The sequence below is a fragment of the Leucopleurus acutus genome (assembly GCF_964270905.1).
Source record: "Leucopleurus acutus genome assembly, chromosome: 20".
In the NCBI taxonomy this organism is placed as follows: domain Eukaryota; kingdom Metazoa; phylum Chordata; class Mammalia; order Artiodactyla; family Delphinidae; genus Leucopleurus; species Leucopleurus acutus.
The window spans coordinates 38,040,582-38,182,747 of NC_139162.1; positions in this window are offsets into that span (position 1 = coordinate 38,040,582).

Below are 142,166 nucleotides of genomic sequence, written 5' to 3' on the forward strand. Positions count from 1 at the left end.
GGCGGCCTCTGGCTTCTGAGGAGCCGTAGCGTAAGCAGGCCCCTGGAGACAGCTCTTCACATTCATAGCTAGGGCAGTGTACTCCTCTCTGGGTTGCCCAGGTTGAGTGGCCCAGTCGTCAGAGAGACTGGCGAAAGCAGCGCTGGGCGGACTCCCTTTGCCAGTCAGTCGAACGGCCTCCTTGACTGAAAGAGAACCGCAGTGCCAAAAGACACCGCGCTGACGACTGGCTCCGGGAAGAGACTCGGGACAGCACTCTCACAGAAGCGAAAGCTAGGCCGTGGGCCCAGCCTGAGGAGCAGTACGCACGTTTGCCACACTTCTTTACACAGCTAGGCGTGAGCCAGAGAGCCTTGGTCACTGAGGCCTACCTAAGGTACTGCCATACTTACCCAGTAGATCCCACGCAGAGGTCCCTGTGCCCAAAAGGGCCTCCACGGAAGGGCCCTGGTCCTCCCGTTGTGTTTCCTTGAGGTAATCAGAAACCACTGAGGATACCTGTAGGAGCTCAGGTATGAAGCTGGGCGACCCTGGCCCAACCTGATTCCCCTCCGTGGTAGACGAGACAGTGGCGGGTCCTAAGCTGCCTGAAGCACACTCCTCGCGCGCACCTTCTCTTTGCTGCCGGAAGGCCTCACCTAAGAAGTCTGAGTTGACTCGTGACAGAAGAAGTCTGAGTTGACTCGTGTGAGGCCTGCTGCTCTCCGTTCCTTGCTGGGAGCTTCAGCAGGAGCGCTCTGGAGCTCGCCGGCAGGAGAATTGTGAGTCCCCCCGCCCCACCCCGGCCTCAAGCAAAAGTCCAGATTTCCCCCGTTAGTAACACCTCGGAGTGCCAGAGGGAGCGGAGGGGCATGCGTTAACGGAATGCTTCAACCGTGGAAGGTATTTCACGAGACACTGTGCACTCACGTTCGTTGTAACAACTGTCAAAGGGCACTCACTGTATGCCTTCCAACTCCTCTGTTGCTTTTGAGCCACAGGAAGTAAATGCATTCGTTTGATTAAGCTCCGTGAACGTGCAATGACGATGGCGAAGCGCTGCCCTGTTCGCTCGAAAGCTCTGGTTTGTACGGCCTTCCAACGGCCTCAAGGTACGCAGTTCTAAACAGCCTTACATTCCATGCTGGTGTGCCCCCAGTTAGGAATTTGGGCTCTTCTGTGAGACACCAATGTGCGTCCCAAATGAAACCGGCGGGCTCCCCCAGGACGTCTGCGTACGGCAGTCGGCTGCCAGCTGTTTACTTCCAGCCGGAGAACGAAAAAGAGGACAGCTTTCCCAGGGACAATTCTGGACCCTTGGGACCATCCAGAATCACCAAAGCCTAAACTTTGCACGGCCTGGGGAACGCTCTTCCTCACGTCCAGCAATCCCCACGTCAAAACCTTCCTCAGCAGAGGCAGGCACTCTCTCCCTTGTACTAGATAGCTCGGCAGAGCCTTCCGAGAAACATGCTGCGTCATTCAGCTTGAACGTGGGACGCGGAGGGGAGAGTACGCTTTCTCCCCGTTTGGAGGCGCCTTGCGCTTGGCTTCAAAGCTGCCTGAACAGCACTAGCGGCCCGACGTCTCTGCACGGCAGGATTGTCGTTGTGGGCCGAGGCTGCGTGTTCTCTCAAAGCGAAAACCGTGCTGGCAATCCCTTTCTAGAAACTCCTCCCACGGCACCACATGTTCAGCTCCGGCCGAACGAAAGGTGACCTCAGGCCTCAAGGTAAGTTCCAGCGTTTCACGTCGGGGGAGTTGGGTGTGCAGTGGTTTCCATGAGGCCATACTCCACCACGGAGTGCCTTAACTCTGCGAAGCTCCTGGGGGCACACAGGATAGGAGCTCGTTCGCCAATTTCGCAGGATGACTTCTCTCCGTGCCGGAACGGCGGCTCCTGGCTTCTGAGGAACCCTAGCCTAAACAGGCCCCTGGAGAAAGCTCTTCACATTCATAGCAAGGGCAACGTACTGCTCTCTGGCTTGCCTGGGTTGAGTGCCCCAGTCGTCAGAGAGCCTCGCGAAGCCAGTGCTGCGCAGACTCCCTCTGCCAGTCGCACGGCCTCCTTGACTGAAAGAGAACCGCAGCGCCAAAAGGCAGCGTGCTGACGACTGGCTCCAGGAGGACACTCGGGACAGCACTCTCACAGAAGCGAAAGCTAGGCCGTGGGCCCAGCCTGAGGAGCAGTACGCACGTTTGCCACACTTCTTTACACAGCTAGGCGTGAGCCAGAGAGCCTTGGTCACTGAGGCCTACCTAAGGTACTGCCATACTTACCCAGTAGATCCCACGCAGAGGTCCCTGTGCCCAAAAGGGCCTCCACGGAAGGGCCCTGGTCCTCCCGTTGTGTTTCCTTGAGGTAATCAGAAACCACTGAGGATACCTGTAGGAGCTCAGGTATGAAGCTGGGCGACCCTGGCCAAACCTGATTCCCCTCCGTGGTAGACGAGACAGTGGCGGGTCCTAAGCTGCCTGAAGCACACTCCTCGCGCGCACCTTCTCTTTGCTGCCGGAAGGCCTCACCTAAGAAGTCTGAGTTGACTCGTGACAGAAGAAGTCTGAGTTGACTCGTGTGAAGCCTGCTGCTCTCCGTTCCTTGCTGGGAGCTTCAGCAGGAGCGCTCTGGAGCTCGCCGGCAGGAGAATTGTGAGTCCCCCCGCCCCACCCCGGCGTCAAGCAAAAGTCCAGATTTCCCCCGTTAGTAACACCTCGGAGTGCCAGAGGGAGCGGAGGGGCATGCGTTAACGGAATGCTTCAACCGTGGAAGGTATTTCACGAGACACTGTGCACTCACGTTCGTTGTAACAACGGTCAAAGGGCACTCACTGTATGCCTTCCAACTCCTCGGCCGTGTTTGAGCCCCAGGAAGTAAATGCGTTCGTTTGACTAAGCTCCGTGAACGTGCAACGGTGATGGTGAAGCGCTGCCCTGTTCGCTCGAAAGCTCTCGTTCGTGCGGCCTTCACACGGCCTCAAGGTACGCAGTTCTAAACAGCCTTACATTCCATGCTGGTGTGCCCCCAGTTAGGAATTTGGGCTCTTCTGTGAGACACCAATGTGCGTCCCAAATGAAACCGGCGGGCTCCCCCAGGACGTCTGCGTACGGCAGTCGGCTGCCAGCTGTTTACTTCCAGCCGGAGAACGAAAAAGAGGACAGCTTTCCCAGGGACAATTCTGGACCCTTGGGACCATCCAGAATCACCAAAGCCTAAACTTTGCACGGCCTGGGGAACGCTCTTCCTCACGTCCAGCAATCCCCACGTCAAAACCTTCCTCAGCAGAGGCAGGCACTCTCTCCCTTGTACTAGATAGCTCGGCAGAGCCTTCCGAGAAACATGCTGCGTCATTCAGCTTGAACGTGGGACGCGGAGGGGAGAGTACGCTTTCTCCCCGTTTGGAGGCGCCTTGCGCTTGGCTTCAAAGCTGCCTGAACAGCACTAGCGGCCCGACGTCTCTGCACGGCAGGATTGTCGTTGTGGGCCGAGGCTGCGTGTTCTCTCAAAGCGAAAACCGTGCTGGCAATCCCTTTCTAGAAACTCCTCCCACGGCACCACATGTTCAGCTCCGGCCGAACGAAAGGTGACCTCAGGCCTCAAGGTAAGTTCCAGCGTTTCACGTCGGGGGAGTTGGGTGTGCAGTGGTTTCCATGAGGCCATACTCCACCACGGAGTGCCTTAACTCTGCGAAGCTCCTGGGGGCACACAGGATAGGAGCTCGTTCGCCAATTTCGCAGGATGACTTCTCTCCGTGCCGGAACGGCGGCTCCTGGCTTCTGAGGAACCTTAGCCTAAACAGGCCCCTGGAGAAAGCTCTTCACATTCATAGCAAGGGCAACGTACTGCTCTCTGGCTTGCCTGGGTTGAGTGCCCCAGTCGTCAGAGAGCCTCGCGAAGCCAGTGCTGCGCAGACTCCCTCTGCCAGTCGCACGGCCTCCTTGACTGAAAGAGAACCGCAGCGCCAAAAGGCAGCGTGCTGACGACTGGCTCCAGGAGGAGACTCGGGACAGCACTCTCACAGAAGCGAAAGCTAGGCCGTGGGCCCAGCCTGAGGAGCAGTACGCACGTTTGCCACACTTCTTTACACAGCTAGGCGTGAGCCAGAGAGCCTTGGTCACTGAGGCCTACCTAAGGTACTGCCATACTTACCCAGTAGATCCCACGCAGAGGTCCCTGTGCCCAAAAGGGCCTCCACGGAAGGGCCCTGGTCCTCCCGTTGTGTTTCCTTGAGGTAATCAGAAACCACTGAGGATACCTGTAGGAGCTCAGGTATGAAGCTGGGCGACCCTGGCCCAACCTGATTCCCCTCCGTGGTAGACGAGACAGTGGCGGGTCCTAAGCTGCCTGAAGCACACTCCTCGCGCGCACCTTCTCTTTGCTGCCGGAAGGCCTCACCTAAGAAGTCTGAGTTGACTCGTGACAGAAGAAGTCTGAGTTGACTCGTGTGAGGCCTGCTGCTCTCCGTTCCTTGCTGGGAGCTTCAGCAGGAGCGCTCTGGAGCTCGCCGGCAGGAGAATTGTGAGTCCCCCCGCCCCACCCCGGCGTCAAGCAAAAGTCCAGATTTCCCCCGTTAGTAACACCTCGGAGTGCCAGAGGGAGCGGAGGGGCATGCGTTAACGGAATGCTTCAACCGTGGAAGGTATTTCACGAGACACTGTGCACTCACGTTCGTTGTAACAACGGTCAAAGGGCACTCACTGTATGCCTTCCAACTCCTCGGCCGTGTTTGAGCCCCAGGAAGTAAATGCGTTCGTTTGACTAAGCTCCGTGAACGTGCAACGGTGATGGCGAAGCGCTGCCCTGTTCGCTCGAAAGCTCTCGTTCGTGCGGCCTTCACACGGCCTCAAGGTACGCAGTTCTAAACAGCCTTACATTCCATGCTGGTGTGCCAAGCCCCCCACCCCACCCGCAGGGAGGAATTTGGGCTCTTCTGAGAAACACCAGTGTGCGCCACAAGTGAAACCAGGGCGTCTCCCCCAGGACGTCGCCGACCGGCAGTCGGATGCCAGAGGTGTACTTCCAGCCGGAAAAAGAGGGAAAAGGACAGCTTTCCCAGGGACAATTCTGGACCCTTGGGACCATCCAGAATCACCAAGGCCTCAACTTTGCACGGCCTGGGGAACGCTCTTCCGCCTGTCCAGCAATCCCCACGTCAACACCTTTCTCAGCAGAGGCAGGCACTCTCTCCCTTGTACTAGATAGCTCGGCAGAGCCTTCCGAGAAACATGCTGCGTCATTCAGCTTGAACGTGGGACGCGGAGGGGAGAGTACGCTTTCTCCCCGTTTGGAGGCGCCTTGCGCTTGGCTTCAAAGCTGCCTTGAACAGCACTAGCGGCCCGACGTCTCTGCACGGCAGGGCTGTCGTTGTGGGCCGAGGCTGCGTGTTCTCCCAAAGCGAAAACCGTGCTGGCAATCCCTTTCTAGGAACTCCTCCCACGGCAGCCCAGGTTCAGCTCCGGCCGAACGAAAGGTGACCTCAGGCCTCAAGGTGAAGTTCCAGCGTTTCACGTCAGGGGAGTTGGGTGTGCAGGGGTCTCCGATGAGGCCATACTCCACCACGGAGTGCCTTAACCCTGCGACGCTCCTGGGGACACTCAGGGTAGGAGCCCATTCACCAGTTTCGCATGATGACCTCTCTCCGTGCCGGAACGGCGGCCTCTGGCTTCTGAGGAGCCGTAGCGTAAGCAGGCCCCTGGAGACAGCTCTTCACATTCATAGCTAGGGCAGTGTACTCCTCTCTGGGTTGCCCAGGTTGAGTGGCCCAGTCGTCAGAGAGACTGGCGAAAGCAGCGCTGGGCGGACTCCCTTTGCCAGTCAGTCGAACGGCCTCCTTGACTGAAAGAGAACTGCAGTGCCAAAAGACACCGCGCTGACGACTGGCTCCGGGAAGAGACTCGGGACAGCACTCTCACAGAAGCGAAAGCTAGGCCGTGGGCCCAGCCTGAGGAGCAGTACGCACGTTTGCCACACTTCTTTACACAGCTAGGCGTGAGCCAGAGAGCCTTGGTCACTGAGGCCTACCTAAGGTACTGCCATACTTACCCAGTAGATCCCACGCAGAGGTCCCTGTGCCCAAAAGGGCCTCCACGGAAGGGCCCTGGTCCTCCCGTTGTGTTTCCTTGAGGTAATCAGAAACCACTGAGGATACCTGTAGGAGCTCAGGTATGAAGCTGGGCGACCCTGGCCCAACCTGATTCCCCTCCGTGGTAGACGAGACAGTGGCGGGTCCTAAGCTGCCTGAAGCACACTCCTCGCGCGCACCTTCTCTTTGCTGCCGGAAGGCCTCACCTAAGAAGTCTGAGTTGACTCGTGACAGAAGAAGTCTGAGTTGACTCGTGTGAGGCCTGCTGCTCTCCGTTCCTTGCTGGGAGCTTCAGCAGGAGCGCTCTGGAGCTCGCCGGCAGGAGAATTGTGAGTCCCCCCGCCCCACCCCGGCGTCAAGCAAAAGTCCAGATTTCCCCCGTTAGTAACACCTCGGAGTGCCAGAGGGAGCGGAGGGGCATGCGTTAACGGAATGCTTCAACCGTGGAAGGTATTTCACGAGACACTGTGCACTCACGTTCGTTGTAACAACGGTCAAAGGGCACTCACTGTATGCCTTCCAACTCCTCGGCCGTGTTTGAGCCCCAGGAAGTAAATGCGTTCGTTTGACTAAGCTCCGTGAACGTGCAACGGTGATGGCGAAGCGCTGCCCTGTTCGCTCGAAAGCTCTCGTTCGTGCGGCCTTCACACGGCCTCAAGGTACGCAGTTCTAAACAGCCTTACATTCCATGCTGGTGTGCCCCCAGTTAGGAATTTGGGCTCTTCTGTGAGACACCAATGTGCGTCCCAAATGAAACCGGCGGGCTCCCCCAGGACGTCTGCGTACGGCAGTCGGCTGCCAGCTGTTTACTTCCAGCCGGAGAACGAAAAAGAGGACAGCTTTCCCAGGGACAATTCTGGACCCTTGGGACCATCCAGAATCACCAAAGCCTAAACTTTGCACGGCCTGGGGAACGCTCTTCCTCACGTCCAGCAATCCCCACGTCAAAACCTTTCTCAGCAGAGGCAGGCACTCTCTCCCTTGTACTAGATAGCTCGGCAGAGCCTTCCGAGAAACATGCTGCGTCATTCAGCTTGAACGTGGGACGCGGAGGGGAGAGTACGCTTTCTCCCCGTTTGGAGGCGCCTTGCGCTTGGCTTCAAAGCTGCCTTGAACAGCACTAGCGGCCCGACGTCTCTGCACGGCAGGGCTGTCGTTGTGGGCCGAGGCTGCGTGTTCTCCCAAAGCGAAAACCGTGCTGGCAATCCCTTTCTAGGAACTCCTCCCACGGCAGCCCAGGTTCAGCTCCGGCCGAACGAAAGGTGACCTCAGGCCTCAAGGTGAAGTTCCAGCGTTTCACGTCAGGGGAGTTGGGTGTGCAGGGGTCTCCGATGAGGCCATACTCCACCACGGAGTGCCTTAACCCTGCGACGCTCCTGGGGACACTCAGGGTAGGAGCCCATTCACCAGTTTCGCATGATGACCTCTCTCCGTGCCGGAACGGCGGCCTCTGGCTTCTGAGGAGCCGTAGCGTAAGCAGGCCCCTGGAGACAGCTCTTCACATTCATAGCTAGGGCAGTGTACTCCTCTCTGGGTTGCCCAGGTTGAGTGGCCCAGTCGTCAGAGAGACTGGCGAAAGCAGCGCTGGGCGGACTCCCTTTGCCAGTCAGTCGAACGGCCTCCTTGACTGAAAGAGAACTGCAGTGCCAAAAGACACCGCGCTGACGACTGGCTCCGGGAAGAGACTCGGGACAGCACTCTCACAGAAGCGAAAGCTAGGCCGTGGGCCCAGCCTGAGGAGCAGTACGCACGTTTGCCACACTTCTTTACACAGCTAGGCGTGAGCCAGAGAGCCTTGGTCACTGAGGCCTACCTAAGGTACTGCCATACTTACCCAGTAGATCCCACGCAGAGGTCCCTGTGCCCAAAAGGGCCTCCACGGAAGGGCCCTGGTCCTCCCGTTGTGTTTCCTTGAGGTAATCAGAAACCACTGAGGATACCTGTAGGAGCTCAGGTATGAAGCTGGGCGACCCTGGCCAAACCTGATTCCCCTCCGTGGTAGACGAGACAGTGGCGGGTCCTAAGCTGCCTGAAGCACACTCCTCGCGCGCACCTTCTCTTTGCTGCCGGAAGGCCTCACCTAAGAAGTCTGAGTTGACTCGTGACAGAAGAAGTCTGAGTTGACTCGTGTGAGGCCTGCTGCTCTCCGTTCCTTGCTGGGAGCTTCAGCAGGAGCGCTCTGGAGCTCGCCGGCAGGAGAATTGTGAGTCCCCCCGCCCCACCCCGGCGTCAAGCAAAAGTCCAGATTTCCCCCGTTAGTAACACCTCGGAGTGCCAGAGGGAGCGGAGGGGCATGCGTTAACGGAATGCTTCAACCGTGGAAGGTATTTCACGAGACACTGTGCACTCACGTTCGTTGTAACAACTGTCAAAGGGCACTCACTGTATGCCTTCCAACTCCTCTGTTGCTTTTGAGCCACAGGAAGTAAATGCATTCGTTTGATTAAGCTCCGTGAACGTGCAATGACGATGGCGAAGCGCTGCCCTGTTCGCTCGAAAGCTCTGGTTTGTACGGCCTTCCAACGGCCTCAAGGTACGCAGTTCTAAACAGCCTTACATTCCATGCTGGTGTGCCCCCAGTTAGGAATTTGGGCTCTTCTGTGAGACACCAATGTGCGTCCCAAATGAAACCGGCGGGCTCCCCCAGGACGTCTGCGTACGGCAGTCGGCTGCCAGCTGTTTACTTCCAGCCGGAGAACGAAAAAGAGGACAGCTTTCCCAGGGACAATTCTGGACCCTTGGGACCATCCAGAATCACCAAAGCCTAAACTTTGCACGGCCTGGGGAACGCTCTTCCTCACGTCCAGCAATCCCCACGTCAAAACCTTCCTCAGCAGAGGCAGGCACTCTCTCCCTTGTACTAGATAGCTCGGCAGAGCCTTCCGAGAAACATGCTGCGTCATTCAGCTTGAACGTGGGACGCGGAGGGGAGAGTACGCTTTCTCCCCGTTTGGAGGCGCCTTGCGCTTGGCTTCAAAGCTGCCTGAACAGCACTAGCGGCCCGACGTCTCTGCACGGCAGGATTGTCGTTGTGGGCCGAGGCTGCGTGTTCTCTCAAAGCGAAAACCGTGCTGGCAATCCCTTTCTAGAAACTCCTCCCACGGCACCACATGTTCAGCTCCGGCCGAACGAAAGGTGACCTCAGGCCTCAAGGTAAGTTCCAGCGTTTCACGTCGGGGGAGTTGGGTGTGCAGTGGTTTCCATGAGGCCATACTCCACCACGGAGTGCCTTAACTCTGCGAAGCTCCTGGGGGCACACAGGATAGGAGCTCGTTCGCCAATTTCGCAGGATGACTTCTCTCCGTGCCGGAACGGCGGCTCCTGGCTTCTGAGGAACCTTAGCCTAAACAGGCCCCTGGAGAAAGCTCTTCACATTCATAGCAAGGGCAACGTACTGCTCTCTGGCTTGCCTGGGTTGAGTGCCCCAGTCGTCAGAGAGCCTCGCGAAGCCAGTGCTGCGCAGACTCCCTCTGCCAGTCGCACGGCCTCCTTGACTGAAAGAGAACCGCAGCGCCAAAAGGCAGCGTGCTGACGACTGGCTCCAGGAGGAGACTCGGGACAGCACTCTCACAGAAGCGAAAGCTAGGCCGTGGGCCCAGCCTGAGGAGCAGTACGCACGTTTGCCACACTTCTTTACACAGCTAGGCGTGAGCCAGAGAGCCTTGGTCACTGAGGCCTACCTAAGGTACTGCCATACTTACCCAGTAGATCCCACGCAGAGGTCCCTGTGCCCAAAAGGGCCTCCACGGAAGGGCCCTGGTCCTCCCGTTGTGTTTCCTTGAGGTAATCAGAAACCACTGAGGATACCTGTAGGAGCTCAGGTATGAAGCTGGGCGACCCTGGCCCAACCTGATTCCCCTCCGTGGTAGACGAGACAGTGGCGGGTCCTAAGCTGCCTGAAGCACACTCCTCGCGCGCACCTTCTCTTTGCTGCCGGAAGGCCTCACCTAAGAAGTCTGAGTTGACTCGTGACAGAAGAAGTCTGAGTTGACTCGTGTGAGGCCTGCTGCTCTCCGTTCCTTGCTGGGAGCTTCAGCAGGAGCGCTCTGGAGCTCGCCGGCAGGAGAATTGTGAGTCCCCCCGCCCCACCCCGGCCTCAAGCAAAAGTCCAGATTTCCCCCGTTAGTAACACCTCGGAGTGCCAGAGGGAGCGGAGGGGCATGCGTTAACGGAATGCTTCAACCGTGGAAGGTATTTCACGAGACACTGTGCACTCACGTTCGTTGTAACAACGGTCAAAGGGCACTCACTGTATGCCTTCCAACTCCTCGGCCGTGTTTGAGCCCCAGGAAGTAAATGCGTTCGTTTGACGAAGCTCCGTGAACGTGCAACGGTCATGGCGAAGCGCTGCCCTGTTCGCTCGAAAGCTCTCGTTCGTGCGGCCTTCACACGGCCTCAAGGTACGCAGTTCTAAACAGCCTTACATTCCATGCTGGTGTGCCAAGCCCCCCACCCCACCCGCAGGGAGGAATTTGGGCTCTTCTGAGAAACACCAGTGTGCGCCACAAGTGAAACCAGGGCGTCTCCCCCAGGACGTCGCCGACCGGCAGTCGGATGCCAGAGGTGTACTTCCAGCCGGAAAAAGAGGGAAAAGGACAGCTTTCCCAGGGACAATTCTGGACCCTTGGGACCATCCAGAATCACCAAGGCCTCAACTTTGCACGGCCTGGGGAACGCTCTTCCGCCTGTCCAGCAATCCCCACGTCAACACCTTTCTCAGCAGAGGCAGGCACTCTCTCCCTTGTACTAGATAGCTCGGCAGAGCCTTCCGAGAAACATGCTGCGTCATTCAGCTTGAACGTGGGACGCGGAGGGGAGAGTACGCTTTCTCCCCGTTTGGAGGCGCCTTGCGCTTGGCTTCAAAGCTGCCTTGAACAGCACTAGCGGCCCGACGTCTCTGCACGGCAGGGCTGTCGTTGTGGGCCGAGGCTGCGTGTTCTCCCAAAGCGAAAACCGTGCTGGCAATCCCTTTCTAGGAACTCCTCCCACGGCAGCCCAGGTTCAGCTCCGGCCGAACGAAAGGTGACCTCAGGCCTCAAGGTGAAGTTCCAGCGTTTCACGTCAGGGGAGTTGGGTGTGCAGGGGTCTCCGATGAGGCCATACTCCACCACGGAGTGCCTTAACCCTGCGACGCTCCTGGGGACACTCAGGGTAGGAGCCCATTCACCAGTTTCGCATGATGACCTCTCTCCGTGCCGGAACGGCGGCCTCTGGCTTCTGAGGAGCCGTAGCGTAAGCAGGCCCCTGGAGACAGCTCTTCACATTCATAGCTAGGGCAGTGTACTCCTCTCTGGGTTGCCCAGGTTGAGTGGCCCAGTCGTCAGAGAGACTGGCGAAAGCAGCGCTGGGCGGACTCCCTTTGCCAGTCAGTCGAACGGCCTCCTTGACTGAAAGAGAACCGCAGTGCCAAAAGACACCGCGCTGACGACTGGCTCCGGGAAGAGACTCGGGACAGCACTCTCACAGAAGCGAAAGCTAGGCCGTGGGCCCAGCCTGAGGAGCAGTACGCACGTTTGCCACACTTCTTTACACAGCTAGGCGTGAGCCAGAGAGCCTTGGTCACTGAGGCCTACCTAAGGTACTGCCATACTTACCCAGTAGATCCCACGCAGAGGTCCCTGTGCCCAAAAGGGCCTCCACGGAAGGGCCCTGGTCCTCCCGTTGTGTTTCCTTGAGGTAATCAGAAACCACTGAGGATACCTGTAGGAGCTCAGGTATGAAGCTGGGCGACCCTGGCCCAACCTGATTCCCCTCCGTGGTAGACGAGACAGTGGCGGGTCCTAAGCTGCCTGAAGCACACTCCTCGCGCGCACCTTCTCTTTGCTGCCGGAAGGCCTCACCTAAGAAGTCTGAGTTGACTCGTGACAGAAGAAGTCTGAGTTGACTCGTGTGAGGCCTGCTGCTCTCCGTTCCTTGCTGGGAGCTTCAGCAGGAGCGCTCTGGAGCTCGCCGGCAGGAGAATTGTGAGTCCCCCCGCCCCACCCCGGCCTCAAGCAAAAGTCCAGATTTCCCCCGTTAGTAACACCTCGGAGTGCCAGAGGGAGCGGAGGGGCATGCGTTAACGGAATGCTTCAACCGTGGAAGGTATTTCACGAGACACTGTGCACTCACGTTCGTTGTAACAACTGTCAAAGGGCACTCACTGTATGCCTTCCAACTCCTCTGTTGCTTTTGAGCCACAGGAAGTAAATGCATTCGTTTGATTAAGCTCCGTGAACGTGCAATGACGATGGCGAAGCGCTGCCCTGTTCGCTCGAAAGCTCTGGTTTGTACGGCCTTCCAACGGCCTCAAGGTACGCAGTTCTAAACAGCCTTACATTCCATGCTGGTGTGCCCCCAGTTAGGAATTTGGGCTCTTCTGTGAGACACCAATGTGCGTCCCAAATGAAACCGGCGGGCTCCCCCAGGACGTCTGCGTACGGCAGTCGGCTGCCAGCTGTTTACTTCCAGCCGGAGAACGAAAAAGAGGACAGCTTTCCCAGGGACAATTCTGGACCCTTGGGACCATCCAGAATCACCAAAGCCTAAACTTTGCACGGCCTGGGGAACGCTCTTCCTCACGTCCAGCAATCCCCACGTCAAAACCTTCCTCAGCAGAGGCAGGCACTCTCTCCCTTGTACTAGATAGCTCGGCAGAGCCTTCCGAGAAACATGCTGCGTCATTCAGCTTGAACGTGGGACGCGGAGGGGAGAGTACGCTTTCTCCCCGTTTGGAGGCGCCTTGCGCTTGGCTTCAAAGCTGCCTGAACAGCACTAGCGGCCCGACGTCTCTGCACGGCAGGATTGTCGTTGTGGGCCGAGGCTGCGTGTTCTCTCAAAGCGAAAACCGTGCTGGCAATCCCTTTCTAGAAACTCCTCCCACGGCACCACATGTTCAGCTCCGGCCGAACGAAAGGTGACCTCAGGCCTCAAGGTAAGTTCCAGCGTTTCACGTCGGGGGAGTTGGGTGTGCAGTGGTTTCCATGAGGCCATACTCCACCACGGAGTGCCTTAACTCTGCGAAGCTCCTGGGGGCACACAGGATAGGAGCTCGTTCGCCAATTTCGCAGGATGACTTCTCTCCGTGCCGGAACGGCGGCTCCTGGCTTCTGAGGAACCCTAGCCTAAACAGGCCCCTGGAGAAAGCTCTTCACATTCATAGCAAGGGCAACGTACTGCTCTCTGGCTTGCCTGGGTTGAGTGCCCCAGTCGTCAGAGAGCCTCGCGAAGCCAGTGCTGCGCAGACTCCCTCTGCCAGTCGCACGGCCTCCTTGACTGAAAGAGAACCGCAGCGCCAAAAGGCAGCGTGCTGACGACTGGCTCCAGGAGGACACTCGGGACAGCACTCTCACAGAAGCGAAAGCTAGGCCGTGGGCCCAGCCTGAGGAGCAGTACGCACGTTTGCCACACTTCTTTACACAGCTAGGCGTGAGCCAGAGAGCCTTGGTCACTGAGGCCTACCTAAGGTACTGCCATACTTACCCAGTAGATCCCACGCAGAGGTCCCTGTGCCCAAAAGGGCCTCCACGGAAGGGCCCTGGTCCTCCCGTTGTGTTTCCTTGAGGTAATCAGAAACCACTGAGGATACCTGTAGGAGCTCAGGTATGAAGCTGGGCGACCCTGGCCAAACCTGATTCCCCTCCGTGGTAGACGAGACAGTGGCGGGTCCTAAGCTGCCTGAAGCACACTCCTCGCGCGCACCTTCTCTTTGCTGCCGGAAGGCCTCACCTAAGAAGTCTGAGTTGACTCGTGACAGAAGAAGTCTGAGTTGACTCGTGTGAAGCCTGCTGCTCTCCGTTCCTTGCTGGGAGCTTCAGCAGGAGCGCTCTGGAGCTCGCCGGCAGGAGAATTGTGAGTCCCCCCGCCCCACCCCGGCGTCAAGCAAAAGTCCAGATTTCCCCCGTTAGTAACACCTCGGAGTGCCAGAGGGAGCGGAGGGGCATGCGTTAACGGAATGCTTCAACCGTGGAAGGTATTTCACGAGACACTGTGCACTCACGTTCGTTGTAACAACGGTCAAAGGGCACTCACTGTATGCCTTCCAACTCCTCGGCCGTGTTTGAGCCCCAGGAAGTAAATGCGTTCGTTTGACTAAGCTCCGTGAACGTGCAACGGTGATGGTGAAGCGCTGCCCTGTTCGCTCGAAAGCTCTCGTTCGTGCGGCCTTCACACGGCCTCAAGGTACGCAGTTCTAAACAGCCTTACATTCCATGCTGGTGTGCCCCCAGTTAGGAATTTGGGCTCTTCTGTGAGACACCAATGTGCGTCCCAAATGAAACCGGCGGGCTCCCCCAGGACGTCTGCGTACGGCAGTCGGCTGCCAGCTGTTTACTTCCAGCCGGAGAACGAAAAAGAGGACAGCTTTCCCAGGGACAATTCTGGACCCTTGGGACCATCCAGAATCACCAAAGCCTAAACTTTGCACGGCCTGGGGAACGCTCTTCCTCACGTCCAGCAATCCCCACGTCAAAACCTTCCTCAGCAGAGGCAGGCACTCTCTCCCTTGTACTAGATAGCTCGGCAGAGCCTTCCGAGAAACATGCTGCGTCATTCAGCTTGAACGTGGGACGCGGAGGGGAGAGTACGCTTTCTCCCCGTTTGGAGGCGCCTTGCGCTTGGCTTCAAAGCTGCCTGAACAGCACTAGCGGCCCGACGTCTCTGCACGGCAGGATTGTCGTTGTGGGCCGAGGCTGCGTGTTCTCTCAAAGCGAAAACCGTGCTGGCAATCCCTTTCTAGAAACTCCTCCCACGGCACCACATGTTCAGCTCCGGCCGAACGAAAGGTGACCTCAGGCCTCAAGGTAAGTTCCAGCGTTTCACGTCGGGGGAGTTGGGTGTGCAGTGGTTTCCATGAGGCCATACTCCACCACGGAGTGCCTTAACTCTGCGAAGCTCCTGGGGGCACACAGGATAGGAGCTCGTTCGCCAATTTCGCAGGATGACTTCTCTCCGTGCCGGAACGGCGGCTCCTGGCTTCTGAGGAACCTTAGCCTAAACAGGCCCCTGGAGAAAGCTCTTCACATTCATAGCAAGGGCAACGTACTGCTCTCTGGCTTGCCTGGGTTGAGTGCCCCAGTCGTCAGAGAGCCTCGCGAAGCCAGTGCTGCGCAGACTCCCTCTGCCAGTCGCACGGCCTCCTTGACTGAAAGAGAACCGCAGCGCCAAAAGGCAGCGTGCTGACGACTGGCTCCAGGAGGAGACTCGGGACAGCACTCTCACAGAAGCGAAAGCTAGGCCGTGGGCCCAGCCTGAGGAGCAGTACGCACGTTTGCCACACTTCTTTACACAGCTAGGCGTGAGCCAGAGAGCCTTGGTCACTGAGGCCTACCTAAGGTACTGCCATACTTACCCAGTAGATCCCACGCAGAGGTCCCTGTGCCCAAAAGGGCCTCCACGGAAGGGCCCTGGTCCTCCCGTTGTGTTTCCTTGAGGTAATCAGAAACCACTGAGGATACCTGTAGGAGCTCAGGTATGAAGCTGGGCGACCCTGGCCCAACCTGATTCCCCTCCGTGGTAGACGAGACAGTGGCGGGTCCTAAGCTGCCTGAAGCACACTCCTCGCGCGCACCTTCTCTTTGCTGCCGGAAGGCCTCACCTAAGAAGTCTGAGTTGACTCGTGACAGAAGAAGTCTGAGTTGACTCGTGTGAGGCCTGCTGCTCTCCGTTCCTTGCTGGGAGCTTCAGCAGGAGCGCTCTGGAGCTCGCCGGCAGGAGAATTGTGAGTCCCCCCGCCCCACCCCGGCCTCAAGCAAAAGTCCAGATTTCCCCCGTTAGTAACACCTCGGAGTGCCAGAGGGAGCGGAGGGGCATGCGTTAACGGAATGCTTCAACCGTGGAAGGTATTTCACGAGACACTGTGCACTCACGTTCGTTGTAACAACGGTCAAAGGGCACTCACTGTATGCCTTCCAACTCCTCGGCCGTGTTTGAGCCCCAGGAAGTAAATGCGTTCGTTTGACGAAGCTCCGTGAACGTGCAACGGTGATGGCGAAGCGCTGCCCTGTTCGCTCGAAAGCTCTCGTTCGTGCGGCCTTCACACGGCCTCAAGGTACGCAGTTCTAAACAGCCTTACATTCCATGCTGGTGTGCCAAGCCCCCCACCCCACCCGCAGGGAGGAATTTGGGCTCTTCTGAGAAACACCAGTGTGCGCCACAAGTGAAACCAGGGCGTCTCCCCCAGGACGTCGCCGACCGGCAGTCGGATGCCAGAGGTGTACTTCCAGCCGGAAAAAGAGGGAAAAGGACAGCTTTCCCAGGGACAATTCTGGACCCTTGGGACCATCCAGAATCACCAAGGCCTCAACTTTGCACGGCCTGGGGAACGCTCTTCCGCCTGTCCAGCAATCCCCACGTCAACACCTTTCTCAGCAGAGGCAGGCACTCTCTCCCTTGTACTAGATAGCTCGGCAGAGCCTTCCGAGAAACATGCTGCGTCATTCAGCTTGAACGTGGGACGCGGAGGGGAGAGTACGCTTTCTCCCCGTTTGGAGGCGCCTTGCGCTTGGCTTCAAAGCTGCCTTGAACAGCACTAGCGGCCCGACGTCTCTGCACGGCAGGGCTGTCGTTGTGGGCCGAGGCTGCGTGTTCTCCCAAAGCGAAAACCGTGCTGGCAATCCCTTTCTAGGAACTCCTCCCACGGCAGCCCAGGTTCAGCTCCGGCCGAACGAAAGGTGACCTCAGGCCTCAAGGTGAAGTTCCAGCGTTTCACGTCAGGGGAGTTGGGTGTGCAGGGGTCTCCGATGAGGCCATACTCCACCACGGAGTGCCTTAACCCTGCGACGCTCCTGGGGACACTCAGGGTAGGAGCCCATTCACCAGTTTCGCATGATGACCTCTCTCCGTGCCGGAACGGCGGCCTCTGGCTTCTGAGGAGCCGTAGCGTAAGCAGGCCCCTGGAGACAGCTCTTCACATTCATAGCTAGGGCAGTGTACTCCTCTCTGGGTTGCCCAGGTTGAGTGGCCCAGTCGTCAGAGAGACTGGCGAAAGCAGCGCTGGGCGGACTCCCTTTGCCAGTCAGTCGAACGGCCTCCTTGACTGAAAGAGAACTGCAGTGCCAAAAGACACCGCGCTGACGACTGGCTCCGGGAAGAGACTCGGGACAGCACTCTCACAGAAGCGAAAGCTAGGCCGTGGGCCCAGCCTGAGGAGCAGTACGCACGTTTGCCACACTTCTTTACACAGCTAGGCGTGAGCCAGAGAGCCTTGGTCACTGAGGCCTACCTAAGGTACTGCCATACTTACCCAGTAGATCCCACGCAGAGGTCCCTGTGCCCAAAAGGGCCTCCACGGAAGGGCCCTGGTCCTCCCGTTGTGTTTCCTTGAGGTAATCAGAAACCACTGAGGATACCTGTAGGAGCTCAGGTATGAAGCTGGGCGACCCTGGCCCAACCTGATTCCCCTCCGTGGTAGACGAGACAGTGGCGGGTCCTAAGCTGCCTGAAGCACACTCCTCGCGCGCACCTTCTCTTTGCTGCCGGAAGGCCTCACCTAAGAAGTCTGAGTTGACTCGTGACAGAAGAAGTCTGAGTTGACTCGTGTGAGGCCTGCTGCTCTCCGTTCCTTGCTGGGAGCTTCAGCAGGAGCGCTCTGGAGCTCGCCGGCAGGAGAATTGTGAGTCCCCCCGCCCCACCCCGGCGTCAAGCAAAAGTCCAGATTTCCCCCGTTAGTAACACCTCGGAGTGCCAGAGGGAGCGGAGGGGCATGCGTTAACGGAATGCTTCAACCGTGGAAGGTATTTCACGAGACACTGTGCACTCACGTTCGTTGTAACAACTGTCAAAGGGCACTCACTGTATGCCTTCCAACTCCTCTGTTGCTTTTGAGCCACAGGAAGTAAATGCATTCGTTTGATTAAGCTCCGTGAACGTGCAATGACGATGGCGAAGCGCTGCCCTGTTCGCTCGAAAGCTCTGGTTTGTACGGCCTTCCAACGGCCTCAAGGTACGCAGTTCTAAACAGCCTTACATTCCATGCTGGTGTGCCCCCAGTTAGGAATTTGGGCTCTTCTGTGAGACACCAATGTGCGTCCCAAATGAAACCGGCGGGCTCCCCCAGGACGTCTGCGTACGGCAGTCGGCTGCCAGCTGTTTACTTCCAGCCGGAGAACGAAAAAGAGGACAGCTTTCCCAGGGACAATTCTGGACCCTTGGGACCATCCAGAATCACCAAAGCCTAAACTTTGCACGGCCTGGGGAACGCTCTTCCTCACGTCCAGCAATCCCCACGTCAAAACCTTCCTCAGCAGAGGCAGGCACTCTCTCCCTTGTACTAGATAGCTCGGCAGAGCCTTCCGAGAAACATGCTGCGTCATTCAGCTTGAACGTGGGACGCGGAGGGGAGAGTACGCTTTCTCCCCGTTTGGAGGCGCCTTGCGCTTGGCTTCAAAGCTGCCTGAACAGCACTAGCGGCCCGACGTCTCTGCACGGCAGGATTGTCGTTGTGGGCCGAGGCTGCGTGTTCTCTCAAAGCGAAAACCGTGCTGGCAATCCCTTTCTAGAAACTCCTCCCACGGCACCACATGTTCAGCTCCGGCCGAACGAAAGGTGACCTCAGGCCTCAAGGTAAGTTCCAGCGTTTCACGTCGGGGGAGTTGGGTGTGCAGTGGTTTCCATGAGGCCATACTCCACCACGGAGTGCCTTAACTCTGCGAAGCTCCTGGGGGCACACAGGATAGGAGCTCGTTCGCCAATTTCGCAGGATGACTTCTCTCCGTGCCGGAACGGCGGCTCCTGGCTTCTGAGGAACCTTAGCCTAAACAGGCCCCTGGAGAAAGCTCTTCACATTCATAGCAAGGGCAACGTACTGCTCTCTGGCTTGCCTGGGTTGAGTGCCCCAGTCGTCAGAGAGCCTCGCGAAGCCAGTGCTGCGCAGACTCCCTCTGCCAGTCGCACGGCCTCCTTGACTGAAAGAGAACCGCAGCGCCAAAAGGCAGCGTGCTGACGACTGGCTCCAGGAGGAGACTCGGGACAGCACTCTCACAGAAGCGAAAGCTAGGCCGTGGGCCCAGCCTGAGGAGCAGTACGCACGTTTGCCACACTTCTTTACACAGCTAGGCGTGAGCCAGAGAGCCTTGGTCACTGAGGCCTACCTAAGGTACTGCCATACTTACCCAGTAGATCCCACGCAGAGGTCCCTGTGCCCAAAAGGGCCTCCACGGAAGGGCCCTGGTCCTCCCGTTGTGTTTCCTTGAGGTAATCAGAAACCACTGAGGATACCTGTAGGAGCTCAGGTATGAAGCTGGGCGACCCTGGCCCAACCTGATTCCCCTCCGTGGTAGACGAGACAGTGGCGGGTCCTAAGCTGCCTGAAGCACACTCCTCGCGCGCACCTTCTCTTTGCTGCCGGAAGGCCTCACCTAAGAAGTCTGAGTTGACTCGTGACAGAAGAAGTCTGAGTTGACTCGTGTGAGGCCTGCTGCTCTCCGTTCCTTGCTGGGAGCTTCAGCAGGAGCGCTCTGGAGCTCGCCGGCAGGAGAATTGTGAGTCCCCCCGCCCCACCCCGGCCTCAAGCAAAAGTCCAGATTTCCCCCGTTAGTAACACCTCGGAGTGCCAGAGGGAGCGGAGGGGCATGCGTTAACGGAATGCTTCAACCGTGGAAGGTATTTCACGAGACACTGTGCACTCACGTTCGTTGTAACAACGGTCAAAGGGCACTCACTGTATGCCTTCCAACTCCTCGGCCGTGTTTGAGCCCCAGGAAGTAAATGCGTTCGTTTGACGAAGCTCCGTGAACGTGCAACGGTGATGGCGAAGCGCTGCCCTGTTCGCTCGAAAGCTCTCGTTCGTGCGGCCTTCACACGGCCTCAAGGTACGCAGTTCTAAACAGCCTTACATTCCATGCTGGTGTGCCAAGCCCCCCACCCCACCCGCAGGGAGGAATTTGGGCTCTTCTGAGAAACACCAGTGTGCGCCACAAGTGAAACCAGGGCGTCTCCCCCAGGACGTCGCCGACCGGCAGTCGGATGCCAGAGGTGTACTTCCAGCCGGAAAAAGAGGGAAAAGGACAGCTTTCCCAGGGACAATTCTGGACCCTTGGGACCATCCAGAATCACCAAGGCCTCAACTTTGCACGGCCTGGGGAACGCTCTTCCGCCTGTCCAGCAATCCCCACGTCAACACCTTTCTCAGCAGAGGCAGGCACTCTCTCCCTTGTACTAGATAGCTCGGCAGAGCCTTCCGAGAAACATGCTGCGTCATTCAGCTTGAACGTGGGACGCGGAGGGGAGAGTACGCTTTCTCCCCGTTTGGAGGCGCCTTGCGCTTGGCTTCAAAGCTGCCTTGAACAGCACTAGCGGCCCGACGTCTCTGCACGGCAGGGCTGTCGTTGTGGGCCGAGGCTGCGTGTTCTCCCAAAGCGAAAACCGTGCTGGCAATCCCTTTCTAGGAACTCCTCCCACGGCAGCCCAGGTTCAGCTCCGGCCGAACGAAAGGTGACCTCAGGCCTCAAGGTGAAGTTCCAGCGTTTCACGTCAGGGGAGTTGGGTGTGCAGGGGTCTCCGATGAGGCCATACTCCACCACGGAGTGCCTTAACCCTGCGACGCTCCTGGGGACACTCAGGGTAGGAGCCCATTCACCAGTTTCGCATGATGACCTCTCTCCGTGCCGGAACGGCGGCCTCTGGCTTCTGAGGAGCCGTAGCGTAAGCAGGCCCCTGGAGACAGCTCTTCACATTCATAGCTAGGGCAGTGTACTCCTCTCTGGGTTGCCCAGGTTGAGTGGCCCAGTCGTCAGAGAGACTGGCGAAAGCAGCGCTGGGCGGACTCCCTTTGCCAGTCAGTCGAACGGCCTCCTTGACTGAAAGAGAACCGCAGTGCCAAAAGACACCGCGCTGACGACTGGCTCCGGGAAGAGACTCGGGACAGCACTCTCACAGAAGCGAAAGCTAGGCCGTGGGCCCAGCCTGAGGAGCAGTACGCACGTTTGCCACACTTCTTTACACAGCTAGGCGTGAGCCAGAGAGCCTTGGTCACTGAGGCCTACCTAAGGTACTGCCATACTTACCCAGTAGATCCCACGCAGAGGTCCCTGTGCCCAAAAGGGCCTCCACGGAAGGGCCCTGGTCCTCCCGTTGTGTTTCCTTGAGGTAATCAGAAACCACTGAGGATACCTGTAGGAGCTCAGGTATGAAGCTGGGCGACCCTGGCCCAACCTGATTCCCCTCCGTGGTAGACGAGACAGTGGCGGGTCCTAAGCTGCCTGAAGCACACTCCTCGCGCGCACCTTCTCTTTGCTGCCGGAAGGCCTCACCTAAGAAGTCTGAGTTGACTCGTGACAGAAGAAGTCTGAGTTGACTCGTGTGAGGCCTGCTGCTCTCCGTTCCTTGCTGGGAGCTTCAGCAGGAGCGCTCTGGAGCTCGCCGGCAGGAGAATTGTGAGTCCCCCCGCCCCACCCCGGCCTCAAGCAAAAGTCCAGATTTCCCCCGTTAGTAACACCTCGGAGTGCCAGAGGGAGCGGAGGGGCATGCGTTAACGGAATGCTTCAACCGTGGAAGGTATTTCACGAGACACTGTGCACTCACGTTCGTTGTAACAACTGTCAAAGGGCACTCACTGTATGCCTTCCAACTCCTCTGTTGCTTTTGAGCCACAGGAAGTAAATGCATTCGTTTGATTAAGCTCCGTGAACGTGCAATGACGATGGCGAAGCGCTGCCCTGTTCGCTCGAAAGCTCTGGTTTGTACGGCCTTCCAACGGCCTCAAGGTACGCAGTTCTAAACAGCCTTACATTCCATGCTGGTGTGCCCCCAGTTAGGAATTTGGGCTCTTCTGTGAGACACCAATGTGCGTCCCAAATGAAACCGGCGGGCTCCCCCAGGACGTCTGCGTACGGCAGTCGGCTGCCAGCTGTTTACTTCCAGCCGGAGAACGAAAAAGAGGACAGCTTTCCCAGGGACAATTCTGGACCATTGGGACCATCCAGAATCACCAAAGCCTAAACTTTGCACGGCCTGGGGAACGCTCTTCCTCACGTCCAGCAATCCCCACGTCAAAACCTTCCTCAGCAGAGGCAGGCACTCTCTCCCTTGTACTAGATAGCTCGGCAGAGCCTTCCGAGAAACATGCTGCGTCATTCAGCTTGAACGTGGGACGCGGAGGGGAGAGTACGCTTTCTCCCCGTTTGGAGGCGCCTTGCGCTTGGCTTCAAAGCTGCCTGAACAGCACTAGCGGCCCGACGTCTCTGCACGGCAGGATTGTCGTTGTGGGCCGAGGCTGCGTGTTCTCTCAAAGCGAAAACCGTGCTGGCAATCCCTTTCTAGAAACTCCTCCCACGGCACCACATGTTCAGCTCCGGCCGAACGAAAGGTGACCTCAGGCCTCAAGGTAAGTTCCAGCGTTTCACGTCGGGGGAGTTGGGTGTGCAGTGGTTTCCATGAGGCCATACTCCACCACGGAGTGCCTTAACTCTGCGAAGCTCCTGGGGGCACACAGGATAGGAGCTCGTTCGCCAATTTCGCAGGATGACTTCTCTCCGTGCCGGAACGGCGGCTCCTGGCTTCTGAGGAACCTTAGCCTAAACAGGCCCCTGGAGAAAGCTCTTCACATTCATAGCAAGGGCAACGTACTGCTCTCTGGCTTGCCTGGGTTGAGTGCCCCAGTCGTCAGAGAGCCTCGCGAAGCCAGTGCTGCGCAGACTCCCTCTGCCAGTCGCACGGCCTCCTTGACTGAAAGAGAACCGCAGCGCCAAAAGGCAGCGTGCTGACGACTGGCTCCAGGAGGAGACTCGGGACAGCACTCTCACAGAAGCGAAAGCTAGGCCGTGGGCCCAGCCTGAGGAGCAGTACGCACGTTTGCCACACTTCTTTACACAGCTAGGCGTGAGCCAGAGAGCCTTGGTCACTGAGGCCTACCTAAGGTACTGCCATACTTACCCAGTAGATCCCACGCAGAGGTCCCTGTGCCCAAAAGGGCCTCCACGGAAGGGCCCTGGTCCTCCCGTTGTGTTTCCTTGAGGTAATCAGAAACCACTGAGGATACCTGTAGGAGCTCAGGTATGAAGCTGGGCGACCCTGGCCAAACCTGATTCCCCTCCGTGGTAGACGAGACAGTGGCGGGTCCTAAGCTGCCTGAAGCACACTCCTCGCGCGCACCTTCTCTTTGCTGCCGGAAGGCCTCACCTAAGAAGTCTGAGTTGACTCGTGACAGAAGAAGTCTGAGTTGACTCGTGTGAGGCCTGCTGCTCTCCGTTCCTTGCTGGGAGCTTCAGCAGGAGCGCTCTGGAGCTCGCCGGCAGGAGAATTGTGAGTCCCCCCGCCCCACCCCGGCCTCAAGCAAAAGTCCAGATTTCCCCCGTTAGTAACACCTCGGAGTGCCAGAGGGAGCGGAGGGGCATGCGTTAACGGAATGCTTCAACCGTGGAAGGTATTTCACGAGACACTGTGCACTCACGTTCGTTGTAACAACGGTCAAAGGGCACTCACTGTATGCCTTCCAACTCCTCGGCCGTGTTTGAGCCCCAGGAAGTAAATGCGTTCGTTTGACGAAGCTCCGTGAACGTGCAACGGTGATGGCGAAGCGCTGCCCTGTTCGCTCGAAAGCTCTCGTTCGTGCGGCCTTCACACGGCCTCAAGGTACGCAGTTCTAAACAGCCTTACATTCCATGCTGGTGTGCCAAGCCCCCCACCCCACCCGCAGGGAGGAATTTGGGCTCTTCTGAGAAACACCAGTGTGCGCCACAAGTGAAACCAGGGCGTCTCCCCCAGGACGTCGCCGACCGGCAGTCGGATGCCAGAGGTGTACTTCCAGCCGGAAAAAGAGGGAAAAGGACAGCTTTCCCAGGGACAATTCTGGACCCTTGGGACCATCCAGAATCACCAAGGCCTCAACTTTGCACGGCCTGGGGAACGCTCTTCCGCCTGTCCAGCAATCCCCACGTCAACACCTTTCTCAGCAGAGGCAGGCACTCTCTCCCTTGTACTAGATAGCTCGGCAGAGCCTTCCGAGAAACATGCTGCGTCATTCAGCTTGAACGTGGGACGCGGAGGGGAGAGTACGCTTTCTCCCCGTTTGGAGGCGCCTTGCGCTTGGCTTCAAAGCTGCCTTGAACAGCACTAGCGGCCCGACGTCTCTGCACGGCAGGGCTGTCGTTGTGGGCCGAGGCTGCGTGTTCTCCCAAAGCGAAAACCGTGCTGGCAATCCCTTTCTAGGAACTCCTCCCACGGCAGCCCAGGTTCAGCTCCGGCCGAACGAAAGGTGACCTCAGGCCTCAAGGTGAAGTTCCAGCGTTTCACGTCAGGGGAGTTGGGTGTGCAGGGGTCTCCGATGAGGCCATACTCCACCACGGAGTGCCTTAACCCTGCGACGCTCCTGGGGACACTCAGGGTAGGAGCCCATTCACCAGTTTCGCATGATGACCTCTCTCCGTGCCGGAACGGCGGCCTCTGGCTTCTGAGGAGCCGTAGCGTAAGCAGGCCCCTGGAGACAGCTCTTCACATTCATAGCTAGGGCAGTGTACTCCTCTCTGGGTTGCCCAGGTTGAGTGGCCCAGTCGTCAGAGAGACTGGCGAAAGCAGCGCTGGGCGGACTCCCTTTGCCAGTCAGTCGAACGGCCTCCTTGACTGAAAGAGAACCGCAGTGCCAAAAGACACCGCGCTGACGACTGGCTCCGGGAAGAGACTCGGGACAGCACTCTCACAGAAGCGAAAGCTAGGCCGTGGGCCCAGCCTGAGGAGCAGTACGCACGTTTGCCACACTTCTTTACACAGCTAGGCGTGAGCCAGAGAGCCTTGGTCACTGAGGCCTACCTAAGGTACTGCCATACTTACCCAGTAGATCCCACGCAGAGGTCCCTGTGCCCAAAAGGGCCTCCACGGAAGGGCCCTGGTCCTCCCGTTGTGTTTCCTTGAGGTAATCAGAAACCACTGAGGATACCTGTAGGAGCTCAGGTATGAAGCTGGGCGACCCTGGCCCAACCTGATTCCCCTCCGTGGTAGACGAGACAGTGGCGGGTCCTAAGCTGCCTGAAGCACACTCCTCGCGCGCACCTTCTCTTTGCTGCCGGAAGGCCTCACCTAAGAAGTCTGAGTTGACTCGTGACAGAAGAAGTCTGAGTTGACTCGTGTGAGGCCTGCTGCTCTCCGTTCCTTGCTGGGAGCTTCAGCAGGAGCGCTCTGGAGCTCGCCGGCAGGAGAATTGTGAGTCCCCCCGCCCCACCCCGGCGTCAAGCAAAAGTCCAGATTTCCCCCGTTAGTAACACCTCGGAGTGCCAGAGGGAGCGGAGGGGCATGCGTTAACGGAATGCTTCAACCGTGGAAGGTATTTCACGAGACACTGTGCACTCACGTTCGTTGTAACAACTGTCAAAGGGCACTCACTGTATGCCTTCCAACTCCTCTGTTGCTTTTGAGCCACAGGAAGTAAATGCATTCGTTTGATTAAGCTCCGTGAACGTGCAATGACGATGGCGAAGCGCTGCCCTGTTCGCTCGAAAGCTCTGGTTTGTACGGCCTTCCAACGGCCTCAAGGTACGCAGTTCTAAACAGCCTTACATTCCATGCTGGTGTGCCCCCAGTTAGGAATTTGGGCTCTTCTGTGAGACACCAATGTGCGTCCCAAATGAAACCGGCGGGCTCCCCCAGGACGTCTGCGTACGGCAGTCGGCTGCCAGCTGTTTACTTCCAGCCGGAGAACGAAAAAGAGGACAGCTTTCCCAGGGACAATTCTGGACCCTTGGGACCATCCAGAATCACCAAAGCCTAAACTTTGCACGGCCTGGGGAACGCTCTTCCTCACGTCCAGCAATCCCCACGTCAAAACCTTCCTCAGCAGAGGCAGGCACTCTCTCCCTTGTACTAGATAGCTCGGCAGAGCCTTCCGAGAAACATGCTGCGTCATTCAGCTTGAACGTGGGACGCGGAGGGGAGAGTACGCTTTCTCCCCGTTTGGAGGCGCCTTGCGCTTGGCTTCAAAGCTGCCTGAACAGCACTAGCGGCCCGACGTCTCTGCACGGCAGGATTGTCGTTGTGGGCCGAGGCTGCGTGTTCTCTCAAAGCGAAAACCGTGCTGGCAATCCCTTTCTAGAAACTCCTCCCACGGCACCACATGTTCAGCTCCGGCCGAACGAAAGGTGACCTCAGGCCTCAAGGTAAGTTCCAGCGTTTCACGTCGGGGGAGTTGGGTGTGCAGTGGTTTCCATGAGGCCATACTCCACCACGGAGTGCCTTAACTCTGCGAAGCTCCTGGGGGCACACAGGATAGGAGCTCGTTCGCCAATTTCGCAGGATGACTTCTCTCCGTGCCGGAACGGCGGCTCCTGGCTTCTGAGGAACCTTAGCCTAAACAGGCCCCTGGAGAAAGCTCTTCACATTCATAGCAAGGGCAACGTACTGCTCTCTGGCTTGCCTGGGTTGAGTGCCCCAGTCGTCAGAGAGCCTCGCGAAGCCAGTGCTGCGCAGACTCCCTCTGCCAGTCGCACGGCCTCCTTGACTGAAAGAGAACCGCAGCGCCAAAAGGCAGCGTGCTGACGACTGGCTCCAGGAGGAGACTCGGGACAGCACTCTCACAGAAGCGAAAGCTAGGCCGTGGGCCCAGCCTGAGGAGCAGTACGCACGTTTGCCACACTTCTTTACACAGCTAGGCGTGAGCCAGAGAGCCTTGGTCACTGAGGCCTACCTAAGGTACTGCCATACTTACCCAGTAGATCCCACGCAGAGGTCCCTGTGCCCAAAAGGGCCTCCACGGAAGGGCCCTGGTCCTCCCGTTGTGTTTCCTTGAGGTAATCAGAAACCACTGAGGATACCTGTAGGAGCTCAGGTATGAAGCTGGGCGACCCTGGCCCAACCTGATTCCCCTCCGTGGTAGACGAGACAGTGGCGGGTCCTAAGCTGCCTGAAGCACACTCCTCGCGCGCACCTTCTCTTTGCTGCCGGAAGGCCTCACCTAAGAAGTCTGAGTTGACTCGTGACAGAAGAAGTCTGAGTTGACTCGTGTGAGGCCTGCTGCTCTCCGTTCCTTGCTGGGAGCTTCAGCAGGAGCGCTCTGGAGCTCGCCGGCAGGAGAATTGTGAGTCCCCCCGCCCCACCCCGGCGTCAAGCAAAAGTCCAGATTTCCCCCGTTAGTAACACCTCGGAGTGCCAGAGGGAGCGGAGGGGCATGCGTTAACGGAATGCTTCAACCGTGGAAGGTATTTCACGAGACACTGTGCACTCACGTTCGTTGTAACAACGGTCAAAGGGCACTCACTGTATGCCTTCCAACTCCTCGGCCGTGTTTGAGCCCCAGGAAGTAAATGCGTTCGTTTGACTAAGCTCCGTGAACGTGCAACGGTGATGGCGAAGCGCTGCCCTGTTCGCTCGAAAGTTCTCGTTCGTGCGGCCTTCACACGGCCTCAAGGTACGCAGTTCTAAACAGCCTTACATTCCATGCTGGTGTGCCAAGCCCCCCACCCACCCGCAGGGAGGAATTTGGACTCTTCTGAGAAACACCAGTGTGCGCCACAAGTGAAACCAGGGCGTCTCCCCCAGGACGTCGCCGACCGGCAGTCGGATGCCAGAGGTGTACTTCCAGCCGGAAAAAGAGGGAAAAGGACAGCTTTCCCAGGGACAATTCTGGACCCTTGGGACCATCCAGAATCACCAAGGCCTCAACTTTGCACGGCCTGGGGAACGCTCTTCCGCCTGTCCAGCAATCCCCACGTCAACACCTTTCTCAGCAGAGGCAGGCACTCTCTCCCTTGTACTAGATAGCTCGGCAGAGCCTTCCGAGAAACATGCTGCGTCATTCAGCTTGAACGTGGGACGCGGAGGGGAGAGTACGCTTTCTCCCCGTTTGGAGGCGCCTTGCGCTTGGCTTCAAAGCTGCCTTGAACAGCACTAGCGGCCCGACGTCTCTGCACGGCAGGGCTGTCGTTGTGGGCCGAGGCTGCGTGTTCTCCCAAAGCGAAAACCGTGCTGGCAATCCCTTTCTAGGAACTCCTCCCACGGCAGCCCAGGTTCAGCTCCGGCCGAACGAAAGGTGACCTCAGGCCTCAAGGTGAAGTTCCAGCGTTTCACGTCAGGGGAGTTGGGTGTGCAGGGGTCTCCGATGAGGCCATACTCCACCACGGAGTGCCTTAACCCTGCGACGCTCCTGGGGACACTCAGGGTAGGAGCCCATTCACCAGTTTCGCATGATGACCTCTCTCCGTGCCGGAACGGCGGCCTCTGGCTTCTGAGGAGCCGTAGCGTAAGCAGGCCCCTGGAGACAGCTCTTCACATTCATAGCTAGGGCAGTGTACTCCTCTCTGGGTTGCCCAGGTTGAGTGGCCCAGTCGTCAGAGAGACTGGCGAAAGCAGCGCTGGGCGGACTCCCTTTGCCAGTCAGTCGAACGGCCTCCTTGACTGAAAGAGAACCGCAGTGCCAAAAGACACCGCGCTGACGACTGGCTCCGGGAAGAGACTCGGGACAGCACTCTCACAGAAGCGAAAGCTAGGCCGTGGGCCCAGCCTGAGGAGCAGTACGCACGTTTGCCACACTTCTTTACACAGCTAGGCGTGAGCCAGAGAGCCTTGGTCACTGAGGCCTACCTAAGGTACTGCCATACTTACCCAGTAGATCCCACGCAGAGGTCCCTGTGCCCAAAAGGGCCTCCACGGAAGGGCCCTGGTCCTCCCGTTGTGTTTCCTTGAGGTAATCAGAAACCACTGAGGATACCTGTAGGAGCTCAGGTATGAAGCTGGGCGACCCTGGCCAAACCTGATTCCCCTCCGTGGTAGACGAGACAGTGGTGGGTCCTAAGCTGCCTGAAGCACACTCCTCGCGCGCACCTTCTCTTTGCTGCCGGAAGGCCTCACCTAAGAAGTCTGAGTTGACTCGTGACAGAAGAAGTCTGAGTTGACTCGTGTGAGGCCTGCTGCTCTCCGTTCCTTGCTGGGAGCTTCAGCAGGAGCGCTCTGGAGCTCGCCGGCAGGAGAATTGTGAGTCCCCCCGCCCCACCCCGGCCTCAAGCAAAAGTCCAGATTTCCCCCGTTAGTAACACCTCGGAGTGCCAGAGGGAGCGGAGGGGCATGCGTTAACGGAATGCTTCAACCGTGGAAGGTATTTCACGAGACACTGTGCACTCACGTTCGTTGTAACAACTGTCAAAGGGCACTCACTGTATGCCTTCCAACTCCTCTGTTGCTTTTGAGCCACAGGAAGTAAATGCATTCGTTTGATTAAGCTCCGTGAACGTGCAATGACGATGGCGAAGCGCTGCCCTGTTCGCTCGAAAGCTCTGGTTTGTACGGCCTTCACACGGCCTCAAGGTACGCAGTTCTAAACAGCCTTACATTCCATGCTGGTGTGCCCCCAGTTAGGAATTTGGGCTCTTCTGTGAGACACCAATGTGCGTCCCAAATGAAACCGGCGGGCTCCCCCAGGACGTCTGCGTACGGCAGTCGGCTGCCAGCTGTTTACTTCCAGCCGGAGAACGAAAAAGAGGACAGCTTTCCCAGGGACAATTCTGGACCCTTGGGACCATCCAGAATCACCAAAGCCTAAACTTTGCACGGCCTGGGGAACGCTCTTCCTCACGTCCAGCAATCCCCACGTCAAAACCTTCCTCAGCAGAGGCAGGCACTCTCTCCCTTGTACTAGATAGCTCGGCAGAGCCTTCCGAGAAACATGCTGCGTCATTCAGCTTGAACGTGGGACGCGGAGGGGAGAGTACGCTTTCTCCCCGTTTGGAGGCGCCTTGCGCTTGGCTTCAAAGCTGCCTGAACAGCACTAGCGGCCCGACGTCTCTGCACGGCAGGATTGTCGTTGTGGGCCGAGGCTGCGTGTTCTCTCAAAGCGAAAACCGTGCTGGCAATCCCTTTCTAGAAACTCCTTCCACGGCACCACATGTTCAGCTCCGGCCGAACGAAAGGTGACCTCAGGCCTCAAGGTAAGTTCCAGCGTTTCACGTCGGGGGAGTTGGGTGTGCAGTGGTTTCCATGAGGCCATACTCCACCACGGAGTGCCTTAACTCTGCGAAGCTCCTGGGGGCACACAGGATAGGAGCTCGTTCGCCAATTTCGCAGGATGACTTCTCTCCGTGCCGGAACGGCGGCTCCTGGCTTCTGAGGAACCTTAGCCTAAACAGGCCCCTGGAGAAAGCTCTTCACATTCATAGCAAGGGCAACGTACTGCTCTCTGGCTTGCCTGGGTTGAGTGCCCCAGTCGTCAGAGAGCCTCGCGAAGCCAGTGCTGCGCAGACTCCCTCTGCCAGTCGCACGGCCTCCTTGACTGAAAGAGAACCGCAGCGCCAAAAGGCAGCGTGCTGACGACTGGCTCCAGGAGGAGACTCGGGACAGCACTCTCACAGAAGCGAAAGCTAGGCCGTGGGCCCAGCCTGAGGAGCAGTACGCACGTTTGCCACACTTCTTTACACAGCTAGGCGTGAGCCAGAGAGCCTTGGTCACTGAGGCCTACCTAAGGTACTGCCATACTTACCCAGTAGATCCCACGCAGAGGTCCCTGTGCCCAAAAGGGCCTCCACGGAAGGGCCCTGGTCCTCCCGTTGTGTTTCCTTGAGGTAATCAGAAACCACTGAGGATACCTGTAGGAGCTCAGGTATGAAGCTGGGCGACCCTGGCCCAACCTGATTCCCCTCCGTGGTAGACGAGACAGTGGCGGGTCCTAAGCTGCCTGAAGCACACTCCTCGCGCGCACCTTCTCTTTGCTGCCGGAAGGCCTCACCTAAGAAGTCTGAGTTGACTCGTGACAGAAGAAGTCTGAGTTGACTCGTGTGAGGCCTGCTGCTCTCCGTTCCTTGCTGGGAGCTTCAGCAGGAGCGCTCTGGAGCTCGCCGGCAGGAGAATTGTGAGTCCCCCCGCCCCACCCCGGCCTCAAGCAAAAGTCCAGATTTCCCCCGTTAGTAACACCTCGGAGTGCCAGAGGGAGCGGAGGGGCATGCGTTAACGGAATGCTTCAACCGTGGAAGGTATTTCACGAGACACTGTGCACTCACGTTCGTTGTAACAACGGTCAAAGGGCACTCACTGTATGCCTTCCAACTCCTCGGCCGTGTTTGAGCCCCAGGAAGTAAATGCGTTCGTTTGACGAAGCTCCGTGAACGTGCAACGGTGATGGCGAAGCGCTGCCCTGTTCGCTCGAAAGCTCTCGTTCGTGCGGCCTTCACACGGCCTCAAGGTACGCAGTTCTAAACAGCCTTACATTCCATGCTGGTGTGCCAAGCCCCCCACCCCACCCGCAGGGAGGAATTTGGGCTCTTCTGAGAAACACCAGTGTGCGCCACAAGTGAAACCAGGGCGTCTCCCCCAGGACGTCGCCGACCGGCAGTCGGATGCCAGAGGTGTACTTCCAGCCGGAAAAAGAGGGAAAAGGACAGCTTTCCCAGGGACAATTCTGGACCCTTGGGACCATCCAGAATCACCAAGGCCTCAACTTTGCACGGCCTGGGGAACGCTCTTCCGCCTGTCCAGCAATCCCCACGTCAACACCTTTCTCAGCAGAGGCAGGCACTCTCTCCCTTGTACTAGATAGCTCGGCAGAGCCTTCCGAGAAACATGCTGCGTCATTCAGCTTGAACGTGGGACGCGGAGGGGAGAGTACGCTTTCTCCCCGTTTGGAGGCGCCTTGCGCTTGGCTTCAAAGCTGCCTTGAACAGCACTAGCGGCCCGACGTCTCTGCACGGCAGGGCTGTCGTTGTGGGCCGAGGCTGCGTGTTCTCCCAAAGCGAAAACCGTGCTGGCAATCCCTTTCTAGGAACTCCTCCCACGGCAGCCCAGGTTCAGCTCCGGCCGAACGAAAGGTGACCTCAGGCCTCAAGGTGAAGTTCCAGCGTTTCACGTCAGGGGAGTTGGGTGTGCAGGGGTCTCCGATGAGGCCATACTCCACCACGGAGTGCCTTAACCCTGCGACGCTCCTGGGGACACTCAGGGTAGGAGCCCATTCACCAGTTTCGCATGATGACCTCTCTCCGTGCCGGAACGGCGGCCTCTGGCTTCTGAGGAGCCGTAGCGTAAGCAGGCCCCTGGAGACAGCTCTTCACATTCATAGCTAGGGCAGTGTACTCCTCTCTGGGTTGCCCAGGTTGAGTGGCCCAGTCGTCAGAGAGACTGGCGAAAGCAGCGCTGGGCGGACTCCCTTTGCCAGTCAGTCGAACGGCCTCCTTGACTGAAAGAGAACTGCAGTGCCAAAAGACACCGCGCTGACGACTGGCTCCGGGAAGAGACTCGGGACAGCACTCTCACAGAAGCGAAAGCTAGGCCGTGGGCCCAGCCTGAGGAGCAGTACGCACGTTTGCCACACTTCTTTACACAGCTAGGCGTGAGCCAGAGAGCCTTGGTCACTGAGGCCTACCTAAGGTACTGCCATACTTACCCAGTAGATCCCACGCAGAGGTCCCTGTGCCCAAAAGGGCCTCCACGGAAGGGCCCTGGTCCTCCCGTTGTGTTTCCTTGAGGTAATCAGAAACCACTGAGGATACCTGTAGGAGCTCAGGTATGAAGCTGGGCGACCCTGGCCCAACCTGATTCCCCTCCGTGGTAGACGAGACAGTGGCGGGTCCTAAGCTGCCTGAAGCACACTCCTCGCGCGCACCTTCTCTTTGCTGCCGGAAGGCCTCACCTAAGAAGTCTGAGTTGACTCGTGACAGAAGAAGTCTGAGTTGACTCGTGTGAGGCCTGCTGCTCTCCGTTCCTTGCTGGGAGCTTCAGCAGGAGCGCTCTGGAGCTCGCCGGCAGGAGAATTGTGAGTCCCCCCGCCCCACCCCGGCCTCAAGCAAAAGTCCAGATTTCCCCCGTTAGTAACACCTCGGAGTGCCAGAGGGAGCGGAGGGGCATGCGTTAACGGAATGCTTCAACCGTGGAAGGTATTTCACGAGACACTGTGCACTCACGTTCGTTGTAACAACTGTCAAAGGGCACTCACTGTATGCCTTCCAACTCCTCTGTTGCTTTTGAGCCACAGGAAGTAAATGCATTCGTTTGATTAAGCTCCGTGAACGTGCAATGACGATGGCGAAGCGCTGCCCTGTTCGCTCGAAAGCTCTGGTTTGTACGGCCTTCCAACGGCCTCAAGGTACGCAGTTCTAAACAGCCTTACATTCCATGCTGGTGTGCCCCCAGTTAGGAATTTGGGCTCTTCTGTGAGACACCAATGTGCGTCCCAAATGAAACCGGCGGGCTCCCCCAGGACGTCTGCGTACGGCAGTCGGCTGCCAGCTGTTTACTTCCAGCCGGAGAACGAAAAAGAGGACAGCTTTCCCAGGGACAATTCTGGACCCTTGGGACCATCCAGAATCACCAAAGCCTAAACTTTGCACGGCCTGGGGAACGCTCTTCCTCACGTCCAGCAATCCCCACGTCAAAACCTTCCTCAGCAGAGGCAGGCACTCTCTCCCTTGTACTAGATAGCTCGGCAGAGCCTTCCGAGAAACATGCTGCGTCATTCAGCTTGAACGTGGGACGCGGAGGGGAGAGTACGCTTTCTCCCCGTTTGGAGGCGCCTTGCGCTTGGCTTCAAAGCTGCCTGAACAGCACTAGCGGCCCGACGTCTCTGCACGGCAGGATTGTCGTTGTGGGCCGAGGCTGCGTGTTCTCTCAAAGCGAAAACCGTGCTGGCAATCCCTTTCTAGAAACTCCTCCCACGGCACCACATGTTCAGCTCCGGCCGAACGAAAGGTGACCTCAGGCCTCAAGGTAAGTTCCAGCGTTTCACGTCGGGGGAGTTGGGTGTGCAGTGGTTTCCATGAGGCCATACTCCACCACGGAGTGCCTTAACTCTGCGAAGCTCCTGGGGGCACACAGGATAGGAGCTCGTTCGCCAATTTCGCAGGATGACTTCTCTCCGTGCCGGAACGGCGGCTCCTGGCTTCTGAGGAACCTTAGCCTAAACAGGCCCCTGGAGAAAGCTCTTCACATTCATAGCAAGGGCAACGTACTGCTCTCTGGCTTGCCTGGGTTGAGTGCCCCAGTCGTCAGAGAGCCTCGCGAAGCCAGTGCTGCGCAGACTCCCTCTGCCAGTCGCACGGCCTCCTTGACTGAAAGAGAACCGCAGCGCCAAAAGGCAGCGTGCTGACGACTGGCTCCAGGAGGAGACTCGGGACAGCACTCTCACAGAAGCGAAAGCTAGGCCGTGGGCCCAGCCTGAGGAGCAGTACGCACGTTTGCCACACTTCTTTACACAGCTAGGCGTGAGCCAGAGAGCCTTGGTCACTGAGGCCTACCTAAGGTACTGCCATACTTACCCAGTAGATCCCACGCAGAGGTCCCTGTGCCCAAAAGGGCCTCCACGGAAGGGCCCTGGTCCTCCCGTTGTGTTTCCTTGAGGTAATCAGAAACCACTGAGGATACCTGTAGGAGCTCAGGTATGAAGCTGGGCGACCCTGGCCCAACCTGATTCCCCTCCGTGGTAGACGAGACAGTGGCGGGTCCTAAGCTGCCTGAAGCACACTCCTCGCGCGCACCTTCTCTTTGCTGCCGGAAGGCCTCACCTAAGAAGTCTGAGTTGACTCGTGACAGAAGAAGTCTGAGTTGACTCGTGTGAGGCCTGCTGCTCTCCGTTCCTTGCTGGGAGCTTCAGCAGGAGCGCTCTGGAGCTCGCCGGCAGGAGAATTGTGAGTCCCCCCGCCCCACCCCGGCCTCAAGCAAAAGTCCAGATTTCCCCCGTTAGTAACACCTCGGAGTGCCAGAGGGAGCGGAGGGGCATGCGTTAACGGAATGCTTCAACCGTGGAAGGTATTTCACGAGACACTGTGCACTCACGTTCGTTGTAACAACGGTCAAAGGGCACTCACTGTATGCCTTCCAACTCCTCGGCCGTGTTTGAGCCCCAGGAAGTAAATGCGTTCGTTTGACGAAGCTCCGTGAACGTGCAACGGTGATGGCGAAGCGCTGCCCTGTTCGCTCGAAAGCTCTCGTTCGTGCGGCCTTCACACGGCCTCAAGGTACGCAGTTCTAAACAGCCTTACATTCCATGCTGGTGTGCCAAGCCCCCCACCCCACCCGCAGGGAGGAATTTGGGCTCTTCTGAGAAACACCAGTGTGCGCCACAAGTGAAACCAGGGCGTCTCCCCCAGGACGTCGCCGACCGGCAGTCGGATGCCAGAGGTGTACTTCCAGCCGGAAAAAGAGGGAAAAGGACAGCTTTCCCAGGGACAATTCTGGACCCTTGGGACCATCCAGAATCACCAAGGCCTCAACTTTGCACGGCCTGGGGAACGCTCTTCCGCCTGTCCAGCAATCCCCACGTCAACACCTTTCTCAGCAGAGGCAGGCACTCTCTCCCTTGTACTAGATAGCTCGGCAGAGCCTTCCGAGAAACATGCTGCGTCATTCAGCTTGAACGTGGGACGCGGAGGGGAGAGTACGCTTTCTCCCCGTTTGGAGGCGCCTTGCGCTTGGCTTCAAAGCTGCCTTGAACAGCACTAGCGGCCCGACGTCTCTGCACGGCAGGGCTGTCGTTGTGGGCCGAGGCTGCGTGTTCTCCCAAAGCGAAAACCGTGCTGGCAATCCCTTTCTAGGAACTCCTCCCACGGCAGCCCAGGTTCAGCTCCGGCCGAACGAAAGGTGACCTCAGGCCTCAAGGTGAAGTTCCAGCGTTTCACGTCAGGGGAGTTGGGTGTGCAGGGGTCTCCGATGAGGCCATACTCCACCACGGAGTGCCTTAACCCTGCGACGCTCCTGGGGACACTCAGGGTAGGAGCCCATTCACCAGTTTCGCATGATGACCTCTCTCCGTGCCGGAACGGCGGCCTCTGGCTTCTGAGGAGCCGTAGCGTAAGCAGGCCCCTGGAGACAGCTCTTCACATTCATAGCTAGGGCAGTGTACTCCTCTCTGGGTTGCCCAGGTTGAGTGGCCCAGTCGTCAGAGAGACTGGCGAAAGCAGCGCTGGGCGGACTCCCTTTGCCAGTCAGTCGAACGGCCTCCTTGACTGAAAGAGAACTGCAGTGCCAAAAGACACCGCGCTGACGACTGGCTCCGGGAAGAGACTCGGGACAGCACTCTCACAGAAGCGAAAGCTAGGCCGTGGGCCCAGCCTGAGGAGCAGTACGCACGTTTGCCACACTTCTTTACACAGCTAGGCGTGAGCCAGAGAGCCTTGGTCACTGAGGCCTACCTAAGGTACTGCCATACTTACCCAGTAGATCCCACGCAGAGGTCCCTGTGCCCAAAAGGGCCTCCACGGAAGGGCCCTGGTCCTCCCGTTGTGTTTCCTTGAGGTAATCAGAAACCACTGAGGATACCTGTAGGAGCTCAGGTATGAAGCTGGGCGACCCTGGCCCAACCTGATTCCCCTCCGTGGTAGACGAGACAGTGGCGGGTCCTAAGCTGCCTGAAGCACACTCCTCGCGCGCACCTTCTCTTTGCTGCCGGAAGGCCTCACCTAAGAAGTCTGAGTTGACTCGTGACAGAAGAAGTCTGAGTTGACTCGTGTGAGGCCTGCTGCTCTCCGTTCCTTGCTGGGAGCTTCAGCAGGAGCGCTCTGGAGCTCGCCGGCAGGAGAATTGTGAGTCCCCCCGCCCCACCCCGGCCTCAAGCAAAAGTCCAGATTTCCCCCGTTAGTAACACCTCGGAGTGCCAGAGGGAGCGGAGGGGCATGCGTTAACGGAATGCTTCAACCGTGGAAGGTATTTCACGAGACACTGTGCACTCACGTTCGTTGTAACAACTGTCAAAGGGCACTCACTGTATGCCTTCCAACTCCTCTGTTGCTTTTGAGCCACAGGAAGTAAATGCATTCGTTTGATTAAGCTCCGTGAACGTGCAATGACGATGGCGAAGCGCTGCCCTGTTCGCTCGAAAGCTCTGGTTTGTACGGCCTTCCAACGGCCTCAAGGTACGCAGTTCTAAACAGCCTTACATTCCATGCTGGTGTGCCCCCAGTTAGGAATTTGGGCTCTTCTGTGAGACACCAATGTGCGTCCCAAATGAAACCGGCGGGCTCCCCCAGGACGTCTGCGTACGGCAGTCGGCTGCCAGCTGTTTACTTCCAGCCGGAGAACGAAAAAGAGGACAGCTTTCCCAGGGACAATTCTGGACCCTTGGGACCATCCAGAATCACCAAAGCCTAAACTTTGCACGGCCTGGGGAACGCTCTTCCTCACGTCCAGCAATCCCCACGTCAAAACCTTCCTCAGCAGAGGCAGGCACTCTCTCCCTTGTACTAGATAGCTCGGCAGAGCCTTCCGAGAAACATGCTGCGTCATTCAGCTTGAACGTGGGACGCGGAGGGGAGAGTACGCTTTCTCCCCGTTTGGAGGCGCCTTGCGCTTGGCTTCAAAGCTGCCTGAACAGCACTAGCGGCCCGACGTCTCTGCACGGCAGGATTGTCGTTGTGGGCCGAGGCTGCGTGTTCTCTCAAAGCGAAAACCGTGCTGGCAATCCCTTTCTAGAAACTCCTCCCACGGCACCACATGTTCAGCTCCGGCCGAACGAAAGGTGACCTCAGGCCTCAAGGTAAGTTCCAGCGTTTCACGTCGGGGGAGTTGGGTGTGCAGTGGTTTCCATGAGGCCATACTCCACCACGGAGTGCCTTAACTCTGCGAAGCTCCTGGGGGCACACAGGATAGGAGCTCGTTCGCCAATTTCGCAGGATGACTTCTCTCCGTGCCGGAACGGCGGCTCCTGGCTTCTGAGGAACCTTAGCCTAAACAGGCCCCTGGAGAAAGCTCTTCACATTCATAGCAAGGGCAACGTACTGCTCTCTGGCTTGCCTGGGTTGAGTGCCCCAGTCGTCAGAGAGCCTCGCGAAGCCAGTGCTGCGCAGACTCCCTCTGCCAGTCGCACGGCCTCCTTGACTGAAAGAGAACCGCAGCGCCAAAAGGCAGCGTGCTGACGACTGGCTCCAGGAGGAGACTCGGGACAGCACTCTCACAGAAGCGAAAGCTAGGCCGTGGGCCCAGCCTGAGGAGCAGTACGCACGTTTGCCACACTTCTTTACACAGCTAGGCGTGAGCCAGAGAGCCTTGGTCACTGAGGCCTACCTAAGGTACTGCCATACTTACCCAGTAGATCCCACGCAGAGGTCCCTGTGCCCAAAAGGGCCTCCACGGAAGGGCCCTGGTCCTCCCGTTGTGTTTCCTTGAGGTAATCAGAAACCACTGAGGATACCTGTAGGAGCTCAGGTATGAAGCTGGGCGACCCTGGCCCAACCTGATTCCCCTCCGTGGTAGACGAGACAGTGGCGGGTCCTAAGCTGCCTGAAGCACACTCCTCGCGCGCACCTTCTCTTTGCTGCCGGAAGGCCTCACCTAAGAAGTCTGAGTTGACTCGTGACAGAAGAAGTCTGAGTTGACTCGTGTGAGGCCTGCTGCTCTCCGTTCCTTGCTGGGAGCTTCAGCAGGAGCGCTCTGGAGCTCGCCGGCAGGAGAATTGTGAGTCCCCCCGCCCCACCCCGGCCTCAAGCAAAAGTCCAGATTTCCCCCGTTAGTAACACCTCGGAGTGCCAGAGGGAGCGGAGGGGCATGCGTTAACGGAATGCTTCAACCGTGGAAGGTATTTCACGAGACACTGTGCACTCACGTTCGTTGTAACAACGGTCAAAGGGCACTCACTGTATGCCTTCCAACTCCTCGGCCGTGTTTGAGCCCCAGGAAGTAAATGCGTTCGTTTGACGAAGCTCCGTGAACGTGCAACGGTGATGGCGAAGCGCTGCCCTGTTCGCTCGAAAGCTCTCGTTCGTGCGGCCTTCACACGGCCTCAAGGTACGCAGTTCTAAACAGCCTTACATTCCATGCTGGTGTGCCAAGCCCCCCACCCCACCCGCAGGGAGGAATTTGGGCTCTTCTGAGAAACACCAGTGTGCGCCACAAGTGAAACCAGGGCGTCTCCCCCAGGACGTCGCCGACCGGCAGTCGGATGCCAGAGGTGTACTTCCAGCCGGAAAAAGAGGGAAAAGGACAGCTTTCCCAGGGACAATTCTGGACCCTTGGGACCATCCAGAATCACCAAGGCCTCAACTTTGCACGGCCTGGGGAACGCTCTTCCGCCTGTCCAGCAATCCCCACGTCAACACCTTTCTCAGCAGAGGCAGGCACTCTCTCCCTTGTACTAGATAGCTCGGCAGAGCCTTCCGAGAAACATGCTGCGTCATTCAGCTTGAACGTGGGACGCGGAGGGGAGAGTACGCTTTCTCCCCGTTTGGAGGCGCCTTGCGCTTGGCTTCAAAGCTGCCTTGAACAGCACTAGCGGCCCGACGTCTCTGCACGGCAGGGCTGTCGTTGTGGGCCGAGGCTGCGTGTTCTCCCAAAGCGAAAACCGTGCTGGCAATCCCTTTCTAGGAACTCCTCCCACGGCAGCCCAGGTTCAGCTCCGGCCGAACGAAAGGTGACCTCAGGCCTCAAGGTGAAGTTCCAGCGTTTCACGTCAGGGGAGTTGGGTGTGCAGGGGTCTCCGATGAGGCCATACTCCACCACGGAGTGCCTTAACCCTGCGACGCTCCTGGGGACACTCAGGGTAGGAGCCCATTCACCAGTTTCGCATGATGACCTCTCTCCGTGCCGGAACGGCGGCCTCTGGCTTCTGAGGAGCCGTAGCGTAAGCAGGCCCCTGGAGACAGCTCTTCACATTCATAGCTAGGGCAGTGTACTCCTCTCTGGGTTGCCCAGGTTGAGTGGCCCAGTCGTCAGAGAGACTGGCGAAAGCAGCGCTGGGCGGACTCCCTTTGCCAGTCAGTCGAACGGCCTCCTTGACTGAAAGAGAACCGCAGTGCCAAAAGACACCGCGCTGACGACTGGCTCCGGGAAGAGACTCGGGACAGCACTCTCACAGAAGCGAAAGCTAGGCCGTGGGCCCAGCCTGAGGAGCAGTACGCACGTTTGCCACACTTCTTTACACAGCTAGGCGTGAGCCAGAGAGCCTTGGTCACTGAGGCCTACCTAAGGTACTGCCATACTTACCCAGTAGATCCCACGCAGAGGTCCCTGTGCCCAAAAGGGCCTCCACGGAAGGGCCCTGGTCCTCCCGTTGTGTTTCCTTGAGGTAATCAGAAACCACTGAGGATACCTGTAGGAGCTCAGGTATGAAGCTGGGCGACCCTGGCCCAACCTGATTCCCCTCCGTGGTAGACGAGACAGTGGCGGGTCCTAAGCTGCCTGAAGCACACTCCTCGCGCGCACCTTCTCTTTGCTGCCGGAAGGCCTCACCTAAGAAGTCTGAGTTGACTCGTGACAGAAGAAGTCTGAGTTGACTCGTGTGAGGCCTGCTGCTCTCCGTTCCTTGCTGGGAGCTTCAGCAGGAGCGCTCTGGAGCTCGCCGGCAGGAGAATTGTGAGTCCCCCCGCCCCACCCCGGCCTCAAGCAAAAGTCCAGATTTCCCCCGTTAGTAACACCTCGGAGTGCCAGAGGGAGCGGAGGGGCATGCGTTAACGGAATGCTTCAACCGTGGAAGGTATTTCACGAGACACTGTGCACTCACGTTCGTTGTAACAACTGTCAAAGGGCACTCACTGTATGCCTTCCAACTCCTCTGTTGCTTTTGAGCCACAGGAAGTAAATGCATTCGTTTGATTAAGCTCCGTGAACGTGCAATGACGATGGCGAAGCGCTGCCCTGTTCGCTCGAAAGCTCTGGTTTGTACGGCCTTCCAACGGCCTCAAGGTACGCAGTTCTAAACAGCCTTACATTCCATGCTGGTGTGCCCCCAGTTAGGAATTTGGGCTCTTCTGTGAGACACCAATGTGCGTCCCAAATGAAACCGGCGGGCTCCCCCAGGACGTCTGCGTACGGCAGTCGGCTGCCAGCTGTTTACTTCCAGCCGGAGAACGAAAAAGAGGACAGCTTTCCCAGGGACAATTCTGGACCCTTGGGACCATCCAGAATCACCAAAGCCTAAACTTTGCACGGCCTGGGGAACGCTCTTCCTCACGTCCAGCAATCCCCACGTCAAAACCTTCCTCAGCAGAGGCAGGCACTCTCTCCCTTGTACTAGATAGCTCGGCAGAGCCTTCCGAGAAACATGCTGCGTCATTCAGCTTGAACGTGGGACGCGGAGGGGAGAGTACGCTTTCTCCCCGTTTGGAGGCGCCTTGCGCTTGGCTTCAAAGCTGCCTGAACAGCACTAGCGGCCCGACGTCTCTGCACGGCAGGATTGTCGTTGTGGGCCGAGGCTGCGTGTTCTCTCAAAGCGAAAACCGTGCTGGCAATCCCTTTCTAGAAACTCCTCCCACGGCACCACATGTTCAGCTCCGGCCGAACGAAAGGTGACCTCAGGCCTCAAGGTAAGTTCCAGCGTTTCACGTCGGGGGAGTTGGGTGTGCAGTGGTTTCCATGAGGCCATACTCCACCACGGAGTGCCTTAACTCTGCGAAGCTCCTGGGGGCACACAGGATAGGAGCTCGTTCGCCAATTTCGCAGGATGACTTCTCTCCGTGCCGGAACGGCGGCTCCTGGCTTCTGAGGAACCTTAGCCTAAACAGGCCCCTGGAGAAAGCTCTTCACATTCATAGCAAGGGCAACGTACTGCTCTCTGGCTTGCCTGGGTTGAGTGCCCCAGTCGTCAGAGAGCCTCGCGAAGCCAGTGCTGCGCAGACTCCCTCTGCCAGTCGCACGGCCTCCTTGACTGAAAGAGAACCGCAGCGCCAAAAGGCAGCGTGCTGACGACTGGCTCCAGGAGGAGACTCGGGACAGCACTCTCACAGAAGCGAAAGCTAGGCCGTGGGCCCAGCCTGAGGAGCAGTACGCACGTTTGCCACACTTCTTTACACAGCTAGGCGTGAGCCAGAGAGCCTTGGTCACTGAGGCCTACCTAAGGTACTGCCATACTTACCCAGTAGATCCCACGCAGAGGTCCCTGTGCCCAAAAGGGCCTCCACGGAAGGGCCCTGGTCCTCCCGTTGTGTTTCCTTGAGGTAATCAGAAACCACTGAGGATACCTGTAGGAGCTCAGGTATGAAGCTGGGCGACCCTGGCCCAACCTGATTCCCCTCCGTGGTAGACGAGACAGTGGCGGGTCCTAAGCTGCCTGAAGCACACTCCTCGCGCGCACCTTCTCTTTGCTGCCGGAAGGCCTCACCTAAGAAGTCTGAGTTGACTCGTGACAGAAGAAGTCTGAGTTGACTCGTGTGAGGCCTGCTGCTCTCCGTTCCTTGCTGGGAGCTTCAGCAGGAGCGCTCTGGAGCTCGCCGGCAGGAGAATTGTGAGTCCCCCCGCCCCACCCCGGCCTCAAGCAAAAGTCCAGATTTCCCCCGTTAGTAACACCTCGGAGTGCCAGAGGGAGCGGAGGGGCATGCGTTAACGGAATGCTTCAACCGTGGAAGGTATTTCACGAGACACTGTGCACTCACGTTCGTTGTAACAACGGTCAAAGGGCACTCACTGTATGCCTTCCAACTCCTCGGCCGTGTTTGAGCCCCAGGAAGTAAATGCGTTCGTTTGACGAAGCTCCGTGAACGTGCAACGGTGATGGCGAAGCGCTGCCCTGTTCGCTCGAAAGCTCTCGTTCGTGCGGCCTTCACACGGCCTCAAGGTACGCAGTTCTAAACAGCCTTACATTCCATGCTGGTGTGCCAAGCCCCCCACCCCACCCGCAGGGAGGAATTTGGGCTCTTCTGAGAAACACCAGTGTGCGCCACAAGTGAAACCAGGGCGTCTCCCCCAGGACGTCGCCGACCGGCAGTCGGATGCCAGAGGTGTACTTCCAGCCGGAAAAAGAGGGAAAAGGACAGCTTTCCCAGGGACAATTCTGGACCCTTGGGACCATCCAGAATCACCAAGGCCTCAACTTTGCACGGCCTGGGGAACGCTCTTCCGCCTGTCCAGCAATCCCCACGTCAACACCTTTCTCAGCAGAGGCAGGCACTCTCTCCCTTGTACTAGATAGCTCGGCAGAGCCTTCCGAGAAACATGCTGCGTCATTCAGCTTGAACGTGGGACGCGGAGGGGAGAGTACGCTTTCTCCCCGTTTGGAGGCGCCTTGCGCTTGGCTTCAAAGCTGCCTTGAACAGCACTAGCGGCCCGACGTCTCTGCACGGCAGGGCTGTCGTTGTGGGCCGAGGCTGCGTGTTCTCCCAAAGCGAAAACCGTGCTGGCAATCCCTTTCTAGGAACTCCTCCCACGGCAGCCCAGGTTCAGCTCCGGCCGAACGAAAGGTGACCTCAGGCCTCAAGGTGAAGTTCCAGCGTTTCACGTCAGGGGAGTTGGGTGTGCAGGGGTCTCCGATGAGGCCATACTCCACCACGGAGTGCCTTAACCCTGCGACGCTCCTGGGGACACTCAGGGTAGGAGCCCATTCACCAGTTTCGCATGATGACCTCTCTCCGTGCCGGAACGGCGGCCTCTGGCTTCTGAGGAGCCGTAGCGTAAGCAGGCCCCTGGAGACAGCTCTTCACATTCATAGCTAGGGCAGTGTACTCCTCTCTGGGTTGCCCAGGTTGAGTGGCCCAGTCGTCAGAGAGACTGGCGAAAGCAGCGCTGGGCGGACTCCCTTTGCCAGTCAGTCGAACGGCCTCCTTGACTGAAAGAGAACCGCAGTGCCAAAAGACACCGCGCTGACGACTGGCTCCGGGAAGAGACTCGGGACAGCACTCTCACAGAAGCGAAAGCTAGGCCGTGGGCCCAGCCTGAGGAGCAGTACGCACGTTTGCCACACTTCTTTACACAGCTAGGCGTGAGCCAGAGAGCCTTGGTCACTGAGGCCTACCTAAGGTACTGCCATACTTACCCAGTAGATCCCACGCAGAGGTCCCTGTGCCCAAAAGGGCCTCCACGGAAGGGCCCTGGTCCTCCCGTTGTGTTTCCTTGAGGTAATCAGAAACCACTGAGGATACCTGTAGGAGCTCAGGTATGAAGCTGGGCGACCCTGGCCCAACCTGATTCCCCTCCGTGGTAGACGAGACAGTGGCGGGTCCTAAGCTGCCTGAAGCACACTCCTCGCGCGCACCTTCTCTTTGCTGCCGGAAGGCCTCACCTAAGAAGTCTGAGTTGACTCGTGACAGAAGAAGTCTGAGTTGACTCGTGTGAGGCCTGCTGCTCTCCGTTCCTTGCTGGGAGCTTCAGCAGGAGCGCTCTGGAGCTCGCCGGCAGGAGAATTGTGAGTCCCCCCGCCCCACCCCGGCCTCAAGCAAAAGTCCAGATTTCCCCCGTTAGTAACACCTCGGAGTGCCAGAGGGAGCGGAGGGGCATGCGTTAACGGAATGCTTCAACCGTGGAAGGTATTTCACGAGACACTGTGCACTCACGTTCGTTGTAACAACTGTCAAAGGGCACTCACTGTATGCCTTCCAACTCCTCTGTTGCTTTTGAGCCACAGGAAGTAAATGCATTCGTTTGATTAAGCTCCGTGAACGTGCAATGACGATGGCGAAGCGCTGCCCTGTTCGCTCGAAAGCTCTGGTTTGTACGGCCTTCCAACGGCCTCAAGGTACGCAGTTCTAAACAGCCTTACATTCCATGCTGGTGTGCCCCCAGTTAGGAATTTGGGCTCTTCTGTGAGACACCAATGTGCGTCCCAAATGAAACCGGCGGGCTCCCCCAGGACGTCTGCGTACGGCAGTCGGCTGCCAGCTGTTTACTTCCAGCCGGAGAACGAAAAAGAGGACAGCTTTCCCAGGGACAATTCTGGACCCTTGGGACCATCCAGAATCACCAAAGCCTAAACTTTGCACGGCCTGGGGAACGCTCTTCCTCACGTCCAGCAATCCCCACGTCAAAACCTTCCTCAGCAGAGGCAGGCACTCTCTCCCTTGTACTAGATAGCTCGGCAGAGCCTTCCGAGAAACATGCTGCGTCATTCAGCTTGAACGTGGGACGCGGAGGGGAGAGTACGCTTTCTCCCCGTTTGGAGGCGCCTTGCGCTTGGCTTCAAAGCTGCCTGAACAGCACTAGCGGCCCGACGTCTCTGCACGGCAGGATTGTCGTTGTGGGCCGAGGCTGCGTGTTCTCTCAAAGCGAAAACCGTGCTGGCAATCCCTTTCTAGAAACTCCTCCCACGGCACCACATGTTCAGCTCCGGCCGAACGAAAGGTGACCTCAGGCCTCAAGGTAAGTTCCAGCGTTTCACGTCGGGGGAGTTGGGTGTGCAGTGGTTTCCATGAGGCCATACTCCACCACGGAGTGCCTTAACTCTGCGAAGCTCCTGGGGGCACACAGGATAGGAGCTCGTTCGCCAATTTCGCAGGATGACTTCTCTCCGTGCCGGAACGGCGGCTCCTGGCTTCTGAGGAACCTTAGCCTAAACAGGCCCCTGGAGAAAGCTCTTCACATTCATAGCAAGGGCAACGTACTGCTCTCTGGCTTGCCTGGGTTGAGTGCCCCAGTCGTCAGAGAGCCTCGCGAAGCCAGTGCTGCGCAGACTCCCTCTGCCAGTCGCACGGCCTCCTTGACTGAAAGAGAACCGCAGCGCCAAAAGGCAGCGTGCTGACGACTGGCTCCAGGAGGAGACTCGGGACAGCACTCTCACAGAAGCGAAAGCTAGGCCGTGGGCCCAGCCTGAGGAGCAGTACGCACGTTTGCCACACTTCTTTACACAGCTAGGCGTGAGCCAGAGAGCCTTGGTCACTGAGGCCTACCTAAGGTACTGCCATACTTACCCAGTAGATCCCACGCAGAGGTCCCTGTGCCCAAAAGGGCCTCCACGGAAGGGCCCTGGTCCTCCCGTTGTGTTTCCTTGAGGTAATCAGAAACCACTGAGGATACCTGTAGGAGCTCAGGTATGAAGCTGGGCGACCCTGGCCCAACCTGATTCCCCTCCGTGGTAGACGAGACAGTGGCGGGTCCTAAGCTGCCTGAAGCACACTCCTCGCGCGCACCTTCTCTTTGCTGCCGGAAGGCCTCACCTAAGAAGTCTGAGTTGACTCGTGACAGAAGAAGTCTGAGTTGACTCGTGTGAGGCCTGCTGCTCTCCGTTCCTTGCTGGGAGCTTCAGCAGGAGCGCTCTGGAGCTCGCCGGCAGGAGAATTGTGAGTCCCCCCGCCCCACCCCGGCGTCAAGCAAAAGTCCAGATTTCCCCCGTTAGTAACACCTCGGAGTGCCAGAGGGAGCGGAGGGGCATGCGTTAACGGAATGCTTCAACCGTGGAAGGTATTTCACGAGACACTGTGCACTCACGTTCGTTGTAACAACGGTCAAAGGGCACTCACTGTATGCCTTCCAACTCCTCGGCCGTGTTTGAGCCCCAGGAAGTAAATGCGTTCGTTTGACTAAGCTCCGTGAACGTGCAACGGTGATGGCGAAGCGCTGCCCTGTTCGCTCGAAAGTTCTCGTTCGTGCGGCCTTCACACGGCCTCAAGGTACGCAGTTCTAAACAGCCTTACATTCCATGCTGGTGTGCCAAGCCCCCCACCCACCCGCAGGGAGGAATTTGGGCTCTTCTGAGAAACACCAGTGTGCGCCACAAGTGAAACCAGGGCGTCTCCCCCAGGACGTCGCCGACCGGCAGTCGGATGCCAGAGGTGTACTTCCAGCCGGAAAAAGAGGGAAAAGGACAGCTTTCCCAGGGACAATTCTGGACCCTTGGGACCATCCAGAATCACCAAGGCCTCAACTTTGCACGGCCTGGGGAACGCTCTTCCGCCTGTCCAGCAATCCCCACGTCAACACCTTTCTCAGCAGAGGCAGGCACTCTCTCCCTTGTACTAGATAGCTCGGCAGAGCCTTCCGAGAAACATGCTGCGTCATTCAGCTTGAACGTGGGACGCGGAGGGGAGAGTACGCTTTCTCCCCGTTTGGAGGCGCCTTGCGCTTGGCTTCAAAGCTGCCTTGAACAGCACTAGCGGCCCGACGTCTCTGCACGGCAGGGCTGTCGTTGTGGGCCGAGGCTGCGTGTTCTCCCAAAGCGAAAACCGTGCTGGCAATCCCTTTCTAGGAACTCCTCCCACGGCAGCCCAGGTTCAGCTCCGGCCGAACGAAAGGTGACCTCAGGCCTCAAGGTGAAGTTCCAGCGTTTCACGTCAGGGGAGTTGGGTGTGCAGGGGTCTCCGATGAGGCCATACTCCACCACGGAGTGCCTTAACCCTGCGACGCTCCTGGGGACACTCAGGGTAGGAGCCCATTCACCAGTTTCGCATGATGACCTCTCTCCGTGCCGGAACGGCGGCCTCTGGCTTCTGAGGAGCCGTAGCGTAAGCAGGCCCCTGGAGACAGCTCTTCACATTCATAGCTAGGGCAGTGTACTCCTCTCTGGGTTGCCCAGGTTGAGTGGCCCAGTCGTCAGAGAGACTGGCGAAAGCAGCGCTGGGCGGACTCCCTTTGCCAGTCAGTCGAACGGCCTCCTTGACTGAAAGAGAACCGCAGTGCCAAAAGACACCGCGCTGACGACTGGCTCCGGGAAGAGACTCGGGACAGCACTCTCACAGAAGCGAAAGCTAGGCCGTGGGCCCAGCCTGAGGAGCAGTACGCACGTTTGCCACACTTCTTTACACAGCTAGGCGTGAGCCAGAGAGCCTTGGTCACTGAGGCCTACCTAAGGTACTGCCATACTTACCCAGTAGATCCCACGCAGAGGTCCCTGTGCCCAAAAGGGCCTCCACGGAAGGGCCCTGGTCCTCCCGTTGTGTTTCCTTGAGGTAATCAGAAACCACTGAGGATACCTGTAGGAGCTCAGGTATGAAGCTGGGCGACCCTGGCCCAACCTGATTCCCCTCCGTGGTAGACGAGACAGTGGTGGGTCCTAAGCTGCCTGAAGCACACTCCTCGCGCGCACCTTCTCTTTGCTGCCGGAAGGCCTCACCTAAGAAGTCTGAGTTGACTCGTGACAGAAGAAGTCTGAGTTGACTCGTGTGAGGCCTGCTGCTCTCCGTTCCTTGCTGGGAGCTTCAGCAGGAGCGCTCTGGAGCTCGCCGGCAGGAGAATTGTGAGTCCCCCCGCCCCACCCCGGCCTCAAGCAAAAGTCCAGATTTCCCCCGTTAGTAACACCTCGGAGTGCCAGAGGGAGCGGAGGGGCATGCGTTAACGGAATGCTTCAACCGTGGAAGGTATTTCACGAGACACTGTGCACTCACGTTCGTTGTAACAACTGTCAAAGGGCACTCACTGTATGCCTTCCAACTCCTCTGTTGCTTTTGAGCCACAGGAAGTAAATGCATTCGTTTGATTAAGCTCCGTGAACGTGCAATGACGATGGCGAAGCGCTGCCCTGTTCGCTCGAAAGCTCTGGTTTGTACGGCCTTCACACGGCCTCAAGGTACGCAGTTCTAAACAGCCTTACATTCCATGCTGGTGTGCCCCCAGTTAGGAATTTGGGCTCTTCTGTGAGACACCGATGTGCGTCCCAAATGAAACCGGCGGGCTCCCCCAGGACGTCTGCGTACGGCAGTCGGCTGCCAGCTGTTTACTTCCAGCCGGAGAACGAAAAAGAGGACAGCTTTCCCAGGGACAATTCTGGACCCTTGGGACCATCCAGAATCACCAAAGCCTAAACTTTGCACGGCCTGGGGAACGCTCTTCCTCACGTCCAGCAATCCCCACGTCAAAACCTTCCTCAGCAGAGGCAGGCACTCTCTCCCTTGTACTAGATAGCTCGGCAGAGCCTTCCGAGAAACATGCTGCGTCATTCAGCTTGAACGTGGGACGCGGAGGGGAGAGTACGCTTTCTCCCCGTTTGGAGGCGCCTTGCGCTTGGCTTCAAAGCTGCCTGAACAGCACTAGCGGCCCGACGTCTCTGCACGGCAGGATTGTCGTTGTGGGCCGAGGCTGCGTGTTCTCTCAAAGCGAAAACCGTGCTGGCAATCCCTTTCTAGAAACTCCTTCCACGGCACCACATGTTCAGCTCCGGCCGAACGAAAGGTGACCTCAGGCCTCAAGGTAAGTTCCAGCGTTTCACGTCGGGGGAGTTGGGTGTGCAGTGGTTTCCATGAGGCCATACTCCACCACGGAGTGCCTTAACTCTGCGAAGCTCCTGGGGGCACACAGGATAGGAGCTCGTTCGCCAATTTCGCAGGATGACTTCTCTCCGTGCCGGAACGGCGGCTCCTGGCTTCTGAGGAACCTTAGCCTAAACAGGCCCCTGGAGAAAGCTCTTCACATTCATAGCAAGGGCAACGTACTGCTCTCTGGCTTGCCTGGGTTGAGTGCCCCAGTCGTCAGAGAGCCTCGCGAAGCCAGTGCTGCGCAGACTCCCTCTGCCAGTCGCACGGCCTCCTTGACTGAAAGAGAACCGCAGCGCCAAAAGGCAGCGTGCTGACGACTGGCTCCAGGAGGAGACTCGGGACAGCACTCTCACAGAAGCGAAAGCTAGGCCGTGGGCCCAGCCTGAGGAGCAGTACGCACGTTTGCCACACTTCTTTACACAGCTAGGCGTGAGCCAGAGAGCCTTGGTCACTGAGGCCTACCTAAGGTACTGCCATACTTACCCAGTAGATCCCACGCAGAGGTCCCTGTGCCCAAAAGGGCCTCCACGGAAGGGCCCTGGTCCTCCCGTTGTGTTTCCTTGAGGTAATCAGAAACCACTGAGGATACCTGTAGGAGCTCAGGTATGAAGCTGGGCGACCCTGGCCAAACCTGATTCCCCTCCGTGGTAGACGAGACAGTGGCGGGTCCTAAGCTGCCTGAAGCACACTCCTCGCGCGCACCTTCTCTTTGCTGCCGGAAGGCCTCACCTAAGAAGTCTGAGTTGACTCGTGACAGAAGAAGTCTGAGTTGACTCGTGTGAGGCCTGCTGCTCTCCGTTCCTTGCTGGGAGCTTCAGCAGGAGCGCTCTGGAGCTCGCCGGCAGGAGAATTGTGAGTCCCCCCGCCCCACCCCGGCGTCAAGCAAAAGTCCAGATTTCCCCCGTTAGTAACACCTCGGAGTGCCAGAGGGAGCGGAGGGGCATGCGTTAACGGAATGCTTCAACCGTGGAAGGTATTTCACGAGACACTGTGCACTCACGTTCGTTGTAACAACGGTCAAAGGGCACTCACTGTATGCCTTCCAACTCCTCGGCCGTGTTTGAGCCCCAGGAAGTAAATGCGTTCGTTTGACGAAGCTCCGTGAACGTGCAACGGTGATGGCGAAGCGCTGCCCTGTTCGCTCGAAAGCTCTCGTTCGTGCGGCCTTCACACGGCCTCAAGGTACGCAGTTCTAAACAGCCTTACATTCCATGCTGGTGTGCCAAGCCCCCCACCCCACCCGCAGGGAGGAATTTGGGCTCTTCTGAGAAACACCAGTGTGCGCCACAAGTGAAACCAGGGCGTCTCCCCCAGGACGTCGCCGACCGGCAGTCGGATGCCAGAGGTGTACTTCCAGCCGGAAAAAGAGGGAAAAGGACAGCTTTCCCAGGGACAATTCTGGACCCTTGGGACCATCCAGAATCACCAAGGCCTCAACTTTGCACGGCCTGGGGAACGCTCTTCCGCCTGTCCAGCAATCCCCACGTCAACACCTTTCTCAGCAGAGGCAGGCACTCTCTCCCTTGTACTAGATAGCTCGGCAGAGCCTTCCGAGAAACATGCTGCGTCATTCAGCTTGAACGTGGGACGCGGAGGGGAGAGTACGCTTTCTCCCCGTTTGGAGGCGCCTTGCGCTTGGCTTCAAAGCTGCCTTGAACAGCACTAGCGGCCCGACGTCTCTGCACGGCAGGGCTGTCGTTGTGGGCCGAGGCTGCGTGTTCTCCCAAAGCGAAAACCGTGCTGGCAATCCCTTTCTAGGAACTCCTCCCACGGCAGCCCAGGTTCAGCTCCGGCCGAACGAAAGGTGACCTCAGGCCTCAAGGTGAAGTTCCAGCGTTTCACGTCAGGGGAGTTGGGTGTGCAGGGGTCTCCGATGAGGCCATACTCCACCACGGAGTGCCTTAACCCTGCGACGCTCCTGGGGACACTCAGGGTAGGAGCCCATTCACCAGTTTCGCATGATGACCTCTCTCCGTGCCGGAACGGCGGCCTCTGGCTTCTGAGGAGCCGTAGCGTAAGCAGGCCCCTGGAGACAGCTCTTCACATTCATAGCTAGGGCAGTGTACTCCTCTCTGGGTTGCCCAGGTTGAGTGGCCCAGTCGTCAGAGAGACTGGCGAAAGCAGCGCTGGGCGGACTCCCTTTGCCAGTCAGTCGAACGGCCTCCTTGACTGAAAGAGAACCGCAGTGCCAAAAGACACCGCGCTGACGACTGGCTCCGGGAAGAGACTCGGGACAGCACTCTCACAGAAGCGAAAGCTAGGCCGTGGGCCCAGCCTGAGGAGCAGTACGCACGTTTGCCACACTTCTTTACACAGCTAGGCGTGAGCCAGAGAGCCTTGGTCACTGAGGCCTACCTAAGGTACTGCCATACTTACCCAGTAGATCCCACGCAGAGGTCCCTGTGCCCAAAAGGGCCTCCACGGAAGGGCCCTGGTCCTCCCGTTGTGTTTCCTTGAGGTAATCAGAAACCACTGAGGATACCTGTAGGAGCTCAGGTATGAAGCTGGGCGACCCTGGCCCAACCTGATTCCCCTCCGTGGTAGACGAGACAGTGGCGGGTCCTAAGCTGCCTGAAGCACACTCCTCGCGCGCACCTTCTCTTTGCTGCCGGAAGGCCTCACCTAAGAAGTCTGAGTTGACTCGTGACAGAAGAAGTCTGAGTTGACTCGTGTGAGGCCTGCTGCTCTCCGTTCCTTGCTGGGAGCTTCAGCAGGAGCGCTCTGGAGCTCGCCGGCAGGAGAATTGTGAGTCCCCCCGCCCCACCCCGGCCTCAAGCAAAAGTCCAGATTTCCCCCGTTAGTAACACCTCGGAGTGCCAGAGGGAGCGGAGGGGCATGCGTTAACGGAATGCTTCAACCGTGGAAGGTATTTCACGAGACACTGTGCACTCACGTTCGTTGTAACAACGGTCAAAGGGCACTCACTGTATGCCTTCCAACTCCTCTGTTGCTTTTGAGCCACAGGAAGTAAATGCATTCGTTTGATTAAGCTCCGTGAACGTGCAATGACGATGGCGAAGCGCTGCCCTGTTCGCTCGAAAGCTCTGGTTTGTACGGCCTTCCAACGGCCTCAAGGTACGCAGTTCTAAACAGCCTTACATTCCATGCTGGTGTGCCCCCAGTTAGGAATTTGGGCTCTTCTGTGAGACACCGATGTGCGTCCCAAATGAAACCGGCGGGCTCCCCCAGGACGTCTGCGTACGGCAGTCGGCTGCCAGCTGTTTACTTCCAGCCGGAGAACGAAAAAGAGGACAGCTTTCCCAGGGACAATTCTGGACCCTTGGGACCATCCAGAATCACCAAAGCCTAAACTTTGCACGGCCTGGGGAACGCTCTTCCTCACGTCCAGCAATCCCCACGTCAAAACCTTTCTCAGCAGAGGCAGGCACTCTCTCCCTTGTACTAGATAGCTCGGCAGAGCCTTCCGAGAAACATGCTGCGTCATTCAGCTTGAACGTGGGACGCGGAGGGGAGAGTACGCTTTCTCCCCGTTTGGAGGCGCCTTGCGCTTGGCTTCAAAGCTGCCTGAACAGCACTAGCGGCCCGACGTCTCTGCACGGCAGGATTGTCGTTGTGGGCCGAGGCTGCGTGTTCTCTCAAAGCGAAAACCGTGCTGGCAATCCCTTTCTAGAAACTCCTCCCACGGCACCACATGTTCAGCTCCGGCCGAACGAAAGGTGACCTCAGGCCTCAAGGTAAGTTCCAGCGTTTCACGTCGGGGGAGTTGGGTGTGCAGTGGTTTCCATGAGGCCATACTCCACCACGGAGTGCCTTAACTCTGCGAAGCTCCTGGGGGCACACAGGATAGGAGCTCGTTCGCCAATTTCGCAGGATGACTTCTCTCCGTGCCGGAACGGCGGCTCCTGGCTTCTGAGGAACCTTAGCCTAAACAGGCCCCTGGAGAAAGCTCTTCACATTCATAGCAAGGGCAACGTACTGCTCTCTGGCTTGCCTGGGTTGAGTGCCCCAGTCGTCAGAGAGCCTCGCGAAGCCAGTGCTGTGCAGACTCCCTCTGCCAGTCGCACGGCCTCCTTGACTGAAAGAGAACCGCAGCGCCAAAAGGCAGCGTGCTGACGACTGGCTCCAGGAGGAGACTCGGGACAGCACTCTCACAGAAGCGAAAGCTAGGCCGTGGGCCCAGCCTGAGGAGCAGTACGCACGTTTGCCACACTTCTTTACACAGCTAGGCGTGAGCCAGAGAGCCTTGGTCACTGAGGCCTACCTAAGGTACTGCCATACTTACCCAGTAGATCCCACGCAGAGGTCCCTGTGCCCAAAAGGGCCTCCACGGAAGGGCCCTGGTCCTCCCGTTGTGTTTCCTTGAGGTAATCAGAAACCACTGAGGATACCTGTAGGAGCTCAGGTATGAAGCTGGGCGACCCTGGCCCAACCTGATTCCCCTCCGTGGTAGACGAGACAGTGGCGGGTCCTAAGCTGCCTGAAGCACACTCCTCGCGCGCACCTTCTCTTTGCTGCCGGAAGGCCTCACCTAAGAAGTCTGAGTTGACTCGTGACAGAAGAAGTCTGAGTTGACTCGTGTGAGGCCTGCTGCTCTCCGTTCCTTGCTGGGAGCTTCAGCAGGAGCGCTCTGGAGCTCGCCGGCAGGAGAATTGTGAGTCCCCCCGCCCCACCCCGGCCTCAAGCAAAAGTCCAGATTTCCCCCGTTAGTAACACCTCGGAGTGCCAGAGGGAGCGGAGGGGCATGCGTTAACGGAATGCTTCAACCGTGGAAGGTATTTCACGAGACACTGTGCACTCACGTTCGTTGTAACAACGGTCAAAGGGCACTCACTGTATGCCTTCCAACTCCTCGGCCGTGTTTGAGCCCCAGGAAGTAAATGCGTTCGTTTGACGAAGCTCCGTGAACGTGCAACGGTGATGGCGAAGCGCTGCCCTGTTCGCTCGAAAGCTCTCGTTCGTGCGGCCTTCACACGGCCTCAAGGTACGCAGTTCTAAACAGCCTTACATTCCATGCTGGTGTGCCAAGCCCCCCACCCCACCCGCAGGGAGGAATTTGGGCTCTTCTGAGAAACACCAGTGTGCGCCACAAGTGAAACCAGGGCGTCTCCCCCAGGACGTCGCCGACCGGCAGTCGGATGCCAGAGGTGTACTTCCAGCCGGAAAAAGAGGGAAAAGGACAGCTTTCCCAGGGACAATTCTGGACCCTTGGGACCATCCAGAATCACCAAGGCCTCAACTTTGCACGGCCTGGGGAACGCTCTTCCGCCTGTCCAGCAATCCCCACGTCAACACCTTTCTCAGCAGAGGCAGGCACTCTCTCCCTTGTACTAGATAGCTCGGCAGAGCCTTCCGAGAAACATGCTGCGTCATTCAGCTTGAACGTGGGACGCGGAGGGGAGAGTACGCTTTCTCCCCGTTTGGAGGCGCCTTGCGCTTGGCTTCAAAGCTGCCTTGAACAGCACTAGCGGCCCGACGTCTCTGCACGGCAGGGCTGTCGTTGTGGGCCGAGGCTGCGTGTTCTCCCAAAGCGAAAACCGTGCTGGCAATCCCTTTCTAGGAACTCCTCCCACGGCAGCCCAGGTTCAGCTCCGGCCGAACGAAAGGTGACCTCAGGCCTCAAGGTGAAGTTCCAGCGTTTCACGTCAGGGGAGTTGGGTGTGCAGGGGTCTCCGATGAGGCCATACTCCACCACGGAGTGCCTTAACCCTGCGACGCTCCTGGGGACACTCAGGGTAGGAGCCCATTCACCAGTTTCGCATGATGACCTCTCTCCGTGCCGGAACGGCGGCCTCTGGCTTCTGAGGAGCCGTAGCGTAAGCAGGCCCCTGGAGACAGCTCTTCACATTCATAGCTAGGGCAGTGTACTCCTCTCTGGGTTGCCCAGGTTGAGTGGCCCAGTCGTCAGAGAGACTGGCGAAAGCAGCGCTGGGCGGACTCCCTTTGCCAGTCAGTCGAACGGCCTCCTTGACTGAAAGAGAACCGCAGTGCCAAAAGACACCGCGCTGACGACTGGCTCCGGGAAGAGACTCGGGACAGCACTCTCACAGAAGCGAAAGCTAGGCCGTGGGCCCAGCCTGAGGAGCAGTACGCACGTTTGCCACACTTCTTTACACAGCTAGGCGTGAGCCAGAGAGCCTTGGTCACTGAGGCCTACCTAAGGTACTGCCATACTTACCCAGTAGATCCCACGCAGAGGTCCCTGTGCCCAAAAGGGCCTCCACGGAAGGGCCCTGGTCCTCCCGTTGTGTTTCCTTGAGGTAATCAGAAACCACTGAGGATACCTGTAGGAGCTCAGGTATGAAGCTGGGCGACCCTGGCCCAACCTGATTCCCCTCCGTGGTAGACGAGACAGTGGCGGGTCCTAAGCTGCCTGAAGCACACTCCTCGCGCGCACCTTCTCTTTGCTGCCGGAAGGCCTCACCTAAGAAGTCTGAGTTGACTCGTGACAGAAGAAGTCTGAGTTGACTCGTGTGAGGCCTGCTGCTCTCCGTTCCTTGCTGGGAGCTTCAGCAGGAGCGCTCTGGAGCTCGCCGGCAGGAGAATTGTGAGTCCCCCCGCCCCACCCCGGCCTCAAGCAAAAGTCCAGATTTCCCCCGTTAGTAACACCTCGGAGTGCCAGAGGGAGCGGAGGGGCATGCGTTAACGGAATGCTTCAACCGTGGAAGGTATTTCACGAGACACTGTGCACTCACGTTCGTTGTAACAACGGTCAAAGGGCACTCACTGTATGCCTTCCAACTCCTCTGTTGCTTTTGAGCCACAGGAAGTAAATGCATTCGTTTGATTAAGCTCCGTGAACGTGCAATGACGATGGCGAAGCGCTGCCCTGTTCGCTCGAAAGCTCTGGTTTGTACGGCCTTCCAACGGCCTCAAGGTACGCAGTTCTAAACAGCCTTACATTCCATGCTGGTGTGCCCCCAGTTAGGAATTTGGGCTCTTCTGTGAGACACCAATGTGCGTCCCAAATGAAACCGGCGGGCTCCCCCAGGACGTCTGCGTACGGCAGTCGGCTGCCAGCTGTTTACTTCCAGCCGGAGAACGAAAAAGAGGACAGCTTTCCCAGGGACAATTCTGGACCCTTGGGACCATCCAGAATCACCAAAGCCTAAACTTTGCACGGCCTGGGGAACGCTCTTCCTCACGTCCAGCAATCCCCACGTCAAAACCTTCCTCAGCAGAGGCAGGCACTCTCTCCCTTGTACTAGATAGCTCGGCAGAGCCTTCCGAGAAACATGCTGCGTCATTCAGCTTGAACGTGGGACGCGGAGGGGAGAGTACGCTTTCTCCCCGTTTGGAGGCGCCTTGCGCTTGGCTTCAAAGCTGCCTGAACAGCACTAGCGGCCCGACGTCTCTGCACGGCAGGATTGTCGTTGTGGGCCGAGGCTGCGTGTTCTCTCAAAGCGAAAACCGTGCTGGCAATCCCTTTCTAGAAACTCCTCCCACGGCACCACATGTTCAGCTCCGGCCGAACGAAAGGTGACCTCAGGCCTCAAGGTAAGTTCCAGCGTTTCACGTCGGGGGAGTTGGGTGTGCAGTGGTTTCCATGAGGCCATACTCCACCACGGAGTGCCTTAACTCTGCGAAGCTCCTGGGGGCACACAGGATAGGAGCTCGTTCGCCAATTTCGCAGGATGACTTCTCTCCGTGCCGGAACGGCGGCTCCTGGCTTCTGAGGAACCTTAGCCTAAACAGGCCCCTGGAGAAAGCTCTTCACATTCATAGCAAGGGCAACGTACTGCTCTCTGGCTTGCCTGGGTTGAGTGCCCCAGTCGTCAGAGAGCCTCGCGAAGCCAGTGCTGCGCAGACTCCCTCTGCCAGTCGCACGGCCTCCTTGACTGAAAGAGAACCGCAGCGCCAAAAGGCAGCGTGCTGACGACTGGCTCCAGGAGGAGACTCGGGACAGCACTCTCACAGAAGCGAAAGCTAGGCCGTGGGCCCAGCCTGAGGAGCAGTACGCACGTTTGCCACACTTCTTTACACAGCTAGGCGTGAGCCAGAGAGCCTTGGTCACTGAGGCCTACCTAAGGTACTGCCATACTTACCCAGTAGATCCCACGCAGAGGTCCCTGTGCCCAAAAGGGCCTCCACGGAAGGGCCCTGGTCCTCCCGTTGTGTTTCCTTGAGGTAATCAGAAACCACTGAGGATACCTGTAGGAGCTCAGGTATGAAGCTGGGCGACCCTGGCCCAACCTGATTCCCCTCCGTGGTAGACGAGACAGTGGCGGGTCCTAAGCTGCCTGAAGCACACTCCTCGCGCGCACCTTCTCTTTGCTGCCGGAAGGCCTCACCTAAGAAGTCTGAGTTGACTCGTGACAGAAGAAGTCTGAGTTGACTCGTGTGAGGCCTGCTGCTCTCCGTTCCTTGCTGGGAGCTTCAGCAGGAGCGCTCTGGAGCTCGCCGGCAGGAGAATTGTGAGTCCCCCCGCCCCACCCCGGCCTCAAGCAAAAGTCCAGATTTCCCCCGTTAGTAACACCTCGGAGTGCCAGAGGGAGCGGAGGGGCATGCGTTAACGGAATGCTTCAACCGTGGAAGGTATTTCACGAGACACTGTGCACTCACGTTCGTTGTAACAACGGTCAAAGGGCACTCACTGTATGCCTTCCAACTCCTCGGCCGTGTTTGAGCCCCAGGAAGTAAATGCGTTCGTTTGACGAAGCTCCGTGAACGTGCAACGGTGATGGCGAAGCGCTGCCCTGTTCGCTCGAAAGCTCTCGTTCGTGCGGCCTTCACACGGCCTCAAGGTACGCAGTTCTAAACAGCCTTACATTCCATGCTGGTGTGCCAAGCCCCCCACCCCACCCGCAGGGAGGAATTTGGGCTCTTCTGAGAAACACCAGTGTGCGCCACAAGTGAAACCAGGGCGTCTCCCCCAGGACGTCGCCGACCGGCAGTCGGATGCCAGAGGTGTACTTCCAGCCGGAAAAAGAGGGAAAAGGACAGCTTTCCCAGGGACAATTCTGGACCCTTGGGACCATCCAGAATCACCAAGGCCTCAACTTTGCACGGCCTGGGGAACGCTCTTCCGCCTGTCCAGCAATCCCCACGTCAACACCTTTCTCAGCAGAGGCAGGCACTCTCTCCCTTGTACTAGATAGCTCGGCAGAGCCTTCCGAGAAACATGCTGCGTCATTCAGCTTGAACGTGGGACGCGGAGGGGAGAGTACGCTTTCTCCCCGTTTGGAGGCGCCTTGCGCTTGGCTTCAAAGCTGCCTTGAACAGCACTAGCGGCCCGACGTCTCTGCACGGCAGGGCTGTCGTTGTGGGCCGAGGCTGCGTGTTCTCCCAAAGCGAAAACCGTGCTGGCAATCCCTTTCTAGGAACTCCTCCCACGGCAGCCCAGGTTCAGCTCCGGCCGAACGAAAGGTGACCTCAGGCCTCAAGGTGAAGTTCCAGCGTTTCACGTCAGGGGAGTTGGGTGTGCAGGGGTCTCCGATGAGGCCATACTCCACCACGGAGTGCCTTAACCCTGCGACGCTCCTGGGGACACTCAGGGTAGGAGCCCATTCACCAGTTTCGCATGATGACCTCTCTCCGTGCCGGAACGGCGGCCTCTGGCTTCTGAGGAGCCGTAGCGTAAGCAGGCCCCTGGAGACAGCTCTTCACATTCATAGCTAGGGCAGTGTACTCCTCTCTGGGTTGCCCAGGTTGAGTGGCCCAGTCGTCAGAGAGACTGGCGAAAGCAGCGCTGGGCGGACTCCCTTTGCCAGTCAGTCGAACGGCCTCCTTGACTGAAAGAGAACCGCAGTGCCAAAAGACACCGCGCTGACGACTGGCTCCGGGAAGAGACTCGGGACAGCACTCTCACAGAAGCGAAAGCTAGGCCGTGGGCCCAGCCTGAGGAGCAGTACGCACGTTTGCCACACTTCTTTACACAGCTAGGCGTGAGCCAGAGAGCCTTGGTCACTGAGGCCTACCTAAGGTACTGCCATACTTACCCAGTAGATCCCACGCAGAGGTCCCTGTGCCCAAAAGGGCCTCCACGGAAGGGCCCTGGTCCTCCCGTTGTGTTTCCTTGAGGTAATCAGAAACCACTGAGGATACCTGTAGGAGCTCAGGTATGAAGCTGGGCGACCCTGGCCCAACCTGATTCCCCTCCGTGGTAGACGAGACAGTGGCGGGTCCTAAGCTGCCTGAAGCACACTCCTCGCGCGCACCTTCTCTTTGCTGCCGGAAGGCCTCACCTAAGAAGTCTGAGTTGACTCGTGACAGAAGAAGTCTGAGTTGACTCGTGTGAGGCCTGCTGCTCTCCGTTCCTTGCTGGGAGCTTCAGCAGGAGCGCTCTGGAGCTCGCCGGCAGGAGAATTGTGAGTCCCCCCGCCCCACCCCGGCGTCAAGCAAAAGTCCAGATTTCCCCCGTTAGTAACACCTCGGAGTGCCAGAGGGAGCGGAGGGGCATGCGTTAACGGAATGCTTCAACCGTGGAAGGTATTTCACGAGACACTGTGCACTCACGTTCGTTGTAACAACTGTCAAAGGGCACTCACTGTATGCCTTCCAACTCCTCTGTTGCTTTTGAGCCACAGGAAGTAAATGCATTCGTTTGATTAAGCTCCGTGAACGTGCAATGACGATGGCGAAGCGCTGCCCTGTTCGCTCGAAAGCTCTGGTTTGTACGGCCTTCCAACGGCCTCAAGGTACGCAGTTCTAAACAGCCTTACATTCCATGCTGGTGTGCCCCCAGTTAGGAATTTGGGCTCTTCTGTGAGACACCAATGTGCGTCCCAAATGAAACCGGCGGGCTCCCCCAGGACGTCTGCGTACGGCAGTCGGCTGCCAGCTGTTTACTTCCAGCCGGAGAACGAAAAAGAGGACAGCTTTCCCAGGGACAATTCTGGACCCTTGGGACCATCCAGAATCACCAAAGCCTAAACTTTGCACGGCCTGGGGAACGCTCTTCCTCACGTCCAGCAATCCCCACGTCAAAACCTTCCTCAGCAGAGGCAGGCACTCTCTCCCTTGTACTAGATAGCTCGGCAGAGCCTTCCGAGAAACATGCTGCGTCATTCAGCTTGAACGTGGGACGCGGAGGGGAGAGTACGCTTTCTCCCCGTTTGGAGGCGCCTTGCGCTTGGCTTCAAAGCTGCCTGAACAGCACTAGCGGCCCGACGTCTCTGCACGGCAGGATTGTCGTTGTGGGCCGAGGCTGCGTGTTCTCTCAAAGCGAAAACCGTGCTGGCAATCCCTTTCTAGAAACTCCTCCCACGGCACCACATGTTCAGCTCCGGCCGAACGAAAGGTGACCTCAGGCCTCAAGGTAAGTTCCAGCGTTTCACGTCGGGGGAGTTGGGTGTGCAGTGGTTTCCATGAGGCCATACTCCACCACGGAGTGCCTTAACTCTGCGAAGCTCCTGGGGGCACACAGGATAGGAGCTCGTTCGCCAATTTCGCAGGATGACTTCTCTCCGTGCCGGAACGGCGGCTCCTGGCTTCTGAGGAACCTTAGCCTAAACAGGCCCCTGGAGAAAGCTCTTCACATTCATAGCAAGGGCAACGTACTGCTCTCTGGCTTGCCTGGGTTGAGTGCCCCAGTCGTCAGAGAGCCTCGCGAAGCCAGTGCTGCGCAGACTCCCTCTGCCAGTCGCACGGCCTCCTTGACTGAAAGAGAACCGCAGCGCCAAAAGGCAGCGTGCTGACGACTGGCTCCAGGAGGAGACTCGGGACAGCACTCTCACAGAAGCGAAAGCTAGGCCGTGGGCCCAGCCTGAGGAGCAGTACGCACGTTTGCCACACTTCTTTACACAGCTAGGCGTGAGCCAGAGAGCCTTGGTCACTGAGGCCTACCTAAGGTACTGCCATACTTACCCAGTAGATCCCACGCAGAGGTCCCTGTGCCCAAAAGGGCCTCCACGGAAGGGCCCTGGTCCTCCCGTTGTGTTTCCTTGAGGTAATCAGAAACCACTGAGGATACCTGTAGGAGCTCAGGTATGAAGCTGGGCGACCCTGGCCCAACCTGATTCCCCTCCGTGGTAGACGAGACAGTGGCGGGTCCTAAGCTGCCTGAAGCACACTCCTCGCGCGCACCTTCTCTTTGCTGCCGGAAGGCCTCACCTAAGAAGTCTGAGTTGACTCGTGACAGAAGAAGTCTGAGTTGACTCGTGTGAGGCCTGCTGCTCTCCGTTCCTTGCTGGGAGCTTCAGCAGGAGCGCTCTGGAGCTCGCCGGCAGGAGAATTGTGAGTCCCCCCGCCCCACCCCGGCCTCAAGCAAAAGTCCAGATTTCCCCCGTTAGTAACACCTCGGAGTGCCAGAGGGAGCGGAGGGGCATGCGTTAACGGAATGCTTCAACCGTGGAAGGTATTTCACGAGACACTGTGCACTCACGTTCGTTGTAACAACGGTCAAAGGGCACTCACTGTATGCCTTCCAACTCCTCGGCCGTGTTTGAGCCCCAGGAAGTAAATGCGTTCGTTTGACGAAGCTCCGTGAACGTGCAACGGTCATGGCGAAGCGCTGCCCTGTTCGCTCGAAAGCTCTCGTTCGTGCGGCCTTCACACGGCCTCAAGGTACGCAGTTCTAAACAGCCTTACATTCCATGCTGGTGTGCCAAGCCCCCCACCCCACCCGCAGGGAGGAATTTGGGCTCTTCTGAGAAACACCAGTGTGCGCCACAAGTGAAACCAGGGCGTCTCCCCCAGGACGTCGCCGACCGGCAGTCGGATGCCAGAGGTGTACTTCCAGCCGGAAAAAGAGGGAAAAGGACAGCTTTCCCAGGGACAATTCTGGACCCTTGGGACCATCCAGAATCACCAAGGCCTCAACTTTGCACGGCCTGGGGAACGCTCTTCCGCCTGTCCAGCAATCCCCACGTCAACACCTTTCTCAGCAGAGGCAGGCACTCTCTCCCTTGTACTAGATAGCTCGGCAGAGCCTTCCGAGAAACATGCTGCGTCATTCAGCTTGAACGTGGGACGCGGAGGGGAGAGTACGCTTTCTCCCCGTTTGGAGGCGCCTTGCGCTTGGCTTCAAAGCTGCCTTGAACAGCACTAGCGGCCCGACGTCTCTGCACGGCAGGGCTGTCGTTGTGGGCCGAGGCTGCGTGTTCTCCCAAAGCGAAAACCGTGCTGGCAATCCCTTTCTAGGAACTCCTCCCACGGCAGCCCAGGTTCAGCTCCGGCCGAACGAAAGGTGACCTCAGGCCTCAAGGTGAAGTTCCAGCGTTTCACGTCAGGGGAGTTGGGTGTGCAGGGGTCTCCGATGAGGCCATACTCCACCACGGAGTGCCTTAACCCTGCGACGCTCCTGGGGACACTCAGGGTAGGAGCCCATTCACCAGTTTCGCATGATGACCTCTCTCCGTGCCGGAACGGCGGCCTCTGGCTTCTGAGGAGCCGTAGCGTAAGCAGGCCCCTGGAGACAGCTCTTCACATTCATAGCTAGGGCAGTGTACTCCTCTCTGGGTTGCCCAGGTTGAGTGGCCCAGTCGTCAGAGAGACTGGCGAAAGCAGCGCTGGGCGGACTCCCTTTGCCAGTCAGTCGAACGGCCTCCTTGACTGAAAGAGAACCGCAGTGCCAAAAGACACCGCGCTGACGACTGGCTCCGGGAAGAGACTCGGGACAGCACTCTCACAGAAGCGAAAGCTAGGCCGTGGGCCCAGCCTGAGGAGCAGTACGCACGTTTGCCACACTTCTTTACACAGCTAGGCGTGAGCCAGAGAGCCTTGGTCACTGAGGCCTACCTAAGGTACTGCCATACTTACCCAGTAGATCCCACGCAGAGGTCCCTGTGCCCAAAAGGGCCTCCACGGAAGGGCCCTGGTCCTCCCGTTGTGTTTCCTTGAGGTAATCAGAAACCACTGAGGATACCTGTAGGAGCTCAGGTATGAAGCTGGGCGACCCTGGCCCAACCTGATTCCCCTCCGTGGTAGACGAGACAGTGGCGGGTCCTAAGCTGCCTGAAGCACACTCCTCGCGCGCACCTTCTCTTTGCTGCCGGAAGGCCTCACCTAAGAAGTCTGAGTTGACTCGTGACAGAAGAAGTCTGAGTTGACTCGTGTGAGGCCTGCTGCTCTCCGTTCCTTGCTGGGAGCTTCAGCAGGAGCGCTCTGGAGCTCGCCGGCAGGAGAATTGTGAGTCCCCCCGCCCCACCCCGGCGTCAAGCAAAAGTCCAGATTTCCCCCGTTAGTAACACCTCGGAGTGCCAGAGGGAGCGGAGGGGCATGCGTTAACGGAATGCTTCAACCGTGGAAGGTATTTCACGAGACACTGTGCACTCACGTTCGTTGTAACAACTGTCAAAGGGCACTCACTGTATGCCTTCCAACTCCTCTGTTGCTTTTGAGCCACAGGAAGTAAATGCATTCGTTTGATTAAGCTCCGTGAACGTGCAATGACGATGGCGAAGCGCTGCCCTGTTCGCTCGAAAGCTCTGGTTTGTACGGCCTTCACACGGCCTCAAGGTACGCAGTTCTAAACAGCCTTACATTCCATGCTGGTGTGCCCCCAGTTAGGAATTTGGGCTCTTCTGTGAGACACCAATGTGCGTCCCAAATGAAACCGGCGGGCTCCCCCAGGACGTCTGCGTACGGCAGTCGGCTGCCAGCTGTTTACTTCCAGCCGGAGAACGAAAAAGAGGACAGCTTTCCCAGGGACAATTCTGGACCCTTGGGACCATCCAGAATCACCAAAGCCTAAACTTTGCACGGCCTGGGGAACGCTCTTCCTCACGTCCAGCAATCCCCACGTCAAAACCTTCCTCAGCAGAGGCAGGCACTCTCTCCCTTGTACTAGATAGCTCGGCAGAGCCTTCCGAGAAACATGCTGCGTCATTCAGCTTGAACGTGGGACGCGGAGGGGAGAGTACGCTTTCTCCCCGTTTGGAGGCGCCTTGCGCTTGGCTTCAAAGCTGCCTGAACAGCACTAGCGGCCCGACGTCTCTGCACGGCAGGATTGTCGTTGTGGGCCGAGGCTGCGTGTTCTCTCAAAGCGAAAACCGTGCTGGCAATCCCTTTCTAGAAACTCCTCCCACGGCACCACATGTTCAGCTCCGGCCGAACGAAAGGTGACCTCAGGCCTCAAGGTAAGTTCCAGCGTTTCACGTCGGGGGAGTTGGGTGTGCAGTGGTTTCCATGAGGCCATACTCCACCACGGAGTGCCTTAACTCTGCGAAGCTCCTGGGGGCACACAGGATAGGAGCCCATTCACCAATTTCGCAGGATGACTTCTCTCCGTGCCGGAACGGCGGCTCCTGGCTTCTGAGGAACCTTAGCCTAAACAGGCCCCTGGAGAAAGCTCTTCACATTCATAGCAAGGGCAACGTACTGCTCTCTGGCTTGCCTGGGTTGAGTGCCCCAGTCGTCAGAGAGCCTCGCGAAGCCAGTGCTGCGCAGACTCCCTCTGCCAGTCGCACGGCCTCCTTGACTGAAAGAGAACCGCAGCGCCAAAAGGCAGCGTGCTGACGACTGGCTCCAGGAGGAGACTCGGGACAGCACTCTCACAGAAGCGAAAGCTAGGCCGTGGGCCCAGCCTGAGGAGCAGTACGCACGTTTGCCACACTTCTTTACACAGCTAGGCGTGAGCCAGAGAGCCTTGGTCACTGAGGCCTACCTAAGGTACTGCCATACTTACCCAGTAGATCCCACGCAGAGGTCCCTGTGCCCAAAAGGGCCTCCACGGAAGGGCCCTGGTCCTCCCGTTGTGTTTCCTTGAGGTAATCAGAAACCACTGAGGATACCTGTAGGAGCTCAGGTATGAAGCTGGGCGACCCTGGCCCAACCTGATTCCCCTCCGTGGTAGACGAGACAGTGGCGGGTCCTAAGCTGCCTGAAGCACACTCCTCGCGCGCACCTTCTCTTTGCTGCCGGAAGGCCTCACCTAAGAAGTCTGAGTTGACTCGTGACAGAAGAAGTCTGAGTTGACTCGTGTGAGGCCTGCTGCTCTCCGTTCCTTGCTGGGAGCTTCAGCAGGAGCGCTCTGGAGCTCGCCGGCAGGAGAATTGTGAGTCCCCCCGCCCCACCCCGGCGTCAAGCAAAAGTCCAGATTTCCCCCGTTAGTAACACCTCGGAGTGCCAGAGGGAGCGGAGGGGCATGCGTTAACGGAATGCTTCAACCGTGGAAGGTATTTCACGAGACACTGTGCACTCACGTTCGTTGTAACAACGGTCAAAGGGCACTCACTGTATGCCTTCCAACTCCTCGGCCGTGTTTGAGCCCCAGGAAGTAAATGCGTTCGTTTGACGAAGCTCCGTGAACGTGCAACGGTGATGGCGAAGCGCTGCCCTGTTCGCTCGAAAGCTCTCGTTCGTGCGGCCTTCACACGGCCTCAAGGTACGCAGTTCTAAACAGCCTTACATTCCATGCTGGTGTGCCAAGCCCCCCACCCACCCGCAGGGAGGAATTTGGGCTCTTCTGAGAAACACCAGTGTGCGCCACAAGTGAAACCAGGGCGTCTCCCCCAGGACGTCGCCGACCGGCAGTCGGATGCCAGAGGTGTACTTCCAGCCGGAAAAAGAGGGAAAAGGACAGCTTTCCCAGGGACAATTCTGGACCCTTGGGACCATCCAGAATCACCAAGGCCTCAACTTTGCACGGCCTGGGGAACGCTCTTCCGCCTGTCCAGCAATCCCCACGTCAACACCTTTCTCAGCAGAGGCAGGCACTCTCTCCCTTGTACTAGATAGCTCGGCAGAGCCTTCCGAGAAACATGCTGCGTCATTCAGCTTGAACGTGGGACGCGGAGGGGAGAGTACGCTTTCTCCCCGTTTGGAGGCGCCTTGCGCTTGGCTTCAAAGCTGCCTTGAACAGCACTAGCGGCCCGACGTCTCTGCACGGCAGGGCTGTCGTTGTGGGCCGAGGCTGCGTGTTCTCCCAAAGCGAAAACCGTGCTGGCAATCCCTTTCTAGGAACTCCTCCCACGGCAGCCCAGGTTCAGCTCCGGCCGAACGAAAGGTGACCTCAGGCCTCAAGGTGAAGTTCCAGCGTTTCACGTCAGGGGAGTTGGGTGTGCAGGGGTCTCCGATGAGGCCATACTCCACCACGGAGTGCCTTAACCCTGCGACGCTCCTGGGGACACTCAGGGTAGGAGCCCATTCACCAGTTTCGCATGATGACCTCTCTCCGTGCCGGAACGGCGGCCTCTGGCTTCTGAGGAGCCGTAGCGTAAGCAGGCCCCTGGAGACAGCTCTTCACATTCATAGCTAGGGCAGTGTACTCCTCTCTGGGTTGCCCAGGTTGAGTGGCCCAGTCGTCAGAGAGACTGGCGAAAGCAGCGCTGGGCGGACTCCCTTTGCCAGTCAGTCGAACGGCCTCCTTGACTGAAAGAGAACCGCAGTGCCAAAAGACACCGCGCTGACGACTGGCTCCGGGAAGAGACTCGGGACAGCACTCTCACAGAAGCGAAAGCTAGGCCGTGGGCCCAGCCTGAGGAGCAGTACGCACGTTTGCCACACTTCTTTACACAGCTAGGCGTGAGCCAGAGAGCCTTGGTCACTGAGGCCTACCTAAGGTACTGCCATACTTACCCAGTAGATCCCACGCAGAGGTCCCTGTGCCCAAAAGGGCCTCCACGGAAGGGCCCTGGTCCTCCCGTTGTGTTTCCTTGAGGTAATCAGAAACCACTGAGGATACCTGTAGGAGCTCAGGTATGAAGCTGGGCGACCCTGGCCCAACCTGATTCCCCTCCGTGGTAGACGAGACAGTGGCGGGTCCTAAGCTGCCTGAAGCACACTCCTCGCGCGCACCTTCTCTTTGCTGCCGGAAGGCCTCACCTAAGAAGTCTGAGTTGACTCGTGACAGAAGAAGTCTGAGTTGACTCGTGTGAGGCCTGCTGCTCTCCGTTCCTTGCTGGGAGCTTCAGCAGGAGCGCTCTGGAGCTCGCCGGCAGGAGAATTGTGAGTCCCCCCGCCCCACCCCGGCCTCAAGCAAAAGTCCAGATTTCCCCCGTTAGTAACACCTCGGAGTGCCAGAGGGAGCGGAGGGGCATGCGTTAACGGAATGCTTCAACCGTGGAAGGTATTTCACGAGACACTGTGCACTCACGTTCGTTGTAACAACGGTCAAAGGGCACTCACTGTATGCCTTCCAACTCCTCGGCCGTGTTTGAGCCCCAGGAAGTAAATGCGTTCGTTTGACGAAGCTCCGTGAACGTGCAACGGTCATGGCGAAGCGCTGCCCTGTTCGCTCGAAAGCTCTCGTTCGTGCGGCCTTCACACGGCCTCAAGGTACGCAGTTCTAAACAGCCTTACATTCCATGCTGGTGTGCCAAGCCCCCCACCCCACCCGCAGGGAGGAATTTGGGCTCTTCTGAGAAACACCAGTGTGCGCCACAAGTGAAACCAGGGCGTCTCCCCCAGGACGTCGCCGACCGGCAGTCGGATGCCAGAGGTGTACTTCCAGCCGGAAAAAGAGGGAAAAGGACAGCTTTCCCAGGGACAATTCTGGACCCTTGGGACCATCCAGAATCACCAAGGCCTCAACTTTGCACGGCCTGGGGAACGCTCTTCCGCCTGTCCAGCAATCCCCACGTCAACACCTTTCTCAGCAGAGGCAGGCACTCTCTCCCTTGTACTAGATAGCTCGGCAGAGCCTTCCGAGAAACATGCTGCGTCATTCAGCTTGAACGTGGGACGCGGAGGGGAGAGTACGCTTTCTCCCCGTTTGGAGGCGCCTTGCGCTTGGCTTCAAAGCTGCCTTGAACAGCACTAGCGGCCCGACGTCTCTGCACGGCAGGGCTGTCGTTGTGGGCCGAGGCTGCGTGTTCTCCCAAAGCGAAAACCGTGCTGGCAATCCCTTTCTAGGAACTCCTCCCACGGCAGCCCAGGTTCAGCTCCGGCCGAACGAAAGGTGACCTCAGGCCTCAAGGTGAAGTTCCAGCGTTTCACGTCAGGGGAGTTGGGTGTGCAGGGGTCTCCGATGAGGCCATACTCCACCACGGAGTGCCTTAACCCTGCGACGCTCCTGGGGACACTCAGGGTAGGAGCCCATTCACCAGTTTCGCATGATGACCTCTCTCCGTGCCGGAACGGCGGCCTCTGGCTTCTGAGGAGCCGTAGCGTAAGCAGGCCCCTGGAGACAGCTCTTCACATTCATAGCTAGGGCAGTGTACTCCTCTCTGGGTTGCCCAGGTTGAGTGGCCCAGTCGTCAGAGAGACTGGCGAAAGCAGCGCTGGGCGGACTCCCTTTGCCAGTCAGTCGAACGGCCTCCTTGACTGAAAGAGAACCGCAGTGCCAAAAGACACCGCGCTGACGACTGGCTCCGGGAAGAGACTCGGGACAGCACTCTCACAGAAGCGAAAGCTAGGCCGTGGGCCCAGCCTGAGGAGCAGTACGCACGTTTGCCACACTTCTTTACACAGCTAGGCGTGAGCCAGAGAGCCTTGGTCACTGAGGCCTACCTAAGGTACTGCCATACTTACCCAGTAGATCCCACGCAGAGGTCCCTGTGCCCAAAAGGGCCTCCACGGAAGGGCCCTGGTCCTCCCGTTGTGTTTCCTTGAGGTAATCAGAAACCACTGAGGATACCTGTAGGAGCTCAGGTATGAAGCTGGGCGACCCTGGCCCAACCTGATTCCCCTCCGTGGTAGACGAGACAGTGGCGGGTCCTAAGCTGCCTGAAGCACACTCCTCGCGCGCACCTTCTCTTTGCTGCCGGAAGGCCTCACCTAAGAAGTCTGAGTTGACTCGTGACAGAAGAAGTCTGAGTTGACTCGTGTGAGGCCTGCTGCTCTCCGTTCCTTGCTGGGAGCTTCAGCAGGAGCGCTCTGGAGCTCGCCGGCAGGAGAATTGTGAGTCCCCCCGCCCCACCCCGGCGTCAAGCAAAAGTCCAGATTTCCCCCGTTAGTAACACCTCGGAGTGCCAGAGGGAGCGGAGGGGCATGCGTTAACGGAATGCTTCAACCGTGGAAGGTATTTCACGAGACACTGTGCACTCACGTTCGTTGTAACAACTGTCAAAGGGCACTCACTGTATGCCTTCCAACTCCTCTGTTGCTTTTGAGCCACAGGAAGTAAATGCATTCGTTTGATTAAGCTCCGTGAACGTGCAATGACGATGGCGAAGCGCTGCCCTGTTCGCTCGAAAGCTCTGGTTTGTACGGCCTTCACACGGCCTCAAGGTACGCAGTTCTAAACAGCCTTACATTCCATGCTGGTGTGCCCCCAGTTAGGAATTTGGGCTCTTCTGTGAGACACCAATGTGCGTCCCAAATGAAACCGGCGGGCTCCCCCAGGACGTCTGCGTACGGCAGTCGGCTGCCAGCTGTTTACTTCCAGCCGGAGAACGAAAAAGAGGACAGCTTTCCCAGGGACAATTCTGGACCCTTGGGACCATCCAGAATCACCAAAGCCTAAACTTTGCACGGCCTGGGGAACGCTCTTCCTCACGTCCAGCAATCCCCACGTCAAAACCTTCCTCAGCAGAGGCAGGCACTCTCTCCCTTGTACTAGATAGCTCGGCAGAGCCTTCCGAGAAACATGCTGCGTCATTCAGCTTGAACGTGGGACGCGGAGGGGAGAGTACGCTTTCTCCCCGTTTGGAGGCGCCTTGCGCTTGGCTTCAAAGCTGCCTGAACAGCACTAGCGGCCCGACGTCTCTGCACGGCAGGATTGTCGTTGTGGGCCGAGGCTGCGTGTTCTCTCAAAGCGAAAACCGTGCTGGCAATCCCTTTCTAGAAACTCCTCCCACGGCACCACATGTTCAGCTCCGGCCGAACGAAAGGTGACCTCAGGCCTCAAGGTAAGTTCCAGCGTTTCACGTCGGGGGAGTTGGGTGTGCAGTGGTTTCCATGAGGCCATACTCCACCACGGAGTGCCTTAACTCTGCGAAGCTCCTGGGGGCACACAGGATAGGAGCCCATTCACCAATTTCGCAGGATGACTTCTCTCCGTGCCGGAACGGCGGCTCCTGGCTTCTGAGGAACCTTAGCCTAAACAGGCCCCTGGAGAAAGCTCTTCACATTCATAGCAAGGGCAACGTACTGCTCTCTGGCTTGCCTGGGTTGAGTGCCCCAGTCGTCAGAGAGCCTCGCGAAGCCAGTGCTGCGCAGACTCCCTCTGCCAGTCGCACGGCCTCCTTGACTGAAAGAGAACCGCAGCGCCAAAAGGCAGCGTGCTGACGACTGGCTCCAGGAGGAGACTCGGGACAGCACTCTCACAGAAGCGAAAGCTAGGCCGTGGGCCCAGCCTGAGGAGCAGTACGCACGTTTGCCACACTTCTTTACACAGCTAGGCGTGAGCCAGAGAGCCTTGGTCACTGAGGCCTACCTAAGGTACTGCCATACTTACCCAGTAGATCCCACGCAGAGGTCCCTGTGCCCAAAAGGGCCTCCACGGAAGGGCCCTGGTCCTCCCGTTGTGTTTCCTTGAGGTAATCAGAAACCACTGAGGATACCTGTAGGAGCTCAGGTATGAAGCTGGGCGACCCTGGCCCAACCTGATTCCCCTCCGTGGTAGACGAGACAGTGGCGGGTCCTAAGCTGCCTGAAGCACACTCCTCGCGCGCACCTTCTCTTTGCTGCCGGAAGGCCTCACCTAAGAAGTCTGAGTTGACTCGTGACAGAAGAAGTCTGAGTTGACTCGTGTGAGGCCTGCTGCTCTCCGTTCCTTGCTGGGAGCTTCAGCAGGAGCGCTCTGGAGCTCGCCGGCAGGAGAATTGTGAGTCCCCCCGCCCCACCCCGGCGTCAAGCAAAAGTCCAGATTTCCCCCGTTAGTAACACCTCGGAGTGCCAGAGGGAGCGGAGGGGCATGCGTTAACGGAATGCTTCAACCGTGGAAGGTATTTCACGAGACACTGTGCACTCACGTTCGTTGTAACAACGGTCAAAGGGCACTCACTGTATGCCTTCCAACTCCTCGGCCGTGTTTGAGCCCCAGGAAGTAAATGCGTTCGTTTGACGAAGCTCCGTGAACGTGCAACGGTGATGGCGAAGCGCTGCCCTGTTCGCTCGAAAGCTCTCGTTCGTGCGGCCTTCACACGGCCTCAAGGTACGCAGTTCTAAACAGCCTTACATTCCATGCTGGTGTGCCAAGCCCCCCACCCACCCGCAGGGAGGAATTTGGGCTCTTCTGAGAAACACCAGTGTGCGCCACAAGTGAAACCAGGGCGTCTCCCCCAGGACGTCGCCGACCGGCAGTCGGATGCCAGAGGTGTACTTCCAGCCGGAAAAAGAGGGAAAAGGACAGCTTTCCCAGGGACAATTCTGGACCCTTGGGACCATCCAGAATCACCAAGGCCTCAACTTTGCACGGCCTGGGGAACGCTCTTCCGCCTGTCCAGCAATCCCCACGTCAACACCTTTCTCAGCAGAGGCAGGCACTCTCTCCCTTGTACTAGATAGCTCGGCAGAGCCTTCCGAGAAACATGCTGCGTCATTCAGCTTGAACGTGGGACGCGGAGGGGAGAGTACGCTTTCTCCCCGTTTGGAGGCGCCTTGCGCTTGGCTTCAAAGCTGCCTTGAACAGCACTAGCGGCCCGACGTCTCTGCACGGCAGGGCTGTCGTTGTGGGCCGAGGCTGCGTGTTCTCCCAAAGCGAAAACCGTGCTGGCAATCCCTTTCTAGGAACTCCTCCCACGGCAGCCCAGGTTCAGCTCCGGCCGAACGAAAGGTGACCTCAGGCCTCAAGGTGAAGTTCCAGCGTTTCACGTCAGGGGAGTTGGGTGTGCAGGGGTCTCCGATGAGGCCATACTCCACCACGGAGTGCCTTAACCCTGCGACGCTCCTGGGGACACTCAGGGTAGGAGCCCATTCACCAGTTTCGCATGATGACCTCTCTCCGTGCCGGAACGGCGGCCTCTGGCTTCTGAGGAGCCGTAGCGTAAGCAGGCCCCTGGAGACAGCTCTTCACATTCATAGCTAGGGCAGTGTACTCCTCTCTGGGTTGCCCAGGTTGAGTGGCCCAGTCGTCAGAGAGACTGGCGAAAGCAGCGCTGGGCGGACTCCCTTTGCCAGTCAGTCGAACGGCCTCCTTGACTGAAAGAGAACCGCAGTGCCAAAAGACACCGCGCTGACGACTGGCTCCGGGAAGAGACTCGGGACAGCACTCTCACAGAAGCGAAAGCTAGGCCGTGGGCCCAGCCTGAGGAGCAGTACGCACGTTTGCCACACTTCTTTACACAGCTAGGCGTGAGCCAGAGAGCCTTGGTCACTGAGGCCTACCTAAGGTACTGCCATACTTACCCAGTAGATCCCACGCAGAGGTCCCTGTGCCCAAAAGGGCCTCCACGGAAGGGCCCTGGTCCTCCCGTTGTGTTTCCTTGAGGTAATCAGAAACCACTGAGGATACCTGTAGGAGCTCAGGTATGAAGCTGGGCGACCCTGGCCCAACCTGATTCCCCTCCGTGGTAGACGAGACAGTGGCGGGTCCTAAGCTGCCTGAAGCACACTCCTCGCGCGCACCTTCTCTTTGCTGCCGGAAGGCCTCACCTAAGAAGTCTGAGTTGACTCGTGACAGAAGAAGTCTGAGTTGACTCGTGTGAGGCCTGCTGCTCTCCGTTCCTTGCTGGGAGCTTCAGCAGGAGCGCTCTGGAGCTCGCCGGCAGGAGAATTGTGAGTCCCCCCGCCCCACCCCGGCCTCAAGCAAAAGTCCAGATTTCCCCCGTTAGTAACACCTCGGAGTGCCAGAGGGAGCGGAGGGGCATGCGTTAACGGAATGCTTCAACCGTGGAAGGTATTTCACGAGACACTGTGCACTCACGTTCGTTGTAACAACGGTCAAAGGGCACTCACTGTATGCCTTCCAACTCCTCGGCCGTGTTTGAGCCCCAGGAAGTAAATGCGTTCGTTTGACGAAGCTCCGTGAACGTGCAACGGTGATGGCGAAGCGCTGCCCTGTTCGCTCGAAAGCTCTCGTTCGTGCGGCCTTCACACGGCCTCAAGGTACGCAGTTCTAAACAGCCTTACATTCCATGCTGGTGTGCCAAGCCCCCCACCCACCCGCAGGGAGGAATTTGGGCTCTTCTGAGAAACACCAGTGTGCGCCACAAGTGAAACCAGGGCGTCTCCCCCAGGACGTCGCCGACCGGCAGTCGGATGCCAGAGGTGTACTTCCAGCCGGAAAAAGAGGGAAAAGGACAGCTTTCCCAGGGACAATTCTGGACCCTTGGGACCATCCAGAATCACCAAGGCCTCAACTTTGCACGGCCTGGGGAACGCTCTTCCGCCTGTCCAGCAATCCCCACGTCAACACCTTTCTCAGCAGAGGCAGGCACTCTCTCCCTTGTACTAGATAGCTCGGCAGAGCCTTCCGAGAAACATGCTGCGTCATTCAGCTTGAACGTGGGACGCGGAGGGGAGAGTACGCTTTCTCCCCGTTTGGAGGCGCCTTGCGCTTGGCTTCAAAGCTGCCTTGAACAGCACTAGCGGCCCGACGTCTCTGCACGGCAGGGCTGTCGTTGTGGGCCGAGGCTGCGTGTTCTCCCAAAGCGAAAACCGTGCTGGCAATCCCTTTCTAGGAACTCCTCCCACGGCAGCCCAGGTTCAGCTCCGGCCGAACGAAAGGTGACCTCAGGCCTCAAGGTGAAGTTCCAGCGTTTCACGTCAGGGGAGTTGGGTGTGCAGGGGTCTCCGATGAGGCCATACTCCACCACGGAGTGCCTTAACCCTGCGACGCTCCTGGGGACACTCAGGGTAGGAGCCCATTCACCAGTTTCGCATGATGACCTCTCTCCGTGCCGGAACGGCGGCCTCTGGCTTCTGAGGAGCCGTAGCGTAAGCAGGCCCCTGGAGACAGCTCTTCACATTCATAGCTAGGGCAGTGTACTCCTCTCTGGGTTGCCCAGGTTGAGTGGCCCAGTCGTCAGAGAGACTGGCGAAAGCAGCGCTGGGCGGACTCCCTTTGCCAGTAAGTCGAACGGCCTCCTTGACTGAAAGAGAACCGCAGTGCCAAAAGACACCGCGCTGACGACTGGCTCCGGGAAGAGATTCGGGACAGCACTCTCACAGAAGCGAAAGCTAGGCCGTGGGCCCAGCCTGAGGAGCAGTACGCACGTTTGCCACACTTCTTTACACAGCTAGGCGTGAGCCAGAGAGCCTTGGTCACTGAGGCCTACCTAAGGTACTGCCATACTTACCCAGTAGATCCCACGCAGAGGTCCCTGTGCCCAAAAGGGCCTCCACGGAAGGGCCCTGGTCCTCCCGTTGTGTTTCCTTGAGGTAATCAGAAACCACTGAGGATACCTGTAGGAGCTCAGGTATGAAGCTGGGCGACCCTGGCCCAACCTGATTCCCCTCCGTGGTAGACGAGACAGTGGCGGGTCCTAAGCTGCCTGAAGCACACTCCTCGCGCGCACCTTCTCTTTGCTGCCGGAAGGCCTCACCTAAGAAGTCTGAGTTGACTCGTGACAGAAGAAGTCTGAGTTGACTCGTGTGAGGCCTGCTGCTCTCCGTTCCTTGCTGGGAGCTTCAGCAGGAGCGCTCTGGAGCTCGCCGGCAGGAGAATTGTGAGTCCCCCCGCCCCACCCCGGCGTCAAGCAAAAGTCCAGATTTCCCCCGTTAGTAACACCTCGGAGTGCCAGAGGGAGCGGAGGGGCATGCGTTAACGGAATGCTTCAACCGTGGAAGGTATTTCACGAGACACTGTGCACTCACGTTCGTTGTAACAACGGTCAAAGGGCACTCACTGTATGCCTTCCAACTCCTCGGCCGTGTTTGAGCCCCAGGAAGTAAATGCGTTCGTTTGACGAAGCTCCGTGAACGTGCAACGGTGATGGCGAAGCGCTGCCCTGTTCGCTCGAAAGCTCTCGTTCGTGCGGCCTTCACACGGCCTCAAGGTACGCAGTTCTAAACAGCCTTACATTCCATGCTGGTGTGCCAAGCCCCCCACCCACCCGCAGGGAGGAATTTGGGCTCTTCTGAGAAACACCAGTGTGCGCCACAAGTGAAACCAGGGCGTCTCCCCCAGGACGTCGCCGACCGGCAGTCGGATGCCAGAGGTGTACTTCCAGCCGGAAAAAGAGGGAAAAGGACAGCTTTCCCAGGGACAATTCTGGACCCTTGGGACCATCCAGAATCACCAAGGCCTCAACTTTGCACGGTCTGGGGAACGCTCTTCCGCCTGTCCAGCAATCCCCACGTCAACACCTTTCTCAGCAGAGGCAGGCACTCTCTCCCTTGTACTAGATAGCTCGGCAGAGCCTTCCGAGAAACATGCTGCGTCATTCAGCTTGAACGTGGGACGCGGAGGGGAGAGTACGCTTTCTCCCCGTTTGGAGGCGCCTTGCGCTTGGCTTCAAAGCTGCCTTGAACAGCACTAGCGGCCCGACGTCTCTGCACGGCAGGGCTGTCGTTGTGGGCCGAGGCTGCGTGTTCTCCCAAAGCGAAAACCGTGCTGGCAATCCCTTTCTAGGAACTCCTCCCACGGCAGCCCAGGTTCAGCTCCGGCCGAACGAAAGGTGACCTCAGGCCTCAAGGTGAAGTTCCAGCGTTTCACGTCAGGGGAGTTGGGTGTGCAGGGGTCTCCGATGAGGCCATACTCCACCACGGAGTGCCTTAACCCTGCGACGCTCCTGGGGACACTCAGGGTAGGAGCCCATTCACCAGTTTCGCATGATGACCTCTCTCCGTGCCGGAACGGCGGCCTCTGGCTTCTGAGGAGCCGTAGCGTAAGCAGGCCCCTGGAGACAGCTCTTCACATTCATAGCTAGGGCAGTGTACTCCTCTCTGGGTTGCCCAGGTTGAGTGGCCCAGTCGTCAGAGAGACTGGCGAAAGCAGCGCTGGGCGGACTCCCTTTGCCAGTCAGTCGAACGGCCTCCTTGACTGAAAGAGAACCGCAGTGCCAAAAGACACCGCGCTGACGACTGGCTCCGGGAAGAGACTCGGGACAGCACTCTCACAGAAGCGAAAGCTAGGCCGTGGGCCCAGCCTGAGGAGCAGTACGCACGTTTGCCACACTTCTTTACACAGCTAGGCGTGAGCCAGAGAGCCTTGGTCACTGAGGCCTACCTAAGGTACTGCCATACTTACCCAGTAGATCCCACGCAGAGGTCCCTGTGCCCAAAAGGGCCTCCACGGAAGGGCCCTGGTCCTCCCGTTGTGTTTCCTTGAGGTAATCAGAAACCACTGAGGATACCTGTAGGAGCTCAGGTATGAAGCTGGGCGACCCTGGCCCAACCTGATTCCCCTCCGTGGTAGACGAGACAGTGGCGGGTCCTAAGCTGCCTGAAGCACACTCCTCGCGCGCACCTTCTCTTTGCTGCCGGAAGGCCTCACCTAAGAAGTCTGAGTTGACTCGTGACAGAAGAAGTCTGAGTTGACTCGTGTGAGGCCTGCTGCTCTCCGTTCCTTGCTGGGAGCTTCAGCAGGAGCGCTCTGGAGCTCGCCGGCAGGAGAATTGTGAGTCCCCCCGCCCCACCCCGGCGTCAAGCAAAAGTCCAGATTTCCCCCGTTAGTAACACCTCGGAGTGCCAGAGGGAGCGGAGGGGCATGCGTTAACGGAATGCTTCAACCGTGGAAGGTATTTCACGAGACACTGTGCACTCACGTTCGTTGTAACAACGGTCAAAGGGCACTCACTGTATGCCTTCCAACTCCTCGGCCGTGTTTGAGCCCCAGGAAGTAAATGCGTTCGTTTGACGAAGCTCCGTGAACGTGCAACGGTGATGGCGAAGCGCTGCCCTGTTCGCTCGAAAGCTCTCGTTCGTGCGGCCTTCACACGGCCTCAAGGTACGCAGTTCTAAACAGCCTTACATTCCATGCTGGTGTGCCAAGCCCCCCACCCACCCGCAGGGAGGAATTTGGGCTCTTCTGAGAAACACCAGTGTGCGCCACAAGTGAAACCAGGGCGTCTCCCCCAGGACGTCGCCGACCGGCAGTCGGATGCCAGAGGTGTACTTCCAGCCGGAAAAAGAGGGAAAAGGACAGCTTTCCCAGGGACAATTCTGGACCCTTGGGACCATCCAGAATCACCAAGGCCTCAACTTTGCACGGCCTGGGGAACGCTCTTCCGCCTGTCCAGCAATCCCCACGTCAACACCTTTCTCAGCAGAGGCAGGCACTCTCTCCCTTGTACTAGATAGCTCGGCAGAGCCTTCCGAGAAACATGCTGCGTCATTCAGCTTGAACGTGGGACGCGGAGGGGAGAGTACGCTTTCTCCCCGTTTGGAGGCGCCTTGCGCTTGGCTTCAAAGCTGCCTTGAACAGCACTAGCGGCCCGACGTCTCTGCACGGCAGGGCTGTCGTTGTGGGCCGAGGCTGCGTGTTCTCCCAAAGCGAAAACCGTGCTGGCAATCCCTTTCTAGGAACTCCTCCCACGGCAGCCCAGGTTCAGCTCCGGCCGAACGAAAGGTGACCTCAGGCCTCAAGGTGAAGTTCCAGCGTTTCACGTCAGGGGAGTTGGGTGTGCAGGGGTCTCCGATGAGGCCATACTCCACCACGGAGTGCCTTAACCCTGCGACGCTCCTGGGGACACTCAGGGTAGGAGCCCATTCACCAGTTTCGCATGATGACCTCTCTCCGTGCCGGAACGGCGGCCTCTGGCTTCTGAGGAGCCGTAGCGTAAGCAGGCCCCTGGAGACAGCTCTTCACATTCATAGCTAGGGCAGTGTACTCCTCTCTGGGTTGCCCAGGTTGAGTGGCCCAGTCGTCAGAGAGACTGGCGAAAGCAGCGCTGGGCGGACTCCTTTTGCCAGTCAGTCGAACGGCCTCCTTGACTGAAAGAGAACTGCAGTGCCAAAAGACACCGCGCTGACGACTGGCTCCGGGAAGAGACTCGGGACAGCACTCTCACAGAAGCGAAAGCTAGGCCGTGGGCCCAGCCTGAGGAGCAGTACGCACGTTTGCCACACTTCTTTACACAGCTAGGCGTGAGCCAGAGAGCCTTGGTCACTGAGGCCTACCTAAGGTACTGCCATACTTACCCAGTAGATCCCACGCAGAGGTCCCTGTGCCCAAAAGGGCCTCCACGGAAGGGCCCTGGTCCTCCCGTTGTGTTTCCTTGAGGTAATCAGAAACCACTGAGGATACCTGTAGGAGCTCAGGTATGAAGCTGGGCGACCCTGGCCCAACCTGATTCCCCTCCGTGGTAGACGAGACAGTGGCGGGTCCTAAGCTGCCTGAAGCACACTCCTCGCGCGCACCTTCTCTTTGCTGCCGGAAGGCCTCACCTAAGAAGTCTGAGTTGACTCGTGACAGAAGAAGTCTGAGTTGACTCGTGTGAGGCCTGCTGCTCTCCGTTCCTTGCTGGGAGCTTCAGCAGGAGCGCTCTGGAGCTCGCCGGCAGGAGAATTGTGAGTCCCCCCGCCCCACCCCGGCCTCAAGCAAAAGTCCAGATTTCCCCCGTTAGTAACACCTCGGAGTGCCAGAGGGAGCGGAGGGGCATGCGTTAACGGAATGCTTCAACCGTGGAAGGTATTTCACGAGACACTGTGCACTCACGTTCGTTGTAACAACGGTCAAAGGGCACTCACTGTATGCCTTCCAACTCCTCGGCCGTGTTTGAGCCCCAGGAAGTAAATGCGTTCGTTTGACGAAGCTCCGTGAACGTGCAACGGTGATGGCGAAGCGCTGCCCTGTTCGCTCGAAAGCTCTCGTTCGTGCGGCCTTCACACGGCCTCAAGGTACGCAGTTCTAAACAGCCTTACATTCCATGCTGGTGTGCCAAGCCCCCCACCCACCCGCAGGGAGGAATTTGGGCTCTTCTGAGAAACACCAGTGTGCGCCACAAGTGAAACCAGGGCGTCTCCCCCAGGACGTCGCCGACCGGCAGTCGGATGCCAGAGGTGTACTTCCAGCCGGAAAAAGAGGGAAAAGGACAGCTTTCCCAGGGACAATTCTGGACCCTTGGGACCATCCAGAATCACCAAGGCCTCAACTTTGCACGGCCTGGGGAACGCTCTTCCGCCTGTCCAGCAATCCCCACGTCAACACCTTTCTCAGCAGAGGCAGGCACTCTCTCCCTTGTACTAGATAGCTCGGCAGAGCCTTCCGAGAAACATGCTGCGTCATTCAGCTTGAACGTGGGACGCGGAGGGGAGAGTACGCTTTCTCCCCGTTTGGAGGCGCCTTGCGCTTGGCTTCAAAGCTGCCTTGAACAGCACTAGCGGCCCGACGTCTCTGCACGGCAGGGCTGTCGTTGTGGGCCGAGGCTGCGTGTTCTCCCAAAGCGAAAACCGTGCTGGCAATCCCTTTCTAGGAACTCCTCCCACGGCAGCCCAGGTTCAGCTCCGGCCGAACGAAAGGTGACCTCAGGCCTCAAGGTGAAGTTCCAGCGTTTCACGTCAGGGGAGTTGGGTGTGCAGGGGTCTCCGATGAGGCCATACTCCACCACGGAGTGCCTTAACCCTGCGACGCTCCTGGGGACACTCAGGGTAGGAGCCCATTCACCAGTTTCGCATGATGACCTCTCTCCGTGCCGGAACGGCGGCCTCTGGCTTCTGAGGAGCCGTAGCGTAAGCAGGCCCCTGGAGACAGCTCTTCACATTCATAGCTAGGGCAGTGTACTCCTCTCTGGGTTGCCCAGGTTGAGTGGCCCAGTCGTCAGAGAGACTGGCGAAAGCAGCGCTGGGCGGACTCCCTTTGCCAGTCAGTCGAACGGCCTCCTTGACTGAAAGAGAACCGCAGTGCCAAAAGACACCGCGCTGACGACTGGCTCCGGGAAGAGACTCGGGACAGCACTCTCACAGAAGCGAAAGCTAGGCCGTGGGCCCAGCCTGAGGAGCAGTACGCACGTTTGCCACACTTCTTTACACAGCTAGGCGTGAGCCAGAGAGCCTTGGTCACTGAGGCCTACCTAAGGTACTGCCATACTTACCCAGTAGATCCCACGCAGAGGTCCCTGTGCCCAAAAGGGCCTCCACGGAAGGGCCCTGGTCCTCCCGTTGTGTTTCCTTGAGGTAATCAGAAACCACTGAGGATACCTGTAGGAGCTCAGGTATGAAGCTGGGCGACCCTGGCCCAACCTGATTCCCCTCCGTGGTAGACGAGACAGTGGCGGGTCCTAAGCTGCCTGAAGCACACTCCTCGCGCGCACCTTCTCTTTGCTGCCGGAAGGCCTCACCTAAGAAGTCTGAGTTGACTCGTGACAGAAGAAGTCTGAGTTGACTCGTGTGAGGCCTGCTCCTCTCCGTTCCTTGCTGGGAGCTTCAGCAGGAGCGCTCTGGAGCTCGCCGGCAGGAGAATTGTGAGTCCCCCCGCCCCACCCCGGCCTCAAGCAAAAGTCCAGATTTCCCCCGTTAGTAACACCTCGGAGTGCCAGAGGGAGCGGAGGGGCATGCGTTAACGGAATGCTTCAACCGTGGAAGGTATTTCACGAGACACTGTGCACTCACGTTCGTTGTAACAACTGTCAAAGGGCACTCACTGTATGCCTTCCAACTCCTCTGTTGCTTTTGAGCCACAGGAAGTAAATGCATTCGTTTGATTAAGCTCCGTGAACGTGCAATGACGATGGCGAAGCGCTGCCCTGTTCGCTCGAAAGCTCTGGTTTGTACGGCCTTCCAACGGCCTCAAGGTACGCAGTTCTAAACAGCCTTACATTCCATGCTGGTGTGCCCCCAGTTAGGAATTTGGGCTCTTCTGTGAGACACCAATGTGCGTCCCAAATGAAACCGGCGGGCTCCCCCAGGACGTCTGCGTACGGCAGTCGGCTGCCAGCTGTTTACTTCCAGCCGGAGAACGAAAAAGAGGACAGCTTTCCCAGGGACAATTCTGGACCCTTGGGACCATCCAGAATCACCAAAGCCTAAACTTTGCACGGCCTGGGGAACGCTCTTCCTCACGTCCAGCAATCCCCACGTCAAAACCTTCCTCAGCAGAGGCAGGCACTCTCTCCCTTGTACTAGATAGCTCGGCAGAGCCTTCCGAGAAACATGCTGCGTCATTCAGCTTGAACGTGGGACGCGGAGGGGAGAGTACGCTTTCTCCCCGTTTGGAGGCGCCTTGCGCTTGGCTTCAAAGCTGCCTGAACAGCACTAGCGGCCCGACGTCTCTGCACGGCAGGATTGTCGTTGTGGGCCGAGGCTGCGTGTTCTCTCAAAGCGAAAACCGTGCTGGCAATCCCTTTCTAGAAACTCCTCCCACGGCACCACATGTTCAGCTCCGGCCGAACGAAAGGTGACCTCAGGCCTCAAGGTAAGTTCCAGCGTTTCACGTCGGGGGAGTTGGGTGTGCAGTGGTTTCCATGAGGCCATACTCCACCACGGAGTGCCTTAACTCTGCGAAGCTCCTGGGGGCACACAGGATAGGAGCCCATTCACCAATTTCGCAGGATGACTTCTCTCCGTGCCGGAACGGCGGCTCCTGGCTTCTGAGGAACCTTAGCCTAAACAGGCCCCTGGAGAAAGCTCTTCACATTCATAGCAAGGGCAACGTACTGCTCTCTGGCTTGCCTGGGTTGAGTGCCCCAGTCGTCAGAGAGCCTCGCGAAGCCAGTGCTGCGCAGACTCCCTCTGCCAGTCGCACGGCCTCCTTGACTGAAAGAGAACCGCAGCGCCAAAAGGCAGCGTGCTGACGACTGGCTCCAGGAGGAGACTCGGGACAGCACTCTCACAGAAGCGAAAGCTAGGCCGTGGGCCCAGCCTGAGGAGCAGTACGCACGTTTGCCACACTTCTTTACACAGCTAGGCGTGAGCCAGAGAGCCTTGGTCACTGAGGCCTACCTAAGGTACTGCCATACTTACCCAGTAGATCCCACGCAGAGGTCCCTGTGCCCAAAAGGGCCTCCACGGAAGGGCCCTGGTCCTCCCGTTGTGTTTCCTTGAGGTAATCAGAAACCACTGAGGATACCTGTAGGAGCTCAGGTATGAAGCTGGGCGACCCTGGCCCAACCTGATTCCCCTCCGTGGTAGACGAGACAGTGGCGGGTCCTAAGCTGCCTGAAGCACACTCCTCGCGCGCACCTTCTCTTTGCTGCCGGAAGGCCTCACCTAAGAAGTCTGAGTTGACTCGTGACAGAAGAAGTCTGAGTTGACTCGTGTGAGGCCTGCTGCTCTCCGTTCCTTGCTGGGAGCTTCAGCAGGAGCGCTCTGGAGCTCGCCGGCAGGAGAATTGTGAGTCCCCCCGCCCCACCCCGGCGTCAAGCAAAAGTCCAGATTTCCCCCGTTAGTAACACCTCGGAGTGCCAGAGGGAGCGGAGGGGCATGCGTTAACGGAATGCTTCAACCGTGGAAGGTATTTCACGAGACACTGTGCACTCACGTTCGTTGTAACAACGGTCAAAGGGCACTCACTGTATGCCTTCCAACTCCTCGGCCGTGTTTGAGCCCCAGGAAGTAAATGCGTTCGTTTGACGAAGCTCCGTGAACGTGCAACGGTGATGGCGAAGCGCTGCCCTGTTCGCTCGAAAGCTCTCGTTCGTGCGGCCTTCACACGGCCTCAAGGTACGCAGTTCTAAACAGCCTTACATTCCATGCTGGTGTGCCAAGCCCCCCACCCACCCGCAGGGAGGAATTTGGGCTCTTCTGAGAAACACCAGTGTGCGCCACAAGTGAAACCAGGGCGTCTCCCCCAGGACGTCGCCGACCGGCAGTCGGATGCCAGAGGTGTACTTCCAGCCGGAAAAAGAGGGAAAAGGACAGCTTTCCCAGGGACAATTCTGGACCCTTGGGACCATCCAGAATCACCAAGGCCTCAACTTTGCACGGCCTGGGGAACGCTCTTCCGCCTGTCCAGCAATCCCCACGTCAACACCTTTCTCAGCAGAGGCAGGCACTCTCTCCCTTGTACTAGATAGCTCGGCAGAGCCTTCCGAGAAACATGCTGCGTCATTCAGCTTGAACGTGGGACGCGGAGGGGAGAGTACGCTTTCTCCCCGTTTGGAGGCGCCTTGCGCTTGGCTTCAAAGCTGCCTTGAACAGCACTAGCGGCCCGACGTCTCTGCACGGCAGGGCTGTCGTTGTGGGCCGAGGCTGCGTGTTCTCCCAAAGCGAAAACCGTGCTGGCAATCCCTTTCTAGGAACTCCTCCCACGGCAGCCCAGGTTCAGCTCCGGCCGAACGAAAGGTGACCTCAGGCCTCAAGGTGAAGTTCCAGCGTTTCACGTCAGGGGAGTTGGGTGTGCAGGGGTCTCCGATGAGGCCATACTCCACCACGGAGTGCCTTAACCCTGCGACGCTCCTGGGGACACTCAGGGTAGGAGCCCATTCACCAGTTTCGCATGATGACCTCTCTCCGTGCCGGAACGGCGGCCTCTGGCTTCTGAGGAGCCGTAGCGTAAGCAGGCCCCTGGAGACAGCTCTTCACATTCATAGCTAGGGCAGTGTACTCCTCTCTGGGTTGCCCAGGTTGAGTGGCCCAGTCGTCAGAGAGACTGGCGAAAGCAGCGCTGGGCGGACTCCCTTTGCCAGTCAGTCGAACGGCCTCCTTGACTGAAAGAGAACCGCAGTGCCAAAAGACACCGCGCTGACGACTGGCTCCGGGAAGAGACTCGGGACAGCACTCTCACAGAAGCGAAAGCTAGGCCGTGGGCCCAGCCTGAGGAGCAGTACGCACGTTTGCCACACTTCTTTACACAGCTAGGCGTGAGCCAGAGAGCCTTGGTCACTGAGGCCTACCTAAGGTACTGCCATACTTACCCAGTAGATCCCACGCAGAGGTCCCTGTGCCCAAAAGGGCCTCCACGGAAGGGCCCTGGTCCTCCCGTTGTGTTTCCTTGAGGTAATCAGAAACCACTGAGGATACCTGTAGGAGCTCAGGTATGAAGCTGGGCGACCCTGGCCCAACCTGATTCCCCTCCGTGGTAGACGAGACAGTGGCGGGTCCTAAGCTGCCTGAAGCACACTCCTCGCGCGCACCTTCTCTTTGCTGCCGGAAGGCCTCACCTAAGAAGTCTGAGTTGACTCGTGACAGAAGAAGTCTGAGTTGACTCGTGTGAGGCCTGCTGCTCTCCGTTCCTTGCTGGGAGCTTCAGCAGGAGCGCTCTGGAGCTCGCCGGCAGGAGAATTGTGAGTCCCCCCGCCCCACCCCGGCCTCAAGCAAAAGTCCAGATTTCCCCCGTTAGTAACACCTCGGAGTGCCAGAGGGAGCGGAGGGGCATGCGTTAACGGAATGCTTCAACCGTGGAAGGTATTTCACGAGACACTGTGCACTCACGTTCGTTGTAACAACGGTCAAAGGGCACTCACTGTATGCCTTCCAACTCCTCGGCCGTGTTTGAGCCCCAGGAAGTAAATGCGTTCGTTTGACGAAGCTCCGTGAACGTGCAACGGTGATGGCGAAGCGCTGCCCTGTTCGCTCGAAAGCTCTCGTTCGTGCGGCCTTCACACGGCCTCAAGGTACGCAGTTCTAAACAGCCTTACATTCCATGCTGGTGTGCCAAGCCCCCCACCCACCCGCAGGGAGGAATTTGGGCTCTTCTGAGAAACACCAGTGTGCGCCACAAGTGAAACCAGGGCGTCTCCCCCAGGACGTCGCCGACCGGCAGTCGGATGCCAGAGGTGTACTTCCAGCCGGAAAAAGAGGGAAAAGGACAGCTTTCCCAGGGACAATTCTGGACCCTTGGGACCATCCAGAATCACCAAGGCCTCAACTTTGCACGGCCTGGGGAACGCTCTTCCGCCTGTCCAGCAATCCCCACGTCAACACCTTTCTCAGCAGAGGCAGGCACTCTCTCCCTTGTACTAGATAGCTCGGCAGAGCCTTCCGAGAAACATGCTGCGTCATTCAGCTTGAACGTGGGACGCGGAGGGGAGAGTACGCTTTCTCCCCGTTTGGAGGCGCCTTGCGCTTGGCTTCAAAGCTGCCTTGAACAGCACTAGCGGCCCGACGTCTCTGCACGGCAGGGCTGTCGTTGTGGGCCGAGGCTGCGTGTTCTCCCAAAGCGAAAACCGTGCTGGCAATCCCTTTCTAGGAACTCCTCCCACGGCAGCCCAGGTTCAGCTCCGGCCGAACGAAAGGTGACCTCAGGCCTCAAGGTGAAGTTCCAGCGTTTCACGTCAGGGGAGTTGGGTGTGCAGGGGTCTCCGATGAGGCCATACTCCACCACGGAGTGCCTTAACCCTGCGACGCTCCTGGGGACACTCAGGGTAGGAGCCCATTCACCAGTTTCGCATGATGACCTCTCTCCGTGCCGGAACGGCGGCCTCTGGCTTCTGAGGAGCCGTAGCGTAAGCAGGCCCCTGGAGACAGCTCTTCACATTCATAGCTAGGGCAGTGTACTCCTCTCTGGGTTGCCCAGGTTGAGTGGCCCAGTCGTCAGAGAGACTGGCGAAAGCAGCGCTGGGCGGACTCCCTTTGCCAGTAAGTCGAACGGCCTCCTTGACTGAAAGAGAACCGCAGTGCCAAAAGACACCGCGCTGACGACTGGCTCCGGGAAGAGACTCGGGACAGCACTCTCACAGAAGCGAAAGCTAGGCCGTGGGCCCAGCCTGAGGAGCAGTACGCACGTTTGCCACACTTCTTTACACAGCTAGGCGTGAGCCAGAGAGCCTTGGTCACTGAGGCCTACCTAAGGTACTGCCATACTTACCCAGTAGATCCCACGCAGAGGTCCCTGTGCCCAAAAGGGCCTCCACGGAAGGGCCCTGGTCCTCCCGTTGTGTTTCCTTGAGGTAATCAGAAACCACTGAGGATACCTGTAGGAGCTCAGGTATGAAGCTGGGCGACCCTGGCCCAACCTGATTCCCCTCCGTGGTAGACGAGACAGTGGCGGGTCCTAAGCTGCCTGAAGCACACTCCTCGCGCGCACCTTCTCTTTGCTGCCGGAAGGCCTCACCTAAGAAGTCTGAGTTGACTCGTGACAGAAGAAGTCTGAGTTGACTCGTGTGAGGCCTGCTGCTCTCCGTTCCTTGCTGGGAGCTTCAGCAGGAGCGCTCTGGAGCTCGCCGGCAGGAGAATTGTGAGTCCCCCCGCCCCACCCCGGCCTCAAGCAAAAGTCCAGATTTCCCCCGTTAGTAACACCTCGGAGTGCCAGAGGGAGCGGAGGGGCATGCGTTAACGGAATGCTTCAACCGTGGAAGGTATTTCACGAGACACTGTGCACTCACGTTCGTTGTAACAACGGTCAAAGGGCACTCACTGTATGCCTTCCAACTCCTCGGCCGTGTTTGAGCCCCAGGAAGTAAATGCGTTCGTTTGACGAAGCTCCGTGAACGTGCAACGGTGATGGCGAAGCGCTGCCCTGTTCGCTCGAAAGCTCTCGTTCGTGCGGCCTTCACACGGCCTCAAGGTACGCAGTTCTAAACAGCCTTACATTCCATGCTGGTGTGCCAAGCCCCCCACCCACCCGCAGGGAGGAATTTGGGCTCTTCTGAGAAACACCAGTGTGCGCCACAAGTGAAACCAGGGCGTCTCCCCCAGGACGTCGCCGACCGGCAGTCGGATGCCAGAGGTGTACTTCCAGCCGGAAAAAGAGGGAAAAGGACAGCTTTCCCAGGGACAATTCTGGACCCTTGGGACCATCCAGAATCACCAAGGCCTCAACTTTGCACGGTCTGGGGAACGCTCTTCCGCCTGTCCAGCAATCCCCACGTCAACACCTTTCTCAGCAGAGGCAGGCACTCTCTCCCTTGTACTAGATAGCTCGGCAGAGCCTTCCGAGAAACATGCTGCGTCATTCAGCTTGAACGTGGGACGCGGAGGGGAGAGTACGCTTTCTCCCCGTTTGGAGGCGCCTTGCGCTTGGCTTCAAAGCTGCCTTGAACAGCACTAGCGGCCCGACGTCTCTGCACGGCAGGGCTGTCGTTGTGGGCCGAGGCTGCGTGTTCTCCCAAAGCGAAAACCGTGCTGGCAATCCCTTTCTAGGAACTCCTCCCACGGCAGCCCAGGTTCAGCTCCGGCCGAACGAAAGGTGACCTCAGGCCTCAAGGTGAAGTTCCAGCGTTTCACGTCAGGGGAGTTGGGTGTGCAGGGGTCTCCGATGAGGCCATACTCCACCACGGAGTGCCTTAACCCTGCGACGCTCCTGGGGACACTCAGGGTAGGAGCCCATTCACCAGTTTCGCATGATGACCTCTCTCCGTGCCGGAACGGCGGCCTCTGGCTTCTGAGGAGCCGTAGCGTAAGCAGGCCCCTGGAGACAGCTCTTCACATTCATAGCTAGGGCAGTGTACTCCTCTCTGGGTTGCCCAGGTTGAGTGGCCCAGTCGTCAGAGAGACTGGCGAAAGCAGCGCTGGGCGGACTCCCTTTGCCAGTCAGTCGAACGGCCTCCTTGACTGAAAGAGAACCGCAGTGCCAAAAGACACCGCGCTGACGACTGGCTCCGGGAAGAGACTCGGGACAGCACTCTCACAGAAGCGAAAGCTAGGCCGTGGGCCCAGCCTGAGGAGCAGTACGCACGTTTGCCACACTTCTTTACACAGCTAGGCGTGAGCCAGAGAGCCTTGGTCACTGAGGCCTACCTAAGGTACTGCCATACTTACCCAGTAGATCCCACGCAGAGGTCCCTGTGCCCAAAAGGGCCTCCACGGAAGGGCCCTGGTCCTCCCGTTGTGTTTCCTTGAGGTAATCAGAAACCACTGAGGATACCTGTAGGAGCTCAGGTATGAAGCTGGGCGACCCTGGCCCAACCTGATTCCCCTCCGTGGTAGACGAGACAGTGGCGGGTCCTAAGCTGCCTGAAGCACACTCCTCGCGCGCACCTTCTCTTTGCTGCCGGAAGGCCTCACCTAAGAAGTCTGAGTTGACTCGTGACAGAAGAAGTCTGAGTTGACTCGTGTGAGGCCTGCTGCTCTCCGTTCCTTGCTGGGAGCTTCAGCAGGAGCGCTCTGGAGCTCGCCGGCAGGAGAATTGTGAGTCCCCCCGCCCCACCCCGGCCTCAAGCAAAAGTCCAGATTTCCCCCGTTAGTAACACCTCGGAGTGCCAGAGGGAGCGGAGGGGCATGCGTTAACGGAATGCTTCAACCGTGGAAGGTATTTCACGAGACACTGTGCACTCACGTTCGTTGTAACAACGGTCAAAGGGCACTCACTGTATGCCTTCCAACTCCTCGGCCGTGTTTGAGCCCCAGGAAGTAAATGCGTTCGTTTGACGAAGCTCCGTGAACGTGCAACGGTGATGGCGAAGCGCTGCCCTGTTCGCTCGAAAGCTCTCGTTCGTGCGGCCTTCACACGGCCTCAAGGTACGCAGTTCTAAACAGCCTTACATTCCATGCTGGTGTGCCAAGCCCCCCACCCACCCGCAGGGAGGAATTTGGGCTCTTCTGAGAAACACCAGTGTGCGCCACAAGTGAAACCAGGGCGTCTCCCCCAGGACGTCGCCGACCGGCAGTCGGATGCCAGAGGTGTACTTCCAGCCGGAAAAAGAGGGAAAAGGACAGCTTTCCCAGGGACAATTCTGGACCCTTGGGACCATCCAGAATCACCAAGGCCTCAACTTTGCACGGCCTGGGGAACGCTCTTCCGCCTGTCCAGCAATCCCCACGTCAACACCTTTCTCAGCAGAGGCAGGCACTCTCTCCCTTGTACTAGATAGCTCGGCAGAGCCTTCCGAGAAACATGCTGCGTCATTCAGCTTGAACGTGGGACGCGGAGGGGAGAGTACGCTTTCTCCCCGTTTGGAGGCGCCTTGCGCTTGGCTTCAAAGCTGCCTTGAACAGCACTAGCGGCCCGACGTCTCTGCACGGCAGGGCTGTCGTTGTGGGCCGAGGCTGCGTGTTCTCCCAAAGCGAAAACCGTGCTGGCAATCCCTTTCTAGGAACTCCTCCCACGGCAGCCCAGGTTCAGCTCCGGCCGAACGAAAGGTGACCTCAGGCCTCAAGGTGAAGTTCCAGCGTTTCACGTCAGGGGAGTTGGGTGTGCAGGGGTCTCCGATGAGGCCATACTCCACCACGGAGTGCCTTAACCCTGCGACGCTCCTGGGGACACTCAGGGTAGGAGCCCATTCACCAGTTTCGCATGATGACCTCTCTCCGTGCCGGAACGGCGGCCTCTGGCTTCTGAGGAGCCGTAGCGTAAGCAGGCCCCTGGAGACAGCTCTTCACATTCATAGCTAGGGCAGTGTACTCCTCTCTGGGTTGCCCAGGTTGAGTGGCCCAGTCGTCAGAGAGACTGGCGAAAGCAGCGCTGGGCGGACTCCTTTTGCCAGTCAGTCGAACGGCCTCCTTGACTGAAAGAGAACTGCAGTGCCAAAAGACACCGCGCTGACGACTGGCTCCGGGAAGAGACTCGGGACAGCACTCTCACAGAAGCGAAAGCTAGGCCGTGGGCCCAGCCTGAGGAGCAGTACGCACGTTTGCCACACTTCTTTACACAGCTAGGCGTGAGCCAGAGAGCCTTGGTCACTGAGGCCTACCTAAGGTACTGCCATACTTACCCAGTAGATCCCACGCAGAGGTCCCTGTGCCCAAAAGGGCCTCCACGGAAGGGCCCTGGTCCTCCCGTTGTGTTTCCTTGAGGTAATCAGAAACCACTGAGGATACCTGTAGGAGCTCAGGTATGAAGCTGGGCGACCCTGGCCCAACCTGATTCCCCTCCGTGGTAGACGAGACAGTGGCGGGTCCTAAGCTGCCTGAAGCACACTCCTCGCGCGCACCTTCTCTTTGCTGCCGGAAGGCCTCACCTAAGAAGTCTGAGTTGACTCGTGACAGAAGAAGTCTGAGTTGACTCGTGTGAGGCCTGCTGCTCTCCGTTCCTTGCTGGGAGCTTCAGCAGGAGCGCTCTGGAGCTCGCCGGCAGGAGAATTGTGAGTCCCCCCGCCCCACCCCGGCGTCAAGCAAAAGTCCAGATTTCCCCCGTTAGTAACACCTCGGAGTGCCAGAGGGAGCGGAGGGGCATGCGTTAACGGAATGCTTCAACCGTGGAAGGTATTTCACGAGACACTGTGCACTCACGTTCGTTGTAACAACGGTCAAAGGGCACTCACTGTATGCCTTCCAACTCCTCGGCCGTGTTTGAGCCCCAGGAAGTAAATGCGTTCGTTTGACGAAGCTCCGTGAACGTGCAACGGTGATGGCGAAGCGCTGCCCTGTTCGCTCGAAAGCTCTCGTTCGTGCGGCCTTCACACGGCCTCAAGGTACGCAGTTCTAAACAGCCTTACATTCCATGCTGGTGTGCCAAGCCCCCCACCCACCCGCAGGGAGGAATTTGGGCTCTTCTGAGAAACACCAGTGTGCGCCACAAGTGAAACCAGGGCGTCTCCCCCAGGACGTCGCCGACCGGCAGTCGGATGCCAGAGGTGTACTTCCAGCCGGAAAAAGAGGGAAAAGGACAGCTTTCCCAGGGACAATTCTGGACCCTTGGGACCATCCAGAATCACCAAGGCCTCAACTTTGCACGGCCTGGGGAACGCTCTTCCGCCTGTCCAGCAATCCCCACGTCAACACCTTTCTCAGCAGAGGCAGGCACTCTCTCCCTTGTACTAGATAGCTCGGCAGAGCCTTCCGAGAAACATGCTGCGTCATTCAGCTTGAACGTGGGACGCGGAGGGGAGAGTACGCTTTCTCCCCGTTTGGAGGCGCCTTGCGCTTGGCTTCAAAGCTGCCTTGAACAGCACTAGCGGCCCGACGTCTCTGCACGGCAGGGCTGTCGTTGTGGGCCGAGGCTGCGTGTTCTCCCAAAGCGAAAACCGTGCTGGCAATCCCTTTCTAGGAACTCCTCCCACGGCAGCCCAGGTTCAGCTCCGGCCGAACGAAAGGTGACCTCAGGCCTCAAGGTGAAGTTCCAGCGTTTCACGTCAGGGGAGTTGGGTGTGCAGGGGTCTCCGATGAGGCCATACTCCACCACGGAGTGCCTTAACCCTGCGACGCTCCTGGGGACACTCAGGGTAGGAGCCCATTCACCAGTTTCGCATGATGACCTCTCTCCGTGCCGGAACGGCGGCCTCTGGCTTCTGAGGAGCCGTAGCGTAAGCAGGCCCCTGGAGACAGCTCTTCACATTCATAGCTAGGGCAGTGTACTCCTCTCTGGGTTGCCCAGGTTGAGTGGCCCAGTCGTCAGAGAGACTGGCGAAAGCAGCGCTGGGCGGACTCCTTTTGCCAGTCAGTCGAACGGCCTCCTTGACTGAAAGAGAACTGCAGTGCCAAAAGACACCGCGCTGACGACTGGCTCCGGGAAGAGACTCGGGACAGCACTCTCACAGAAGCGAAAGCTAGGCCGTGGGCCCAGCCTGAGGAGCAGTACGCACGTTTGCCACACTTCTTTACACAGCTAGGCGTGAGCCAGAGAGCCTTGGTCACTGAGGCCTACCTAAGGTACTGCCATACTTACCCAGTAGATCCCACGCAGAGGTCCCTGTGCCCAAAAGGGCCTCCACGGAAGGGCCCTGGTCCTCCCGTTGTGTTTCCTTGAGGTAATCAGAAACCACTGAGGATACCTGTAGGAGCTCAGGTATGAAGCTGGGCGACCCTGGCCCAACCTGATTCCCCTCCGTGGTAGACGAGACAGTGGCGGGTCCTAAGCTGCCTGAAGCACACTCCTCGCGCGCACCTTCTCTTTGCTGCCGGAAGGCCTCACCTAAGAAGTCTGAGTTGACTCGTGACAGAAGAAGTCTGAGTTGACTCGTGTGAGGCCTGCTGCTCTCCGTTCCTTGCTGGGAGCTTCAGCAGGAGCGCTCTGGAGCTCGCCGGCAGGAGAATTGTGAGTCCCCCCGCCCCACCCCGGCCTCAAGCAAAAGTCCAGATTTCCCCCGTTAGTAACACCTCGGAGTGCCAGAGGGAGCGGAGGGGCATGCGTTAACGGAATGCTTCAACCGTGGAAGGTATTTCACGAGACACTGTGCACTCACGTTCGTTGTAACAACGGTCAAAGGGCACTCACTGTATGCCTTCCAACTCCTCGGCCGTGTTTGAGCCCCAGGAAGTAAATGCGTTCGTTTGACGAAGCTCCGTGAACGTGCAACGGTGATGGCGAAGCGCTGCCCTGTTCGCTCGAAAGCTCTCGTTCGTGCGGCCTTCACACGGCCTCAAGGTACGCAGTTCTAAACAGCCTTACATTCCATGCTGGTGTGCCAAGCCCCCCACCCACCCGCAGGGAGGAATTTGGGCTCTTCTGAGAAACACCAGTGTGCGCCACAAGTGAAACCAGGGCGTCTCCCCCAGGACGTCGCCGACCGGCAGTCGGATGCCAGAGGTGTACTTCCAGCCGGAAAAAGAGGGAAAAGGACAGCTTTCCCAGGGACAATTCTGGACCCTTGGGACCATCCAGAATCACCAAGGCCTCAACTTTGCACGGCCTGGGGAACGCTCTTCCGCCTGTCCAGCAATCCCCACGTCAACACCTTTCTCAGCAGAGGCAGGCACTCTCTCCCTTGTACTAGATAGCTCGGCAGAGCCTTCCGAGAAACATGCTGCGTCATTCAGCTTGAACGTGGGACGCGGAGGGGAGAGTACGCTTTCTCCCCGTTTGGAGGCGCCTTGCGCTTGGCTTCAAAGCTGCCTTGAACAGCACTAGCGGCCCGACGTCTCTGCACGGCAGGGCTGTCGTTGTGGGCCGAGGCTGCGTGTTCTCCCAAAGCGAAAACCGTGCTGGCAATCCCTTTCTAGGAACTCCTCCCACGGCAGCCCAGGTTCAGCTCCGGCCGAACGAAAGGTGACCTCAGGCCTCAAGGTGAAGTTCCAGCGTTTCACGTCAGGGGAGTTGGGTGTGCAGGGGTCTCCGATGAGGCCATACTCCACCACGGAGTGCCTTAACCCTGCGACGCTCCTGGGGACACTCAGGGTAGGAGCCCATTCACCAGTTTCGCATGATGACCTCTCTCCGTGCCGGAACGGCGGCCTCTGGCTTCTGAGGAGCCGTAGCGTAAGCAGGCCCCTGGAGACAGCTCTTCACATTCATAGCTAGGGCAGTGTACTCCTCTCTGGGTTGCCCAGGTTGAGTGGCCCAGTCGTCAGAGAGACTGGCGAAAGCAGCGCTGGGCGGACTCCTTTTGCCAGTCAGTCGAACGGCCTCCTTGACTGAAAGAGAACTGCAGTGCCAAAAGACACCGCGCTGACGACTGGCTCCGGGAAGAGACTCGGGACAGCACTCTCACAGAAGCGAAAGCTAGGCCGTGGGCCCAGCCTGAGGAGCAGTACGCACGTTTGCCACACTTCTTTACACAGCTAGGCGTGAGCCAGAGAGCCTTGGTCACTGAGGCCTACCTAAGGTACTGCCATACTTACCCAGTAGATCCCACGCAGAGGTCCCTGTGCCCAAAAGGGCCTCCACGGAAGGGCCCTGGTCCTCCCGTTGTGTTTCCTTGAGGTAATCAGAAACCACTGAGGATACCTGTAGGAGCTCAGGTATGAAGCTGGGCGACCCTGGCCCAACCTGATTCCCCTCCGTGGTAGACGAGACAGTGGCGGGTCCTAAGCTGCCTGAAGCACACTCCTCGCGCGCACCTTCTCTTTGCTGCCGGAAGGCCTCACCTAAGAAGTCTGAGTTGACTCGTGACAGAAGAAGTCTGAGTTGACTCGTGTGAGGCCTGCTGCTCTCCGTTCCTTGCTGGGAGCTTCAGCAGGAGCGCTCTGGAGCTCGCCGGCAGGAGAATTGTGAGTCCCCCCGCCCCACCCCGGCGTCAAGCAAAAGTCCAGATTTCCCCCGTTAGTAACACCTCGGAGTGCCAGAGGGAGCGGAGGGGCATGCGTTAACGGAATGCTTCAACCGTGGAAGGTATTTCACGAGACACTGTGCACTCACGTTCGTTGTAACAACGGTCAAAGGGCACTCACTGTATGCCTTCCAACTCCTCGGCCGTGTTTGAGCCCCAGGAAGTAAATGCGTTCGTTTGACGAAGCTCCGTGAACGTGCAACGGTGATGGCGAAGCGCTGCCCTGTTCGCTCGAAAGCTCTCGTTCGTGCGGCCTTCACACGGCCTCAAGGTACGCAGTTCTAAACAGCCTTACATTCCATGCTGGTGTGCCAAGCCCCCCACCCACCCGCAGGGAGGAATTTGGGCTCTTCTGAGAAACACCAGTGTGCGCCACAAGTGAAACCAGGGCGTCTCCCCCAGGACGTCGCCGACCGGCAGTCGGATGCCAGAGGTGTACTTCCAGCCGGAAAAAGAGGGAAAAGGACAGCTTTCCCAGGGACAATTCTGGACCCTTGGGACCATCCAGAATCACCAAGGCCTCAACTTTGCACGGCCTGGGGAACGCTCTTCCGCCTGTCCAGCAATCCCCACGTCAACACCTTTCTCAGCAGAGGCAGGCACTCTCTCCCTTGTACTAGATAGCTCGGCAGAGCCTTCCGAGAAACATGCTGCGTCATTCAGCTTGAACGTGGGACGCGGAGGGGAGAGTACGCTTTCTCCCCGTTTGGAGGCGCCTTGCGCTTGGCTTCAAAGCTGCCTTGAACAGCACTAGCGGCCCGACGTCTCTGCACGGCAGGGCTGTCGTTGTGGGCCGAGGCTGCGTGTTCTCCCAAAGCGAAAACCGTGCTGGCAATCCCTTTCTAGGAACTCCTCCCACGGCAGCCCAGGTTCAGCTCCGGCCGAACGAAAGGTGACCTCAGGCCTCAAGGTGAAGTTCCAGCGTTTCACGTCAGGGGAGTTGGGTGTGCAGGGGTCTCCGATGAGGCCATACTCCACCACGGAGTGCCTTAACCCTGCGACGCTCCTGGGGACACTCAGGGTAGGAGCCCATTCACCAGTTTCGCATGATGACCTCTCTCCGTGCCGGAACGGCGGCCTCTGGCTTCTGAGGAGCCGTAGCGTAAGCAGGCCCCTGGAGACAGCTCTTCACATTCATAGCTAGGGCAGTGTACTCCTCTCTGGGTTGCCCAGGTTGAGTGGCCCAGTCGTCAGAGAGACTGGCGAAAGCAGCGCTGGGCGGACTCCCTTTGCCAGTCAGTCGAACGGCCTCCTTGACTGAAAGAGAACCGCAGTGCCAAAAGACACCACGCTGACGACTGGCTCCGGGAAGAGACTCGGGACAGCACTCTCACAGAAGCGAAAGCTAGGCCGTGGGCCCAGCCTGAGGAGCAGTACGCACGTTTGCCACACTTCTTTACACAGCTAGGCGTGAGCCAGAGAGCCTTGGTCACTGAGGCCTACCTAAGGTACTGCCATACTTACCCAGTAGATCCCACGCAGAGGTCCCTGTGCCCAAAAGGGCCTCCACGGAAGGGCCCTGGTCCTCCCGTTGTGTTTCCTTGAGGTAATCAGAAACCACTGAGGATACCTGTAGGAGCTCAGGTATGAAGCTGGGCGACCCTGGCCCAACCTGATTCCCCTCCGTGGTAGACGAGACAGTGGCGGGTCCTAAGCTGCCTGAAGCACACTCCTCGCGCGCACCTTCTCTTTGCTGCCGGAAGGCCTCACCTAAGAAGTCTGAGTTGACTCGTGACAGAAGAAGTCTGAGTTGACTCGTGTGAGGCCTGCTGCTCTCCGTTCCTTGCTGGGAGCTTCAGCAGGAGCGCTCTGGAGCTCGCCGGCAGGAGAATTGTGAGTCCCCCCGCCCCACCCCGGCCTCAAGCAAAAGTCCAGATTTCCCCCGTTAGTAACACCTCGGAGTGCCAGAGGGAGCGGAGGGGCATGCGTTAACGGAATGCTTCAACCGTGGAAGGTATTTCACGAGACACTGTGCACTCACGTTCGTTGTAACAACGGTCAAAGGGCACTCACTGTATGCCTTCCAACTCCTCGGCCGTGTTTGAGCCCCAGGAAGTAAATGCGTTCGTTTGACTAAGCTCCGTGAACGTGCAACGGTGATGGCGAAGCGCTGCCCTGTTCGCTCGAAAGCTCTCGTTCGTGCGGCCTTCACACGGCCTCAAGGTACGCAGTTCTAAACAGCCTTACATTCCATGCTGGTGTGCCAAGCCCCCCACCCACCCGCAGGGAGGAATTTGGGCTCTTCTGAGAAACACCAGTGTGCGCCACAAGTGAAACCAGGGCGTCTCCCCCAGGACGTCGCCGACCGGCAGTCGGATGCCAGAGGTGTACTTCCAGCCGGAAAAAGAGGGAAAAGGACAGCTTTCCCAGGGACAATTCTGGACCCTTGGGACCATCCAGAATCACCAAGGCCTCAACTTTGCACGGCCTGGGGAACGCTCTTCCGCCTGTCCAGCAATCCCCACGTCAACACCTTTCTCAGCAGAGGCAGGCACTCTCTCCCTTGTACTAGATAGCTCGGCAGAGCCTTCCGAGAAACATGCTGCGTCATTCAGCTTGAACGTGGGACGCGGAGGGGAGAGTACGCTTTCTCCCCGTTTGGAGGCGCCTTGCGCTTGGCTTCAAAGCTGCCTTGAACAGCACTAGCGGCCCGACGTCTCTGCACGGCAGGGCTGTCGTTGTGGGCCGAGGCTGCGTGTTCTCCCAAAGCAAAAACCGTGCTGGCAATCTCTTTCTAGGAACTCCTCCCACGGCAGCCCAGGTTCAGCTCCGGCCGAACGAAAGGTGACCTCAGGCCTCAAGGTAAGTTCCAGTGTTTCACGTCAGGGGAGTTGGGTGTGCAGGGGTCTCCGATGAGGCCATACTCCACCACGGAGTGCCTTAACTCTGCGCCGCTCCTGGGGGCACACAGGATAGGAGCTCGTTCGCCAATTTCGCAGGATGACTTCTCTCCGTGACGGAACGGCGGCTCCTGGCTTCTGAGGAACCTTAGCCTAAACAGGCCCCTGGAGAAAGCTGTTCACATTCATAGCAAGGGCAACGTACTGCCCTCTGGCTTGCCTGGGTTGAGTGGCCCAGTCGTCAAAGAGCCTCGCACGGAAACCCTGCGAGATTTAGGAGACATCGCCAAGTTCAAGTGGCAATCCGGAAGGAAGAACCTTCAAGGCGGAGTGTCCTTTCCTGTACAAAGCTGCGCCCAAGTGGCTGAGGCAGGTAGGCTTTTACTTCACAGAACCGGTATCCACGCATGCATGTGGGTTACTCTAAAGAAACGACACTGTGAGCAACCTCTTCCTAAAAGCCTTCGCAAATGGCTTTGGAGACAACAGCAGCGAGCGCAGTGGAGGCACAGACCATTATCCTAGATAGCAGCACAGTGGCTCTAGCAGCGATCGCTTCCCGGAGGATACTTACGCCACACCGAGATTCCAGCAGGAAGTTTTGCCTTGTAGCAGTACGACTCACTCAAGAAACAGGGATTAGGTGTAGGGCTAATCTACGTGCGCTCACTCTATGTGTCCGCGGGAAGGTTTGACGGAGGGGACTCCTTCACCGACCGCGACCACGCGTGTGCAACAAAGAAGCCCTGTGCCGTGGGTGTTCTCAGGCCGACAGAGAAGTGTGTGTTGCACCCGCTCTCGGTGGTTCACACGTTGCGTGACCCTGTGCCTTTGGAAGGTTTTCAGAGTGGGAGGCACCTGTGTGCTGCTAGCCCAAAGGGGCGTAGAGGCCTTTCACACTGAAGGAAGTGCTTGCATCTCATGGAGAAAATGTGTACGTCGCCCGGCAGATGGAGGCGCGCTCTTAACACCTTTTCTTCTGCCTGTTTAAAAAACAAGTATTTGGAGGACAGCAGGAAGATGGCGGAAGAGTAAGACGCAGAGATCACCTTCCTCCCCACAGATACACCAGAAATACATCTACACGTGGAACAACTCCTACAGAACACCTAATGAAGGCTGGCAGAAGACCTCAGACCTCCCAAAAGGCAAGAAACTCCCCACGTACCTGGGTAGGGCAAAAGAAGAAAAGAATAAACAGAGACAAAAGGATAGGGACGGCACCTGCACCAGTGGGAGGGAGCTGTGAAGGAGGAAAAGTTTCCACACACTAGGAAGCCCCTTCGCGGGCGGAGACTGCGGGAGGCGGAGGGGGGAGCTTCGAAGCCGCGGAGGAGTGCACAGCAGCGGGTGCGGAGGGCAAAGCGGGGAGATTCCCGCACAGAGGATCGGTGCCGACCGGCACTCACCAGCCCGAGAGGCTTGTCTGCTCACCCGCCGGGGCGGGCGGGGCTGCGAGCTGAGGCTCTGAGGCTCGGGTTTCGGTTTCGGACGGAGTGCAGGGAGAGGACTGGGGTTGGCGGCTTGAACATAGCCTGAAGGGGTTGGTGCACCACAGCTAGCCGGGAGGGAGTCCGGGGAAAAGTCTGCACCTGCCGAAGAGGCAAGAGACTTTTTCTTCCCTCTTTGTTTCCTGGTGCGTGAGGAGAGGGGTTTAAGAACGCTGCTTAAAGGAGCTCCAGAGACGGGCGCGAGCCGCGGCTGAAAGCGCGGAATCCAGAGACGGGCGCGAGCCGCGGCTGAGGGCGCGGACACCAGAGACGGGCGCGAGCCGCGGCTGAGGGCGCGGACTCCAGAGACGGGCGCAAGCCGCGGCTGGAGGCGCGGACCCCAGAGGCGGGCGGGAGACGTTGGGGCTGCTGCTGCCGCCACCAAGGGGCCTGTGTGCGAGCGCAGGTTGCTCTCCACGCCCCTCTTCCGCGGAGCCTGTGCAGCCCGCCACTGCCGGGTTCCCGGGATCCGGGGACGACTTCCCCGGGAGAGCGCAAGGCGGGCCTCGGGCTGGTGCAGGGTCACGCGGGACTTTGCCGCCGCAGGCCCGCCCCGCATTCCGTGCCCCTCCCTCCCCACCGGCCTCAGTACGCCAGAACCCCCGAATCAGCGGCTCCTTTAACCCCGTCCTGTCTGAGCAAAAAACAGACGCCCTCCAGCGACCTACACGCAGAGGCAGGGCCAAATCCAAAGCTGAGCACCTGTGAGCTGTGAGAACAAAGAAGAGAAAGGGAAATCTCTCCCAGCAGCCTCAGAAGCAGCGGATTAAAGCTCCACAATCAACTTGATGTACCCTGCAACTGTGGAATACATGAATAGACAACGAATCATCCCAAATTAAGGAGGTGGACTTTAGGAGCAAGATCTATGATTTTTTCCCCTTTCCTCTTTTTGTGAATGTGTATGTGTATGCTTCTGTGTGAGATCTTGTCTGTATAGTCTTGCTTCCACCATTTGTCCTAGGGTTCTATCCGTCCATGGTTTTTTCTTAAAATTTTTTTCTTAATAATCAATTTTAATTTTAAGAACGTTATTATACTTTACCTTCGTCCTTTCTTTCTTTTTCTTTCTTTCTTTCCTTCCTTCCTTCCCTCCTTTAGACAACGAATCATCCCAAATTGAGGAGGTGGTCTCTGACAGCAAGATTTATGATTTTTCCCCCTTTACCTCTTTTAGTGAGGGTGTATGTGTACGCTTCTGTGTAAGATTTTGTCTGTATAGCTTTGCTTCCAACATTTGTCCGAAGGTTCTATCCGTCCCTTTTTTTTTTCTAAATAAGAATTTTTTAATTCAATAACTTTATTATACTTTATTTTATTTTTACTGTTTCTTCTTTCTTTCTGTTTTTCCTTCTTTCCCTCCTTCCTTCCTTCCTCCCTCCCTCCCTCCCTCCTTTCTTTCCTTCTTGCCTTCTTTCCTTCTTTGCTTCTTTCTTTCTTCCTTCCTTCCTTCCTTCCTTCCCTCCTTCCTTCCCTCCTTTCCTTCTTTCTTTCCCCATACTTCTACTAATTCCCTCTACTTTTTCTCCCTTTTAATCTGAACCGTGTGGATGAAAGGCTCTTGGTGCTCCAGCCAGGAGTCAGGGCTCTGCCTCTGAGGTAGGAGAGCCAACTTCAGGACACTGGTCCACAAGAGACCTCCCAGCTCCACATAATATCAAACGGCGAAAATCTCCCAGAGACCTCCATCTTAACACCAGCACCCAGCTTCACTCAACGACCAGCAAGCCACAGTACTGGACAACCTGTGCCAAACAACTAGCAAAACAGGAACACAACCTCACCCATTAGCAGAAAGGCTGTCTAAAATCATAATAAGTCCACAGACACCCCAAAACACACCACCAGACGTGAACCTGCCCACTAGAGAGACAAGATCCAGCCTCATCCACCACAACACAGGCACTAGTCCCCTCCACCAGGAAGCCTACACAACCCACTGAACCAACCTTAGCCACTGGAGACAGACATCAAAAACAGGAGGAACTACGAACCTGCAGCCTGCAAAAAGGAGACCCCAAACACAGTAAGATAAGCAAAATGAGAAAACAGAAAAACACACAGCAGATAAAGGAGCAAGATAAAAATGCACCAGACCTAACAAATGAAGAGGAAATAGGCAGCCTACCTGAAAAAGAATTCAGAATAATGATAGTAAGGTTGATCCGAAATCTTGGAGATAGAATGGACAATAGAATGGACAAAATGCAAGAATCAGTTAACAAGGACCTAGAAGAACTAAAGATGAAACAAGCAACGATGAACAACACAATAAATGAAATTAAAAATACTTTAGATGGGATCAATAGCAGAATAACTGAGGCAGAAGAACGGATAAGTGACCTGGAAGATAAAATAGTGGAAATAACTACTGCAGAGCAGAATAAAGAAAAAAGAATGAAAAGAACTGAGGACAGTCTCAGAGACCTCTGGGACAACATTAAACACACCAACATTCGAATTAAAGGGGTTCCAGAAGAAGAAGAGAAAAAGAAAGGGACTGAGAAAATATTTGAAGAGATTATAGTTGAAAACTTCCCTAATATGGGAAAGGAAATAGTTAATCAAGTCCAGGAAGCACAGAGAGTCCCATACAGGATAAATACAAGGAGAAATACGCCAAGACACATATTAATCAAACTGTCAAAAATTAAATACAAAGAAAACATATTAAAAGCAGCAAGGGAAAAACAACAAATAACACATAAGGGAATCCCCATAAGGTTAACAGCTGATCTCTCAGCAGAAACCCTACAAGCCAGAAGGGAGTGGCAGGACATACTGAAAGTGATGAAGGAGAAAAACCTGCAGCCAAGACTACTCTACCCAGCAAGGATCTCATTCAGATTTGATGGAGAAATTAAAACCTTTACAGACAAGCAAAAACTGAGAGAGTTCAGCACCACCAAACCAGCTTTACAACAAGTGCTAAAGGATCTTCTCTAGGCAAGAAACACAAGAGAAAGAAAAGACATATAATAACGAACCCAAAACAATTTAGAAAATGGGAATAGGAACATACATATCGATAATTACCTTAAATGTAAATGGACTAAATGCTCCCACCAAAAGACACAGATTAGCTGAATGGATACAAAAACAAGACCCTTATATATGCTGTCTACAAGAGACCCACTTCAGACCTAGAGACACATACAGACTGAAAGTAAGGGGATGGAAAAAGATATTCCATGCAAATGGAAACCAAAAGAAAGCTGGAGTAGCAATTCTCATATCAGACAAAATAGACTTTAAAATAAGGACTATTAAAAGAGACAAAGAAGGACACTACATAATGATCAAGGGATCGATCCAAGAAGAAGATATAACAATTGTAAATATTTATGCACCCAACATAGGAGCACCTCAATACATAAGGCAAATACTAACAGCCATAAAAGGGGAAATCGACAGTAACACATTCATAGTAGGGGACTTAAACACCCCACTTTCACCCATGGACAGATCATCCAAAATGAAAATAAATAAGGAAACACAAGCTTTAAATGATACATTAAACAAGATGGACTTAATTGATATTTATAGGACACTCCATCCAAAAACAACAGAATACACATTTTTCTCAAGTGCTCATGGAGCATTCTCCAGGATAGATCATATCTTGGGTCACAAATCAAGCCTCAGTAAATTTAAGAAAATTGAAATTGTTTCAAGTATCTTTTCTGACCACAACGCCATGAGACTAGATATCAATTACAGGAAAAGATCTGTAAAAAATACAAACACATGGAGGCTAAACAATACACTACTTAATAATGAAGTGATCACTGAAGAAATCAAAGAGGAAATCAAAAAATACCTAGAAACAAATGACAATGGAGACACAATGACCCAAAACCTGTGGGATGCAGCAAAAGCAGTTCTAAGGGGGAAGTTTATAGCAATACAAGCCCACCTTAAGAAGCAGGAAACATCTAGAATAAACAACCTAACCTTGCACCTCAAGCAATTAGAGAAAGAAGAACAAAAAAACCCCAAAGCTAGCAGAAGGAAGGAAATCATAAAAATCAAATCAGAAATAAATGAAAAAGAAATGAAGGAAACAATAACAAAGATCAATAAAACTAAAAGCTGGTTCTTTGAGAAGATAAACAAAATAGATAAACCACTAGCCAGACTCATCAAGAAAAAAAGGGAGAAGACCCAAATCAATAGAATTAGAAATGAAAAAGGAGAGGTAACAACTGACACTGCAGAAATAAAAGAGATCATGAGAGATTACTACAAGCAACTCTATGCCAATAAAATGGACAATCTGGAAGAAATGGACAAATTCTTAGAAATGCACAACCTGCCAAGACTGAATCAGGAAGAAATAGAAAATATGAACAGACCAATCACAAGCACTGAAATTGAAACTGTGATTAAAAATCTTCCAACAAAGAAAAGCCCAGGACCAGATGGCTTCACAGGCGAATTCTATCAAACATTTAGAGAAGTGCTAACACCTATCCTTCTCAAACTCTTCCAAAATACAGCAGAGGGAGGAACACTCCTAAACTCCTTCTACGAGGCTACCATCACCTTGATACCAAAACCAGACAAGGATGTCACAAAGAAAGAAAACTACAGACCAATATCACTGATGAACATAGATGCAAAAATCCTCAACAAAATACTAGCAAACAGAATCCAACAGCACATTAAAAGGATCATACACCATGATCAAGTGGGGTTTATTCCAGGAATGCAAGGATTCTTCAATATACGCAAATCTATCAATGTGATAAACCATATTAACAAATTGAAGGAGAAAAACCATATGATCATCTCAATAGATGCAGAGAAAGCTTTTGACAAAATTCAACACCCATTTATGATAAAAACCCTGCAGAAAGTAGGCATAGAGGGAACGTTCCTCAACATAATAAAGGCCATATACGACAAGCCCACAGCAAACATCATCCTCAATGGTGAAAAACTGAAAGCATTTCCACTAAGATCAGGAACAAGACAAGGCTGCCCACTCTCACCACTCTTATTCAACATAGTTTTGGAAGTTTTAGCCACAGCAATCAGAGAAGAGAAGGAAATAAAAGGAATCCAAATCGGAGAAGAAGAAGTAAAGCTGTCACTGTTTGCAGATGACATGATCCTATACATAGAGAATCCTAAAGATGCTACCAGAAAACTACTAGAGCTAATCAATGAATTTGGTAAAGTGGCAGGATACAAAATTAATGCACAGAAATCTCTGGCATTCCTATATACTAATGATGAAAAATCTGAAAGTGAAATCAAGAAAACACTCCCATTTACCATTGCAACAAAAAGAATAAAATATCTAGGAATAAACCTACCTAAGGAGACAAAAGACCTGTATGCAGAAAATTATAAGACACTGATGAAAGAAATTAAAGATGATACAAATAGATGGAGAGATATACCATGTTCTTGGATTGGAAGAATCAACATTGTGAAAATGACTCTACTACCCAAAGCAATCTATAGATTCAATGCAATCCCTATCAAACTACCACTGGCATTTTTCACAGAACTAGAACAAAAAATTTCGCAATTTGTATGGAAACACAAAAGACCCCGAATAGCCAAAGCAATCTTGAGAACAAAAAAAGGAACTGGAGGAATCAGGCTCCCTGACTTCAGACTATACTACAAAGCTACAGTTATCAAGACGGTATGGTACTGGCACAAAAACAGAAGATAGATCAATGGAACAGGATAGAAAGCCCAGAGATAAACCCATGCACATATGGACACCTTATCTTTGATAAAGGAGGCAGGAATGTACAGTGGAGAAAGGACAGCCTCCTCAATAAGTGGTGCTGGGAAAACTGGACAGGTACATGTAAAAGTATGAGATTAGATCACTCCCTAACACCATACACAAAAATAAGCTCAAAATGGATTAAAGACCTAAATGTAAGGCCAGAAACTATCAAACTCTTAGAGGAAAACATAGGCAGAACACTCTATGACGTAAATCACAGCACGATCCTTTCTGACCCACCTCCTAGAGTAATGGAAATAAAAACAAAAATAAACAAATGGGACCTAATGAAACTTCAAAGCTTTTACACAGCAAAGGAAACCATAAACAGGACCAAAAGACAACCCTCAGAATGGGAGAAAATATTTGCAAATGAAGCAACCGACAAAGGATTAATCTCCAAAATTTACAAGCAGCTCATGCAGCTCAATAACAAGAAAACAAACAACCCAATCCAAAAATGGGCAGAAGACCTAAATAGACATTTCTCCAAAGAAGATATACAGACTGCCAACAAACACATGAAAGAATGCTCAACATCATTAATCATTAGAGAAATGCAAATCAAAACTACAATGAGATATCATCTCACACCAGTCAGAATGGCCATCATCAAAAAATCTAGAAACAATAAATGCTGGAGAGGGTGTGGAGAAAAGGGAACACTCTTGCACTGCTGGTGGGAATGTGAATTGGTTCAGCCACTATGGAGAACAGTATGGAGGTTCCTTAAAAAACTACAAATAGAACTACCATATGACCCAGCAATCCCACTACTGGGCATATACCCTGAGAAAACCGAAATTCAAAAAGAGTCATGTACCAAAATGTTCATTGCAGCTCTATTTACAATAGCCCGGAGATGGAAACAACCTAAGTGCCCATCATCGGATGAATGGGTAAAGAAGATGTGGGACATATATACAATGGAATATTACTCAGCCATAAAAAGAAACGAAATTGAGCTATTTGTAATGAGGTGGATAGACCTAGAGTCTGTCATACACAGTGAAGTAAGTCAGAAAGAAAAAGACAAATACCGTATGCTAACACATATATATGGAATTTAAGGAAAAAGAAAATGTCATGAAGAACCTAGGGGTAAGGCAGGAATAAAGAAGCAGACCTCCTAGAGAACGGACTTGAGGTTATGGGGAGGGGGAAGGGTGAGCTGTGATGGGGCGAGAGAGAGTCATGGACATATACACACTAACAAACGTAGTAAGGTAGATAGCTAGTGGGAAGCAGCCGTGTGGCACAGGGATATTGGCTCGGTGCTTTGTGACAGCCTGGAGGGGTGGGATAGGGAGGGTGGGAGGGAGGGAGACGCAAGAGGGAAGAGATATGGGAACATATGTATATGTATAACTGATTCACTTTGTTATAAAGCAGAAACTAACACACCATTGTAAAACAATTATACCCCAATAAAGACGTTAAAAAAAATAATGATAATAAAATTTAAAAAAATAAAAAAAAATAAAAAAATAAAAAACAAGTATTTGTACGCCTAGTGGTGCGATAACATCCTGCCAGGTTCCCGTCCCCATCGGGATGTGGGCCTTCGTCTCTGACGTCCCATCTGCTGGGTTGCTCACAGTTTCACGATGTGGGCACTCTGGTGTGAGTTCATTCCGGCCTGGACGCCATAGCCTCCGTGCTCTGGGCCGCGTGCTGGGAGGTGCCAACTGATGGATTCCTCAACTTTTTTATTCTGTGGGCCCTCTGTTGTGAGGCTCCTCTTGCCTTCCTCACTCCAACCCCCTTCGTGATGTGGGTTCTCTGATTAGAGTCCACGTGTGCTGGGTTCCGCATCTTTCATTGATGTGGCCACACTGGTCTGAGGACACTCCTGCCAGGTTCCCATCCCCTTGGTGATGTGGGCCTTCTGGCGAGAGTCTTATCGTGGCTGGGTTCCTCACCCTTCTGTGAGGTAAGCCCTCTTCTGTGAGGTCACTCCTACCTGGCTGGAACACGTCACCTTGGTGACGTGGGCCCTCTGTTGGCAGCTGGAGCCTGCTGGGTGCCTCCTCCCCTCGGTGATGAGGGGCCTCTGGCTTCAGGACCTAACTGCTGGGCTCCCCACGTTTTCTGATGTGCGCCCAGTGGTGCGAGGACACTCCTGCCAGGTTTCCATACCCATGGGGACGTGGGCCTTCTGCTCTGAGGTCCCAGTTGCTGCGTACCTCACAGTTTCATGAAGTGGAACCTGTGGTGTGACATCACTCAGACCAGGATCCCATAGATTTGGTGCTGTGGGCCACATGCTGGGAGATTCCAAATGCTGGAGTCCTCACCTTTTTGATTCTATGGGCCCTCTGGTGTGAGGCTACTCCTGCGTGCCTCACTCCCAGCCCCTTGCCAACGTGGGTCCTCTGGTTTGAGGCCATATGTGCTGGGTTCCTCACCTTTTGACGATGTGGCCCCACTGGTTTGAGAACACTCTTGCCTGCTTCCCATCCCCTTGGTAATGTGGGCCTTTTGGTGAGCGTCTGATCCTGCCTGGGTCCCTCAACGTTCTGTGAGGTGGGCCCTCTGCTGTGAGGTCACTCCTGCCTGGCTGGCACTCGTCGCCTTGGCGACGTGGGCCCTCTGGTCGCAGTTGGAGCCTGCTGGGAGCCTCCTCCCCTGGGTGATCAGGGCCCTCTGGCATCAGGCCCTAAGTCCTGGGCTCCCCACATTTTCTGTTGTGCGCCCAGTGGTGCGAGGACACTCCTGCCAGGTTCCCATCCTCATGGGGATGTGGGCCTTCTGCTCTGAGGTCCCAACGGCTGGGTTGCTCACAGTTCCATGGTGTGGGCCCTCTTGTATGAGTTCACTCCGGCATTGATCCCATAGCCTCGTGGCCCTGGGCCGCCTGTTGGGAGGGCCCAGCTCCTGGATTCCTCACATTTTTTACTCTGTGGGCCCTCTGTTGTGAGGCTACTCCTGCCTGCCTCAGTCCCAGCCCCTTCGTGATGTGGGTTCTCTGGTTTGAGGCCACGTGTGCTGGGTGCCTCCCCTTTCGATGATGTGGCCCCACTGGTGTGAGGACACTCCTGCCTGGTTCCCATCCCCTTCGTGATGTGGGCCCTCTGGTGAGAGTCTGATCCTGGCTGGGTTCCTCAGACTTCTGTGAGGTGGGCCCTCTGATGTGAGGTCACTCCTGCCTGGCTCGCACACGTCGCCTTGGCGACGTGGGCCCTCGGGTGGCAGTTGGAGCCCACTGGGCGCCTCCTCCCCTGGTTGATGAGGTCCCTATGGCTTAAGACCCTAACTGCTGGGCTCCCCACGTTTTCTGATGTGCAGCCAGTGATGCCAGGACACTCCTGCCAGGTTCCCATCCTGCTGGGGATGTGGGCCTTCTGCTCTGAGGTCCCAACGGCTGGGTTGCTCACAGTTCCATGGTGTGGGCTCTCTGATGTAAGTTCACTCCGACCAGGATCCCATGGCCTCAGTGTTCCTGGCTGCCTGATGGGAGGTTCCAACTGCTGGATTTCTCACCTTTTTTATTCTATGGGCCCTCTGTGGTGAGGCTACTCCTGCCTGCCTCACTCCCAGCCCCTTGGTGATGTGGGTCCTCTGGGTTGAGGCCACATGTGCTGGGTTTCTTACATTTCGATGATGTGGCCCAACTAGTGTGAGGACACGCCTGCCAGGTTTCCATCCCCTTGGTCATGTGGGCCCTCTGGTGAGAGTCTGATACTGGCTGGGTCCCTCACCCTTCTCTAAGTTGGGCCCTCTGCTCGGAGGTCATTCCTGCCTGCTTGGCACACGTCACCTTGGTGACGTGGGCCATCTGTTGGCAGTTGGAGCCTGCTGGGAGCCTCTTACCCTCGGAGATGAGGGCCCTGTGTCATCAGGCCCTAACTGATTGGTTCCCCACATTTTCTGCTGTGCGCCCAGTGGTGCGAGGACACTCCTGCCAGGTTCCCATCCTCATGGGGATGTGGGCCTTCTGCTCTGAGGTCCCAACGGCTGGGTTGCTCACAGTTCCATGGTGTGGGCCCCCTTGTGTGAGTTCACTCTGGCATTTATCCCATAGCCTCGTTGCCCTGGGCCGCCTGTTGGGAGGGTCCAGCTCCTGGATTCCTCACACTTTTTATTCTGTGGGCCCTCTGTTGTGCGGCTACTCCTGCCTGCCTCAGTCCCAACCCGTTGGTGACGTGGGTTCTCTGGATCCTCTGTCGTCAGTTAGTTGATTTCAGAATACCTGTGCGCACCCTCATTGCTCCTCGACGTAAGAGACAAACATAATTGCCATAAAGGGAGGAAGCCTTCTGAGTCCAGCACAGAGGCAGTGTCTCTCACTCAGCATGTTCACAACAGCTGAGCACCAGGCTATGGGACCGAGAGAGCCAGAAAGAGAGCCGTGACCCCGAGCCTTTCCACAATGTAGTATAGGCATCACCCTTCAAGCCCACGTAAATGTCATAGAGAACACACTGGGCCTCAGTGTGCCTTCTTGTGGGTAAGGGAACTTTGCTTTTCATTCCTTGGGTGGCACACTGGCTCAGGACTGCCCTACCCCAGAGACTCACGGTGCGCAGCCCGATTGGTTGAGATCAGCCTCTTCGGCGCTTCTACGGATGAAACCAACTCGGGAAAGAGCCGTTCAAAAGCTGGGGACCGTGGTGGCTTTCACTAGTCTTCACAGCCCGAGCACCCTGAAGGAGAGGAGCTGCTGAAGTCCACTAGCAAAGTCTTCTAATCCGAAGAGGAGCCTTTCCTTTAAAGGGGCTTCCAAAGGCCGTGATGCATTTTCGCCGTTATCTAGAGTGGAGGTCTGTCGCCTGGCAGACTCCCCCAGTGGCCTGCTTCCCTGGCTGGGATACGGACACGCCGCCTGCTGCAGCCGAAAGGGACAGCTTTAGAGTAAAGGTAAAAACCCAGTGTGTAAACGTTCTTGCCTAGCCCTCGCCACAAGCACAGGCATATAGGCCTCTGGTCAAAGGCTTTCGCCACAAGCTGAACACGTTTGGTCTCATCTAGCCTCTGAAGCCCGAGTTTACCCAGCTACGAATCAAACTTCAGGAAAGGTACTCAGGGTGATGCGGACTGCCAAGTACTTCACCAGGCAGCCCAGATCGAGTACAAATACTTGTGTTTTAAACGGGCAGAAGAAATGGTGTCAAGAGCACGCCTCCATCTGCCGGGCGACGTACACATTTTCTCCATGAGATGCAAGCCCTTCCTTCAGTGTGAAAGGCCTCTACGCCTCTTCGCGCTCGCAGCACACAGGTGCCACCCGCTCTGAAAACCTTCCAAAGGCACAGCGTCACGCAACGTGTGAACCACCGATAGCGGGTGCAGCACACACGTAGGTCTTCTCTGTCGGCCTGAGAACACCCACGGCACAGGGCTTCTTTGGTGCACACACGTGGTCGCGGTCGGTGATGCATTCTGCTCCGTGAAACCTTCTCGCGGACACATAGAGTGAGCGCACGTAGATTAGCCCTACACCTCATCCCTGTTTCTTGAGTGAGTTGTACTGCTACAAGGCAAAACTCCCTGCTGGAATCTCGGTGTGGCGTAAGTATCCTCCGGGAAGCGATCGCTGCTAGAGCCACTGTGCTGCTATCTAGGATAATGGTCTGTGCCTCCAGTGCGCTCGCTGCTGTTGTCTCCAAGCCGTTTGCGAAGGCTTTTAGGAAGAGGTTGCTCACAGTGTCGTTTCTTTAGAGTAACCCACATGCATACGTGGATACCGGTTCTGTGAAGTAAAAGCCTACCTGCCTCAGCCACTTGGGCGCAGTTTTGTACAGGAAAGGACACTCCGCCTTGAAGGTTCTTCCTTCCGGATTGCCACTTGCACTGGCGATGTCTCCTAAATCTCGCAGGGTTTCCGTGCCGTCCCAAGGTCCGTATCTCAGGCCTAGAACGACAGAGCGTCCGGCAGCTTTGAAAGAGACCTTCGGCATTCTGGCCTTTGGGCTCCCTCCATGAGGAACCAGCTCCTCAGCACCGTGCGTGTTTAGTTCTTTCATGTCAGAACCTCTGTGGGCGACCTCATTCCTCCCCCCTCTTAAGAGACACACAGGCTTGCCATTAGGGGTGGAAGGTTTCAGAGTCCAGAAGCAAGCCTGGCGCTCCTTCTCAGCATTCCTACACGGACCTGAGCCCGTGTGCGTGAGACCATGAGAGGGGGCAAGACAGGCGTACCAGCGAGCTGTTCACAGCGTACTCTGACGCATCACCCTTCAAGCTCACGTTCATTTCATGGAGAGAACACGAGGCCTTGATGCGCTTTCCTGTGGTAAGTAAACTTTGGTTGCGTCCCCTGGTGGGCACATCGGCTCAGGACTGCCCTGTCCCAAAGGCTCAAGGTGTGGAGCCCGATCGTTGGAGATCAGCCTCACGTGGATCTTGCACGGATGAAACCGGCTCGCAATGGGACAGTTCCCACGCTGGGGACCGTGGTGGCTGTTAGGAGTCGGCACACCAAGAGCACTCCGAGGCAGAGGAGATGCTGACGTTTGCCAGCACAGTCTCCAATTCCGAATTGCAACCTTGCCCTGTAAGTGGCTCCCGAAAGCCTCGACGCGTTTTTCTCAGTTAGCTATAATGGAGGCCAGTCACTTGGCAGACTCCCTCCAACGCCCTGCCTCCCAGGCTGCGCTACAGACACGCCGACTGCTTCAGCCAACAGGGACAGCTTAGAGTCAAGGTAAGAATCCTGCGTGTCAAAGTCCTTGCGTGACGCTGGCCAGAAGCACAAACATAGTTGATTTTCTATAGTTGATTTTTCTACTTTTATCTTTTAAATTTTATCTTTTAACCTTCCTAATAGCTTTGTGTGTGGATTGTTTCCTATCTTTACTGTACATTTGTCTTTCCTGGTGAGCTTTTTCATTTTGTAAATTTCTTGTTTCTAGTTATGGCCTTTATTTTTGTCCTAGAGGAGTTCTTTTACAACATTTGTTGTAAAGCTAGTTTGGCATTTGCTGAACTTTTAGTTTTTGCTTGTCTATAAATTTTTTGATTTCTCCATAAAATGTGACCAAGAACAGTGTTGTGTAGGGTATTCTTTTTTTTTTTTTTTTTTTTTTCTGTATGCGGTCCTCTCACTCTTGTGGCCTCTCCCGTTGTGGAGCACAGGCTCCAAACGCGCAGGTTTAGCAACCATGGCTCACGGGCCTAGCCGCTCCGCAGCATGTGGGATCCTCCTGGACGGGGGCACTAACCCATGTCCCCTGCATTGGCAGGCGGACTGTCAACCACTGAACCACCAGGGAAGCCCAAGTGTATTCTTGATTGTAGGTTTTTCTCTCTCATCATTTTAAATATATTGTGTCACTCCTGGCCAGCAGAGTTTTTGCTGAAAAATCAGCTCATAGCTTTATGGGATTTCCCTTGTATATTTTTTGTCTCTTTTCCCTTACTGCTTTTAATATTTTCTCTTTATCCATTTTTGTCATTTTAATTATGATGTGTCTTACTGTGTTCTTTTCTGAGTTAATCCTGTATGGGACACTCCTTCTTGGATTTGGGTCATGTTTCTTTTCCCAGGATAAGAAAGTTTTCAGCTAGCATGTCTTCAAATATTTTCTCAGGCCCTTTCTCTCTCTCTTCTCCTCGTGGAACCCCTAAATGCAAATATTAATGAGTTTGATGTTGTCCCTGAGGTTTGTTAAACTGTCTCGACCTTGGAGAAGTAGGCTTCTGTAGGAGATGTCCTATGCATCCAGCAGTGCACACCCATCTCTTTACCCAAGCTATGCACTCTAGGGATTTCCCCTAAGAGGGCTGCAAGTGTCCTTCTTTTGTGGTGGGCTGACTGTGTGACTGGTCTAGTAGGCTCTGTTGGCCCCTAGCCTGGGTTGGTTGCCAGATCCTTCCTTCTGTGGATGCTGCAGGCTGCTGTTTGGCAGGGTCTGTTCATGAGACAGCTGGCTGTAGAATCGTAGGGTGTCCTGGGGCTAGTGCTGGCTCACCATGGGCAGAGTCTAGAGTCTCAAAGACTCTGGGGCTGTTGCCTGTCCACGGGTAGGTGAAGCCAGATCCTGGGGTTAGTGCTGGAGTACTGGAAGGCAGAGATGGTTCCTGGAGTCTGGTTGCAAGGCCCAGGGATCCCAGAGGTCATTTAAGATTATTGGTGGAGGGAGGATCGGTTCCTACACAGTTGTGTATGGGGTTTGGGATGTCCAAAATCCTATGTTGTCCTGCTAGTGTACAGTGCTAAGTCTCGGCTGGTCCCAGGGTAGAGGCTGGCCTGTTGTGGGCAGGCTGTGTCTTCAGGCTGTAGGATGGTGGTTTTCTTGCTTCTGATGTCTGCCCACTGGTGAGTAGGCTGGTCTAGAGTCTAGTGCAGGCTTTCTGGAGGCCAGGCCCATGTCTAGGGGTGTGTCTAGAGGTAACTGTGGGCTCAGGAAGTCTTTAGGCAGCCTGCCTGCTGATAGGTTAGTCTGTCCTCACCCAGTCAGTTGTTTGGCCTGAGATGTCCCAGTTCTGGCACCTACAGACTATTGGGTGTGGTTAGGTCTTGGTGCTAATGAGCTAAGATCTCAAGATGGCAGTCACCAGCAGGAGTGTTCTTGTGGTAGAATATTCCCAAATGTGGCTGCCACCAATGTCTATGTCCCACAGGTAAGCCGCAGCCACCCCTTCTGCCTCTCCAGGAGACTCTCCACGACCAGCAGGCAAGTCTAGCCCTGGCTCTTATCAGATTACCGCTTTTGCCCTGGATGCACATGAGATCTTGTGTGCACCCTTTAAGAGTGAAGTCTCTATTTCTCCCAGTCCTATGGGGCTCCTGAAATTAAGTCCCAATTGTCTTCAAAGCCAGAGACTCTGGAGGCTTATCTTCCTGGTGCAAGGGAGCCCAATGTGGGACTCAGAACTCTCACTCTGCTAAACTGCTAAAACTGCTAAAAATATCAGTTTTCAGGCCCTGAATTGAAGAAAAAGTAGAAATTTAGGAATAGGCAACATATGAGAACCAGAATTGGGCCAACCAGGTCTGCATTCCCCACTCTGGCTTTACTAACATCGTGGTGATGGGAAAAATCACCATGTTCAGAGTCTTGATCCCACCATATATTTCATGGGATAGTATCAGTGCCAATTTCACCAGATCATTTATATGCAGTGCTTTCACCATGGCTAGTACAGACAGCGGTCAGCAAATGGCAGTTATCAGGTAGCTAAGGAATCCAGTGACTCCGACTCAATTGATCAAGGTCTAGCTTTGCTTCCACATTTCTGTTTGCTAGTCTTTCCATCCTGTCTGAGCTTAGCTTCCCTAAGGAAATCCAAGGTCCCACATCCTCTAGAGGGCCAGCATTCCCTAGCTCCTTATTTGCATAAACCCAATTTAAGGATTTTTTTTGGCAGAGAAAAAGCAGACACAAAATGGTTCCTTTTATTTCTACTTTGGTAGAATTGATGATAGCAAGTTAAAAAACAGCATTATTTATATATTAACCCAGAAAAAATAAAACATTAAAAACAACACTACAGGAAATTTACAAACATAGAAAAGAAATAAGCCCTCTGGAAACAGAGTATGATGTTATTGTCATTTGTCTGAAGTTGAAATGTGTTCCCCTGGGATTCCCTGATGATGCAGTTGTTGAGAGTCTGCCTGTCGACGCAGGGGACACGGGTTCGTGCCCTGGTCCGGGAAAATCCCACATGCCTCGGAGCGGCTGGGCCCGTTACCCATGGCCGCTGAGCCTGTGCGTCCGGAGCCTGTGCTCCGCAATGGGAGAGGCCACAACAGTGAGAGGCCCGCGTACCACAAAAAAAAAAAAAAAAAAAAAAAAAAAAAAAAAAGAAAAAAAAATGTTTTGCCCTTCTGCAGTTCCCCATGACTAAAAATATACATGGAAAAGATGACCAGGTGAGATCTGAATATTGATTTCCCCACATTTCACTGAAAGGAAAAAATGTTTTTATGTTTGATATTTACAGTTGGACTTTTAATGCAATTGTTAACTTGCCAAGTGACTAAAATTTCACCAATATTGCCTGTATAAAAGCAAGCATTTGCCCTTCTGTGAAGGACTCCCAGAGGCATTTTGCTGTCCAGGTCAGTATCTCCTTCCTTGACTTCCCCTTGCCAGAACACGCTTCTAAAACATCAGATCTGACACTTTGTGTAGCGTTTGTGATTGGACAATCTGGTTACTTTCATCTGTGGACAGCTAACTTGCTAGTTTTATTTTTCACTTTATCTTTTTCCAATCAATAATGCTATATAGCTAGTGTTTTAGATACTACAGTAGATACTGAAGCCAGCAGACAGTACATGCTAATCAATTTTTAATTATGGCTTTAATTTTTATATGATGCCATTTAATTTTATTAGATGTATTAAAGTGAAGCTGTCAGCTCACAAGATCTACCGCTTGGGTCAGGGCAAGGAATGTCCCAGAGGCTGCATGCAGGTGTATGACATCATTAAAATGGTCGTAATTGGATGTACATTACAATGTGCATATTGGGTACATAAATGTCACATATGATTGGGTGACTGGAATGGCTTTACCACGGGCAGCACCTGAGTTAGTGGAGCCACTGTGCTCAGTGCCCCTCAGAGACCACATGGGACTGTGGACTGTGAGCTGACTGTAGACCCAGCATTGCCACCAACTTGTCCCATGGCCTTAGTTAAATCTGTTATTTTGCTTCCTGGACTGTAGATTCTGCATCAGTGAAACGGGGATCATGTCAGTTATAGTCTTCTTGGAGAGAAATAGAAAGCAGTACAAACTCAGCCAGGATTATTGGCATTAACCTCCCTGGCCCTGGAAATTAGAGAGAGAAAGAAAAAGAAAGAGAAAAAGAAGAAAGAAAGAAAGAGAAAGAAAGAGAAAAAGAAGAAAGAAAGAGAAAGAATGAGATAAAGAAGAAAGAAAGAAAGAAAAGAAAGAAAGAACGAAAAAGAAAGAAAGAAAAGGGGAGAAGAGGAGAACAGAATGAGGAGTGTAAGGGATATTGATGGTGCTTTGCCTGCATCCCCTTGGATCCCTCCTCCAGTTTCCAATTTCTTTAGCTTCCAACAGCCTGAACGCTGTCTCAGGCTAAAGCCACTTGACCTTCAAGAGCATAGACTGGAAGTGTGTTTATGCCACACCCACAAACTCTCAGGTGTTATCTATATTCTAAAGACCTTTTCTGCAACTTCTTCTTCCAGTTCCTTCTTCCCCTAATTCCTATGGGGTTCTCCAGAGTGTACTTTCTTAGTAAATCCCTTGCATACATATCTGTGACTCAGTAAATGAGGAAAAGCACACCTAAGATAGGGGAAAAGAGCTGAGGAGACAAATCGATCATGTCACAGGCCAAGAGAAATTTTTATCTAGCTTCAGTTTGAAGGGCAGAGATATTTTACACCAAGATTTGTTTATTAATTGTCATGTGCATACATGTACATGTGTATATGTGTGTGTACAGAATATTAAAGACTTTTTCCCATTGTAGAAGGCTGTGATACCCCTGAAAAAAGAAACAACATAATATGCAATTGTCTCATGGAAACAGTATTGCCATAGGGATTGTGTACCTCTGTGCATGAATGACTTGCCTGAATTTCCACAACTGGCCACAAAGGCCACATGTAGTCAGCCATTAACTAAATAGAAAGGGCTCAACTACATAGGAAATAGAATGCAGAACTTCCTAAAGTGGAATATAAATTAATTGAGCAGACTAAGGGCATAAAATTGTATTGGTTGTGTTTCAAAATGGCAGAGAAATGTGCAAAGTTGCTTAATTTCTACTTTGTTTTCATTGTCATAAGGCAGAAGGAACACTCTTTTAGACTCATGGAATTTGGAAGGCCTTCTTTCAAAGATTTTTGACAGGTATCTTTGGGCAGACTTAAGACTACTTTAGTGACATTAATCCAAGGAGGTTTGGTTTGCTGCCTTCTCTCTGTTGTTTTTCCTTGACCCAGACTGCATGCCATTTTCTCCTTGGGTAAAACAAATGACTCCTGTGTCATGTCCCCTCCCATCCTTATCCGTACTTTTCTTGTGGCATTTCTTTCCTTACATTAACTGGATGGACACATGTGTCTCTCAAATGAAACTCTTTTCAGTTCGATCATACATTCACTACATAGTTACTGAGCACCTTCAGTATGCAGACTGTTCATCTATGCATGCTACCCTGTTTATTGAGCACCTACTATGTATCCATACTCTTCTAAGCACAGGGTGATCAGAGGTGAACAAGGCACTGAGGTCCCTGTCTGGGGAGCTGCAGTCTATTGAGGGGAAAAAGTCAGTAAATAATTCCTGATAGTGATAAGAGCCACAAAGGAAATGAATCAAAGTGATGTGATAAGAAGTGGGGATGGAGAGTTCAGGGACAGTTTGAGGGTGGGACATTTTGACTGAGAAGGAGCCAACCATAGGAGGTAGGGGAAGCAACTGAGCTGAGAAAGTGCCTGAAATAGGGAGAAGGCCAGTAGAGCTGGCACATGCTGGGCCAGGTAGAAGCTGATAGGAAATAGGGTCAGGAAGGTGGGCAGGGGCCAGACTGGTGGGACCTTGTGGCCATGAAGAGCAGCTTGCATTTCATTCAGCTGGACAATGAGTACCTGTGCCAGATGCCTGTGCTGGGGCCTCCTTATTGTGTTCCCTTAGGAGATGACTGGAATGTGTGTCCATGTATTCTGAATAGTTTCAAGCTCTGTAAATTAGCAGGTGAGGGCAGTCAGGGAGTGGACCACTATTTTCAAGCTGGCAACATTCTCTTGGCTGGAGCTTTACGCTGAGACGTGTGGTTTCCACCATCAGGAGACATACCATACAGAGAGCCCCTGTCCCAGCTTCTCCCCACTCTCCCCCATGGCCCCTCATCCTGGGTCACACTCTCCAGATGCAAACCCTAACCTGTTTTTCTCCTATTGTTTTGCCTCAAAAGTGGGGACAGTATCTTGTCAGCTCCTATGCCAGGTGCACAGTGAGCATACACTGAATAAAAAGGTGCAGACTCAAAGGCCTGTACAAGGCCAGGTGAGTGGTACAGGTGGGCAAAGAGTCCCAGGCAGGACCTACAAAGTCTGGGAGGGGAGATCCTGGCAGTAGGAGTCAGCTGCTGGCCATTTGTACATAACAATTCCAGCACTGGCAAAAATACCTGATTTTTTGCAAAAAGCTAGAAATCCATATTATTACATCCTTTAATTTGTAAATATTTATAACTAATTCACATTTTAACACTGTGAGGGTCAAATATGTCTATTAGTTATATAATAATAGCAAACACTCACAAAGCAATTACAAAGTACCAGGTGCTCTTGCAAGCACTTCCATACATACTAACTTATGTAATTTTTAACAACCCTATTAGGCACCATTTTACTCCCATTTTCTTGATAAGAAAACAAGTGCAGAGAGATTATGTAACTTGTCTAAAGCCAGCTAGCAAGTAACTGAGGCACTGGGACCTGAAGCAAAGCTGTGTGCTCAAAAGCCAAATGCTGTCTGTAGGTCAAGCATGGACAGCTACTGCCTAGAGTGCCCGATGCCTGTTTTGCCCTGTAATGGAGCTCTGATACCTCTCTAGGCCCCTATCACCTTGCCTGGGAAGTTAGCTTGAAGACCAAACCTGGCTGACTGGGGCTGAGCCAGGAGAATCTCATGGAAAGAGGTCAGATTCACTCTGGACATTCAGGCCTCCGTAGGGGCTGAGGTGGAACAGTGCCCATGTAGCTGGCATCGGTGCTGTTACAGTAAGGCATGCAGTGGGGGAACGCTGCAGTTGTCATTAGCTCCATCATGCACCAGCAGTATGACCTTGAGCTGTATGGTGGTAGGAACACAGAACTAAGGGTCCAACCCTAGGTTCTGCTTTCTTTGTGCCCCTCGAATAAGCTAAGTCACTTCTCTGAAAGTCCTCCTCAATAAGGGAGTAAAATAATCTTTACCTTGCAGGATTGTTTTACATGAAAGGGAAGACGCTAAGGTGAGACAGAAAACATGCCTGAAGTGCAAAATGGAAGGAGGTCAACTCTGCATTTTCAGGACCCTGAGAATGAATGTCTCAAATTTTGCCCCCTAGGTGGCACTCTTGCCTCACCTTCATCTAGCTCTGAAGGAAGTAGTGGAGGGCTAAGCTCATAGGAAACACTTCATGATTGTTAGGTGTTATATATTGGTGAGAAGATCTTTGGGGAATCTGTTATCTGCAAGTGAGAATGAGGGTTTATGACAACTTTCTCAGGCTTGTGAAGTACTGCATGGAACACTTGAGATAGGCCACTTGACATGGTGCCTGGCACACAGATGAGAACACACAAAGGGCATTCCCAAGCCTTTAGGCGACTCCAAGCTTACTGCCTCACAGACAGGGGTTGACCTTGTCAGCCATGGTAAGTGTCAGGAAGCACCTGACAGAGTGGTTCCTGTAACAGTGCACTGCCAGCTCTGACAGTGCTATTTGGATGTGTCCTTCAGTCTGAAAAATAAGCATTTCTGCCCAATTTCTTGCAGTTGACACAGAATGCTGACTTGAATATAGCTAATTTTGAAAGGAGAGGATTATACAAGGACATGTTTCCTCCCTCATATCATTCTGGGGAGGGCCATGACCCTTCTGCTTACCTAACAGTTTGGGGCAACATGGGGTACTGGGAAGGGGGCAGTGGTGTGTCTGTGATCATTGCCACCAATTCCCATCTGCCAGGCCAGACTCCACCTGAACCAGCACACCCAGTGTGTTGTGCTGTGTCCCGGGAAGAGGTAGCCATGTACAACTCTCCCTACCCATTCAACCAGTATCTCCTGAGTATGGGCTTTGTGCCTGGCACTGTGCTAGAAACAGGGTCTGGGGACCAGAATGGAGCAGCCCTTATCTTAAGGCACTCACAGAGGAGGAAACATTTAAGTAAAATCAAGGCAGTAGGAAAGAGACTCTCTGCTCTGAGGAGAGAGAGACAGATACATCCCATGGGCTTCCCTGCCAGATTATCAGCTCCTCAAAGCAAATATCCAGTTTACACATCTTTGCATGAGTACCCAGAGCTGAGGGCATAATAGATGCCCAATAAAATCGGTTGATTAAAAATGCAAGTAGACAACAATGCAAAGGGATTCCAAATTCAGAAATCCCAACACACGAAGTAACTGAAATAAAAAGGAAAATTCACTGTTCATAACATTTGCCACATGGTCCTTATAGATCACCATCAATCTCACATAATGTTAAACAAAGGGAATGGTGCCTCTAATGGCCTTCAGAAGACTGGAAACTGCCAAACGAAGTTGGCCTTCCAAACACAGGGTGTCAAAGTTATTGTGGGATTTAACAAAAACATACGGGGGACTTGCCTGACGGTCCAGTGGTTAAGACTCCGTGCTTCCACTGCAGGGGGCATGGGTTTGGAGCACTAAGATTTTGCATGCCCTGTGACGCGGCTCCCCCAAAAGAAATGTATACAAATTCTCTTGCTGTGAAGTAAGGTATCTGCCCTTCTTGGGGGACCATGCCTGCTCCAGGACTTTTTGTTTAGAGCAGCCCGAAAATTGGTAACAGCCAAGTCATTCTGGAGGTAATTATGGCCCCAAAGTGCAGGGCAGCGAAACCAGCAGGCTGGGGCTGGCCTTCTGGCTAGGCTGGGTCAGGGCTGCTCAATTCCCAGGGCTCAGCACAGGCCACTCAAATCATGAGCTTTAGGCAAATTTCCCAAACTGGAGCCTGTTTAGGTTTTTAGGAAAGAGACCAGGTTCCTGGGCACCCTTGATCTAGACAAGGTTGTAAAACGAGTCTGCTAGTTTCACACTGTGATGGGAAAGGGAGAGTGTGTTACTTAAAATATAAATAAAAAAAATAAAAGCCCTGATGAATGCTGAAGAATTGAGCAATTAGGAACACATGAAGGGATGACAGTAATAATCCTTGAATTTATAAAACATATAAATTTGCATTTCACACATATTATCCCATTAATCCTCATTTTTAACAATTTAAAATTGATTTTGTGTGTTTCTGAGTTTTTAGTGAAGCTTCATAACCATGCTGGGCTACTTTCACAGGACTGTAGAGGTCTATGCAGAGACATTGTAAAGATTTATCCTAAATCATGCAGCAAAAAAATGACATAGAGGAAAAAAATGAATCACTACTCCTCATCCCTCCAACCAGATATAAGGAATCCATCTTGCCCTCTCTGGGCTCCCACAAATGTGGCTTGAACTTGCCTTTTCCTAAACCCTCCAACTCTGACACTAGCTTTGTGTGCATGATTCTCACATCCTCTGGGATCCCTGCAAGATCTGGGGCCTTGTCATTCATTTTTGAACCTCTGGTGCCCAGTTGAATTCTCAATAAATACACAATATCATTAATAAATAAGTGAATATTAACATGAGTAATGCTTTGCAATATTTCTTGTGTTGGGCAGTAGTTTCTCCAAGTGCAGAAGCCACATATTCCCAGCTTGACTGTATTTTCCTTAAGGCAGCGACCATGTGTCATTATTTTTTTCCTTTTTGTCTCATTCTGCATTTGATAAAGTGACCAATAAGTGCCAGAAGCTAAATAAATGTCTGTTTATTAAGTTAACTCAAATTTTCTTCATGATTCAAACAACCACCATGAGAGGGCAGCAGAAAGAAACACATTTAGGGGCCTCCGTCTTCCTTGCGGATCAAAGGTGGTCTTGGTTTAAATATTCCCCAAAGTAGAGCTTGAGACAAGGATTTGAATACAAGTAGTTTATTTTGATGAAATAAGACAAGGAAGGGAAGGCAGCAGTAAGAGGTGTGTTATCAAGTCAGGGACCACCAGGGGCAACTGAGCTGAATCCCACTGGGGAACACTGGGGGACAGTGTTGAACACAGAGTTATCCCACCCCAGGGGTGAGGGAGCTAAGATATTCATCCAACAACCCCTGTTAGTCATTTTTGGGCCGCTCCTAATTGATTGCCTAACCCTTTGAACCTGGTATGGTTCTGGCAGCCAGCCAAAGTCTTCAGGCAGAAGAACGCAGGTCTTAGCTGTTGGGATTCTGAGCAGAGTACACAGAAATGGTGAGCACTGCGGAGTGGTGGGTGAGCACTGATGACATCTGCTGTAATTGCTCTTTAAATATGGAGTCAAGAGATATATGGGGTCCAGACCTTGACTGGGAACCCTGGATTCCAACTCTGGGTTCAGAGTTCTCAGGATTTTTTGCCTCTTTCTTGGCTGCCCCAAGTAAGTGGAGGACTCACCATCATTCTTTGGATCCAGAGCTTCATGACAGGAATGAAAAAACCCGCCAGGGCTCTGTGATGGAATGGGGAACACTGACTCAGGATGCCCTGGCTTGCATCTCAGCTCTGCTTTTAATCAGCTGTGTGGCACCCTCTTTGGGTCTCTATTGAAGACAATTTGCATGGTTCGTAAGAACCCTCCCTTCTTGCTCTAGTAGGCTCAGCAGACTGTATAGCTCCTCTCTTTGAATGGTAGTATTTTTTGGGGGGTTGATATTTTGTGCCATTACGTAAGTAATATATAATGCATGTTTATTGTAGCACGATTAGAAAAATGTAGGTAAGTAAATAACCCATAATCTTATGACACAGAGAATACTACCATAAACTTTTTTGGTGCACACCCTTCATAAACACACACAAACACACACACACACACACGCGCACATTCAGCATTAGTGAGTATGCTAAAATTGTCCAAAATCTATTCTAAGCTCTTGAAACACCAAGGTGAAAAATCATACAAGTTTGCTGGCATTCCATTGAAGGCCACAGAAAACAAACACATTATAACTAAGAATTTCAAATAATAACTGTGCAAAAACAGGTGATATGATGAGAGAGATACAAATTCCAGTTAAATAAGTGGTGATATTCTGCTGTTCTCCTATAAAAAGAGAGTAGGTTTTAGGATAAGCTGAAAATAAGACAACTCTAGCAAGATTTAAATGGTCTTTGGCACTCAGGGTCTATTACAGTAGTATTTTAAAAGTTTTCTTATCCCTATTTTCTCAAACTTTAAAATAGATATTATGTGTTCTTTGCCAAAATACTGCTGAATATAAAGAGAAACCAACATAAGGGGACATTTAATGATTTAAGGCTAGAAACTATCCTAGATTAAAACAGCAGGAGTGTGTGAAATATGATCTGCATACTTTAAATGAGTGACCTTGATCTGTTGTTTCCAAAGCACCCCCTTCTTCCCCAGCATCAAACTCTTAAGTTATATTTTTTTTGTACAATTACTTGGCTGCTCTCTCTGCCATGGAACACTCTTCCTCATTATTTCAGGTCTTTTCTCAAATATTATCTTATCAGAGAGGCCTTTCCTGACAAGTATATATAAAAGGGCCCCCCCGCCACCCGCCGCTTCACTGTTCTTCATAGGCCTTATTTGTGTTTGCCTCTCTCCCCAAACTGCAAAATCCATGATTTTTCAGGAAACTAGAACATTCCCTGGCACGTGGTAAATTTTCAATAATGATTGTTTTTGTTTGATGAAGAGTAGGTGTATCAAGTCAAGGGAAGGAGGTCACTTTAGGTTGAAGGAGGTTAAGAAAGGCCTCTCTGTAATGTCAACATTTGAGCTAAAACCAGAATGACGGGAAAGAGACACCCAAAGAAAAATCTAGGTCAGGCATTGGCAAACTTTTTTTGTACAGTGCAATACAGTAAATGTTTTAGCCTTTGTAGGCTACATGTGATCTCTGTCACATCTTCTTCTAAAAAAGAACAACAACAAAAACCCCTCTAAAATTATAAAAACGTTTTTAGCTCATGGCTGTACAAAAACAGGCTATGGGTCATAGTTTATTGACCCTTCTCTACAGGGAAAGCGTTCCAAGTGAGGGAGCAGCTAGTGCAAATGCCCTAAAGTGGTATGTGCTTAGAGAATTTAACAGACAGAAGGACAGCCAGTGTGGCTGGAACATAGTGACCAGGACCCAAAGAGAGAGGAGGAGGAGAGAAATCCAAAGATCTAGGAGGGTCCAGACAACTGGGGCCTGTAGGTCATAGTAGGACATTTCTATTTGATTCTAAATGCAATTGGGAAACCATTGGAGGTTTTTAAGCAAGGGGGTGAGATGATACAATTTATCCTTTACAAAAATTCTCTAGCTGCTTATGGAGAAAAGCATTTGATGGGGAGAGTAAGGGAAGTGAGGCCAGGCAGGGGTGAAGCAGGAAGTAGATGAGAGATGAGATGAAGAAGAGAAAATAACAGACTTGGGACACAGCACTATAGGAGTTGTTTTTCAACCTGCTTCTTTTCATTTAACACCTAATCTGTGGCATTTAATATCTTTTAACCACGTCCTTTCATATAATAGAAATAGAAATCTTCAGAATATCACATTGTACTATAATTTATTTCAGCCATCTCTAAAAGGCAGGCATTGAAATTGTTTACAATTATTTGATATTAAGAATAATACTCCAGCAGTGCTTGATTTGCTCAATCTATTAGCCTAACCAAGATAATCTCTCTGATGGAAACTAAAATTTTGGCGGTGAGCACTCTTATAGTGTATGCAACGTTATACACTATACATACATAATGCATATATAAGCTACACATAATGTGTATATAAACTATATACACAACTTATATAATGTTATACACCAATGTTACCTCAAAAAAGAAAAGAAAAAAACCTAGAAGAAAAAGGAATCCTTTGAATTGGTCTCTAGTACTCTCTGAGGGCTCCCATATTTCTTCCATTTCAGGAAGAGCCAGAAAAGCAAGTAAATAATATCTCCTGTCTAGTGACCTCTCCCAGGGTCTGGAGTCCTCCAGGGTTCTCATTAGCATCCCTTCCCTGCCAGCACCCCCATCCCTCCTCACCCACAAACCTTTGTGCCCTTTGTTACCCACCGTTTTTCCTTTAAGCAATTCCTTTGGATCTTGTCTCCTACTAAATTCTTTTTTTCCTCCGATCAACCTCATTTTGCTGCCTGAGGGATCATTTTCTCCCCGGTCTGGCGTAACAGCAAACTAGAGAACTTGCGGGTTAGGTAGACTCGAGAGCGCACAACGTGGTCCTTCCTGGCTATTGGCTCCTCCCTCCACCCCCTCAAGTGGTCCCCCCCAGTGACTGGCTCTCCTCTGTGATTGGCTTTCCTCTGGGATATGGCCCTCCCCACCCCATGTTGCCCTTTCCCGCTTTATGATCCTTCCCAGTGACTGGCCCTCTTCTGTGATTAGTCCGCCCCAGTGACTGACCCTCCCTCACTAAACTTCTCAGTTAGAATCTGTGAGGACCTCAGGGACAGAGTTCTCATCCCGCTTCAGGCAGGAAATTATGATAGTTCCACAAATGACACAGCTGAGAGCAGGCAGCAGGCAAGGAAACCCAGGCTTGGGTTCCCTTTCCCTTCATGGAGCCACAGAGGGCTCTACCTCCCTGTAAAACCTGAACAGACAGTTTTAGTTGGAATTCCAGAAGCAGAGCCCTCCTCCAGAGGCAGCAACCAAGAAGAGAAGGAAATCTAGGATTCTCTGGGTGGGCTGATGTTGAATCTCCCACACACGCACCTCTACTTTTTTCCTTGTTCCCCTTCTCTTCATTCTAATTAAGTTTTGCATTCACTGCCCTTAATATAGAAGACTGGTTTGGGCTGAGCTGGGAGTTTGAGGGGAGCTGAGGAGTAGCAAGAGACATGGACATTTGAAAAGTCTCTGAGATGGGAATGTGAGCCCCTGGTGATCCAAGAAAAGGTATGGAAATCCCAGAAACGCTGGGGAATCTGAACTCAGGACCTATGCTAATTTCCATGGAATCACATGTCTCTGTTATGGGATCTCCCCAAAGCCCGGAAGATGGGATCTTCCCAAAGCCCAGAGTATTAGGGCAGACAAGGTAGTTCCTCAGAGCCCAGGCTGGGCAGAAACTGTAGTTCCTAACAGCCCAGAGTGTGCCCACAATATAGTTTCCCACAGCTCAGGACTGGAAGACACAGTTGTCCCTCCAGCTTAGGACGGTGCAGATATCTTAGTCCTACATAACACAGGATGGTGCCAACATAGTCATCCCTCATACCCAGGACTGAGCAGACACCATAGTCCCTCACAGCCCAGGACGGTGCACACATTTTATTCCCTACAACCCAGGTCTGTGCAGACACCAACTACCTTAGAGCTCAGCATGGGGCAGACAGTAGTCCCTCACAGCTCACAAGTGAGCAGGCACTGAAGTATCTCACAGCTCAATACTGCAAAGATGAGAAAGTGGCTTAAGTAGACCTTGTTAACAGAATCTTGGGCATTCAGAGTGTGTGTACAATGACCGAAGTGCAATAAGGACAAGACAGCACTGTAGATGTCAGTGTGGACAGAGGCTGCCCAAGGATAAAGCCCCCTCTCCTCAAAACTCTCCTCAAAAACAAAACTCTCCTCAAAAACTCTCCTCAAAAACAAAAACTCTCCTCAAAAACAAAGTAAGATGTCTTACATATTTAGATGCTACTCTGGGGAGAATAAAATTTCTGGATTAAATTTATCTGGATTAACTATGATGCAAAGGTTATGTTACAGAAAAATATATTAACACCTTTGCGCACACATGGATTTTAAAGAATTAAAATAACCAGCATTCACATTTTCCTAGGTTCCATAATCTTTTTGCCTCCATGTTAGGAGACCATTATGGGAGCACATGGAGAAGGACACCCTAAATGTGCCTTTGTGCTACCTATCTTCTCACAGGACGGTTCCCATTGCCAAAAAATTTGGGCTGTTTAGCTCTCAGTACTCAAAGGAAAATCTTTCACAGAAATCAACCTTGATGTCCCCATCTCAGCCTCCTTAAGAGGTTTTCTTAGAGGACCCTCAGGCAGTGTGGGTTACATGTTAGATGGAAGCTTTATTTTCCCCCAAAGATATTTCTTCAACAGCCTATTTCTACCAGGAAACCCAGCCCTTATCACTGCCTTTGACAAAACGGCCCTTCATGCTGAATGTTGCTCTCATTGCTCCTGTTTTCTCTGTGTTTAGACAGAGACAGTGGATTCATGTTTTATTAAACAGTGGTAGGCCTGGGAAAATCAATTAGCAAGCAGAGTGATTAACGGTAATCATGATCACTACCATTTGCCAAGCTCTTATTATGTGCCAGACACCGCACCAGCACCTCACGTGCATTGTCTCACTTTATCTTAACACTAGGAGGCAGGAATTATTATCTTTTTCACTTTACAAATGAATAAGAGGCAGAGAGAGGTTAACTGACTTTCCCAGTCACAGAACTGCTAAGTGTCAGATCAGGATTTCAAAACAGGTGTTTGTGATTCTGTAGATCTTGCACTAAGCAACTGGGGCTGCAGCCAGGTCTCACACTGCACACTGTGAGACTTCAGGGAGTTACCAGGGACCAGGATACCCCAAATGCAGCCAGGTTGAGGCAGGTTGTGAGCAGCCTGGAAGGGACCCTATGAATGATTTGTGTACCTTTCTTTCCACAAGTGGGTAATCTGGTTTCCTTTCTTGTTTTCAGCTTTTGTTTTTTAATTTGAAATAACACCATCCAGTTGGCAAAGTCTGTGAGGAAAACCATTTTATTACTTTTTCTAGATATAATATGAAAAATTGCTGACCCATAGCTCTAAATCAGGAGCCAATTATGTAAGGTCTTTTAAGAAGGGGACAGATGGCATGTGGAGTTGCACGTGGGGGTCTCAGACGAGCTTTTGTGGAGGAGTTAAGGCACACATTCTTTTTCTCTCCCTAATATAATCATCACATTAGAGTAAGAATGAACCCTTTTCATGAACTGCATTTGAACTTTGTGATGATATTTACAAGGAATGCCTCTAAGCCCCGATGGAAGCCACACTACCTCCATGATATATTCACTGAGCCAACTTGCCAAAGGGTCAGATATTCTGCATTTTAGGATTTCAGTGTATGACACCTTGACTGTTCTTTGTTGTCTAAATTTGCCTTTCCAGACTGTTTTCTGGAGAAGCAGGAGCTGGTTCTCACTTTCTTTTGCTCACTCACTCAGCGTCTGGCAGTGACGGGCATTTCAGCTCTGAGTAGCCACTTGTTGTTTGATAATGCCTGTTTGAGCCCCAAATCTTACTCTTTAATAGGAACAATAATGGATGTACACCTTTTAGGGGTGTTGGGAGGATTAAAGATAACGTAGGCAAAGTACCCATTACCTTGCATGATATGTAGTAGGCAATTAATTAATGGTGATTACTATAATGTGTTTCAGAAAGAAATGCTTGCAAATGGCACTCAAATTGTTTTCCTTCAAGGAGTGGGATTATGTCTCCTGGAATTCTGTGGAAATGGGTCATCTGTGTTGTCATTTAACTTTCTTATCGATCTTAATCCACCCGCTGATGAGACCTTCTGGTGATGCTGACCTGGAAGGTGTAATTAAAAATAAACAAAACAAAACAAAACAAATATATGAGAGAGTTGAAGAGTGAGGGCTGGGAGCAGCATGGTAACAGGTTGGATATGGAAAAGAGGCAGTGATAAAATAGTCTCCACACCTGAGAATGGAGAAATTACTCAAGACCTAAGGATTTTTAAAGAAATGGTAAAGGCAACATGGGAGAACTGCTTGGGAAGTACCACAGATCCAGGTAACTTGGATCTGTCAGGGGCCTTCTAGATGTCTGGCGGTCAAATCCTCTCATTGTATATGTAAGCAAGAGGGGATCCGAAAGGTGGAGGGACTTGTCCAAGATCCCAGAGGAGGTAAACAGCTGTTCTTTTGTGTTGTGTTGTGTTGTTCTGCTTCCAGGATACATGTATATTCTTCTGGGAAATCACCTCCACCCCCACATTTAATTTATGTGCCCCAGTTAGACTCCAGGGCCCTCTGGTTCCAAGGGATTGCATGTGACTCAAGCCTGGGCAGTTGGCCCCTCAAATGCCCTAGAGATGGTGATTAATTCATGGCACATCCTGTGACCCAACCTAGTCCAATGAGAATGGCACCCAGGATGAGTGTAGGAGCTATTGGGAATAACAATTTCTTTCCCACTGTATTCGATGTTGGGAGAATGTGAGGGTGTAACATTTGGGAATCCTTTAACCACCAGGTGGAATCTGAGAATAAAATATCAGGGAGGAGGGCTTCCCTGGTGCCGCAGTGGTTGGGAGTCCGCCTGCCGATGCAGGGGACTTGGGTTCGTGCCCCGGTCCGGGAAGATCCCACATGCCGCGGAGCAGCTGGGCCCGTGAGTCATGGCCGCTGGGCCTGCGCGTCCGGAGCCTATGCTCCGCAACGGGAGAGGCCACAACAGTGAGAGGCCCGCGTACAGAAAAAAAAAAAAAAAAATCAGGGAGGAAAGCAGAGACAAAAGATTGGGTTCCAGTACATTATTTTTTTCTTTTTATGAGCCCCTGGATCAAAGCACACCTGAAGATAACAAACGTTGCATTTTCCAGTTATGTGAGGCAATTAATTCCCTCTATTCTTGGCCAGTTTGTGGTGAGTTTTCTTTCACTTTCAACACTCATAGTTCTGAGACACTGGGTCTCAGTGGGGAATACAGTAGATTGGTTTACTCAACATCATTTCCAGTCTCTTTCTAGTGGGTTTTCCTTTACTGCAGGAATGGCGGAGGGGAAGCTAAAAGCTCCAAATCAAAGAGTTCTTACAGCTAGGACTCTGTATGTGATTAAGGTTTTACCAATCAGATCCATTCCTGTAAGACTTGATTTACAGCCAAGATAAATGGCGAAAGAGAGGAGACATCCATTTTATCAATACTTGTGCAGAGATAGCAGTTGTAGGGGTGCTTCTTAGTCTCCATATTCTGCCAACGTGGTAGAACCTGGAGTTAGTGCTTAGGACAGAGACATGTTGATTTACCCCTGCCTGACTGTGACAAAAGTAGCAAGGAGGGCTTCCCTGGTGGCGCAGTGGTTGAGAGTCCGCCTGCCAATGCAGGGGACACGGGTTTGTGCCCCGGTCCGGAAAGTTCCCACATGCTGCGGAGCGGCTGGGCCCATGAGCCATGGCAGCTGAGCCTGAGAGTCCGGAGCCTGCACTCCACAACGAGAGAGGCCACAACAGTGAGAGGCCCGCGTACCGAAAAAAAAAAAAGTAGCAAGGAGTTCATTTTGGTGGCCACTTCTACAGTGATGGTCTTGTTCTCAGTCTTGTAAAGCCTGTAGAGCCCTAGGCCTTCCAGGGATTTTGTAAGTATGTTATTTCTAGTTTTAAACCCCCTTCTGCTTGAAATAGCTAGAATGGTTTCTGTTTCCTGCAATAAACCTTGAACCAATAAACCAGAAATCCTGCCTCTGGACAGGGCACTTGCTTTCCATGATTAGGCATCAATGTCCCAGGCTCTCCCTGACCTGGGCATCTTATTGTTCTTGGGTGGCAGGAGACTGATGACTGCCATATGGACTCCCAGAAGTATGCATTGATTGTTGGTTGTGCTTGACTCCAAGCTGATGCAGATTTGGGGCAGAGGAAGAAGAAACTTGTGGGGAGTGGTGCAAGGGGGTAAATGGGCTGAATTAGAAAAGAGAAAATGCAGTGATGAACTTTGCACACTCTCCCAGATAGGGCTTCCTTAGGCTTTGGGAAGATGAGCAGTTGAGCCCTTCTGTGCATACTCCACAGAGAGCTTAACGGCAGATTATGCAGGGGTCATTGATTGTGATGCAGCCCGGTAACTGTGCAGAGGAGTGAGATGGGGTCTAGATTTTTTCTCAAAAGTTGTGTGACATTGGGATCACTGGTTATAAAACCAATGACCTTATGATTTTACACTAAGCAGGTGAGGCTACCTATTCCCATATCATCCAGCTATGAGCACATCTCAAGGTACTCTCCAGGTTTCTGGATCTTAAGTCTTCTCAGATATATGGATTGTTCCCTGAGATTAAGAACAGGGCACTGAGTTCTCACAGTGTAGTTGTGCCCCAGTATTTATATTTTAGTTCAAGCTCCAAATAAGATCTCAATATAAAGATTCTGCAGATTTGCTGATGACATGTCTGACTCGTTGTGGTCCTTGCAACAGCAATATCAGCATCACCACAGAACTTGTTAAAATTTCAAGTTATCAAGCCCCATACTAGACCCATAAAATGTGAGCTTTCTGGTAGGGTTACCATGGTAATTAAACTGGAAAAAAGTGTGTAACACATTTAGTTAAGTGCCTGCAGCCACGGAGCTGACTCTCCCTGCATTTGTGTGTCTGTCTAGGTCTTTGCCCAAACTGGTGCCGCTGTCTGCATTGACTCCTTCTCCCTCAACCTGCTGAACCTATACTCTTTCACATCTTAACTCAAACAACCCTTAGCTTATTTGTCTCTTCAATCTTCCCTTATAGTCTTCCATCCTTGAACTGACCCCTCCCTACATTGAGCTTTCATCTTGTCAAAGCAGATGTGTCCCACAGCGCTCTGTTTATATGTCTAGAATAACTGTTGTGGCCGATCTAGAATCCATTCACCCGTATCCTGTTCGTGACATTCTCATTGTATTTTGGGAAATCTTGCCTTCCCCAGTCTCAGTCCATGTAGTTTGGTTGGAATTGATCCTACAGCCCACCAACAGCATATTGCTTAGATCTGGCCAATCTTATTCCACTGAATGACCGTAGCAGTTGATTAACAGGTGGGGATGTGACACAAATAGTTCAAAGGATGGTTGGTCTACAGATTTTGGGTTGAAATACTGGGAAATATAAGTTTATTTTTGGATGGGCCATAGGGGCTAAGTTGGTATAATAGGAGAAATCATGTCGAACACAAAACCACCTTCTGGGGAAGCAGAGGGGAGCCATGGAGACAGATTTCTGTCCCTTTTTGATGCCCGGATCTGTCAGTGCCTGCAGTCAGACCTTGCAAAGTGACAGCTCTATGCATAAACCAAGGCATTTTTGTTTTTGTTTCCCCACATCAGTGTGAATTTGGTTTCTACCACTCATAAAAGAAAGAGTCCTTGGCTTTTGTGACCCCCTTAAAGGACCTTGTTTAGAGGCTCCTGCAAGGTGCTTGGTCTGTGGTGGGTTCCCAAGAAGTGTTGACTGATGGGATGAATATTGACAAAGAGCAAGAGAAGGCTGAATCTCTGTCCTTGATGTACCTGCCCTTCAGCCCTTTCTTCTTCATTTTAGCATACACCCATCAGGCACCTCCCAAGTGCCAAACATCTCTCCAGTGTGCAGTTTGCCTTGTGAGGCCTTTCCTGACCTGACCACCCAGCCCTCAGAGGGTAGGCCAAGCAAAGGCCAGTCCATGACTCCCTTACCTGCAAGCATTTCAGCTTCGATGGCCATGCTGAACTATCCCTCACAGAGGGGAACAAATGCTTTTGTCAAAATGTCCCTTTGAAACTTGCTTCGTATGCCTCCCTCCCACATGAATTAATTCCCTCTTGTAAATGAGAGTAATCATCCTGTCATCCAAAGGACATTTGACAATCGTGTCACAGTGACTGGTGGCCAACCTGCTGGGGCCGCAGTCCCCAACCTTTTTGGCACCAGGGTCCGGTTTCGTGGAAAACAGTTTTTCCACAGATGGGGTGCGGGGAAGGCGGGGACGGTTCAGGTGGTAATGAGAGAGATGGGGAGCGGCAGATGAAGCTTCACTCACTCTCCTGTCACTCACCTCCTGCTGTGCAGTCAGGTTCCTAACAGGCCATGGACCGGTACTGGTCCGTGGCCTGGAGGTTGGGGACCCCTGTGCTGGTGGATGCTTAGTGGGGTAACTCTCCACAGGAACTAGCTTCTTCTCTCCATTAACTCCCTATTCTTCTAATCAGAAAACTTTGGCTCAAGCTTTTGGCCAGCTTCAGGATTGCAGCTTGGAGATAGGAAGTCTACCCTGGAATAAACTCTTGGTGGCCTCCTATGGGGAGAGCATGAACTGGGCCTGTTTCTGCCTGAGGAAGACTGCAGACCACAGGCTGGGTCAGAGTTTTTTTTCCTGATGCTTTCCAAGGGAAGTTAGAAGTCCTCTTGGGAGTCACTTGTCCAAAGGGTCCCACAGTAAGTCCCTGGCAAAGCTTAGATCTGAATTCCAGGCCCTGGACCACTGAGCAGTGACCTCCCACTCACCTTCATGTGGGGGAGGAATGGAATGAGAGAGAAGATAAGGTGAGGCTAAGAGAAGGGGAAGAGGGGAAGGGGAAAGGGTATCAGTGATGTTCCAGACCATAGGTTAAATTGTTGAGACCCAATGCCGTGAGTCTCTCCTTAGAAACAGCTCTCAAATACACTGGGGCAAATAGTACCTGGATATTCAGAACAGGAGTTTCCCTCCTCTATCTCACTCCCCCATGGACATGGTTACACCCACAGTATCAAGGACAGGATCTTGAATCAGAAAAAGGACAATTTTTGTTCAACTACTCCTTTTACATGTGAGGCCCCAGGGATTAAAAAATGTGCTGAAGAAAACAAATGTGAAAGCTGAACTGGACTAGAATCTGTTTCTGGACTTCTAGCCCTAAGCCTCCTGTCTGAAGGAGTTTTTACCCCACCCAGAGTTCTAAGGTGCTCATTAATTACACAAATCCTTGATGCCGGTGTACTGGTGTTGAAAAATACGTTATCCTGTAGCGCCACCTGGTGGATCTTTGGATGACCTTCTTTTAAAAGCTATAGGAAGGGCTACAGTGGCAGGATCGTGACAGAACCCCATTTCCTCCAAGGCTGTGAGGTACTTGGTTCCAGCTACTCCTCCCTCTCTCACACCTGTGATGACCATCCCTTCCCCTCTTCTTCAAACTGGATTATCCCACAGTTTTTTTTCTCAAGCTCTCTGTGCTTTTCTGTTCAGCACTGAACAGAGTGTGTTACCGAACGCATTTGTGTGCCAGAAGCACAGTGAGGCCAAACAAACCAAAACAGTCAGAGCTGGAGCGGAGAAACGTTTATTGCAGGGCCGAGCAAGGAGAGATGAGTGACTCATGCTCAAAAAACCTGAACTCCCCAAAGGTTTCAACAAAGCATTTTTTTAAACATCTTTATTGGAGTATAATTGCTTTACAATGGTGTGTTAGTTTCTGCTATAAAACAAAGTGAATCAGCTATATGTATTTTTTCCAGGTTGTCCATTTTATTGGCATATCGTTGCTTCTAGTATTCTCTCATGATCCGTTGTATTTCTGCAGTGTCAGTTGTTACTTCTCCCTTTTCATTTCTAATTCTGTTGATTTGAGTCTTCTCCCATTTTTTTCAATGAGTCTAGCTAATGGTTTTTCAGTTTTTTTAATGTTCTCAAATAACCAGCTTTTAGTTTTATTGATCTTTGCTATCATTTCCTTCATTTCTTTTTCATTTATTTCTGATCTGATCTTTATGATTTCTTTCCTTCTGCTAACTTTGGGGTTTTCTTTTTCTTCTTTCTCTAGTTGCTTTAGGTATAAGCTTAGGTTTTTTTATATTTTTCTTTGTTTCTTGAGGTAGGATTGTATTTCTATAAACTTCCCTCTTAGAACTGCTTTTGCTGCATCCCACAGTTTTTGGGTCATAGTGTTTTCATTGTCATTTGTTTCTACTTAATTTTTAATTTCCTCTTTGATTTCTTCAGTGATTTCTTGGTTATTTAGTAGTGTGTTATTTAGCTTCCATGGGTTTGTTTTTTTACAGTTTTTTTCCCCTGTAATTGATATCTAGTTTCACAGTGTAGTCCTTGGAAAAGATACTTGATGTGATTTCAATTTTCTTAAATTTACCAAGGCTTGATTTGTGACCCAAGATATGATCTCTCCTGGAGAATCTCTCCATGAGCACTTGAGAAGAAAGTGTATACTGTTGTTTTTGAATAGAATGTCTATAAATGTCAATTAAGTCTATCTTGTTTAATGTGTCATTTAAAGCTTGTGTTTCCTTATTTATTTTCATTTTGGATGATCTGTCCATTAGTGAAAGTGGGGTGTTAAAGTCCCCTACTATTATTGTGTTACTGTCGACTTCCCCCTTTATGACTGTTAGCATTTGCCTTATATATTAGTTGTTCCTATATTGGGTGTATAAATATTTACAATTGTTCTATGTTCTTTTTGGATTGACACCTTGATCATTATATAGTGTCCTTCTTTATCTCTTGTAATTGTCTTTATTTTAAAGTGTATTTTGTCTGATGTGAGCATTGCTACTCCAGCTTTCTTTTGATTTCAATTTGCATGGAGTATCTTTTTCCGTCCCCTCACTTTCAGTCTGTATGTGTCCCTAGGTCTGAAGTGCTTCTCTGTAGACAGCATATATATGGGTCCTGTTTTTGTATCCATTCAGCCAGTCTATGTCTTTTGGCTGGAGCATTTAATCCATTTACATTTAAGGTAGTTATCCATATGTATGTTCCTATTACCATTTTCTTAATTGTTTTGGGTTTGTTGTTGTAGGTCTTTTCCTTCTCTTGTGTTTCCTGCCTAGAGAAGGTCCTTTAGCATTTGTTGTAAAGCTGGTTTGGTGGTGCTGAATTCTCTTACTTTTTGCTTGTCTGTAAAGGTTTCAATGCCACCTTCAAATCTGAATGAGATCCTTGCTAGGTAGAGTAATCTTGGTTGTAGGTTTTTCCTTTTCATCACTTTAAATATGTCCTGCCCGCCCCTTCTGGCTTGCAGAGTTTCTGCTGATAGATCAGCTGTTAACCTTATGGGGATTCCCTTGTATATTATTTGTTGCTTTTCCCTTGCTCCTTTTTTTTTCTTTTGCGGTACGCGGGCCTCTCACTGTTGTGGCCTCTCCCATTGTGGAGCACAGGCTCTGGACGTGCAGGCTCAGCAGCCATGGCTCACGGGCCCAGCTGCTCCACGGCATGTGGGATCTTCCCAGACTGGGGCACAAACCCGTGTCCCCTGCGTCGGCAGGAGGACTCTCAACCACTGCACCACCAGGGAAGCCCCCTTGCTGTTTTTAATATTTTTTCTTTGTATTTAATTTTTGATAGTTTGATTAATATGTGTCTTGGCATGTTTCTACTTGGATTTATCCTGTATGGGGTCTCTGCACTTGGTGGACTTGATGGACTATTTCACATATTAGGGAAATTTTCAACTATACTCTCTTCAAATATTTTCTCAGTCCCTTTCTTTTTCTCTTCTTCTTCTGGCCTTTGATAATTCAAATATTGGTGCATTTAACTTTGTCCCAGAGATCTCTGAGACTGTTCTCAATTATTTTCATTCTTTTTTCTTTACTCTGCTCTGCAGTAATTTCTTCCACTACTTTCTCTTCCAGGTCACTTATAGGTTCTTCTTCCTCAGTTATTCTGTTATTGATTCCTTCTAGAGAATTTTTTTTTTTTTTGTGGTATGTGGGCCTCTCACTGCTGTGACCTCTCCTGTCATGGAGCACAGGCTCTGGACCCGCAGGCTCAGCGGCCATGGCTCACAGGCCCAGCCGCTCCGCGGCATATGGGATCTTCCCGGACCAGGGCACGAACCCATGTCCCCTGCATCAGCAGGTGGACTCTCAACCACTGCGCCACCAGGGAAGCCCTAGAGAATTTTTAATTGTGTTTATTGTGTTGTTCAGCATTACTGTTTTGCTCTTTAGTTCTTCTAGGTCCTTGTTAAAGGTTTCTTGTATTTCCTCCAGTCTATTTCCAAGATTTTGGATTATCTTTACTATCATTACTTGGAATCCTTTTCCAGTAGACTTATTTCCTCTTCATCTGTTTGGTCTGGTGGGTTTTTACCTTGCTCCTTCATCTGCTGCGTATTTCTCTGTGTCTTATTTTGCCTAAGTTACTGTGTTTGTGGTCTCCTTTCTGCAGGCTGCAAGTTCGTAGCTCGTCTTGTTTATGTTGTCTATCCCAAGTGGGTAAGGTTGGTTCAATGGGTTGTGTAGGCTTGCTGATGGAGGGGACTCATGTCTGTGTTCTTGTGGATGAGACTGGATCTTGTCTTTCTGGTGGGAGGATCATGTCTGGTGGTGTGTTTTGGGGTGTCTGTGACCTTATTATGATTTTAGGCAGCCTCTATGCTTATGGGTGGAGCTGTGTTCCTGTCTTGCTAGTTGTTTCGCATTGGGTGGCCAGCACTGGAGCTTCCTTGTTGTTGAGTGGAGCTGGATCTTAGCATTGAAATGGAGGTCTCTGGGAGAGCTCTTGCTGATTGATATTACATGGGGCTGGGAGGTCTCTGGTTGTTCAATATCTTGAACTCGGCTCTCCCACCTCAGAGGCTCAGGCCTGACACCTCGCTTGAGCACCAAAACCCTCTCAGCCACATGGTTTTACTTCTTGTCTCTGGATTCTGTGTGGACCACCATCTCGTCCTCATCACAAACAGATGCTTTCACATAGGTAGATGAGGAAGGGATGCATCACACACTGGTGGAGAGGCCAGGGGCTGGCCAGCCCAATGGGCTCCAGCAATAGGTGAATCCATGACAGTGAAACACACTGCAAGTTCTACAATGTTTGTTTTTAAAAGCAATCCCTGACTGTGCTATCCCAGCCTGCTAATGGAGAATGAGGCTGTTTTGCTGCAATATGGTCATCGGGGGACAAATAAGCCATTTCTGCTCGCTGACAGTAAGAGAACCGTTCCTGCAAAGGATGTGCTAATGTTGGTATGCAGCTGCCTTGGGTATAAATGCAGTTGAAACTGACAACAGCTTTGCAAAGGGCACATTGCGTAAACTGTTAGGTCTCCCAGAGCTGGCAGCTATCTCCTGGTATAGAATTCTCAGAGGCAACTCTCCAGAGATGCCCTAGGTTCAAATTCCAGTTCTACTACTAACTAGCTGTGAGCTTAGGGCTCACTTTCAGCTCAAAGTACTCACAAACAAATTGTGGGAATGACACTTTTTTGTCTGAAATGATGGACAGGTTAATAGAGCCTGAATTTTATAAACCACTTCACTTTTTCTCTTACTCAGTGTCAACAACTGGGCTAATCATTGTATAAATGCATTGTAGACACAAGGCAAATCTTACTTTATAGAGAACAGTCCAGACATCTATGAGGCCAGATTCTTCTTTCTACCTTGTATAAGTCCTTTTGAGCCAACTTGCTGGGACCCTATTCCAATATCTCCTGCAAAAGATTTATAGCATGCTACCTGGTTAATATCCATCCTTTCTACTGGTAACACTTCTTGATTGCTCTTTGGTGAATGGACTCTCACTTGCTCTAGCTCCCTGTGGTTGGGCAGGCTCTGACCTAGCTCTATGAAGATACCTGAAGCCTGTGCTTGGCCATCAGTGACCTCCATCTCCCAGCCACCATGACTGATTTATCTTTGAACACATGATAGCATCAGACTCAACAACTTGGAGGCAACCACTGGGAAAACTTCCCTCTCTTTTCTCTGAATTTGCTTACCTGCTACAATGGAAGACTTGGACGGGTGGATGCTACCATATCACTCGAGCTAGCCTGAGAAAGGGACACAAAAAGGAAACAGAGGTAAGGAAGAGAGGCAACATTTAAGGTCCTGGAGTTAGGCTTACTTCTCAACCTTACAGATACATGAGCATATGGGTTTCCTTTCTTGGTTAATTTCAGGTTGACTTTCAAATCTTGCAACCAAAAGGGTCTTGATATATCTTTTTCACTCATTTGTTTGTTGCTTAATCTATACGGTTTACTGTCTGCAAGAATCTGTCCTGGGAATATGTCAGCATCAGGGAGGATGAAGACACTGTCCCTGTCCTTGAGGAACTTAGAGTCTAGTGGAAGAGGTATGACTGGGCCCCAAACAGAATGGCAGAATGCACTAGATAAATATGAAAAACCATGAATGTGGGAGGCCAAAGAAGGTCATTTGGTGAGAGTCTTTCAGACCGATAGAGTAAATAAGGATTTGTGGAGGAAGTCACACTTGAGCTGGGATTCCTACCGGAACCCTATGCTAGGCACCAGTTCTGGGTTTTTGCAGGGGTTGTTTGGGATTCTACCACATCTTTTTTTCCCACCCATGGGTTCCATGGATCCAAACTCCAATGGTGACTGGCTGGGCAAGGAATTAGTTCCAGGAATATGCAGCATCAAAAATAAGGTAGGGTATTAAGATAGCAATATTGTATTAAACTTGTATAGTTATGGATATTTGTTCCCGTCTCACCCCCAGGCTGGGCTGTACATGGGGCAGACTTTGAATTAGACTGTAAGCTTTCCAAGGACAGGATCAATACCTTCCTTTTTCTCTCCTGTGGTGCCTAATGTTAGGACACACACTCACATACACACATACACATATACACACTTGCACAAGACACTTAATAAAGATTAACTGACTCACATATATTTTACAACTCTGTGGTATTTCTGAAACGATTGAATCATGTCACAAAAAACCAGACATCTAAAAGGAAAAACAAATTAATATGTTAGTGTTTTTCCAAATGTGGATTGTTAAAAGAGAGACCATACAGCACAGTGCTTAAGTCTGGTGCCAATTATTCTGGATTTAAATTCTCACTTCTTCACTTACTTGCTATGTAAACTTAGGCAAGTTACCCTATCTATGCCTTGGTGTCCCCGTCTCTAACCTGGGCATAATCATAGTATCTGTCTCATAGGTTAACAGTATGGAGTAAATGAAGTAATGCATCTAAAGTGTTAAGAGTAGTACCTGTCCATGATAAACATCATGCATGTGTCAGCTCTTGCTACTACTATTATTATAGAAAGAGAAAGGGAGAATGCTATTAAAGATGGAATCCAGGAGTATCAAAATATTATATCTTAAATGATAACTGTCATTGACTTAGGGAAACAATTTATAGAATGGAACTGATCAACTATTTATAATAAGGAAACTGAGGCACAGAGAGGGGAAGTGTCTTACCCAAAGCCACACCTCATGATAGAGGCTGACCATAGAAAATAACAGATCTTCTGACTCCTGGTCTAGAACTCTTCCTGTTCCATCTCTCTGGATTCCTAGGTCTTGTGTCTGAATACCAACCAAATGTGCAGGATGTCAAAACTAGACCATCCCACCAGATATCTGGACCCAAATCTCATAGCAGACTTTTCCCATGGTAGGAAAACGGTTCATGCACAAGAGGCTGGCTTAAGGAGGCAACAGTAATTTTCAACACTATAAATATGCCAGTTGCTGAGGCTTGTCCCCATGTTTCCCTGGAAAATGTGCACTTTGTGTTTATGCAGCTTTGAAGCAATTATTTCATAAGAAAGAAAATCTCTTGATCACATTCCTTAATGTTTTCTAAATGAAAATTTGGTATTTAGTGGCTAAGCAAATTTACTTTTATATAATGAACAGAGTGGATGATTGAAAACCATTTAATATACTGAGATATGGATGCCCTCTGCCCAAAGGATTACTTAACTCACAGTTTAAACTCTCTTTTTTATTTAAAAGGCATTATACCAGAGAGCTTGGGATTAAGTGCTTTCTTCCCATTAAAACTAACTAAATGTGTGAATCATGTGCTTTTGTTTATGTGCTCTATGAGGATATATAGGTATGTTTTTTTCCATGTTGAATGTCCCTGCCATTTTGCCTGGATTTCCTCTTTAGATGGGCATCTCTCTGCATTGGTGCATGACTGCTGGGTAGGGCTGAATGGAGATCCAGTTTGTAAGTGTCACTGAGTTAGAAAAAACATGGAGACCTCTTCTGGCATTCAGGTTGTCAGTGTTTTTAAAATTGAACCCACATAAATGCACCTTTGCATTTTCTTTATAGCAAGCAATGGAAAGCAAACTGACTCACTTTTTCTTTTTTAAAATTTTTATTGGAGTATAGTTGATTTACAGTGTTGTGTTAGTTCCAGGTGTACAGCAAGGTGAATCAGCTATACATATACATATATCCACTTTTTTTATAGATTCTTTTCCCATACAGGTCATTACAGAGTATTGAGTAGAGTTCCCTGTGCTATATAGTAGGTTCTTATTAGTTATCTATTTTATATATAGCAGTGTGTATATGTCACTTTTAATCTCCCAATTCATTCCTCTCCCCATTATCCCCTGGTAACCATAAGTTTGTTTTCTACATCTGTGACTCTACTTCTGTTTTGTAAATTAGTTCATTTGTACCTTTTTTTTTAGATTTCATGTATAAGCGGTATCATATGATATTTGTCTTTCTTTGACTTCACTCAGTATGACAATCTCTAGGTCCATCCATGTTGCTGCAAATGGCATTATTTTGTTCTTTTTTATGGATGAGTAATATTCCATTGTATATATGTACCACGTCTTCTTTATTCATTCCTCTGTTAATGGACATTTAGGTTGCTTCCATGCCCTGGCTATTGTAAATAGTGCTGCAATGAACATTGGGGTGTATGTATCTTTTTGAATTATGGTTTTCTTCAGGTATATGCCTAGGAGTGGGATTGCTGGATCATATGTTACTTCTTATGATTTTTTAAGTTTTTTAAGGAACCTCCATACTGTTCTTCATAGTGGCTGTATCAATTTACATTCCCACCAACATTATAGGAGGGTTCCCTTTTCTCCACACACTCTTCAACATTTATTGTTTGTAGATTTTTTGTTTATGGCCATTCTGACCAGTGTGAGGTGATACCTCATTGCAGATTTGATTTGCATTACTCCAATAATTAGTGATGTTGAACATCTTTTCATGTGCTTTTTGACCATCTGTATGTCTTCTTTGGAGAAATGTCTATTTAGACCTTCTGCCCATTTTTTGATTAGGTTGTTTGTTTTTTGATATTGAGCTGCATGAACTGTTTCTATATTTAGGAGATTAATCCCCTTTTGGTTGCTTCATTTGCAAATATTTTCTCATTCTGAAAGTTGTTTTTTGTTTTGTTTATGGTTTCCTCTGCTGTGCAAAATCTTTTAAGTTTAATTAGATGCCATTTGTTTACTTTTGTTTTTATTTTCATTACTCTAGGAAGTGGATCAAAAAATATCTTGCTGTGATTTATGTCAAAGAGTGTTCTGCCTATATTTTCCTCTAAGAGTTTTATATTGTCCAGTCTTAAATTTAGGACTTTAATCCATTTTGATCTTATTTTTGTGTATGGTGTTAGGGAGTGTTCTAATTTTATTCTTTTACATGTAGCTGTCCAGTTTTCCCAGTGCCACTTATTGAGGAGGCTGTCCTTTCTCCACTGTCCTTTCTCCATCATATAGTTTTGGCTCCTTTGTCATAGATTAGATGATCATATGTATGTAGGTTTATCTCTGGGCTTTCTATCTTGTTCCATTGATCTATATTTCTGTTTTTGTGCCGGTACCACACTGTTTTGATTATTGTAGCTTTGTAGTGTAGTCTGAAGTCAGGGAGTCTGATTCCTCCAGCTCCGTTTGACAAACTAACAAAGAAAGAGAATTTATTAGAAGAATATGGAATGGGAAAAAGAGTTTAAACAACCAGGACTTAGAAATATAGGAAGGTTGGTAGGGGGACAGGATAACTGTAGGGTTCTCTGCAAAGTTTATGGACTTTCTACAGGACCCATGTTCAGTGACTTCAAGCTCCTCTCTCTTTCATGTTTCAAATTCACTGGAGAGAAAATTTGAATGGCTCGGCCTGAGGCAGGTATCTGCCACTGGATTGATCACTTGGGACCAGTGAGGCAGTGCCAGGCAACAGAGGCATTCGCAAAAGAAGGGACCTTATTGTGAGCTAAGCAGCAAGCCCAAAAGGAACTCACTGATCCAAGATGAAGATGTAACCAAAAACCTTTTCTAATATTAAGCTGTTTGCTTTTTGTAATAGACAAGTAGACCCTGTCAGTGGGCTGCCAACTCATCCCAACCACAACCCCTCTGCACTCCCTATTCTGGTGCATGTGAATGGCTCTCCACCGCCTCTCAGCTGCAATGACTCCAAGTGATTGTTATGTCTCAGAATTCCCCAGTGGAGTGAGCCCTGGTTGCTCCCAGCAGTGACCTGCTCATTAACCCATTCTACATTAGCTTCTTTCCTTCTCTTGATCACTTCCCCACTCCCCTATCAGTGCTTTCTGGGATCACTTCCCAAGCAAACCCCTTCCCCCAAAATATTTGTTTCCAGATCTGCTCTTGGGAGAGCCCAGCCTGAAATATATTTCTTTTCAAGGAATATACTAGTCTTCTTGTGATTGATGGATATTATCCTTAAATGGACTTGACAGCTGCCTCACTCCAGAGGAAGTCTGGCAATACCTTGCTTTTCCAGCTATCGCATAACTGGGGAAGGACCTGGTAGCTGAAAAAATATCCCTACACCATGACTAGCTGCTGAGATAGTTATGATTCCCTTTGTTTGGAGAGAAGCTGTCTGCAGTCCTCAAAGTCAGCTCCACAGCTTAATGGATGCAGTATGGATTGTTTCAAGTTTGTCGTTGTTACCTCTCCAACTTCATGATGAGCTGCTTAAAGCCAGAGATCAGTGTCCCTTTCTTTTGCCTCCCCAATGGGACAAAAAAGAGGGATGGGAACATTGAAGGTACTCAAAAGAGATGTATTGCTTGATTAAAGAACCAAGGAATGGGCAGGCATAACAATTTCCAGTTTTCCATCGGCTAGAGGGATTTCTGCTCTACATGTCCAGCAATAATCTAAGTAGTTTTGTGAGGGGTGTTACAGGCATTGCCAGAAGTCTAAGACTTTCTCCTTGGCAATTACTCTTTGTGAAAACCCCAGTGACTTGCCTTCTCTGGCAGCAGAAGCATGCTTAATCTTGCAAAGGTGGCAGACCACATGAGGCAGCCCTCCATCAGTGACAAATGGGATATAGTGAATAAACACTTTGACTTCCTTGTCCTTCAGATAGAACAGCTCTGAACAGTGTTACACAGCATCTGCAAAGGAAATCCAACAGGACTGGACCCCATTTCCATGAGGTAGCCTGCTTTGTCCCACACTTTGTGTTGGTTCCCTTCCCTTCCTGTCTTCTCAATTTCTTCCTCCTCAGCTGGTACTTCCTGGAGTTACTAATAGCTCCCAAATCGTCATCACAAGATGTGCTTCTGCGTTAATCTAAGATAAAGAAGTACTGGTACTTGCGGAGAGTTCCTTCAGAGTCTAAGAAAGGACTAAGGGAAGTTTCGTGTCAGTATATATTTGCATTGGATTATATTTATCTCCTCTGCTGACCAGCTTATGTTTTCTTCTTATTCTTTTTTGTTTTCTTTCCCTTTTTCAGTACATGTGTGTCTGCATTCATGCAGAACATTATTTTACAAGATATAAATTATTTTCCCAAGCTGGTGAAAATTACTAACAAACAATGGAGCCCTTTCTCTAGTCATCATTCCTGTGTTACCTG